Source organism: Carettochelys insculpta, chromosome 8 (genome assembly GCF_033958435.1).
Source record: "Carettochelys insculpta isolate YL-2023 chromosome 8, ASM3395843v1, whole genome shotgun sequence".
NCBI classification, from domain to species: domain Eukaryota; kingdom Metazoa; phylum Chordata; order Testudines; family Carettochelyidae; genus Carettochelys; species Carettochelys insculpta.
This window is the reverse complement of record NC_134144.1, coordinates 32,696,653-32,819,509: the sequence shown is the minus strand read 5'-3', so window position 1 is coordinate 32,819,509 and position 122,857 is coordinate 32,696,653. Positions and strand designations below refer to the sequence as shown.

The 122,857-nt window shown below is 53.5% G+C and overlaps 10 protein-coding genes across 16 annotated transcripts; 9 read left to right on the top strand and 1 right to left on the bottom strand.

Annotated features, from left to right (window-relative positions):
• Positions 1-960: 960 nt before the first annotated feature.
• Positions 961-4,272, bottom strand: EVX2 (even-skipped homeobox 2). Its single transcript, XM_075001903.1, has 3 exons — positions 3,849-4,272; positions 2,637-2,887; positions 961-1,599 (listed from the first exon to the last, which is right to left on the bottom strand). Exons 1-3 carry the CDS (start codon positions 4,270-4,272, stop codon positions 961-963), a joined length of 1,314 nt encoding a protein of 437 aa, XP_074858004.1.
• A 9,380-nt stretch (positions 4,273-13,652) lies between these two features.
• HOXD13 (homeobox D13) lies at positions 13,653-15,551 on the top strand. The gene is made up of 2 exons (XM_075001531.1): positions 13,653-14,295; positions 14,962-15,551. The coding sequence occupies exons 1-2, from the start codon at positions 13,665-13,667 to the stop codon at positions 15,210-15,212; spliced, it is 882 nt and encodes a 293-aa protein (XP_074857632.1). The 5' UTR covers positions 13,653-13,664; the 3' UTR covers positions 15,213-15,551.
• A 5,889-nt stretch (positions 15,552-21,440) lies between these two features.
• On the top strand, positions 21,441-22,459 carry HOXD12 (homeobox D12). Its single transcript, XM_075001802.1, has 2 exons — positions 21,441-21,981; positions 22,221-22,459. Exons 1-2 carry the CDS (start codon positions 21,441-21,443, stop codon positions 22,457-22,459), a joined length of 780 nt encoding a protein of 259 aa, XP_074857903.1.
• A 5,729-nt stretch (positions 22,460-28,188) lies between these two features.
• HOXD11 (homeobox D11) lies at positions 28,189-31,901 on the top strand. Its single transcript, XM_075001116.1, has 2 exons — positions 28,189-29,099; positions 29,675-31,901. Exons 1-2 carry the CDS (start codon positions 28,502-28,504, stop codon positions 29,908-29,910), a joined length of 834 nt encoding a protein of 277 aa, XP_074857217.1. The 5' UTR covers positions 28,189-28,501; the 3' UTR covers positions 29,911-31,901.
• Positions 31,902-34,870: 2,969 nt separating this feature from the next.
• HOXD10 (homeobox D10) lies at positions 34,871-40,372 on the top strand. The gene is made up of 2 exons (XM_075001421.1): positions 34,871-38,097; positions 39,505-40,372. The coding sequence occupies exons 1-2, from the start codon at positions 37,356-37,358 to the stop codon at positions 39,780-39,782; spliced, it is 1,020 nt and encodes a 339-aa protein (XP_074857522.1). The 5' UTR covers positions 34,871-37,355; the 3' UTR covers positions 39,783-40,372.
• Positions 40,373-42,959: 2,587 nt separating this feature from the next.
• Positions 42,960-45,037, top strand: HOXD9 (homeobox D9). The gene is made up of 2 exons (XM_075001422.1): positions 42,960-43,879; positions 44,178-45,037. Exons 1-2 carry the CDS (start codon positions 43,243-43,245, stop codon positions 44,417-44,419), a joined length of 879 nt encoding a protein of 292 aa, XP_074857523.1. The 5' UTR covers positions 42,960-43,242; the 3' UTR covers positions 44,420-45,037.
• Positions 45,038-48,555: 3,518 nt separating this feature from the next.
• Positions 48,556-51,664, top strand: HOXD8 (homeobox D8). 2 transcript variants are annotated; one of them, XM_075001789.1, is made up of 2 exons: positions 48,556-50,329; positions 50,876-51,664. In XM_075001789.1, exons 1-2 carry the CDS (start codon positions 49,849-49,851, stop codon positions 51,166-51,168), a joined length of 774 nt encoding a protein of 257 aa, XP_074857890.1. In that variant the 5' UTR covers positions 48,556-49,848; the 3' UTR covers positions 51,169-51,664. The 2 variants fall into 2 exon arrangements, with proteins under 2 accessions (XP_074857890.1, XP_074857889.1); XM_075001788.1 differs by having other exon boundaries at positions 50,873-51,664.
• A 4,620-nt stretch (positions 51,665-56,284) lies between these two features.
• On the top strand, positions 56,285-90,607 carry HOXD3 (homeobox D3). Of its 6 annotated transcripts, none has more exons than XM_075000646.1 (5): positions 56,313-56,417; positions 66,540-66,566; positions 81,911-81,985; positions 86,327-86,875; positions 87,983-90,567. In XM_075000646.1, the coding sequence occupies exons 4-5, from the start codon at positions 86,386-86,388 to the stop codon at positions 88,729-88,731; spliced, it is 1,239 nt and encodes a 412-aa protein (XP_074856747.1). In that variant the 5' UTR covers positions 56,313-56,417; positions 66,540-66,566; positions 81,911-81,985; positions 86,327-86,385; the 3' UTR covers positions 88,732-90,567. The 6 variants fall into 6 exon arrangements, with proteins under 6 accessions (XP_074856748.1, XP_074856747.1, XP_074856750.1 ...); XM_075000649.1 differs by lacking the exon at positions 56,313-56,417 and adding an exon at positions 65,317-65,419 and having other exon boundaries at positions 87,983-90,607; XM_075000647.1 differs by lacking the exon at positions 66,540-66,566 and having other exon boundaries at positions 56,285-56,417.
• Positions 56,382-72,848, top strand: HOXD4 (homeobox D4). Its single transcript, XM_075000655.1, has 4 exons — positions 56,382-56,417; positions 66,540-66,566; positions 69,847-70,824; positions 71,193-72,848. Exons 3-4 carry the CDS (start codon positions 70,416-70,418, stop codon positions 71,495-71,497), a joined length of 714 nt encoding a protein of 237 aa, XP_074856756.1. The 5' UTR covers positions 56,382-56,417; positions 66,540-66,566; positions 69,847-70,415; the 3' UTR covers positions 71,498-72,848.
• Positions 90,608-102,832: 12,225 nt separating the features above from the next.
• HOXD1 (homeobox D1) lies at positions 102,833-105,231 on the top strand. The gene is made up of 2 exons (XM_075000654.1): positions 102,833-103,355; positions 103,503-105,231. Exons 1-2 carry the CDS (start codon positions 102,908-102,910, stop codon positions 103,943-103,945), a joined length of 891 nt encoding a protein of 296 aa, XP_074856755.1. The 5' UTR covers positions 102,833-102,907; the 3' UTR covers positions 103,946-105,231.
• The last annotated feature ends 17,626 nt before the right edge of the window (positions 105,232-122,857 follow it).

Sequence of the window (122,857 nt, the reverse complement as noted above, 5' to 3'; positions counted from 1 at the left end):
CCCGGGGCGTCCGAGTTACCAAAATGAAAATTGGCAATTGAGATGATAAGAACGTGGCTTTCTTTTGCGAAATCACTTCGGGTAACAGATAGAACATTAAATAACATACATCCTATGCACCAAGAACAATGTTTTATGTACCAAGTCTCTTATCTGTCTCTTCTAATGACTTCCCTTAGCGGGTTGTTAGTACTTGACAGCAGGTCTCTGCGCGGGGAACTTTTTTCCAATTCTACATTCAAAGGAGGTCCATCAGAGAACATGATTGGCAATTTTCGTCATAATCTGCACATTATTAGCATCAGAATTGACATGGCAGGAACGCCGGCGGTTTTTGATGTGCCTTTCTTCAAGTTCAAGGGAGCCCCTCCAGTAGCAGCGGCTCGCTCTGGCAGTTACCCAGGGGTGGCTTTGCAGAGGCAAACGCGTGATAGACATGGATGGGACATAAATCCATGAGCCACTTTACCAAAGGACCCGAGCAGGCAAGCCGGAGAGCAGGCGGGCGACGCGGAGAAGGGGAGCTAAGGTCAATGCTTCGGGACAACCTCCTGCACCCGGAGAGATTCAAGTATTTCCCAGATCGCCTGGATTAGGGTAGTTGGAAAGCGGGAGCGTAGAACCGCGTCTCCGACGCCTGCCGAGCGCCCCGGAGCTCCGCTCCTCCCTGCGCCTCCGCCGCGAGGCGGACTAAAGGGAAATCAGAAGGAAACAGAAATCGCCCCCCCACTCCCCGGCCCCATTGCCAGGCGGACACGTGGCTGCGGGCCTCCCGCGGTCCTTAGGCCGGATCTGCCCCCGACGGGTCAGCTGGGGGGCGCCCGGGGCAGCCTTGCCCTCCCCTCCCCTCCCCCCGCAGACCGGCCGCGGGGCTACGAGTTCCAGTCCCCCACCCCCACCCCCGGCGGACGCTGCCCAACAAGCGGGGTGTTCCAGCGGTGCCCGGCGCTGTACATCGGGCTATCTGGTGAGAGGCGCCTCCTCCCGCTGGTCCGGGGAGGCGCCGGCGGCCTTGCTAAGCACGGCGGCGGAGTAGGGCAGGAAGCCGCTCTCGCCCCGCTGCGCCGCCGCAGTGCAGGGGAACTCGGGGCCCGAGCCCCGCGAGCCCAGCGCCGCGGCCGCCGCCGCCGTCTGGCTGCTGTGGCAGCTGAGGCAGGAGCAGGCGGCCGAGCCGGCCGGGGGCGCCGAGGAGGCCGCGGCCGCCGCGGCCGCCGCCGCCACCGCCGCGCTGCTGTTGAGGCCGGCGGCGGCGGCGGCGGCGGCGGGGGCCTGGTAGAGGCCGGGGTGGCGGAAGCCGCAGAGCAGCTCGGGCCGGGAGTAGGGGTGCGAGAGGGCGCGGAAGGTGTCCAGCGGCCGGATGGAGCCGGCGAAGGGCGAGGCGGCGGCCGCTCCCGAGGCGGCGGCGGCGGCGGCGGCGGCCGTGACGCCCACGTGGGGGTAGTAGTGCAGCGGCACGTGGGAGTGGAAGGGGTAGGGCAGGCTGCCCGTGGCCGCCGCGTGGGTCATCATGTAGGTGTAGAAGCTGGGGTCGGCCGGGTGCGGCCAGGACATGGCCAGGCGCTGCCGCTTGTCCTTCATCCGCCGGTTCTGGAACCACACCTGGGGAGAGAAAGACAGCGGGCTCAGCCCGGCCCCAGCGCCCGCAGCGCAGCTCGCCTGCGCCCGCGGGAAGGGCCGGCTGCCTTTTGTTCCCCCAGCCCGGAGCGGAGCCCGGCCCTGGCCCGCTGCAAGGGGCTGTCTGCATCGGCCCGCCGCCGGCGCGTCCTGCTTTCGCGCCCTCCCTACCGCTCGGGGAAGCAAAAGAACAGCCCCGGAGGACCTCCGCGGGGCGAAAGCGCCCTCGGTTCGCCCTCTGCCGCGGAGCAGCTTGTTTGCGCGGCCCCGGCTTCTTAGCTCCCCGCTGCCTCTTTTTAACAGCCGCTAATTACCCACATCCTTTAAACTAATCCAATCAAAGGAGATTTCACCCGAAGAAATCACTGAAAAGATTCTGCTTGGTGCCAATCAGGCTCGAAATCCTTTTTAAATAATACAACATTTGGCCTTCAAGGGCTTTTGTCCGAAATGGCAGAATCGGTGCGCCAGTGATCCGAATCGGTATGGCAGTGATCACAAGCAGTAATCGGAATCAGTAGGACAATGATCCGAATCGGTATGAAAACAAACAGGATCGGTATTGTAATGACCAGAATCAGTAATTTTAGTGACTTGTCCAATTCCTCCGCTTCGTTTTTAAAGGTGTTTTGTTTCCCTTGGGTGGGTGGGTGCGGGGGGACCCCGCGCAAATGCAATAAAAAAGGGGAAGGGAAATTCAAAGGCAAATAAAGAAACCTTCCACCCAGAGAAAGAAACAACCCCAACGGGAAAGACCAGAGCGGATGTTCTCTAACCAACAGTCAAAGCTCAACAGAGCTAAGAAAGCTTGGGGGACTCAGACAACCCTCTCTCTTTCTACGCCCGATTGTTATGTTATCACTGGGTTTATTCCTTTGCTATAAAGGGGACGAGCCGCTCGCGTTTTTGTGTCGATAAGAATTGGGCTTCATGTCCTATTTTACGTTCCCAGCCGGCACAAAGGCTCCCAAGTCCACCTTAAATGGTCTAGCCCCCCGTTTGTAGCGCTTCAGCGGAGGTACCTTGATGGTGGTCTCCGGCAGGTTCAGCGCGGCGGCCAGTTCGCACCTCCTGGGCCGAGACACATAGTTCTCTCGGTAGAACTCCTTCTCCAGCCGGGCTATCTGCTCCCTGGTAAAGGCGGTGCGGTACCTTCTCACCTGGTCAGCTCCAGAGCCGGAGCCGCCCAGTGTGCTGCTGCTGTGCAGGCTGGTCAGACCCGACCCGGAGGACGAGGTGGTGGTGGTGGGAGCCGAGCTGCTTTCCGAATAGCCTGGCAAAGGAGCGAGCGAGGAGTGAAATCAAGATTTGTTCCTCTGGAAGGGGATGTGTGTATTAAAGAAAAGCGGGAGGTAACGTTACCCGTCTGGCTGGGAACTCTGATAATTAATGCTGGCTGTCAGCGTTACAAATTGCTGCTGTTAATAGAATCAATAAAGTGTTTTTTTAAATCACTTCATAACCAAATTATTCTCAGTAATTTAGGCGTTTTTAGTAATTATAGAACTCCAGCTTCGGCAGTGAGTCAGCCAGGGCCGAGCACGCAGGCAGAGCCAGGTTGAGAACCACTCAGCTCTCGTCCGCGACTCAGTCTAAGAGCGACAGGGATGGGGGGTTATTAATGATTATTATTATTACTTTCGTTCGAGGGGCGCAAAATCAGTGGGGCCACAGCCCGAGCGCCGCCTGCCCCGCTGGGGTCGCTTGCTTTTCTTGCACACAAAAGCAGCGAGTGTTTCCCCCAAGCACCCCGGTGATGGCTCTCTCCTGCCAATCCCCACTGAAAACGACTCCCCGGCTTTCTTTCAAACCCGGCCCGAGGAGGGGATCTGAACAGCGGGTCCCAGCGGGTGTGAGCACACGACGGGCGAGCCTTCGTGTGAGCACACAAGGCCACGTTCGGGCCGCGCAGAGACAAACCCACGGACACATCGACAGAGAGGTTCCACGTCCCGACACACGGGGCCCGGTTTACTCCGGCTGTGTGTGCGTGCGTAGGTGGAGGGCCACAGCCGGAGCTAGGGAAGGAGGGAAACGCTACAAATGCCCCGATGTGTCGCTTGAGCCCGAGGAGAGAAAGCGAGACGTTGCCCTGAATCTCGGCTCCCCCCTTCCCGGCGCCGGTGTCCCGTTTTAGCAGGGGCTGGGCGGTACGGCGCAGGCTGGCTCCGCGGGCTGGCAAGTTCCAGCGGAGCCCCGCCCGGGTTCGACCGAGAGGGTGCAGGAGTATTTACCTTTGCTATTATTTTCCTTCAGCTGGGAGGAACTCAGGCTGGTCGGGGAGCGGAGGGCTGAGCAGCCCACCTCCACATCACTGCTCATCTCTGCCTCCGGAGCCACTTCGGAGTAGTGGCTAATTTTCTTCCTGCTCTCGGGCGGCGGGATTTCCGCGGGGAGGCCGCTTTCGCTGCTGGGATGCTGCAGATTGAATAAAGTGTCTATTTCAAATTTGCCTTTGGCAGGGATGTCCCCCATAGAGCCGTGCAGGGAGGCGGAAGTTAGTCTCGGGCTCAAGCGACCCGGGTGTGGAGAATTTTCCAGGGCCTCCAGCACCGCATTTCCAGCTGCGTCTGACAAATTGGAGAGCCTTTTGCCAGCTGTGGGGCTGTGCAGCCCTCTTTCCATCAGGATCATCTCTTTTCTTATTCTTTCCATCATCTCCGCTTTGGAAAAAATGGCAAAGTTGCCGGGTTGGTCCCGTCCTAGTGATGAGCTGCGGCAGAAGCTAATTCACATTCACCCCGGCGAGCGGCTCTAAATATTATTATCTCTTTTTGAGGGAGGCGTAAAAATTGTGGGATGCCAAAGCGAGGGGATGACTGGTCAAAATGACCCATACATCCTTTCTAGCCCGAAATGTCATTCATCAAAAAGTAGCGCTCGTCATTAAGGTAGGCATGACGCTGCTCGAATGATCATTTATTGTAACAGGTTTATAAGCAAATAAACACAAGCTTCTGTCAGTGGATAATGAAGGCGGCTTCTGAGCAGACAAGTATATCCAGGTAGGAAGAAAGAGAGACCAGAAGTGAGGAGTAAAGCTCTCGTCCTTAGCGCGGTCAGCTCGAGCCTGAATTGCTCTGGGGTTTGGCCTCTGGGGTGAAATTGACAGTCTGATTAATAAAATGAGCTGTGCAACATTTCCCCCTTCATTTAGGTGCATCATTATGCTCTGATTTTTGTTTTGTTGCCTTTTAGGTCCTAATGATGCAGCCTCTCTCTCATTTGTCCTCGAACAGAACTACATGCTAAATAACAGATAACGCCTTTTCTTTCCAAGAGCGGCGTTTCGAGCGCGGCTAGAGACCGCGTGGGCAGAGGACCTGCGTGGAAAGAACCCCCTTTCCTCTCGATTTTATTTACTTTGCCTTTCGGTCAAGCAGGCGCTAGGGCTTTTATTGAAGGGTTTTCCTAGCACCCCCCAACCATCCCCAGACACCCACGCACTCCTCGGACTGACACTTTTAAAAACTCTTGCTGCTGCTCCCTACCAGTTCTAGTGTATCTACAAGAGCAGCGGGCGAGGGGGGGTTATTGTAATCCTGGGGAGGGCGACTCAGGCTCAGGGGACTCCCTTCGTCCTTAAACATGGTGTCTTGTTTTACTGTCTCTCCTCCTGGGCAGTGGCAGAGCTAGTCTGTGCTTTTCCCCCTCTTGGGAAAATAGTCTCGGGCGTGCCATTTGAGGCAAAGATGTCCAAATCACGCTAAGCGCACTCGTGATTTAAAGCCCCGGACCTCAGCGCTGTCATTTCATTCTCCGGCCAGATTTTTTTCGTGCCCTCCCCAGGAAAAGCGCCGTATTTTTCGATCTCTCTCCAGACGAAATGACCCGAGTTTGATGTTTCAGAGACATCACACAGCAGGAAAGACACGCTCCTCCTCCTCAGCCTTCCTCCCAGGTTACCTGTGGATCACTTAGCTGAGCCCTCCGATGTTTTCCGGGTCGGGCTGGGGTAAATGTCTGGCTCTGTAGGGGACACCGGCTACCCAGCTTAGCAGACTAGTCTGTCGGCAGGTCTCTCCTCAGTGATAACTTCGAGAGCAAGCGTGACGCTGGTGGCCACCATTTAAACGAGGATAAATCCTTTGTCATTAACATCTCTGAAGCCCCCAAGCTCGGCTTTCTGAGAGGGGTCCCCCCCCCGCATCCACAGAGCACAGTTTTAGCGCTGTGCGTCTGGGTTTGATGGGGTGGAGATATCCTCCAGCAGCTCCTGGAGGTACCTACACGAGATGCTTTTTGCCAGGGAGAAGTTCTTCCTCCTCATGTCACAGTCCCACGCGTCTGCCACATTCCCACGTTTTTGCCTGACTCTTAGGGCGCGGTGGGGATTTTTGCTCGGGTTTTAAGACGGAGCCCAATTCCCCCTTCCCAGCCCTCCAGATCTCTAGCACCGACCCGAGGCAGCCTTCGCCAAATCCAGCCTCCTCTTGGCGAGAGGTTTGGCGTCAGCTCCTGGAAATGGGAACTGAGCCGCCGTTTGGTGGCCGCTGGTTTACGGCCCCCACCCAGGCAGAGGTCAAGATCTCTTCGCTAACCGCGGGGAGCTCTGAGCGGCGGCCCCTAGGCGCGAAAAACACGTATCGGAATAAAAGAAATGCAAAGGGCCGGCCGGGCCCTGCATCTCCGTAGCACAACCCGCAGGCGCTTCCAGCTCCTCTGCGTGTCCGGGGGTCATCTGAACCCCGCAAGGGGGGGGGCATCTGTGCCTTCCTTACCCCGCGCAAGCGGCGGCAAAGCCCCCGCCGCTCCTCCGGCAGCAGACAGAGTCCAGCCCCCCGCACGGATTTTGACCGAAATCAGACCTAGCCGGCTGACAGCGGCTGCCCAGACAGGCCGCCTCGGAGAGGTGCCGAGGCCAGCGGGGCCCCGGGAACCGAAGAGGGGCTGGGATAAGCCCCGCTCTGTTTGCAAGCGCAGCAAACACTGCGGGATGGGACATGGCAAAACTTCCCCCTTACTGACTTTAGCTGGGTAGCCCGGGCCGCCACCAAACTTTCCACCGCGCCAGGGACGTGCAAACTTGGGTTTTACCCATTGCAACAACCAGCGCACAAAACACCCCTCCTGAAAACAGAGCTGAGACCCCAGCTCGCCCGGCTGGAGCGGCGCCCGGCAGGTTCCAGGAGGGGAAACGGAAGTCTGTGGTAGCTTTATTGCTGTCCTTTGGCGCCCCCGTCTGTTTTCTTAAAGACTTTTACTGGGTCGGTCTCGTTTGCTGAAAACCACAGCGAGACACCACACTCGGCTCTCGGCACTGCAAAGCCGCCAGAGCTTCGTCCTCCAGAAACCTCCCTGCGCCTCTGAAAAGCTAACACCCGCCTTACGGTGCGCCGCAGGTGGAACAGGCTCCAGCGAAGCTCTCAGCGTGAAAGCTAGGTAGAGTGTTGTATGGTGCACCTTTTAAATCACAGTACCCCCATTTAGGCGCAATGTGGTACAAATATAGCTGCATTCTCACGGCAGGCAAATTACCTGCCAAAAAGACGGTAATAGCCCTCTGTTAAAAAAACATTAAATAATAAAAACAATGCGTTCCTCCCAAAATGGCCATCCAATAATCAATTAGTTGTTTGATTAACAAAAGAATTTATTCGGTGAGCTTTCGTGGGACAGACCCACTTTTTCAGACCATAGCCAGACCAGACCGGACTCAATATTTAAGGCACAGAGAACCAAAAATAGTAATCAAGGTTGATTTGTTGTTCGTTGTTTGATCTTTGTATTCTTAGAAAATCAATTTGATATATTTGATCAATGCTGATGGGTTTTTTTATTTTAATAACGAGTTCAACTAAAAACTTTTAGCATATCTTATAAAGAGTTATACAGGCAAATAAATGTAATGAAATTGGCAGAGACAGGTGAAACATGCATGAAAGTTAGCTAGGCTCTGTTTATTCAATTGTTCTCATGAGTTTTAAATAGCTGCCTAGGCCTACAGCCCAACGATTTTATTTTATCTTGAAAGTTGTTACTGATGGCATCAGGTAATATTTTGATCAAGTCTGCTACATCTTAGCTGGAAAGAATCTTAAACAAAAAAAGTCTCAGCCGAAATCAATGAAGTGAAACTCATATTAAATGGACTGTAACAGCAACGAAGGGTCCTGTGGCACCTTATAGACTAACAGAAAAGTTTTGAGCATCTGATGAAGTGAGTCTGTGCTCACGAAAGTTCATGCTCAAAACTTTTCTGTTAGTCTATAAGGTGCCACAGGACCCTTCGTTGCTGTTACAGATTCAAACCAACACGGCTACCCCTCCGATTAAATGGACTGAAATTTTAACCACTTCTTAACTAGTTTGAAGGTACTCTTGGAAACATTGGCTAAATATGTTTCCTTCCGAACTTCGGGTGTTCACAAGTAAATCGTAAAGCATTTTATTTCTGCAGGTAGCAGAGAAATCGTAGCTGCTGTGCTACAGGTGGGAGCCGGTGAAAAAACTTCTGCTTGTGTTTTTCTGTATTGTCCCTCGGCTAACTAAGAGCCCTGTACAGCACCTGATTTCACACAGGTAGCCACAGGAGCACATCGGGTCAAATAGAGAGCGATCCCTGAGCTTTGCCCAATTATTATGAGACGTGATTGGCGGAAAATAAAAGAGAGAATTCTCCGGCGTAGGTGAAATGGTCTGTTGAGATCTAACAACGTCGCCCTGCCCTGAACTTGACTTCCAAAATGAAACTTCAGCCTGTTTGCTCTGTTTGCTCATAGATCTGCAGCGAATTCCAGGAAGGGGGAAAAAAACCCCAGCTGAGATGTATTGCCCTAAGGCAATTAGACCTGAAAGTTTCTGCTAAGACATCAGTTCACTTTCTGTGGGACGGTTCTTCTCTGCTTTGTAGAAAAAGCGATCTTCAGGCTCGGCTATTTCCGTCTTGCAAGACAGAAAGTCCAAGTCCTTGTTCCACAAGGAAACAAGCCCGTTCAAACCGACGCTCATCGGCCTTCTGAGCCTCCACAGAAAAACGCGCAGAGCCACCTAGCGGTGGAGCTGGGATCCCGCAGCGTGTGACAGAAGGGGAAAGGCTCGACCGTGCAACTTGGGAGACCGGCTCTCTGCTTGCCCCGCAAACTCTGCAAAAGTGGGACCCATTGAGTATTGCTGCTGAAGACTCGCTGCTGGATGCGGGCGCGGCTGGGAGCGCGCCTGGAGACAACCGTGCTTCCCACGCCCCTATATCCTCTCCTAGAGAAAGATATCACTGAAACGCACACACCCCTGGGTGCACCTAGCTCTGGACCGAGCACGTATTTAGAATTGTTCCGCTTCCCAGCGGGCAGGGGGGACCGCTAGAATTATCATTTAGCAGGACTGCAACAATCGTGCTGCAATGACCTCTGCTTTGTGAAACAATGTACTCCCCTGCCACGCAAACCTCTCGCTTGAGCGCAACCAAAGGAAGCCTTGAGCCCCCCCAGAGGACAAAGTTCCGGCCCCTGTGTCCTTTTGTGGCCAGTTTTACGCGTGGTGGGACGTTCAGCCCATAGTGTTATGTTATGGAGCAAGTTCTTTCGGCTCAAACCCAGCCCTTTGCCTGAGTTCCCTGCAGGGGCCGGGAGGCGAGCTCACGCCCAGCCACGCTGCGAAACGTGGGCTGGTGCACTGCTACGAGCGATTGTACCGCAGTTTACTGGGGAGTGAGCCTGGTAAACAATCCCTTTGGCTAATAAGTCTGTTTGGATTTTGCAGCCGCCACTGGGGCAGAGTGATGCTCGCCGATGCTCAAGGCTGCCCTGGGTGACCCCTTCGCTCCTACGAGTCTATGGAAACGTATCTTTCAACGGTCAAAGCTAAGGGGCTGTGTAAATTACGTGCTGTGCCTCCGTGAAACGGATTTGGAAAACCTGCTTTTTGCACGTATCCTTACCCGGCAAGTAACCCTTTCCCTGCCTGCGGCTGGCTCCTGCTCTACCGGGACTTTTTTTTTTTTTGAGTGGGAGGAAAAGGTCGGGGGGAGGTAAATATTTTTGCCCACCTGCTCTTTACAAATATATGTCAGCTCCGCTGGAAAGAGGAAATCCGACGCGACTGAGGGCCCGGATTTGTTGAACGCTTCTGGTGCTTTCCTTATTTTGCACATGAGCTGTTGAGGCTGAGCCAGGGAGCGTCTCGTGCCGTCGCAGCAGTCTGGGACTTCAGCGGGGCAACCCAGATAAAGAACAAGGAGTCCTGTGGCACCTTAGAGACTGACAGATATTTTGGAGGAGAAGCTTTCGTGGGCACGTCTGCCCACGAAAGCTTCTCCTCCAAAATATCTGTCAGTCTCTAAGGTGCCACAGGACTTGTCGTTTGTGAAGACACAGACTAACCCGACTCCCTCTCGGATACCTGTCACCAAATAAAGACCGAGGTTCAAGTGTGGCGAAGAAGAGGACAGACCCCAGGGCAGGCTGGCGAAGGGGGAAATGAAAGCGGGGAGAAGGAAGGGCTGCGGCTGCGTTTGCTGGGCAGAGGGGAAAGCGACTAACCCAACAATGACTCAATGCGCACCTTTAATGAGGACCGAGAGCTGGTTGCTCACTCCCGCAGATCCCCCCCTAAACTTTCGCCGCGGTCTGTCGGAGAAAAGCTCCGGAGCTTTCCAGTTTGCGGCTACCTCGCTCGTTTATTAGCCGGATGCCCGGGTTATGCTTCGATGGAAGATTTCAGGCAGATCTGATCTCAACGAGCCCCCCGGGTTACTATACGCCAGGGGGAAGGGGAGTTATTCTGTACCCCGCCTGAGCCCAAAGAAACCCCCCCCCATGAGGCGCTGCTACCAAAAGTTGTCAGTTGCCGCTGCTCCCTGCCACGCTTGCGAGGCAGCTACGGAAGGGGGCTGATTAGTTAATTAGCCTTAATTCGCTTTGTGTCTCCTTCCCCCCCAGGCGTCCCACAAAGTGAAAGCAACAAATCGTCACGCGTGGAAAGGGGGGAGGTGTTTTCAGAGGGTATCAAGAGCCGGCGGCTTATGAGCTCATCATTTTCAGTCCCCTGCGTGACAGCCTGTCGCGCGAGGCGTGAGAGTGAGGCTCGGCTGTGCTTTCCACGCCTCGCACAAGGGCACGACGCGCAGCTTAACTTAGCGCTCCCAAACCAGCGTGCAGAGACCTGGGCTGCCAAGGCGGGGCCTGGAGAAATACCCCGCTGAGGACGAGCAGAAGCTTTTGCGGGCAACGCTCGTGCTCCTAATGCTCCGCTAACCCATCAGGTGCCGCGGGACCTCTTGCGGGTCTTGGAGCTCGCGACCAGCTCGGCTACTCCTCTGCCACCGGGGAGGAGGAACTCGTCTTTGGTGCCTTGCGCTGTAGGACGTTGATTAGGGGTGGATCGGCGGGGGGGCAGCCCGGCTGAGCAGGCGAGAAGCTCTGCGCCTGAAGCTCCTGCTGCTTTAGCCGTCACACGTGCTCTATTTGGTGACAGGAGACACCACGGCCGCGTCCTGCTTGGCCAGACCCGCGGCAGCGCCAGGCAGCCACAGAGCAGCGGGCCTGGCCAGCGCGCGGCGCGTTCTCCCTCCCAAAGCTCTCAGGGTCTCGCGTTCTGCTCCCTGGGAAAGGACCGAGTCTATACCTGTGTCCTTAGGAGCCACTTCCCTGCTCAGGCACCTTCTACATCCCGGAACAAACACTGCGCCGGCTTATAACCGAGCCACATTCGCAGCTCCGGCTGGTTTGTTTATTTGACTTCTTACCTGCTCAGGAAAGATTACTAGCGATTAAGTGGCTGGAGCTAATGAACACGAGCTGGTGTTTGCCAGGCGGTTGTTATTGTGATTATTGGCACCGGTTTGTCATTCCTCACCCCACTTCCAGAAACTGCCGCATTGCCAGACTGCCGCAGCGCCGGAAGACCTGAGATTGCAGCCCTGGAAGTGGCCCGTTTGCTCGGGCAACTCTCTTCAGCGAGGGCTAAATAGAGAGCTCCCGGCGCTTTGTCCGGGGGTGGAGAAAATACCCCCGGGGGTTGCGATCCTTCGCTGTTACCATCCACGCAAATTCACTGGCGAAGCAAAATCACGTCCAATATGAAATCGCTGTGTTTCTTTGAGTCTTTTACTCTGTGTGTGTGGGTATGTGGTGTCGGTGTGCGTGTGTGGGTATGTGGTGTCGGTGTGGGGGGGGGTACGTAGCGTCAGGGTGTGTGTGTGTATGTGCATGTGTGGGTATGTGGTGTTGGGGTGGGTGGGTGGTGTCGGGTGTGTGTGTGTGCGTGCGTGCGTGGGTATGTGGTGTCGGGGTGGGTGTGGTGTTGGGGGGCTAGGGGGTATGTGGTGTCGGTGTGTGTGGGTATGTCGTGTCGGGGTGTGGGGGGCTGGGGGGTATGTGGTGTTGGGTATGTAGTGTCGGTGTGTGTGTGTGGATGGGTGGGTATGCGGTGTCGATGTGTGTGAGTGAGTGGTGTTAGGGTGTGTGTATGTGTGAGGTGTGTGTGTGGGTATGGGGTGTTGTGTGGGTGTGGGTGGGTGGGTATGTGGTGTCGGTGTGGGTGGGTATGGGGTGTTGTGTGGGTGGGTGGGTATGGGGTGTCGGTGTGGGTGGGTAGGCGGGTGGTGCATTAGCCTGCAAAACATTTCTGTTATCATTTAAAGTTCACCAGCTCGCTTCCTTTCCCCTCGGAGAGGCTTCCCGGTGGGAACTGGTTGCATTTCACGTCCAAGCGAGCGTGCTAAGTGTTTTGAACAAGCCCAAGGCAGAGCAGAAGGCTGGGGGAAGCCAGCCCGAGCAAGCCGGGCCGATGTTTCCAGACCGTGCTGCCCTTTGGGCTCTTTGCAGTTCAGAACCGCCACACACTCGTGGCGCTCGGACGACAGAAAGATTTGCCACAGCCCTGGAAAGCTCCTCTCAGCACCAGAATATTGATAAGCAAACGCGGCGTTGTAACTGGTCAGTGTCACCGCCGGATGAACTGACACCCCCAGAAGAAAGCCGCACCTAATCAGTCCCAGGTGTAACATCTTGTGCGGCGCGCAGACCGCGGGGCTCCCCGGCTTATCTTCCGCACTCCGCACACCGCGGGTTTTAGTGGCAATCAGCAACTGACACACGCGTGCGTGGGCTCGCGTGGCTGCGACCTCACACACACACGTGTGTCTATGTCTACGTACTTCACTCTTCCGAAATAAGGGGAACGGCCCTGCGGGTGCACACAGGCCCTCCGCGCCCGCAGGACGCTGCCTTTCCTGCTGCATTTCAGACGACCCGGACATACCCACGCAAAGGTTTTCACTCCGCAAGGAGACGGCAGCAGGAGCCTGCCGCGGAGCGCCCCTTAGCCATTCAAAGCGGGGGCCGGGTCCCGCAGCAACGGAGCGTTTCCTTCCAAAGGGCAGGGCGAGTTCGGGGCGCCCCGGGTGACGCTTCCCACGGAGGAGCAGGGGCAGGAGGACACAATGGCGCTGCCAGTCCGGCGCAACTTTCCGCGGCTGCAGCCGCGATCCCCCTAAGTCTCGGAAAGAGGCAACTCTCCCGCGCGAGCTGGAGTAAACCCCGCGGCGACCCCTTTCCCGCCCCCCCTCCCTTCCTGCCCGGGGGAGCCGCTTCCCCGCCCGGGCCGCAGGGTTAACCCAGCCGGGCCGGCAGCGGCGGGGCTTGTGCGTTTTCTTCCTTCCCTCGCTCCCGGCCTGGGCAGCGCTGGAAGGCGGGCGGAGCTGGGGGAGGGGGGGGAAGCCCCGCTGGGGGGGAAGGGGGAGCCCGCCGGCGCGGCCGCTGTGAGCAAGGAAGGGGCCGCCCAGCTCCCCGTCCCGCGGGCGCGGCGCGGGGCGGAGGACGCGCCCGCGGCCGGGGCCGGCGAACTCTGAGCGAGGGAGGCGAGGGGCCGCGCCTAACCCGGTCCGACTCTCTCCTGCGCCTGGAGGATCACATGCTCCTCGGCAGCCTATGGGGCGCCCCCGGCCTCCGGCAGCCTAATGCGGAGCAGGCCGCCCCCCGCCCTGCCCCCTCCCAACCTGGGCTCCGTTTTTATAAACGTACCACAATGATCTAACCTGTTGGAGGCGACGCCGCCGTGCGCCATGGCCGGCGCGGGGCGCTGAGCCGGGCCGGGCCGCCAGCGGGGCGATGGAAGGACTCAGGGGCGAGGGCGGCGGCGGCGGCGGCGCCTCCGGCCAGTGCCGGAATTTCCTCTCCTCGCCCGTCTTCGGCGCGGCTCACTCCGGCCGCTCGGCCGCCGCCTCCGGCTTCGCCTACGCTGGGGCCCCGGAGCGCCCGGGGGCCGCGGCGCGCTCCGAGCCGCCCGCCAAGGAGTGCCCGGGCTCCGCCGCCCCGCCGGCCACCCCGGCGCTGGGCTACGGCTACCACTTCGGCAATGGATATTACAGCTGCCGGATGTCGCACGGCGTCGGGATCCAGCAGAACGCCCTGAAGTCTTCCCCCCACGCCTCGCTGGGCGCCTTCCCCGTGGAGAAGTACATGGACGTCTCCAGCCTGGCCAGCACCAGCGTGCCCGCCAACGAGGTCTCCTCCCGGGCCAAGGAGGTGTCCTTCTACCAGGGCTACACCAACCCGTACCAGCACGTCCCCGGGTACTTAGACATGGTCTCCACGTTCGGCTCCGGGGAGCCGAGGCACGAGACGTACATCTCCATGGAGGGCTACCAGTCCTGGACTCTGGCTAATGGCTGGAACAGCCAGGTGTACTGTGCCAAAGACCAGGCCCAGAGCTCCCATTTTTGGAAATCCTCCTTTCCAGGTACGAGAGGGAGAGCGATGGGCGGCCTTGACTCCCCGCCCTGGGTTTCCCTAGCCGGCCTGGACCTGCTCACTCTGCGCCCGCGGCCGCCCGGGGTAGGGGGAAGTAGTTTGGGGTCACACTCTGCGTTTCCAGCCGGGGTGGTAGATCCCGCAGCCCAGTCGCCCGCTGGCCGGTTTGCATTTGTTCTAAGGAGCGGACTCTGAGTCCCTTCGGCGTCTGGGGAAGACGTGCACGTTGGTGTCTCCAAGGCTGGTGATTTAGCTGTGTTTCAGGCCAGCCCTGAGGACTCGCTCCAGAGGAGCAGGAAACTGCGTGCCGTGAGCCTGCCCATGCACAAAAACCACATGCAAACAGGCGCAGGGGAACACACAAAGTTCTCTGTGCACTTTACACACGTAACCACACACACACACACACACGCACACACACACTAGAACATCCCTGGCGAAACTCCCTACCACGAAGCTTGGGAAGGATGACAGACCATCAAGAACTTCGTGCTTTAATAGCGTGTAACTAATGTGGATGTGTAAATAATAATAAGCCGTAAACAACCTAGTATTATTTATTTGCCCATGAAAGCCAGTGCCCGGCGAGTATCGGTTAAGATTTAAACGCCTGTAATAAAATTCTAATGTTTTCGCCTAATGTCTTTTGCAACAGGGGACGTTGCACTAAACCAGCCGGATATGTGTGTCTACAGACGCGGAAGAAAGAAGCGGGTGCCGTATACAAAACTGCAGCTCAAAGAACTCGAGAATGAATACGCCATTAACAAGTTCATTAACAAGGACAAGAGGCGAAGGATATCCGCAGCCACCAACCTGTCTGAGAGACAAGTTACCATTTGGTTTCAGAACAGGAGGGTGAAGGATAAGAAAATAGTCTCAAAGCTGAAGGACAATGTATCTTGATCCATTGGTTGTGGACAGTGGTGGAAATCTAAATGCAATTCACCATCAGCGAAAGACTTTTGAAAAGACTTGAAAATATATTTAATATTTCCTACCCCCTTCCTACGGCGGCGAGGTTTTGTGATTCGCTTTCAATTAATGTCAGCGTTTTTCCCCGGTCCGTGGAGAATGCTGCCAAATCTTGACTTTGTAGTTCTGTTTCTTTCTCTCTTTTTCGTTTGTATTTTAATATCTTCTCTTCCTCCCTCTAGGCCAGTATAAACGACTTTAAGTATGCGGAGCAGTTACCATATAATTTTCTTAAATACTTATCTGGTTTTTTTTTTTCTCTCTCTGTAAAAATTGTCTCTGAATAGCCGGGTGCCAAGACTGTCAGCTGTGATTTGGTATCATAAATTTCACAACGATGCAGATTTAAAAATAATAATAATGTGTAATTTGGAATTACAAGAACTCATTACGACTCTGTTCTCGGTCTAAAATAAAGTGAGCCACCAGCAGACAGAGTGAGTGGTTGTTAATGTGAAAATAGCTACTTTTATGCAGCTGGGAGTTTGTTTTTTTATTTTTTTTTTTCATTACAAATGTTTTTTGGAGCCAGACTGGAACTACGAAAACATATTTAACTTCAGCTGTTTCCATGGGTGTATCCCACTTTTTTTTTTTAAGGATTTTGCTTCTCGGTTATTGCAGATGAATGATTTCTTACTCCCTAATTTAAAGACTAACGACGTAGACTATCCAGCTGCATTTATTCCAGTGCGACTCACACAATTACTTCCAACAATACAGTTTCTAAGTTTGTAATTTGCTGTTGGTTAGTACAGCTGTCCGGCACAAGTACCTTTTGTAAGTTTATGCAGAGCCAGTTAGTTTCATGCTAGGAACACGCAGTTGAAAGGAATTCCGATGTTTAATCAAAGAGCATATTGAGGACCTGTGTGTTAAAGTCTGTGTATTTTTATCCCTTGTGTTGGATACCGTATTAGCCTGTTCCTCTGAACACCCGCGGCTCTCCACCTTCTCTCTCCCACGTGCTCTGAAAACTTTTTGTTCCCAAAGTGAAGCTTGCTGCGGCCGTCAAGTAACACAAATGCCCGGCTGTTACCGAAAGGAGCCCTGAACGGTGCCTTTCGAAAGATGCCACAATTGATACAGAGCAGAGAGGGGCTGGCCGTGGTATTTTAGTTCCGGTAGTTCCTGAGTGTGCCTGTTATGTTACCCAAGCGCTGATTTTGATCGTACAAGCCGCTTTACTGCTCGGAGAGAAGGGGACATCTCTGCATCTCTGCGCCGCGTGTAATTATTACAACGTGCTGCTGTCCGAACTATGCTTATTTATGATAGCGGCCGATTGCGTCTAAACACCTTGGTTCTTAAGTTTGCGGGGAGCCCCCCGTTAACCGGATGAGCTTCTTGCTTTCAGGTCTGCGTTTGCTCGGCATCGCGCTGGGCCCGATTTCGAAGCGGTTAAGGAGTTTGCCGGGCTCTCCTTAGGACATCTTTCGTAACCCGGTTTCGTTTCAAGGGGCTAGCAGCGGAAGAGACTCGCCTTTATTTTTGCAGCAGGGCGTCTCGCAGGCTGCATTGTGGGAAGGCTGCTTTTACGGCTTGCGTGTTTATTTTTTGAAAAGCAATTCGGATGCTCAAGGACCGCAGCCCTACCGCCCAGGGACGGGGGCTCTTTGCTCTGCTAGCTCACTGAGTAATGAGTAAAAGCGGTTATCTGGCTCCCGTTTGCTCCCTGGCACATTTATCGTGGGTTCCAGCAACTTCGGCTCCGCCGCGCTGCGCCAAGAAAGGCGGCTTATTTTCAGTCCTGCGCTGTTTCCACGGATCCCCGCGCGATGGCTGCAGCCGGCCTGTTCACGCTCCTGTGCGGCGCGACTCGCGGGGAGGACCGAAAGCGACCCGCTCTTTTAGCAAACTGACCCGTTCAGCCATGCTTTAAGCTTTCACTTACTCCCACCCGCCGCCACCTTCCTGTTAACTTTAAAAAAATCCTTCTCCGCTGAAAGCCAGGTGCCAACTTGGATTCGTTTCCCTGGGAAAATAAGAGACTTTGGGGGAACATAAAATCTCTAACTTGATGTAAATGTCCAAAGAAAAAAAAGCGTTGAATCTTCTCTGTTGATCAACGGGGCTTTTAGACCTTTAAAAACCTCCTTTCTCGCCCTCTCTTAGACCCTCTTCGTCCTGTTTTAGGAAACCCTTTTCAACGGAGAAACAGGCCCTGGCTAGATTATTTCTAACGCGTATTTTCCGTTTTGCCCGGCGCTCTGCGCCACGGGGGTATTTTCTGCTGCACGCTCAGTTGTATCGGGAGAGGGAGGTGCAGCGTCAGCCAGGATTACCACTCTCCTCTGCAGGCCAGGGACCCAGCAGAAGCGCTCCGGAACTTGTTACCAACTCGGCCCCGCGGGAGGAGGTCGATTTTCCTTTGGGTCGCAAATAATCTCAAGCGTGGAAAAAGAAAACTGCAGCGCGCTTCGGGGTTTTTTGGAGCAGGAGCCTGCGCGGGCAAAGACCCGCTGGGGCGGATGCGAGGGTGCATTGCCAGACAGCCAGCAGTCCTGTGCGCGTTGCATCCGACCCAGCGGGTCTTTGCCCAGCAAAGCTCCTGCTGCAAAACCTCTGTCTGTCTGCAAGGTGCCACAGCTTCTCGTTGCTTTTGCGGACGCGGACTAGCGGGGCTCCCCTCTGCTGCTGCATTGGGAAGGGCCTTCCCAGGCACTATTTCAAATGGGTCCCGTGTGCGGTAGGGAGAAACGCTTCTGCAGAAAGGCTGGAGCGCTGCCTCGGGGCTCCGCACGAGGTCCCCAGCGCAGGTGGTTGGAAGAGTAAATGAAGCCTACCGCACCCGCCGCCCTTCCCCGCGCAGCCTGCGTTGCGTCGCGCTGCCAGGGGCCAGCTTGTGCGCGGTGCCTGGTTTCGGGCTAGTGAAAGGCGGCGCGGCCAGCATGACCCCTGCGCCGCTCGGTGGGAGGTGTGTACTTGGTCGCCGAGGGGGACACAGGTGCCGAAAGACGTTGCGTTGTCCCCGCTGGGGAGTGAGCTGCTCACCCGCAGGAGCAGGAGGAGGCGGATGGCCAGAGATTGCTTTAGACGCGGTTTTATCCCACGCCGGTCGGGAGCGCCGAACTCGGCGGCCCTGCGTTTACCGTTGATCTTGACTCCTGCTGCCGGGCAGGGCCGGGCTCGCCGATGAATAGGGTTATCCTGCCATCTGCTGGACGGACTCTGCAATAGGCGGGGGCAGCCCTGCAGTTCCTCCCAGGAGCGGCGTCTCCGCCGCAGGAAGGAGACCGCGCGAGAACATTGACCCGCACGTTGCACGTCCGTGGGAAATCAAAGGCGTCGGCCTTGCAAGCAGGGCTGGGGGCGGCCCTCAGCCCACAGCACCGCGGGCAAAGGGCTCGGCCGGCCCGTTACGCCTCTAGCACAAAGCGGACTCGCCGGACGCGCGTTTAGTAAATCACGCAGCGGAGGGTATCAGACTCTCCAACGAGACTGCGGGTCGCTGCTGCTTTCCTCTCAGCAGGGCCGGGGGCTTCGGCTGAAGGTCACGAGGCACCGCTTTTGGCCAGACGGGCCCAGCACCATGATGTGCTGGCCCAGCAGCCCAGCCGCCATGGAGGCTAACGGCGCGACCGCTGCTTTATTTGATTTTTAAATCGCAGATACACATCTCCTAGAACTGGAAGGGGACCTCGGGAGGTCACCTAGTCCCGTCCCCTGCCCCCTTGGCAGGGCCAAGCACCATCCCAGGCATCTATTGGCCCCTAAATGGCCTCCTCGAGGATTGCGCTCACAACCGTGGATTTAGCAGGCCAATGCTCAAAGCACTGAGCTATTCCTCTACCCATTTGTATTTATTAGAATACAGGCGAACACGGGTTCTTCTCTGTTACGACTCACTATTTTCTGCAGCTGCAAATACCCCTGCTGCGTGCTCTTGCTGCTAAGCTTTCTCTTCCCATATTTCTTATGAATTTACATGTAGAGATGAGCTTCAGGCTCCTTGAAAAGCCCTGGTTGCTCTAACACCGTACAGCTAGTGTGAAGCGTCCCCTCTCTTTGAGGTAACAGAGCTCAGATTTAGTCTTGGGGGGTTTATTTCGTTTTCCACTGCAGGGAAATACAACTGCCCCCTCTTTTCTTCCAAGAGCCTAGAAGCAATTCCAGCTTTCTTTATGAAACTAGCGCAGAGGAGAACTGGACGCTTCCCGGCTATTTCCCAGCATATTGGAAAACGAAAACAAATAAGTATATCAAAGCGACTCAATGGGCAGACGTAAGTCAAACAATAAAAATTAAGGGCAGTGGTCAGCCATGTCCTCCGGCGACGCTTGTGTGGTCGTGTGTGGTCTCGGCCGGTAATCTGGAGAGTAACCGTTTCGAGATTGGCTTCCTGGGCGGTGAAATTACTGTATCAGTTACCCCAACTCCCCATGAAACAGAAAAACAAATTTCATTAGGAAAATGCCAAGCCGGCCTGCCCGTGCCTCGGACCTCCTCCCAGAACTACAGCCGAGGCGGACGCTGTGATTCACGAGACAATAATAGGGGGAACAGCCTTTCGTGATGGGCAGGGTATTTTAATGGAGCCGGGGGAAGGCGAGGGAGTCGCGGCTTGACGTCTGCAATCCGTCTGTGGAAGGGCTGCTCCGGGTGAAGGATTCCGAGCTGGAGGAGCGTCTGCCCCAGGGCTGGACCCCGGAAACCTCGGGCAGAAAGCTGCCGAGCGCCTGCGCTGGAGACCGCAGCCGGCCAAGTGGGAGCTCGGGGAGATCTGAGAGGACCTGAAGCCTTGTCCTGTGACACGCGGCCCACGTTTCACCACTTCCGCCTCCTGCTGCGTGGTGTCCGGCCTCTCGCGCTCCTGGCACCACTTGCGTGGCGTGTTTCCATCGGAGCCAGACGGCCTGGCTGCATTAAGCGATGGCTCCTCCAAAGACCCCCCCACCAAAGCTGCCCGCTCCCCTCGTCGCCCTGGGCCACCGGCGGGCCGCGCGCCGTGTGGACGCTCCCGAAGTTTTAATTCGCTTCGGAAGTGCTGACTGTCCGCAAGCCAACCTCACGCTCGCGGCCCGCACTTGCTCCCGACTATCTCCGCTTCTCATGCATCAGAGGCAGCCTGTTCCCTCCGAGTTTCCCAATTCATTCCTAGCTCCCCCCCCCGCCCCCCGCCCATCGCTGTTAATAACCCCGACTTGCGAAAACGTGGGCAACGAAAGAAACCCTGCGCTGAAAAACGCACTCGCGCCGCATGCAAGCAGAGTGTTTGGGCCGCCTTTGTTTTATTTGATAGCGTCAGAAATAAAGCACCCTGCCTAGGAAACCCGCCCGGGGGAAGAGTGGAACTCGGTTTAGTTTTAAAAACGGGGAAGGGGGGAATGGAAGTTAGGGCTGTATTGTAAAGAGCACAGCGCATCACTGTGCGGTAAGATTCATACAGCTGAAAGGGACAGACAGCTACAGCTCGAGTTAGGGCGGATCACTGCCAGAATCGTACCGCTCAGAGCGGGCCATCCATGGGGATTTTAATTGCAAGCGGGTATCTCACGGTGAATAGTGACACAGAGATAGCCGCGGTAGTCTGTGTTGTATCCAACCAAACCGGCAGGCACGTAGCACTTTACAGACTAGCAGCAGGATTTATTCAGTGGTGAGGGACAGGCCCACCCCTGCAGCCCCCAGCCGCGCCAGAGCAGACGCCACAGAGGTCCCGTGATTGTTAGCCAGGTTGGCAAATCGGAAAAACTGCCCGCAACGGCGGTCGCAGTAACAACGGGGCCACGTGCGTGCGGGTGTCGGGCCAAGGGCCGCGCACCTGTGCCCTGCGTGGGAGCCGGCGGTGAGAAACAAGGCGCAGCGGCGACCAGAAACGCGCCCGTCGGGCGTGGGAGACCTCTCAGCCCCAGCCCCAGGGCTGCACCAGCGGCCGGGTGCGCCTCTCTGCCCTGGGCTCCGGCAGCTTTGCGCTCCGACTCGGGCCGCTTTTATAGGAGCGGGGAGAAGCTTTCCCCTCCCCCTGGCAGGGGGGATTGGCATGTTTCGGGGGTTTCTCGGATGCTGTGCAGAGGGGCTCGGCGCCGGAGGCGGTGCTGCCCTGACCGGCCCGGGAGAACCTGTATGCAAAATTTCCTCCAATCGCTTTGGCCGCGCCGCTTATTCCCGGCGGGAACTAAATACCGCGCTAGGACCCGCCGCAGCCCTTTGTTGGAGATGTGCGAGCGCGGGCCCTGCAGGTCTGGCTACCTCGGGTCGCTGCTGAACCTGCAAGCGCCGGACCCCTTTTACTTCCCTAACCTGCGGCCGAATGGCAGCCAGCTGGCGGCTCTGCCCGCCCTGTCCTACCCCCGCAGCTCGCTGCCCTGGACCTGCGCCGGGTCGCGCTCGCCTCCGGCCCCGAGCCCCGCTTTCGGCAGCTCCGCGCAGGCTCCTTACCTGGCGGGCTCGGGCCTGGCTTCCCCCGGCGGCAAGGAGAGCTCGGAGGAGAGCCCCAAGTCCTACGGGCCCGCCGCGGGCTCCAGGCAGGAGGAGAGGTGCGGGCAGAGGCCCTGCTTCGCCCAGGACCCGAGCCTGGCTCCCCCAGCCCACCTAGCGCCCGGGAAGTACGAGCCCGCCAGCCTGCAGCGGGCTCTGCCCGCCTCCTCGGCGCTCTTTGACGGGAACTCCTCCGCTGCGAGCTTAAGGGAGGACCTCAAGAATCCGGGCACCTTGAACCTGGCAGCGCAGCCCTGCCTGAGCCCTCCCGGGCAGGACGGTAATGCTCCCATCACTCCCTTCCCCAGGGGACCCCCGCGGCTGGCCGCGCGCAGAGGGGTCCCAGGGCCAGGCTCCTCCTTGGGGAGAGGCGGGCTCCGCCGACGGCCTGGCTAGTCCTCTGCGGCCGGCCGAGGTGCGGACCAGCCTAGCCCTGGCGGGCTGCGGGGGCGGGGGGGGGGAGTTGCTTGCGGGCCTGCGGCCCCGCTGCCCGCTAACGTCTGGCCGTGTGTGTTGCAGGTTTGCCCTGGTGTCCCGCCCAGGGGAGAGTCCGGAAGAAACGGAAACCTTACACGAAGCAGCAAATCGCGGAGCTGGAGAAGGAGTTTCTCCTGCGCGAGTTCATTAACCGCCAGCGGAGGAAGGAGCTCTCCGCCCGGCTGCGCCTAAGCGACCAGCAGGTGAAAATCTGGTTTCAGAACCGGCGGATGAAGAAGAAAAGGGTCGTGCTGCGGGAGCAGGCGCTGGCCTTGTACTAGCGACAGGGCGGCCCGGCCGCTCCCGTCCGGAACTGGTCTCTTGCATCGCTGGGGCCGAGAGGCTTCCCGAGGAAACAGCGGTAGGCTCGGGAAAGCGCCTGCCAGCGGCTCTCCGCGCCCCGCCGGGGCCCTGGCGGACTGTCAGGTGCCGGCTGCCGGGCCGAGAGGAGGAAGGGAGCCCGTCAAGAGACCGCGCCGAGCGCCGCCCTGCCCGCTCTGAGCTCTGGTTTCCCTCTCTCGTACCGATCTCCTCCTGCCCCCCGCCCCTTTGCTCGGAGGATGAGCGGCGCTGGGCTGAGGTCAATTTCCCCCACTGTATGTAAGCCTAATTCTGCAGCAAAATAAAGGCCCAGCGCCCGGCCTGGTGCTCAGCACGGAAACCCTGGCTGGTGCCTTCCGCGGGTGACCCGCGCGGCAGTGCGCGCCCGCGGGGCCGGGGGCTGTGCTGGTTGGGAAGGAAGCTGGTTTTTAGGGGGCCCGTTTAGGACACCCGAAGCCGGTGTGAAGCAGCCCCCTGGCGGAGCCCAGCGCCCGCCGGCGCGCAGCTGACCAGGGCACGTGGCCCGCGCGCCGGGGCAGGGCTGGCGGGGCCCGACTGCACGGCCCCGCGGTGCGCCCGGAGCACCTTCTGCCTCTGCCTCCTTCCCCGCGGGCCGGGGCCGGGGCCGGGGCGTTAGCTCCTGCCCCCTGTTTGCAAAGGGGGGCGAACAGGCCTCCCTCCCGCGGTGCTCGGCGGCGGCACGGGGAGGCGAAGCGCCTGGGGTGCCCGGGGCAAACCGGCCGTGCACCTCGGGGGCGCCCCTGGGCTGGAAAATCCCGGCTCAGGCCTTGGCGCCGCTGGCCGCAGGGTCTTGCGGGCATCCCCCGAAGCGCCAGCCCTGGGCGCCGGCTGGCAGCCGGGCAGAAGGCGGATCGTCTTAGTCGCCCGCTCGCTTAAGGGAGCAGGAGGTGCTGCGTGGAGGCAAACGCTGTTTGTCTCTCTGTGTCAGCCAAGTGGCCTGGCGGCTCTGCCCCAAACGCGCTGCGGCGGAGCCGCCCGCAGGAAAACGCCCCTCGCCCAGGCACGTTGGGGATCGGGTGCTGGCTGGGTCCATTGATCAGAAACCAAGTGGGCTGGACTCCCCCCGCCGTCCCCCCTCTCCAGAAAGAAGGAAGGGCAATTGCACTGCTCCGGCCCTTTCAAACTAGGGCACCCCCTGCCCCGGCCACGCCGCCCTCCGCTCTGTTCCCGGCCGCCCGCTCCAGCCTAGGGATTGAAACTCTCCTGCGGGTTTGTTTGCCGCAGATCGTCCATTTGCCGGCCCGTGCGGGGCTCAGCCTAGGCGGCCTCGAGCTGGTCGCTGTGCCTTGGGCCCGGTTCAACGCTACACGGAATGAAACAAACCAGCAAACACCCTGTTGTGGGCGCAAAGCTGCGGTTCCTGCAGGCGAGCGCGGAGTTTTTTCCCACCCCGCGCCTTGGCACCCACTGCCTGGGCCAGAGCAACTGGGAAACCCTGCAAACCCGCCGAATCGAGGCGGGGGTTTCTCCCCAGGACTGGCTTCTCACCCGGCTTGGTCCACTGCCCGTTTTCCAGATCTACGTTTTTCTGGAGACAAAAGCGTCCGCGCGTTTGGCCGGTGCCCGCACCTCCACTTAGAAACACCTTTACCCGCGTGGAGAAGAGCCCGGCACGTTTTCCAACTCGGTTTCAAACGATTCCCACCCGTTTCCCGCGCCCCTTTTTTCGGCCGATGGCTTTCCCGTCCATGGGGCAGGCGCTTCGCAGCGGCTCGCCGAGCTCCGTGCCAAATGCGACCCCAACGAGAACGACATACATTTACTGGGGGTTATCATTTGAAAACTAGCAGGGATCCTGATGAAAATGTCCGCTGCCTGGTTTTTGTTCTGGGTTGTTTTTTTTTTCACAGAAATCGGTTTTAAGGCCGAGGTTTTACCTGCATGCGAAATCTTGAGTCACTTTTCCGTTAAAATAATCATTCAAAATGTCAGAGACCGGGTGCTGACACCCAAGTTTTTCCGATAGACTGAAAGATGCTTCTTCGAGGCGTGTGAATAAGGATCAAAATGAGAGGAAGCCGGACACGGGAACTATCTATTAAAGGGAGACGAGTGATTCTGAAACCAAAAATACACCTTAAAAAGACACCTTTGAACTTTGCTCCCCTGAAATCATCAGCTTTCTGCTGTGTTATGGCAGTTGGAATGAAACAGACCCTGCCGCTCATTTGGGTGTAAATACTAGCCGTTTGGGGCTCCGAGGTTTCTGAAAGCTCTCGGCGGGTGTTAGGGAAGAGGGAAGCGGGAGCGGTCCGGAGAGGTGTCCGAGGATGAGAGTGAGGGTCAGCAGACCGGCGAATGCTGTTTTTCTGTCTTCTCAAAGGTCGTGTTCCCTCTGCACGACGGAGGAAAACTCCGCGCGAGGATTTCGCTCTGTGAACGCGAGGCCATCCGACACAGGCTGAGAAATCCAGCCAGCTCGGGCGTGGAAAGCTTCCCCGGGCGCGTTCCTCGGCTGCCATAAGCAATTATTTTAGGGGGGGAAATAATCCAGAAGAGCCAATACTTCTGGCGCTTCCTTCCACCCCTTCCCCTCGCCAACACTGTCTAGCAAAAAAAAAAAAAATACATGTATATATCCACTTCTTTTAGCGCATTTCCCACCTCCCCTCACTCCACTTACAAACTGCCCAACCGTTTTATTTCTTCATTTTCTAATCTCGAAGCGCGAGGGGAACAGGGGCTGACCGAATGTGGAAAGAACAAGGGGTAATTTATTCAGCTTCATTGCTCTGAACCTGCATTCTTGATTGCCTCGAAAGTCGAAAATAAAGGAAAGGCTCGGAGACGTAGGATCGAAAATATAAATAACCGTAGAATATACACACCAGCTCACGCAGACCGCGCTCAGAGCGGCACATTTTGTATGGAAGCAACAACATCAAACATAAAACGTTTCCCCTCCCTGTGTGGTGCATATGCATACATGCCAATAGACTTATATAGAAGGATACACTGCAGACACACACGCGTTCAGCTGAGTGTCTGTGTCAACAGCATCCCCTTCTATATATGTCTATTGGCATGCATGCAAATCTATAGGCCAGTTCGATGTGTGATGGGGAAGACACGTTTATACATGTTGATGGATCCAAATGCAATTACAGAGCCGTGCATTTATTGAATATAGGCGCATATATTAAATAAACAGGGCAGCATTCTCATCTATTTATAGGCAGCTGTATTTGATGACAAACGCTAGGTTTCTGGACGCGTGTATCTCTATATTCGGGCAAATAAGCAAGCAAACACACATGCATCGCAGCAACGCAGGCATCTATCCATGTATTCAGCTCCACAGAGACGTCTTTTCATTCAGCCCGAAAGCTCAATCTGATAAGCTGGGAGAGGGGTTTCATCTCTGCTGGTTTGCTAAGGAAAGGAAACGCTGGTTGCTTTTGTGTTTCCTAAAAGAGCATAAATAATTAAAGTTTGGCAGGGAGGGAAGAAGCTTTCTTGCAGAACTGTAGCGGCAATAAACGAAATGACTCAGAATCGCTTCTCCAGTCAGTTTTTACGAGAGCTGCCAGACAGTGTCTGTTCACGTTCTCCAGATACTAGGGGCGCCATAACAAAGTTAAGGTCAAGTTAGTGGCTTATCTTGGGTGGCACAAAAATACCGTATCTTCTCCAGCCGGAGCGGGTGTAGTTTTAAATCCGAATGTGAGGCGAGTCGTCTTAATTTTCCCGGAGGTCTTTCGGAAATGTCCCTGGGACAGGAATACTCGCTAATTCCACGCAACGACTGCAGGGGTTCCGAGACGCCTCACGGTAAGGAATTCCAGGGGCTGCACCCTGTGTCTGCATTCGTGTTGCGATGCCTTTTCATCCGCGTGGGGAAGGGGCTGACTCGTGGATGGAGAAGGCTCCATTGCGGGGGAGCGACGCGTTAGCGACCGGGAATCGGCACGTTTGTCTCCCAGAGGCGGCATCTCGGCGGTGTTATTGGGCGACCTGGCAAAAATGATGGGCGCCTTGTTCTCGGGGCGGGGGTGTGTGTGTGTGTTGAGCTGATCAGGGGCTGTTTCCTACGAGAGCTGCTTTCTTAGGACCGGCTCGTCGCCATGTCGTTGAACTTGAATTGCTTGCAACGGGTTGAGTCCCACCCCGCGAGGGAAGGGATTCTAGGGTGTCTGCTGCCAAAGGAAGGGGGGCGAGCAGCTGGCTGTTTCGGGGGCCAAAGGAAAGGGCGTACCCCGAGGTCCCAGCTCCCCGGCACGTTGCTAACTTACTTTGGAGAAATCCTGGCGCACCAGCCCGAGGAAGCCTTGCCAGGTTCCGCTGGGAGCCCGGGGTGGGGAGCGAGGCAGAAGCCATTTTAGCTACGCAGCCATCATTTTCAGGAGCTAGCTCAGTGGTGGCAGCCAAATCTGAAGGGCTTGAAAGACACCCGCATGCGGAGAGACGCCGCGGCTGTGCGTTGTAGCTCGTGGGCCCTTTAGCTGGGCTGCGGGGTGGGATGTCGCATCCCCGGTGGCACCAAGGGGCGAAGAGAACAGGGTTTGGGACCGGGTCCCTTTGGAAGATAGGAGATGAGGCCCTGACTACCCTGACCTGATCCGGACGGGGCTGGAGACTTGTGGGGGGAATGGGAATAAACCGATTCCACCACGCCACCTCCCTCTGGCTTCAGCTGAAAGCTGAGTGCGCCTACGAGGGGCTTGTCACTGCGGATGCCTCTGCCGGCGGCTCTCACACCCACTGCGGATGCTCTACGCCGCAGCCGCTCCGAGGGAGCCCCCTTTGCGGGTTCCGTCGGGGTGCGGGGCTCCTTCTCCCTCCCTCGCTCTCTGTCTTTCCGTTTTGCCGGTTGCCCCGATCCCTGCAGGCCGCTCCCGCACCTGTAGAGGTTTCCAATCGGGGGAGATTTTAAGTCATCCCTGGCCCGGGCGTTCGCCTCCAGGGTCCCAAGCGGCTTGGCCTGGAGGGGTTTCGGGACAGCCAAAGGCAGGCGCGGGGATCAGCCAGAGCCGAGCCGGCCCGAGGCGGAGCTGACCGTTTTGTGCCGCGGAGGGCTGAGCGAGTCCTACGGAGATGGGTGAATAATCGCGGCCCCGGCGCGGGATGAGTCCTGGAGCCTGCTCAGGAATCGGTTCAGGCTGGATTCATGCCGCGGGGCCCACTTTGTGCTCCTGTTGCGGCCAATGACCCTGCAAAACCAGCGGGGCTAACTCAGGCTTAGCGCTGGGCCCTGCGTCCATCACCCCAGGCCCAGGAAAGGGAGGCGGCGGGGTTTCTTCCCCCGCAAAGCCGGCCGCCGCCTCCCCGGCTCCCGCGCCAGGTGCCCCCCAAAGAGACGCCCTTTGCCGCAATGGGCCGGAGCGCGCCTCTCACGCCCTGGGCCCCAGCGCCCGCGGCTTGGCCCTGGCAGGGGAGGAGAAGGTGACGGGGTCTCCCCCGCGTGGGGCCAGCTGGGGTCCCTGCAGCGGGGTGCGCAGCTCTGCGCGGACTATGAGAACGCGGTGGGGGGGGGGTCCCACGGTCGCTGTCCCCCAGGGCAACCGCCACCATCGGGCACAGCGCAGCGCCGAGCGCCGGGGGCCCTTCCCCAGCTGGATGCGCGGCGCGTGTGTGGGCGGGGGGGGGTTGCGCTGCGGCGGAGCCCGGGGCCGCCCTTGGAGCTGGGCGGGGGGGCCCGGGCGGCCTCAGGTGGCTCGCCCCTGTCTCTCGCCGGCGGCCGCGGGGGGCTGGGGCAGAAAGCCGGGCGCAAGCCGGCGCGCCGCGCACCTCCCGGCGCTGGGGTGGGGGGGGTCTTTGGAGAGCGGCCGGGCGCCTTTCCGAGGGGCTCCGGGAGATATAAGGACATTGCTCCTCGCGTCACGTGACTCAATTACCGCCCGAATCAATCAAGATGACTCGCACGTCAGCGCCCGGTGGGGATTTTTGCTCGGTCGCTCCTGGCCAGAGCCTCGCGCGCCGTAGATGGAACTCGCCGCCCGCGCTCCAGCCGCCCGGCCGCCGGCGCTCGCCCGGGGGCAGCCATGACCGAGTTTGAGGACTGCGGCCCCGGCATGTACCTCCCGGGCTGCGCCTATTACGTGGCCCCCTCCGAGTTCCCCGCCAAGGCCTCGTTCCTGCCGCAGTCCTCCTCCTGCCAGGTGACTTTCCCCTATTCCCCCAGCCTGCCCCCCGGCCAGCCCGTGCGGGAGGCGGCCTTCCGGGACTACGGCTTGGAGCGCAGCAAATGGCAGTACCGGGCCGGCTATGCCCCGTATTACTCAGCCGAGGAGGCGATGCACCGCGATCTCCTGCCGCCGGCCAACCGGCGGGCGGAGGTGCTGTTCAAAGCGGACCCCGTCTGCGGCCACCGCGGAGCCCCCGGGGCCGCCTCCAACTTCTACAGCGCCGTGGGCAGGAACGGCGTCCTCCCGCAAGGCTTCGACCAGTTCTACGAGCCGGCCCAGGCAGCCCCGCACCCGCAGCCGGCCGAGAGCGAGGGGGAGGCGGCCAAGGGCGACCTGAAAGCTCCGAATCCCACTTGTAGCAAAGCCCCCGCCGGCCAGAAGAGGAAAGTCCCGGCGGAGCACAGCGCCGGGTCCCCTTCTGGCGAGGCTGTGGCAGAGAAGAGCGACAGCGCAGGTAGGTCTCGGCAGTCAACTGGGGGCAAGAGCACAGGGCCGGCACTTTGTCAAGCCGCATTTTATGTGCGATTTTATAAGCATCCAAAGGATTTTATATATCCTATAAGATTTCCTTTGCCGTTGTAAAGCGCGTTTACGATAGGAAACCAATTGACGCGGGCTTCAGCTATTCTTGCAGGGGGCTGTGGATTGTCAGGACATTGCTGCTTTTTGGGGGGGCAGAGAGATTTCGCAGCTGTTGCTCCGGGCACCCTTCATCGCCGAGCCCGCGTTTGCCTTTGTTTTGAGGGGAGCAGTTGTGGAGGGCTTGGAAGATTTCCAACCAAACTTAAGCATCTCCCAGTTCCGCCGGCCCAGCTCTCTCTCCAGGGGAAGCTGGAGAGGGCCACCCTCGGCGGAGCGACCCAGCTGGGCGCCGAGGTGGGTGGGAGGGTGAAATCTCTCTACATATTTTCTGACCTGGGAGGGTGCTGCTTTCTATTAGAGGAGAGGTCGTGAGAGCATCTTCTCTCCCGTTAGCTGCCCGGGTTTATTGGAACCGCCTCAGTCAGTTTCTTCTGTCTTGACTTGCAGCCGTTCCCCAGCGATCGAGGAAAAAGAGGTGTCCCTACACCAAATACCAAATCAGAGAACTGGAACGGGAGTTTTTCTTCAACGTGTACATAAACAAAGAGAAAAGACTGCAGCTGTCCCGAATGCTAAACCTCACCGACCGGCAAGTCAAAATCTGGTTCCAGAACCGAAGGATGAAAGAAAAGAAACTGAACAGAGATCGGCTCCAATATTTCACTGGAAACCCCTTGTTTTGAAAGTTGGGGGGGACCCCTCTCTCGAAGCTGCCTGTCCGAGCACGCCAGGAGATGGGTTTACAGACCGCATTCACCCAGCGGAACGCAAAGTTCCATTTTCTGCTGCAACTCCGGTGCCTGAACTGGAGAGAGCGGGGCCCTGGCGGAACACGGTTCTCATATGGAGGAACCACGTCCAGGCTCTACTGTTTGTCGTCCAAAGGGTTGTTCCCCTTTTCGTGAGGACACCAAGGGACCAGCGGTGTGTATGGTAGCTTTCGCTTTGTAACACTCGAGTTGTTTCCCCCCTGTTGGCTTTGAGCTAGGCTAACCCTTCCCTCCCTTGCAAGAAGGCAGTTTATTTAAAAGATGGTCAGTCTGCGCTGTGCGCCTGTGGGTTTGGGTGTGTCGTATAACCGCATGGGCCACTGTCTTTTTCATGTGAATAAATGGTTTCCAGGAAAGTTAAGGTCATATCTTCTGCTCACTTCTGGACCTCCAGCCCTGAAGGATCAGAGCGTGGGCCCGGCTAGAGCCCAGTTTAATTCAGGAAGTTGGGGGGAGGAAGAAGTTGCATCGAATTATTTAAAGAAACCCTAGTTTAAATCTCTAGCTGGTTGCAGCTAAACCCTCCCCTGTTATTCCCCGCTGTCTAAGGCAGCCCAAAGATGGCTGTCTGAAGCCCACCATCTCTGCTGGTGTCACGATTGGTTAAAAACTAGGAAAAACGCGTATTACCCGTTCAGACTTTTAGCGTCGGGGAGGAGAATTCAAAGCTCAAACGGCTGCTTGCGAGCCGGGGAAGGGTTGGCGGAGTGGCCCTGACCATTGCCAGCAACAGACAGCAGCTGTAAACAATTGCAACGGTTCAAAACCAGAAAAGGTTGGCGGAAAAATGAGCAGGCGTGCTGGCCACGAGCTTTTTGCAAACCAATTCGTTCTGTTTCCTATATTTGATCCCCAGAAAGTGATCCGTTTCCCCAAGTTAATGTAAAATCGCTGGCCCTCGTCTTTATTTTCAAAGTAAAAGAATCTGGGGAGGGTCCCCTCTTCCCTTCACGCGGTGTGACCTGACTAAGCTGTTTACAAAAACTTGAACTGTCTAGACAACACCATAAAATCGGAGGCTCTAAACAGCTTAATTGGGTAATATTATACACCTTCTGGTGGGGGGAAAAGAGATTTCCGCAAAGTGCAATAAAGGGAAGGAGTGAGAAAAGAATTTGGCTTTTTTGAATAGACCTAAGGGGCTCTCATTCCAGTTGCATCCAGAACGCGCAAAAGTAGGGAAATCAGCCAGGAGCAGGGGGGGAAACACCTACAAAATGATGTGATGAAATCGGGAGGCGGCAGAGCTAAAAAATAAAAATTGAAACTCTTTAGCAAGAAAAACATAAGTGTATGCCTTTGAACTTCCAAAATGTCAAGGTCATCACCTTTAACCCTTCTGAATAATTAGGCGCCTTAAGGTTCCTCTGCTATTTTCAACCACCACCCACTCTCTCTCCCTTTCTATCCCTCCATCTCCTTCCCTCTCACACACTCACCCGCGCACACACTTGCACACTCAGTGCCGCAGAGCTAGCCTTATTAGCCAATGCATCATAAGGCAACAAAGAGCCCTCCCCCACCCCCCAGCGCTGCGGTCTACCAGTTCCCTGATCCAATCCGTTATTTCTAGCTCAATCGCTCTTATTTTTCGTAAGCCTTCTCTCGCGCCCAGGAAACACGGGAACCGCCACGCTTCCCATCACCGCTCCGAGCTACAGGACCGCAGAGCAGCGGAATGTAAAAGAGAATCAGGCATTTTGGAGGAGAACGATATTTCCAGAGAATTCATCTGCAAATACATTTGAACAGGAAACATCCTATCAAAGGGGGAAGCAGGTCGCCAGAGGAAACAATTAAAATAAATCATTTAGCGTTATCACCAAAAAACCTCCCGTCTGTTCCGAGTCTTAATCCCCAGCCAAAGAAGTGATTTGATTTCCAGATCCCTATGGCGTATTTAATAAATTATCGCAGGCTCCGTGGGCTTTCATAGGTTAAGGCGGCCCAGAAAGGCTCCGCAGAATTTAAATACACCGCCAGCCTCCCGGCAGAATTTTGCAGCTCGCTTATATTTGAGTGTCTGTAGCGTGAAAGAAATAAACCCCGGGTTTGAATTCACCTAAATGCACCCAGGTTGAGCGGAGAGCCCAGGAAGGGAGATAAATCCCCCCGGTGCTTTGCCTCTGAATTCCACAGGAGGGCGCGCTCACGTTCTGTAACGCTTCCATTGAGCCCGGCGCTCAAGGCTACTTCCCCCCTAATAGTAATTGTCTTACTAATGAAAGAGCCGGTAGATAAATAAGGGTCTGATTTCAGGGCTTCCCCAATGAGGAAGGTGAGCAGCTCAAGGATTTATGAAGCCAAATAACCCAGAGCCGTGACTTGCTCCAGGAACACGCCACGAGAAAAGAATTTCTGGGGGGCCCGGGGGCTCCGTCATCCTTTCCAACGCGTCCCCGGTTTAGAAGCCCGCAGGGTCAGGAGAGCCGGAAGGATGAGCAAAATTCGTTCGGCAGAACGAAAATCTATTGACTCCGGGTAGCGCGATCTGACCACCCGAGGAGCAAAAGTTACGCTCGAACCCGCCTCCCCCGTTCGGAGCCTCGCGTTCCGAGCCCAGGGCGAGCCGGTTCGGCGAGAAGTGGCGACCCAGCTCTGGCATAGTTTTCTGGGCGTGTGTAACGGAAACCAAAGAGGGGCTTTTGAGTCTGGAGGTGCCTGTTTAGTTCAAATGCCAAAACGGGAGAGGACCTTTAAGTGTCGGAGCAGCACCTTCCCAAGGGATTGCTAAATAAAATCTCTCTCCTTCGAAATACTATGGAGAGCTGTTAAAGGTAACTGAAAGGCTTTGGGTTAAAGATAACAGGATACATTGCTTGGGATTTATTCCCGCCCGGTTACACGTTCCTTTCTATTGCCAATGAGCACGTGTAAACAACACCCCCAAAGATCCGCTCGTTTTTAATCCGCTTGTTTGCAAAATTCTTCTAGCTGATGCGTGAGCGGCTTGTTCAGCTCTCGTGTGCCCTGAGCAAGCCCTGTCCCCGGGAAAGAATTAGCTGACACTTTGTCCGCTAGGTTTTTTAGAAGTTCATTGTTAACAGAAAGCGCTTGGCCGTCTGCAATCCAGTGACATTGTCCCAGCTAAGACCGCTGGAATCTCTGAAGAGAAAGGTAGCGCTGCGCAGGAGAATGCAGACCTCAGAGCAAACCCTCTCCGCCTGAAAAACTTAATGGAGCTGGTCGAGAAGGAATAATTACAGCAAATCTTGCTGTTGCTTGGTCGGCTTTAAAATGAACGGTTTTTTTCTGGGAGGTCGCCTCTTCACTACCCTTCTCGGCTTCTCTATACGCTAGCCCCTCACGTTTATCCGAAGGCCATTCTCAAGGAACGTAAACTTGTGATTGAAGCCCTCTCTGCTGTTAAGGAAATCATTAGACGGAGATTAAAATGCTGCTTTGTTCTTTCCTGACCTATCGTGTCAACACGATGGCTCAGTGGAGGCGTAAGGGAGAGGATGTCGGTTTCCAAACGGGTCAGCCATTTCCCAGTTTATGTTGGTGGGTCCTATCAGAACAACGAATAGGGGACTTCTAGTTAAAGAACAAGCGGGCAGGCGTTTCTGTGGAGATAGCAGTGCGTTTAAAATAAGCGCGGTTAGGGTGCATGCGCTGGCCCGTCTACACGGTGGAAGCTGAGAACTTCCAAACCAGCCGGTGGGTTTGGGGCGATTGTTTACAAAGAAATCTCGGTACGCGATAGAATCAGGCTTAAGCCGCGTGGGAATCTCGTCCTAACAGGCGCTGTACCTCTGTATGATCACGCATCGCGCTATCACCATTGCAGGAAAAGCTAAAAGTGAGATCCCCCCCCGCGCCCCGTTGTATGCGCCACAATCCCGTTGAAAGACATAGAGGCATCGGTGTGTTTTGTAAGGTCCCTGCTCTCCAAGCAAGAAGTTAATTCTTTCTCCGGGAAACGTGACTCAGTAAAAACAGGACAGCCCTACCATTGTAGGCGTTTTAAAAGGTCACCGGACGGTAGACGGTTTTTTTGAGAAATAAAAATATTCTGCCATCGCAAAGCAACAGAACAGCGTGATAGCAAATGGATAGTCCGCAGGTTTCAAGCCCTGCTACCTACCAGGCTCAAATCGAAAGCGATATGACTAAACCCTTCTGGCGGGTTTCACATTCGCCGTGTCTCCCAATATCTTTTGCACGGCTTAGGACGTCTTTCAACAGCCCTCCTTCTTCCTACCGGTTCTCCCATCCCACCTCAATGCTCCGAGACCACCATAGGAAATTGCACCTAAGAACCGTCAGGAAAGTCGGGAAAAATTAAAAAACCTGGAACACCACGAGGGAGGGGGGAGGAAAATTAAACTTCCCAGCCGCGTCTTTTAACCTCGAATTTCTATTCCTAATATTTATTAAGACTGAAAAGCCTAATGTCAACCTATATTTTATTGCACACAGTAATCTAGTATATATGGGCCCTTTTGGGGGGTCTCCCCTTTGGAAAAAAATGGGGCTTTGAAAGCAACCCTTTTATATTCATGTAGATTGTATATCTCGTTTATTGCACACTATTGATTTATTTATTAACGTTAATTACTTTATTCCATCTTAATATGATTAAAAAGAGCAGTGACATTAAATCTCCAGAATGTAAGTAACCATTTCCCTAAAGGCCACTGCGCGTTTTTGCAACTTCTGTGGGAAAGAAACTCCAACTTTTCTACCGTTGTGTTTTCCTTCTCCCGCCCCCTCAGCCCCCCAAATAAAAACCAGGCGGCTCGGTGGAGGATTTTAAAAAGCCGTGATTGATTATGATCCAATTGAGCTATTCGACATTCCTAAACCCCGTATTAAATAATAATAATTTGAACTACATCTTCTGACGTTAAAAATCCTGTTTGCACTTAAATCAAGAGATCGGAATGTACAATTAGGAGCCTCAGAGTCAACCCGCTAAAGGCAAGGGACTCAGGAAGGCTGAGCAAAGATGAGGGCATTGTTTTAACTTTCCTAGGGCGAAAAGCACCGCCAGCCTCTGCAAGGGGGTTTCTCTGGGCCACTCCTTTCTTACCGAGTAAATAAAGATTCCGCAGGACCATTTGATGGGCAGAAAATTCCTGCTTAGGCTTAACAGCCACGTCTCAAACTGCGTCCAGGAGAGAGGATGTTGTGGCTTTACCCTCAGTGTGCTGCCAGGGTTTTTGTTCCCGGAGAGAAGATTGCTAGCCCCGTCTGCAAGCAGCGGGCATCGTGAACTCGACTGCGGCTCGCTCCTCAGCCCAGGCAAATCTTAGCAATGGCTCTGATAATGATCTTAAATACACACGCCACCCTGTTTGCTGGACTTCAAGCGCTGGAGGCAAGCGGGCAGAGGGGGTGCACAGGACGTGGGGCGAGCAGAGAAATCTCAAAAGCAGCTCCCATTGCGGAGGTAATATTTAAACGCTCTGGCGGCGCCGGAGCTTGAGACCGGAGCTGTAAAAGACACTGGCTCTTAACCTGACAATGATGTTGTATTTGAACAGCTGCGATAAGGTTTTAAAGGGTCTGTCTCATTGCCACCGCGAGATTTTAAATAGGGTTATTGTGGCCAACGGTGTAAAGGGCACGGAAAAGCGGAAAACAGTCAAATGCCGGGAACTCGGCAAACGTTTTCATTCATCCCGTTGCTGGAAAATGCTCTTTGAGCCCAGGCTGGGGGGCAAAAGATGCGGTGTAACCGCCCTGTTGTGCGCGGGGAGCCGGACTTTTTAAAAAGAAGCGCTTTGCTCGAGGAAAGGCCCCGAATAAACAGCTAGCGGAGCCTCCAGCCGCATTTGTCAACAAGTTCACCTCGCCTGGGTGAAATTCCCTGACAGCACCGGGCTTAGAGGAGAAACGGTTGGGTTTGCACCGAGGCAAAAAGATACCGGACTGCCAATTTTCAAAGTAACCGCTCTGGGGGTAACTGCAGTTGCGGCGCGAGCCGGGGAAGAACAAAATACACGTACAAACGTGGGAAATAAACGTCCAGTTTGCCCCGGAGGCCGTTCCTGTGGCTTTCTGAGAGGGTATTTTTTAGGATATTCACGAGGCATTTGTCATTCTGGGGGAAGAGAAGCGGCGTGAAGGCTTGTAATAAACCCGAGTTGCTGTATGTTTTTAATGAGCAACGCTGGAGAAGAAGGCGTTATCTTTACGGAGCTTTCAGTGGCTAGGGCAAGGAATTTTTTAATTTGTTTTTTTTATTTTATTTTGCGCACGCAGAGAGAGAGAGAGAGAGAAAGAGAGAGAGAGAGAACACTGGAAACCCATTTCTGGAACAAGGGAAGCGATCCCTCCCACGTCAGGATAAAAGTAGAGCTTTTAATACGGGCCGGTTTGTGTTAAAACAAAATTGACCTTCTTGGTTAGTAGCGAGGGAAAAAAAATCAATAGTATAATTTTCAATAATTCATAACGCGAACGCCATTATGCTAAATCTTAACTATTAATCTTCTCCTTTACAAAGTCTCGATTGATTTGTTAATAAAATATCTTCCCGTGTGTGGCAACAGCGGGTATAACTCTTTAAAAAGCTTCAGAAGCAAGAAAATTACCAAGTAGCCCAAGAATGTAGATGAGAATTTTATTGATCGCCCTGATTCTTCTTAATACGTATTAATAAATTCCGCAACCTTTTGTACCTCGCGCTTGTCAGGACCCAATGCTTTTACAAAATCCATAAAAGGCAAACATATTTTCTTTGCATAATAACCCCCTGACACCTTCGGGTGTAGCACATGGCTCGGCGCATCCGCGTGGGGAGAAGTTTGCGGGGTCTTTTTTGGGTGGGTGTACCGGGGGGGGCGCCACGAAGGGGGAGAAGGAGCCTTTCTCGGGCAGGGAGCGGTGAGGCCGGAGCCCGGCCAGCGCGTCGCTCGTCTTCCGCGGCAACCTGCGCCCGGGCTGGGAGTCAGGCGCGGGCGGGCGGGCAGAGGGCCCCGCGGATGGGGGCACCCCGGGGGTTAGCCCGGCGACGACGGCGGGTCAGCCGGGCCGCGGCGCACGCCGGGCCCCCCTCTCCTCGGCTGTCAGGCGCGGGGCGCAGCCGGATCCGGCCGCCTCGCGCCGAGCCCCCGTCCGAGGCGCCGGAGCCCCGGGCTCTCCGGCGGCGCAGTGCGCCAGGGCGGCTCGGCCGGGCGCTTCCCGCCGCGCGTTCTAGAGGTCGCTGTTGTCCGCCTTTGCGAGGCCGCCCGGCCGGGCCCGCGGAGCACGTGACGCGCGGGGAGGCAGCGGCTCAAGGCCATTTTCAAATCTCATTGGCTCGGCTGTCATGTGGTCCTGCGGAGGCATCCGCGATTACCCGGGGCATGTTTTGCTAGAGATGTCAGCCTCCAAAGGACACAATCTCGCCTCGCCCCATTCGCCCCAAAATGTCCTTCCCCAACAGCTCGCCTGCTGCTAACACCTTCCTAGTCGATTCTCTGATCAGTGCCTGTAGAAGTGACAGTTTCTATTCCAACAGCGCCAGCATGTACATGCCACCTAGCACAGACATTGGGACTTACGGAATGCAAACCTGTGGACTGCTCCCGTCTCTGGCTAAAAGAGAAGTTAATCACCAAAATATGGGTATGAATGTACATCCGTATATACCTCAAGTAGACACTTGGACAGATCCGAATAGGTCTTGCCGAATAGAGCAACCTGTTACACAGCAGGTACCCACTTGTTCCTTCACTGCCAATATTAAGGAAGAAAGCAATTGCTGCATGTATTCCGATAAGAGAACAAAACTCATTTCGTCAGACGTCCCTTCGTACCAGAGGTTGGTCTCTGATTCATGTCCCATTGAAAACCCAGAAGTTCCCGTCCCAGGATATTTTAGACTAAGCCAGACCTACGCCACTGGGAAAACCCAAGAGTACAATAATAGTCCTGAAGCGAGTTCAACTGTAATGTTACAGTTAAACCCTCGCGGCACCTCCAAACCGCAGCTATCTGCTCAACTTCAGCTGGAAAAGAAAATGAACGAAAACCCGAACAACCAAGACAGCTCAGCTAAGGTCGCTCAAGTGGAAAGCCCAGAGCCAAAGTCCACTTTGCAAGACGAAAGGGGCTGCCTGGCTGAGGGGGCTGTGTCCAGCCCAGAAGTCCAGGAGAAGGAAAGCAAAGGTCGGTATGATAAAGTTTAAGCCGTAACGTGGGATAACCTGAACACGCCAGCATCGTAAAACACAGTGTAAAATACTAACAAGCATCACAGCCATAACATTTAACGATAAGGGGGAATCGGGCGGCAGGTGCTGTGTCTCAGAAGCTTTTAGGAGGGGAAAAGGCTGCACAAAAGATTGCAAATTCTTTTTTCCTATTTCCATGGCCTCGGAGGCAGCTAGCCCTCTGTGCATGCGGGCAGCGTCTGTTTTATTCTTTGTAATGCAGTCCAGGTTCAAAAACCAATGGCCCCCCTTCAAATAGCTCTGGAGCCTGTGCGATACCACCGCTTCAATTTTGCTCGTGTAATATTTTGGGCAACTGTTTTCGCTGAGCCGCAGTGTGATTTCATTGCAGGGAAAGTTAATTCCGATCCTCTTAAAATAGAGGAGAAGCGGGGGCTGCAGAACAGGGGGAAGTTTGAAACAAATGTACAGGGGAAACGTTAGCCCGCTGTGTGTTGGGTGAGAAGGGGGTTATTTTGAAGTGATGCTTTTGAAAACCTTGGTTTTGCCTTTTAAAGTACAAGCTGGTTGTGAAATGTGTTTAAAAGACAAAGGAGACTGTTATTATATTTTATCTTCCTTTTAAAAGTGCACAAGAGCCTTAATTTCGAACGGGATAGGGTGGCGTAGCAAAACGGGAGATTTCCTCTGCTAAAAATGTGCCTTGCAACCTCTAGGACGATTTTTACCCCACCGTGTGCAGAAAGGGTCCATCTATAACATTTATATTTAGCCATTCGAATCTAGTTTTGTCTGGGAAAATTCCTTTCAGGTGGAAAAAAAAATCTAAAAGGAAAATGAAAAAAAAAAAAGAAAAGAAAAAAGAAAAAACCAACCCTGGTATAAAGTGTTAATTTTGAAAACATCCTTGTAGCGAAGAGACAAATGGCCCAAATCTGCTTCTTTGTGTAATTCCACGTGTGCTATAAAGGAACGTCATAGCACATGGATTGCACTGATCCTTTTAAATTGAGAGATTTTCTTAATGAACGTCTCATCAGCCTTCTACTCTGGTGCGTAGCCCAGAGCCGTTCAGATGTTGCCATTGTGCTGTGGCAGGTTAAATATCGTGCAAATGTTATGTGCTAGTTTGAAACTTTGGCTAGAATTGTTGAAAGAACCCCAAATTCCACACAGGGAGTCATTGGATCTGACCTATTTACCCGGAGTCTGGCAACAACTGCAAAGCTGTCCCAGCGCCCTCACCTCCTGCTAGCAATGTTTAATGCCCACATTTAACATATCTGCCAGACACTAGAGATGAGGGTTCATGGCCAAGGGTAGGGACACTCTGCCAGCTTGAGGTATGTTTGATTTTCTTCTTGTTCTTCTTCTTCTCGTTCTTCTTCTTTGATTTTGATAGAGGAAATCAAGTCTGATACGCCAACCAGCAATTGGTTAACTGCAAAGAGTGGCAGGAAGAAGAGGTGCCCTTACACTAAACATCAAACACTGGAATTAGAAAAAGAGTTCTTGTTCAATATGTACCTCACTCGAGAGCGCCGCCTAGAGATAAGTAAGAGCGTAAACCTCACTGACAGGCAGGTCAAGATTTGGTTTCAAAACCGCAGAATGAAGCTCAAGAAGATGAGCAGGGAGAACCGAATCCGAGAACTGACCGCTAATCTGACCTTCTCTTAAACCCCTAAACCCGGGGCTCGAAACACAGCACCACCAGTGGCAGGAGAAACTTGGGGGTGGGGGGGGGCTGGGGGAGAACCATCATGTTTCATTTTTTTTTTCTGATAGAATGTGACTTTTCCTCATTCTTGGAGTGCTGCAAGTGACTATGTGTGACTAGGATGAGTATATATATAAAAGCCTAGCACGTGTAATTTATTTTTCCTCATCGTAATGCAGGGTAACTCTGATTGACTATTATCCTTTGGTCTTAACTTATTGGAACTGTCGAGCATCCAAACAATGTGACTTTTTCATGTTTTTTTTTTCCTAACGAAGTGCTATTTATGTGGGGGGCTGTTATACGGGCCATAACACCTGGAACACATCCAATACTTTAAGGGGGAAATAAATTTGGGGCGGGAAAAGCACATTGCTATGTAACTACGCTCTCGAACGCATTTCGAATTTGTCCTTCGTCAAATGGAATGGGGGGGATTCTTCTCCATTGTAGACATTTTCTTGTGGTGCAGATGTGGTATAGTAGTCGGCCAGCCGCAATATATCGTCCTTGTGCATGTTCTGTTCGCATGTATAATGCAATAAAGTCTGTAAACTACTGCGGTGCCTTTGGTTTTCTGAGAACAAAAAAAAAAAAAGGTTTAAAAGTGCAGCTTCAGGTTGATTCCCTGATCCTTTCTGATCTGCAGTTGTTTGGATTGATGTCGCTTCTTGTTTCTCCCCTTGTGTGTGTGTTTTTATCTCGGGAAGGGCCGTGGGGGGTGAGCAATGATATAAACCTAATTCATTTATAATTGTGACTGTAAACAAATGATTAATCGGCGGACTGTTGTGTGATCGGTCGCAGTCTGAGAAGCGAATGCAAAAGGGCTAGTAAAATATTACGGCGTACACTGGACATCCTCACTCACGCAGCTCATAAAGGGTAAGTGATAAAAAATCTCCAGCACAAGCTGTCAGCAATCTGCGTGGCGTTTTATTTGACATAAGTGTGTTGATTTAAAAAATAACAGCGCCGTTTGGTTTCTCGTCCTCTTTTGCTCTTGAAAAATGCAACCCACCAAAGCCGGGGGCCTCTGGACTGGCTGAAGTTTCCGCAGAGCGCAGTGGAAAAGAACCTCCCGTCTCTGCAATAGCTGCCGGGGCCGGGGCTTTTCTGCCGGCAGTGCTGACAAGGGGAAGGCTCGGCACGCCAGCCTGCCCGCATCCGCTGGGGTCGGGCTGCACCATTTTGGTTTGCTCGGGAGCTCGTTTGATGGCAAACAAGTCCGCCTTTAGAGCGCGCACCAAGAGGCTGCAGGCCGGGATTCTTACCGGCCCAGGGCTGGAAAATGTCATCCGCAGCCACTCTGTCTTGCCCGGGGTGGGGCGGGTGGGAGCGAAATGCTGCCGGCAGCTGGAAATGGCTTGCGAATGAACGTGACTCTGCACTGAAGTCCAAACGCTCCCACACGCTTTCCCCTTGCAGCGAGCCCGGGGCGATTCCCCGCTCCCGAAGCAGGGCGTTCATTGAAAGCTGCGCCCTTCCTCCCCGCGCGCGGCTCCTCCAGCCAGAGCTAAGGCCCGAGAGATGGACAATATTTTCTTCCTTCATATCACCGTCACAGTTCCCGCTGCAACGGGTGATACCGGCTCGCCCTTATCTCGGAGCTCCTCGGATTGAAACGGCCCCGGCTTCAGTCCGGCTGAAGGCTCAGAAACGCGCAGAAGGACGTGGGTGGTTTAGTTTTCACTATAACTGCTAGCTCGAGGGGAACCGGGCTGGAAGGTTTGGCTCAAGCCAGCGAGTAAACGTGGCGATGCTGAGGACACCGCCGGCCCTCCCGCGGGCTGCTCTGACCCTGGTTTGAAAACAGTCCTCCTAAACCCCAGAATTGCCGCCAGTTGCAGTCAGAAATACAGCGGAACCTCTGTTCGCCTTTCGCCTCACAGTCCTCTCTGTGTCGCCAGAGAAGGGTCGGTGGCGGGTGCGCGGTTGGCTGCCTACCTCCTAGGTTTTCGCGTGGATGGGGGCAAAAATACTCTTTGTCAGACTTCTCAGCTTGCGTCTCCCAACAATTTCGTGCCCCATCTCTGCACGCAACAAGCTGGGTGTATGGAAAATAAAACAAAAGCATGCAAATGGCGCACCAAAGGAGGAAGACAGCCGTAAATCATGAAATAAACAGGAATTGCAGCCCCTTCCTTATATTTGCCAGGGCATAGGTATTGTTTTCCTGCAGGGTGCTCTGCTATCGGCCGACCGAGCACTGTGCTGAGTTATGAACTGTGCGCTTTTCCTCCCAAATCGCCCCGCGTCCCTCTGTCTAAAGGCTCCGAAATGTGCAGCAGAACGTGGGCGATTTAGTCTGAAATACTAACCAACTATTCTTTCAGTTGGCAAAGGGTAAACGGCTCCGAGGGGGGAAAAAATCTAGGGCCGGAGAGCAAATGAAGAGGCTTTATTCCCTTCACACTGTTTGGGGGGCGATAGGAGCAAGCCGTGTGTCGCCTGCGCTCGGGAGGGATGCATGGGAGGCTGCCGTACGTTAAACTCGAAACAAGAAAGCCTTGTCTGGCGAGAGCGCACAGTCTCGCCGGCGCACAGGGAATCCTTTGCAAAGGTGATTGTATTTACATGCGGCAGGCGCGCCGACGGGGCTCCGGCGGAGAACGTTTGCCGACAGAGCCTTCCCCAAGTCGCGAGGAGACCGCGGCTCAGGAGCGCTGTCGGAACAGCGCGGCCCCGAAGTTTCGGAGCTCCAGGAGCGCGTGTTGAGGGACTCGTCAGGTCTCGCTGTCCCGGCGGCTGTTTTATTAGGGACGCGCTCGCCTAGAGTGAAACCCGGCTCGTAAAAGTTTTATGGAAAGGCATAAAACGGGTCCCGAGGGCTTCCGCCTGCCCTAGGCCGGCGCGGCGGGCACCGCGGCCTCTCTGCAAACTTTCTGGCCGGGGGGCCCGGGAGGCGCACACGCCCGCGCTCGGAAACGGGGAAGGCGCCGCGCCGGCTCTGCGGGTCACCCTCCCGAGCTTTCCGAGCCGCCTCTGCTGGCAGCGCCGGGCGGGGGGTTCCCTTTCCAAGCGCCGGGCTCTCCGCTTCCAAGCCCCGCCGCCTCGGAAATGAACGGCCGAGCTCACTCGAAGGAGGGGAAGAAGTAGTCCCCGGCTGCCTGGCTCCGGCTCGGGCCACGCCCGCCGGGAACCCCGCTGGGCAGCGGCGCAGCCCCGGCCCGCGGGCGCCTGCCGGGCCCTACGGTTCCAGCGGGGCTGCTCTGCCTGGTGTGGGTGGGGGGGGGGTCGCCAATCGCAGCGGCCCCCGGGTAGCGGATTGATTTACTCCCGGTATTGGTAAATACGATCACGTGGGCCCCGCGACCAATGGTTGAGGGTTGCAGGCTGCAAAATACTACGATTGTTCTGCGGGAGGGGATCGGCCGCCGCTGAGTGTAACCTGCCCTATGCCTAACGGGGCGCCGCAAAATGTCCTCTAGTGGCACCATAAGTAACTACTACGTGGACTCCCTCCTAGGCCATGAGAGCGACGAGGTGTACGGGACCCGGTTCGGCCAGGCCGGGCCCGCCGCGCCCGCCAGGCCCCCAGGTGTGGCCGAGGGCGCCGATTTTTCTTCCTGTAGCTTTGCCCCCAAATCCACCGTGTTCTCCACCTCCTGGGCCGCGGCGCACCCGCAGCCGCCCGCGGCAATGCCAGGGCTCTACCACCCCTACGCGCCCCAGCCCGCCCTGGGCGCGGGCGAGACGGGCCGCTACGTGCGCTCCTGGATGGAGCCCTTCGCCGGCTTCCCCTCCGGCGGCGGCGGCGGCGGCAGCTCCTCCAGCGGGCGCCACTACGGGATAAAGCCTGAGACGGGAGCCGCGGCCGCCTCGTCTTCCTCCTCCTCCTCCTCCTCTTCCTCCTCCTCCACCTCCAAACGGACTGAGGGCGCCTCGGCCCGGGGGTCTCAGGGGATCCGGGCGCCCGAGTACACGGGCGACCCCTTCCTGCAGGAGCCGCGGGAGAAGCCGGCCCCTTGCAGCGCCAAGGAGCCGCCAGCCTGCAGCCGCCAGCCCAGCCCGAGCAGCGCGCTCAAGGAGGAGAAGCCGCAGCAACTTGACCCAAGTAAGTAAAACCGAAATTGCCCCTTTGATTTACTGCCGAACCCTGTAAGGCTCCAATGTGCAAAACCGATAGTTTTACTAACCTATAAAAACGTCCAGCCGCCTGCCCGCGCGCAGGCAGCATCCATAAAAGCCACCTACCACCAAGCCATGATTCCTACAGTACCGGCAGCGGGGCCGCGCGGCTTTTATGGTCCTGCCGACCGAGTTGGGTCCGGACTCCGGCCTGTGTGGAGTTGCATTTAACGGCCTTTCTCCCCTCCCACCCCGCTCCCGGCCGCGTGCCTCCCTTCTTGCAGATAATCCTGCCGCCAACTGGATCCACGCTCGCTCCACCAGGAAAAAGCGGTGCCCCTACACCAAGTACCAAACTCTGGAACTGGAAAAGGAATTCCTCTTTAACATGTACCTGACCCGCGACCGCCGCTACGAAGTGGCCAGGATTTTAAACCTCACCGAGAGACAGGTCAAAATCTGGTTTCAGAACCGAAGGATGAAAATGAAAAAGATGAACAAGGAGAAAGGAAATAAAGGGGACTAAACTCCCGGGCGCGCCCCGGGCTCTCCCCACCGCCCCCCGGATGCTTCCTTGCAGAACTTTAAATCACTTTTACGCGGCCGTGCAAATAGCTCTCCCTGTCCGGGGAGCCGGGGGCGGGAGGGGGTCGGTCTGTCTTGCTGCAATGTGTTTATCGAAAGTGCTTCATTTCCCTTTCCCGAGCCGGTTTGTGAGTGCACGTTAGCCGTGGGGACGTCGGTGTTAAGTGTGTGACATGTTTCTGCGAAGGTGCGGGAGGGTAGCGGGTCGCTTTGCCGAAGTAGCGGGGAAGGGCAGAATGGTGATTGCAATGATCATGAATATCTCTATTAAAGGACACTTGTTTAAACCCAGAGCAGCGCTGTGTTGTCCGAGAGTTCTTCCAAGTCATCCCCAACCCCTCGGCTCTCTAGACCTGGCTCGCCTCCTTCGCGAGAGATGCCAACGTGAGGCCACCGAAGCGTTTCAGTTCCTTCTTCCCCTTCTGCCTTCAGGAGACCGGGTTGCACTTGAAACACTTTGCAATGGGCCTCCCATTTCCTGGCGCCTGGGAATTCTGCAGGGTTGCAAAGGTTGTATCGGCCACTCACCGAAAGCCCTTGTAACGAGGCTCGGTTGCTCCATAATGAACGGACGCGAGCAAATAAAATCAGTGCAACGATACGCGCAACCTCCGCTTTGCTCTTCTTGGGCGCCGCAGCGTTAGCCCAAATCGTAGGAAAACAATACATGCGCTCTCTTCCCCGCCTGGCGGGGACACCCCGAACAAGCCCTGGTCTGTGTAATTATACTTGCAGGGAGGCTTGCAAAAAGCAGTGCAGACAGTTTGCTCTCGGTTAGGACCTACCGTGAAATTTTGGTGGCCGGTGGGGACCCAAATCAGAGCTACTCCCAGGCAGTTACTAACCCAGTGTTACTTTTGGACGAATGGAGCCCAGCTAAAGGGATTACAGCGTCTGCTGGAAGCTAACCACAGGGGTCTCGGCTTAAGTGATGTATTCTAGATCTGCCTGTTACTTTGCTCGAAACACGTTATAGGCGAATTGTCCTTCAAAAACCAGTGACGTTTCCCCCGTGGTTTCTTGGCCGCCTCGCGGAAATACCTGCCACCCGGCTCTCCCAAGCCAAATATTTTAGACGTTCAAAATTCTCGGGGTCGCCGTTTGACTCCCTGCGCTGGTTAATCTGTCCAGCAATGGGTGCGGAACGGCCTAACGGCCCTGCAGGTTCCCAGCTGCCTTTCCTATTTATGAACACACATGACTTTATCGAGATAATTAAGATGAAGTTCATTGTAAAAGAACCGTGCTTTGTTTAAAGAGCACCCGTTAAAATGAAGGCTCTGTAAATATTTATGAGCAGTTGTTTAAGCTGGAGGAAAGAGGTGCCGGAGACCTGCTACTCAATGTTTTTACCTCTGCAAAAAATAAAAAAACCCAGAAGAGTGGGAAGGGGGGTTAGCGCTCTGAAAAGGTGTTGCATTGCTTCCCCATTCATTGTCAACCCTATACCTATAATCCTTTTAAAGCAGGAAGAACCGAGGTATAATAAAACCATTGAGCTGGCTAGACGTCTGGACCTAATGACTTTACGATATGCTACGGCCCTTCTCTTTGAAACCCTCTGATTTTGATGTTTGCGATCGTTGGAGGAAACCAAAAATGCAGACAACACTCGGCCTTAAAATCGGGACTATAAATCGCAGGATGTCACTGTCGGGCCAAGAACAACCCGGGCGAGAGAAGGGGCTCAGGTGGAAAAGCTAACATGGACCGTGTAGTTTATTCGCGGATTGCGTGGGTAGAAGTGGTCCAGGGCGGTAAACCCGGGGCCGAATACGCGGCTGTTTAGAAAGCAGCCCTTTTCCCTGGCTGCTCCAGACCTAAGAGGTAACCCGTATTACTGCCCGCGGGACACTTAATCAGGCTAGAGAGGGAGACGCTGATTTCACTATTTTTCCAGCCCAAGCGGCGGCTGGGGGCGAAGTTGTCCTTTTCCCCTTGTATATGGGTAATTCCAACCGGTGTGAGGCAAATGGAGGCGCTTGGAGCCTCTCACTAGCCTGCAGCTTCCCTTTAAACAATGTCCTCTCTGTGTCCAGCCACACGGAGTTTTAATTCCCAGTCGCGGGCTGCGCTCAGGACCCAAACAGAAGCGCACAGTTCTGCCCGGCAGGGCGTTCAGCGGGCTGGCGGGAATAAACAATTGGCTGGAGGGTGAAAAGTGTCGTCTGGACTTAAACTTCCCAACGGAATCGGTTGAATCGAAAGGAAGTGCAAGCCAGAAAACAGGGCACCTGGAAACGCCAAACAGCAGCCCGGGTGATATGATGGGTAGAGCTACTGGCCCACACTGGGCGAGCGACCCTTATTTAAGCCTTTCGACTGCTTTGTTTAAAGCCGCTCGGCCTAAGTTAATTACAGCGGGATAAAAACGCAAAGCGCGCACCCAATGTGTCCAAAGACGCGGCCTTAGGAGCCCTGCAGGGAACGCGTTAGGTACCGCTGTCCCTCGGTGCCCAGAGGGCGGTCCTCTGCATTCCTTCAGCCTTGCATTCGTGTCTGGATCACTTTAGACCGCCAAGGTGAAAGAGAAAGCGCCGGTGTCTGTATAGTGCATGAAAGCCGGGGTTAAAAAATAAACTGCTTTTAAAGCAAGGCAGGAAGAACACGCGCACCAGTGGGAGTTAAAGCCATTTGGTGGCGGACCGCGGTTTCAGTTGACCACTAGAGGGCGCTGTTGGTCCATTTTATGATTCTTGGGCTCAGGCGGCTTCTCGCCTGAAAAAATACATATTTATTGAAATACGGACAACTCTACTTTTAATCCTGGATTGTGCATTTGTAACCAAAATTAAACAAGAGGAACTGCTCCCCGCCGTGATCTAAATTGCTAGCTCAGAAACACCTTGCGCAGTCAGCATTTTGGAGATGAAACTTCTTGCAGCCTTAGCCCCCTGTCCATTGTATGAAAGCATAAACCTGGGCAGGTCTGTGTTTCCCAGGAGGCTTAGTTTTAGTGCGTTATATTTAAACGATGAGAGTAAATACAGTGATCAAATCCGTTACTGATGGGCCGTGCCCTGAAGAAAAGCTACAAGTAATGCTGGATTATTGGGGCCTATTGTTGAAAAATGCTCCTGGTATTTTCCAGGAATTGTTACCGAACCTATAAAGTACTTGAACCTGTTTATGAATATTGAGCAAATGTCTTGCTCATTCTTCCCGCTAATTTACAGGCTTCTGGAGTAGGAGCAACAACTTTATAACACCCAGGGCAAAAAGAGGTAAGAAGATACGTTTGGAAGGTACCCCCCCCCCCCAATGGGGCCCTTGTCCTTGTGCTTTGCAAACAAAGAGGTTTATTAGGTCAGAACCGGTATGTGTTTCACCAAGATCTAATTTTCTCCGGGTGATCTCTCGGGCCTAAAAATATTTATGGGGCAAAGGGAAAAAACGACACATTTCACAGTGAATAAAACACGTTTATTTTTAAGAGCAGGGACCGAGGCGAGGGACACATTGTTATGAAATACACTACATGGCGGTATTTCACAGGCAACCTCTAGATACGTTCTTACACCCAGTTAGCACAGCGAGGAAAATAAAGCCTGTGGCCGTGGCCAGGCCTGACAAAAGGACAATATTTTAGGAGCTCCCACTGGCGCCGGTGCAACCCCTAAACATTGTGGCCCCTGAAGAGTTTGGGACCTTCCCTGCACGCCAGGTGCGGGGGGTGCGTTTTCAGGCCAAAGGCGTTGCTCTCTTCGGAGCAAGGAGTGCTGCAGCGAAGCGGGAGGCGCAGGCCTCCATCTGCACCCCGCGCAGGTTTTCGGAAGACACGTGCGCATCTGAGCCCGGTGAGAAGACGCAGTTACAGGTGTGAGGCCGTAACGCTACCGGCCCTTTGCACGCATAGCCTTGGAAACGAGCGCGCTGGAGAACACCTGTCCCGGAACACCATTCCTTGGGAATCTCCTCTGGCTTCCCTTCGGCTGGCCGCTCTCCGGCCGGGGCTGGTGTCCGGCGGGCTGGGCTTTCCAAGGCGCGGGCCTCTGGCTCGGGTTTGTAGCCACGTTCGTTTTGTGGCAGTCACCCCGGGACCTTACAGCAGGAGACACCTGAGCGGGTTGCCTAAATCAACAGAAAAAACACCCCAAAGTTTATTGGCCCCAATAACACCAGAGGGAATGAACGTGGGAGGGAGGCGAAAGGTCCCAGGTCTCTTCCCTGTAAGCCCCGCTCTTCTCTCGAGTGGCACCGGGCGGCCACACCCGGCCCGTGGAACAGCTCCCCTCCATCCTGCAGTCTGCGTAACACGGGACACCCTGAGCGGGCTTGTCCTTAAGGGAAACCCGGGCCCCCACCGGGAGACCGGGGACCCGAGTCCGCTGGGCTGGAAACCGCAGGGCTGCCACTGGCTGCCGCGGGAGCCGGCTCTGCCTCCGGGCTTTGGCTGAAGGCAGGAGCTCTGCGTTGGCGGGGAGGGGCCCGACTGACCCCCGGAGAGCGGGTCTGGGGTAGGAAGCTTGGAGCGAGCCTGGAGCAGCCTCGGCGCTCTCTGAAGGGGGGGAGGGCTTTCTCCCCACGGAGCCCGGCCCTGCTCGCAAGCCGCGGCTCCCCCCTTGGCCCTCGGCTGCAGAGCGCTGGCACGCCCCGGCCTGCCTCCCTTCAGCCCTTCCCTAGCGCCTGGGACCCTTCCTTCCCGGCGTCCCTCCCCGGCCCCGAGCCGGCTAATGCGCCCCCAGCCGCCCCGTGCCCTGCTCGGCCCCTGCCGGGTGAAATGATGGAAAGTGTATTCCGAGGCACGATTCCCATTAGGCAGCAATTAATCCGGGAGCCGGGAGCCGCAGCCAGGCGTGCCCGCGCCAAGGGGAAGTGCGCGTCCCATTCCAGCAGCTCGGCCGGCCTGTTCCTTGCGCCCGGGTGCCGCCGAGCGCCCCGGGGAGTTACCCGGAGCTCCCGCGGCGGGGCTGGGGCCCTCCCCCGCCGCTCCCAGCCCCCCCCCCCGGCCTTCCCCAGCCGCAGCACGGACTGCGGAGAGGCGCCCTGGCCCCGGGCAGCTCCGGCTGCTGCTGGCAGGAGGGCGGAGGTGGCCCTGCGTCTCCGGCCGGCGCCTGGCCCCCAGCGCGCTCAGCCATTGGAGCGATCCGCCCCGCGGTTATCTGGGGCCGATCTCCCGGCCCGCTCGGCGGGGGTTCAGCTGCGCGCTTCCCGAGCAGCCCCCGGGGGTGCAGGTGGCGGGGGCGGGCGGGGGGGGGCGCGGTGCCTCGGGAGCCGGACGTGCCAAGCCTGCCCCGGAGCGCCCCTGCCCAGCAGCGCGCAGAGCGGCCAGGCGGCGCAGCCGGAGCAGCTGCAGCGCGGAGCCGAGCGGGCCGGGGCTCCCTACGGCTGGGTGCGGCTGGGCCGGCCGAGCAGCGCAGCGCAGCGCCCATGAGCTCCTACTTCGCCAGCGCGCTGCCCCCCAAGGCCCGGGCGGCGGGAGAGCCCCTGCGCCCCGCGTACTACGACTGCCCCTTCGCGCCCGAGGGCAGCGGCCGCCACGCCGCCCTGCTGTACCGGAGCGGCGCGGCCACCGCCGGCTTCCAGCCGCCCCCGGGGCCCGCCGGAGGGGGCCCGGGCTTTTACCCGCCGGCCGGGGGGAGCCCCGCGGCTGCCTACCAGCCGCCCGCTCCCCCCGCGCCCGCGCCGCCGCCTGCGGCCCCCTGCGGCGGGATTACCTGTCCCGGGGAGCCCGGGAAATTTTACGGATACGATCATTTACAGAGACAGCCGCTTTTTACGAGCCAGCAAGAGGCCGAGCTGGTCCAATATCCTGCCTGTAAATCGTCCAGGGCTCATACTGGCGAGGACCCAGGCCACTTAAATCAGAGCTCGTCTCCCGCCGCGCTGTTCCCCTGGATGAGACCGCAAGGTTGGGCGCGGGCAAACCCAGCACCTCCCTCCCTCCCCCCGTTTGCTTCCAGCTCACGTCTGCGCTCCCAGCTTCTCCCCCTGCTCTGTCCTCCTCCCGCTCTCCCTCTTCCTGTCTCGGCGGCTCCGGGGGCGCGGGGGCCGCGCTGCAGGAGGGGAATACAGTAACCCGGCGCGGAATAGCTTTACGCCCTGCTCCTCCGCGCAGGGCGTAAACCCACCCGGCCCAGGGGCGCCCCTTGGAGCACCGCGCCGGGCTGCCGTGCGAACGGGGCGGTGGTTCCCCCCGGGTGCAGCTCCTGAACGCGGAGCTGCGAGGCAAAGAGCCAGGCCAGGCCTCGCACAGGGCTCGTTTTTTCTGGACACGCGTGCAAAATCCCCCCGGTTAAACAGCCCGTCTCTGGCGAGCTGCGTTTCTCCCTCTGTGCGCATTTATCTACTCCCCCAGCTGTGCGGGTGCAGCTGGAGGGACAGGCGCGGAGAGAAGCGCCCAAGCCAAGGAGCTCTTGAGGTTGAACGATCCTGTGTGTTTTGTTTTAATCAGCAGCGCCTGGTAGGAGGAGAGGGAGACAAACCTACAGTCGCTTCCAGACGCTAGAGCTGGAAAAGGAGTTTCTGTTTAACCCCTACCTGACCAGGAAGCGAAGGATTGAGGTGTCCCAGGCGCTAGGACTCACCGAGAGGCAGGTAAAGATCTGGTTTCAGAACAGGAGGATGAAATGGAAAAAAGAAAACAACCAGGACAAATTCCCCGCGTCCCGGCAGGAGGGAAAGGAAGGGGAGGCCAAGGAGGAAGCACATGACGTGGAAGGAGACCGAGCTGAGGGGCAGACGGATTAAGTTTGGCCTTGAAACGTTAATCAAAGACTGTCGAAAATAAGGACCCACCTATACCGGCACACGCGGCCCTGTTTCTCTGTTGCGAAGGTCCCTGCCTGTGTTCCAGGCTCTCTTAGGTCCTGGCGCTTGGCGTGTCTCCGCTCTGTGTGTGTATTGCTTTTGGTTTTACTCTGTCGGGCACAATCTCCAGCCCAGTTGCTCTGATTTACACGGAAATTCGACACCCCGTTTGTCGCGACATATTTTAATTGTCCTTTCCCAACCTTTAAAAGATCACTCTCAAAGTCACAACTTCCGAGGGAGCCTTCCCCCCAGGAAGCCAGGCGTATAGACCGCTTTATTAATCAGAACCAGGCGCTTGTACTCTCTTAACCTCTTTCCGCTGTTGTATCGAGTCAGCCATTGCGAAGAAATTAGCACATTAAAAGATGTACCTGCTAGTGTCGATAGGTGATTGAAATAAACAAACCCGTGTTCAAACGGGGACTGTATCCGGTTCCGTGGCTCCCTGTTGCAATCCGTTGGCTCGATTACCTTTAGGAGATCCCTAACTCCCTTACTTTTTGCCTTTGATTGTTTCTCTCGTTCTGGGGGTATTTCCGGGAGAGCTTTAGCCAAAGATCTCGAAAGAACAGGTTCGCCAGAACAAAAAAACTCGCGTTCTTTTAAAACAAAGCCCCGGTGGCCTGAAGTCTGTGGAAGCAACCACAGAGGGCTTTGGGAAAACAGGCCCCGGCTTGCCCAGAGAAGCTTGCCGCTGACTTCCGCCTTAGTCGCCCTTTACTATTTTGCTGGAGTTAAGCCGAGCGGAAGAACTTCGGACCAGTGCACAATGAAAGCGCCCGGCGCGCGGGCAGGCGCAGCTCCCCCGCAGAAGGGGCCTCTCCGCCCGGTGCACGTAGTGGGGGTTGCGGGCGGGGCGTGCGCGAGCAGTACAGGATCGGGGCCCTGCTGGTGACCCCTCCCACAGGGCCGCTAGGAACTAGCTCTCACCAGGCGTTTTCCTCCGATTTCCCTAGACAGCGGCTGCTGCAATGCGAGCGAATCGCCCGGCGTTTGGCCACTCGCCTTTGGCAATGCGCGGGTGAAGGGGCGCCATATTCAATGCGTCTCACCCGCATGGGCCCACCGAGAGCCTTTCGGGCAGCTGCGGAGTGCCAGGGGCGCAGGCCGGCAGCGCGGCTTCATGCGGCGACTCCCGAGGACAGCAGCTGCCGCTGAGCACACACCTCTGACCATTCAACCCAATGCCGATCGCTTGCCCTGGGCGTGCCCCGGCTGCATTGCCGCTACACTGCGCCTTTGCGCCAGCCCAGCACACCAAGCGTCAGCCGGGCAGGAACCTTCACACCCCGCTTCGCATTCGGTGAGCCCGGGCCTGGCCATCGGCATCTGTGTGCCCTGCTCCGGGAGGGGCCGATGGGAAGGGAGAGTGCTCAGGAAACCCGAAATAGACTCCGGCCTGTCTGTCGGTGTTGCTGGAAGCTTAAAAGGTTACAGAACCGAAGTAGAACACAAGGAGGCTCCAAAGTTATGAATGATCTAATATATTATATTATTGTATAATGATAATAATAATAATAATAATAATTGTTGTTGTTGTTGTTGTTATTATTAACAACACCACCACCAATTATATAGTAACAGAGAGGGAGCCGTGCTAGTCTATACACTATCAAAACAAAAAGCAGTCAAGTAGCACTTTAAAGACTAGCAAAATGGTTTATTCGGTGAGCTTTCGTGGGACAGACCCACTTCTTCAGACCATAGCCAGACCAGACCAGACTCAATATTTAAGGCACATTAAATAATTATTATTAATAATTAATAAGTTAAACGATAAATAAGGCACTTAAATATTGAGTCTGGTCTGGCTATGGTCTGAAGAAGTGGGTCTGTCCCACGAAAGCTCACCGAATAAACCATTTTGCTAGTCTTTAAAGTGCTACTTGACTGCTTTGTACTTTAATAATTATATAGGTATTATTATTCAACAAGAACAAGAACAATAATATAGGTATTATTATTATTGTTGTTTTGTTGCCAATAATAATAATAATAACAACAAAACCAACAACATCTCGATTTACTCTCCTCGCTGGGGGGCCCTGGCACATAGCCGCAGGCCGGTACTAGACAAGGATCGTTTTATTTCGTCTTTAAAGGAAAGCGCAGGCAAACATGGGACTTCCATCCTGCTGAGCGTCCCACAGGAGCGAGCCTCTCGCCTCTGCTAGGCTAGGAAGCACGAATAAAAGCTCCCCAGGTAAGGAAATCTCGGCAGGATCCGGCCCGAGGCCAGTACAGCCGGAGAGAAGCAGGAACAAAGGAAGGGGCCTTTGAGTGCTGAAAAGAGCCATATGTCTAGTTCCGCTTTTTGTTCGCCCCCAGTTTGGTGGGGGGCATTTGAAGACGCCCCTGGGGCGTAGGGCTCCTTAGTTCTGAGGCACGTAAGGCTGGGGCGCTGAGAGGAAAGGGGGCAGGTTTCTCCCGGGGGCTCGGAAGAGCTCTCCGCGGCGGCGCGGACCTCGGGACAGCACGGCCGGTGCTTTGGCGTGAGGCGCACTGGGCCCCGGGAGGACGAAGCTGCTTTAGCCTCACGCGCTGGTGACTTTACTTCCGCCAGAGAAATGCCCCTTTTCCTCTGGGGCGTATTGCGCCAGGGCCGCTGCGAGCAGTGCAAATCCTCCTGGGGCGCGCAGGAGTTCCGGCTCCGAGTCGCCTCGGCGAGGGGCCCCGCCCCTCCAGCCCTGCCCCGGCGGTGGAGCGGGTGTCACGCAGAGTCACCGCAGCAGCGCGCTCCGGGCGCCGCAGATGGCCTCCGCCCGCTCTGAACCGCTGCGGCTGATACCCAAGCACGTCCGGGAGGAAGCCTGGCGGGCCCGGCCCTAAAACCGTGTGAACAGCAGTTGCCCGTGCGGGGTCCCGGGGCGGAGGTGGGGTTAAGAAATGGCCCAAACCTGCCCGCAGCGCCGCGCACCAGAGGGGAACTCCGCGGTGCGGGACCAGCTCGGAGCGCCCGCTAAACCCGAGACGTTCCGGCAGCAATTCCGCGGCGTTTGCCCGGCTTGCACGCGGGCCGGGGAGGTGCGGGTCGCGGCCTGGGGCAGGGTATTGCTCAGTTCAGTTGAGCCGGTTGCTTTCACTCAAGCCCAGGGCACGCTCCGCACTTCGTGGCGGGAAGAGCGAGTCACGCAAAGCCCCTGTTGGGAGCCCGCCCGTGTAGAAACCTGACAAGCCCCATCTCCCGCCAGGCCCCGGCTCGGAAGCGTGCGGCAGCTGCAGCAAAGCCATGAAGCAAACATTTTGCTGCAGGAATTTGCATAAATCCAGCAGTTCCCCCGCCCCGGCTCCGCAAAAGCCCTGCGATTGGTTATGCGAATTTAAAGGCGACCTAATATGCGGAGGCCGAGAGCGCTGGTCTATTGCTTGCAATTATATCAGCGGGACAAAGATCCTCCGAGGTACATATCTCGGCTCCGGCCCGACACTGCCTTGTTCAAGTCCTGCGAGAGGGAAGCCGTTTGCAAAGGCCGAGGAGGGCCGAGCCGCTCACAAATGTCTCCAAAGCCGAATCTTGTCCTTACAGCGGCTGTTTCAGTCTCCGATAACTCTCCGTTTCAGAGCAGAGAGACCAAAACCCAGTGCTCGTTGCAGACTTGCCCGTCGGCCCGCGTTTCCCCGCCAGGTGTGCGCACCCGGTGCCCGCAAAGACAGGCAGCCACTCTCGCTCCGCAGAGCTATGTATTCGCCCGCGCAGCGCGGGGTCTTGCTTACAAGGCTTTTCCCGGCGGCGTGGCGACCTTAGCCAGCCCCTTAGTCGCCCGGCCCTGGCCTTTGCGGGTAGGATTCTGCTAACCGCAGCGGTGGCGCAAAACGCCCCAGAGCCCCGTGAGATGCTCGTCGCTGCCCGGGCAGAGGCCGAGTTTGGAGGGGAAAGCGGTTTGGAGGGGCTAGGGGGGGCAGCCCCGGTTCCCCCGCCCTCTGGGACAAGGGCCCCTTTTGGCGTTGCGCAGCTGGGCTTCCTCCTCCCGCAGCCGTGCTGGGGATGAGCGAAACCCGAACGGGAACTGCCCTGCGCGCACGGCCCCCGTGCGAACGAGTCGGTGTCGCGGGGCTGGGCTGTCGCTCACTCCTACCGACGAGCCAAGGACGGGGGCAGCCCTTCAGGAGGCTCGTCCTGCGCGCTGGAGCCTCAGCCATGGTCCGGGCCGCCGAGTGGAGAGGCTGTTTCCCAACGCCACCACTTGCAGGGGGAAGAGCCGGGCCCCGCGGCCGGGGTTTGCCTCCCTCTCCACGGATAGGTCCAGGGGCAGGTTTTAAGAAGTCAGAGGGTTTATCGGAGGGGCGAATGCGGCCCGCTGAGCCGGGCCCTCCTCCCCCCAGCGGGTGCACGAGCCTCCCGCGGAAGGGGGAGCAACCTGTTCGAGCGCAAACCCTCCAGACCGGCTGGCAATCCGCGCGGGTCCAGCCCAGGCGGTGCGCGGCTCTTAGCGGCCCGCAGCGCCGGGCCGAGCGGCTGCTTTCGGGTCGGGAAAAAAGAGGAATTAAAGACGTTCAAACCCCGGCTGCCAATGCACCCCAAGGGCTCCCGGTGCCTGAGGTCCGGGGACGTGGGTCGGGGCCAAGCCAGAGGCCACCCCTGGGCCAGGGCTGGCAGCGGAGCCCCAGGGCGCGGTGGTGGGGGGGGGCAGAGATGTCAGGGCCGGGTTGTGGTTTGGGGGCAATGCAGGCGCTGCAGCCCAGCGAGGACTTCTCTTGCATTTCCTTCCCTAACCTCTCGGCCTGGGCTGCTACCACGCCGGGGCCGGGGCGGGAACATGGCGCTGGGAGCCGAGCGTGCCAAACCCGCACGGAACTGCGGCGCATTCCTTTTTGTGGGGAGAAAATTTACGGCTCGGTAATAGGCCTTTTTATGGCCCGTTTGGGCTCGCCATTGGCTGAGGCTGGTCATGTGCAGCCGTGATGGCTTTCATGGCCTTTTTCCTGATTCCCCTGGCGAATTTCCCCCTGCATTCCGCCTTCCCGGAGCCTCGGCCCCTTTTTCTAACCTCGGTCTGCGCTGCGCCGGGAGCTCCGGGTCCCGAGCCCGGCCGCCTCCGGCTGTTCGGAAACCCCCTCGGCGAGCCCGGGCTCCGGTACCTGTCAGCCCCAGGCGCCTGTGCAGGTCTGCTCGGCGCGGCTCGGATTGCTAATGGATTACACCGACCCTCCCCGGCTCGCCGGCCGGCCGCCAGCGCAGCGAGCGGGTAAGGACCCTCCTTACTGCCGGATTCCGGCGCGCCCCGCCGTGGGGAGTCAGAAAAGCAAGTGTGGGGGCAAAAGCCGCGGCAGGAACCGTGAAAGCAGCGAGTTCCCGGCCGGCTGGCTCAGGAGCGGCCCCTGCCTCCTTTGTCACCTGTGGGCCAGGCGTTTCCTGAGCCGCGGAGCCCCCAGCAAGCTCCGCTTTCCGGGCGCTTTGTGGGGGGCCGCGCCTGGCCCCTCGGAGGGAAGCGGGGGAAAGGTGCGGGAGGCGCGGGACCGAGTGCCGCAGCGGGCGGTGGGCGGGGAGCAGAGCGGAGGCTGCCCGGAGCCAGGGGAGAGGGGCGGCGGAGGGGTGCGGGATGCTTTGCTTCGCTTCGCTTCAAGAAAGGGCTTTTCCGGCGGGTCCAACGGGTTTGCGGTGTGCCCCAGGCTGTGCGAGGCGCTCGCCGCCCTTTACGGGGCAACAGGTGTTTTCCGACGCAGCGCCGGGGGAGTTAATAATTTGCAGCGCAGAACGACCGCCAGGGAAGGTTAGGAGAGCGGAGCCTGGAGGAATAAAATGCTATCGGGTCGCGGCTCCTTTGGGGCCAGGCCAGGGGCAAATCACGAGCCCCGCTCACCCCGAATAAAAGCATTTTCCAGCGGCTCTTCCCGCTATGCTTTCGATTGCAACTCGCCGCAAAGGTTTCCGTGCGAGCCGATTCCGCCCCGCGGCTGAGCTGCTGTCGTCCCCGGGCTGGCTTGTCCGGCCCTGAAAACGAGAGAAGGTCCTGAAGTCAATGAATATTTCACAAGTTAAAGAAGCTTCGCAGTGACCCTCCACCCAGTGTGCTGAATTTTCCAGGGCTGTCTAGGGTGGTTGTTTTTGCTGGCTCTCGCACCCATCGATTTTACTGAGATATTTTATACCACGCATTCTACTGATACCAAAACCAGGCATAAATATACCTAAATACATTCACCGAGACCTACAGTTCTAGCTGTGAACAATATTATACAATACAACAGTTGTAGCAATCTGACTTATACCTGGTAATATTATATAATATTACCTTTTTTAGAAAAGTAGATTAAATATAAAATACGTACATCTCGTACTCTAATAATCTACATTTTCTGTTATGCACGTATGTATGCGCGATCGAATAGAACTTTCATTTTGAAATGGGTATATAATAATTCTCTGCGTTCGACCGGAATGATAGAAATGTTGCATTGAATCTAATGTTTATAACTCTGCAAAAAGGTCGATACATATTATAGCACAGCTCTACCTCTGTCTATGAGTCTCTATACTTATCTATAGCCATATCTATAATTATGTCTAGATGCAATTCCATATTACAATTGCAATTACAATTATAGGTACAGTTACACACACACACGCATCGTTTACAACATGATTATTTGGGTTACAAAGAAACATTCGTGATGTCAAAGCATTGCATTTAATGTTCAAAATTGATTATGAAATTAACAAGGATTCTTCTGGGTCCAGGATATCTATTTTGCAGCCTGCTGTGTGCTTTCCGCTAGCTCTGTTTTCCCATTAGCCTGCTAAAATGAGTAAAATGAAGACTCTCAACTAGACGGTGTTTTATGTATCCTTTCGCAACACGAGAATGACGTCTGTTTTATGTGTTATTTACTCAATTGTGCGTTAGCTAAGGACTTGTTTCTAGGAATGACTCCTGATGTGGCATAGATGTACCATTGGTAATTCTGCAGTTGACTGGTTGCAGATCAATCTACAGTTTTGCGAAGTTTTCTCTCGAATGTTTTCAAATGTGAGCCGCTTCTCGGCGGCTGGGAGGAGTGATCTACAATATTCCACGGGCGAATTTCGCAAAAGCCCTCCTACGTGTGCATTTTACACACAGAGACAATGGGGTTTTGTATGGATATGTACACCCCCATTACTCGGCTTCTTGGGCACTTTGCGGCTTGCTTTTTTTTTTCTGAAAGGGAGGGCATTCCGTTCTCCTTACCCCCTGGATATATTGCTGTTGTTAACACAGCATACACACACTCGTGTTGCTAAGTGTGTGTTTGTATGTGGGCGCGTGTATCCTTCTGAATTCCAAACATTGTCAAGAACGTAGGTGTGCCTTTATCTGAGTTGATTTTGCAAAGCCTAACGTGCCGCAGGTGTGAGAAGTACGGGGTGAATATTGATTTCTCGAATTCATTTAATCTTTGGACGAAACTAGTGGGTTCATCGCACACCCTTTAATGACCTACGCTCTGCAAAGGACGAGCATAAGCAAGGAAACTGCAGCCAGGAGCTAGGGTTACCCGCGGCTCAGCCGCATTCGGTCAGCGTTTAAAAATCAGATTATGCCCCACGCTTGGTTAGTGTAAGAAAACTCCCTTCCTTTTTGTCTCCGATCAAAACACAGCTGAACGAAATGACTACGAGCCCGGTAGATGCCTGATGCGTATTAAAGGGGCGGGTCAATGAGAACATAAAGGACCAAATAGATAGGAATAAATAAATACAAGGGATTTTTTCCCTCCTTAGAATCTCAAGTTTTGTTTATTTTCCAGTCATGTTTGGTCAAGGAAATCTATTTCGCATGGGCTGTTTTATGGGCTCTGGCGGCAGAAGAAATCCGAACAAAGACAGTATTTCACTCCTGGGCTGGCAGGCAGCTGTTAAAGGTATTTACTGCTCTGCTGCAATGCGGCAGTGAATGCTGCTGGCAGCGTTAGAGGAAAAAAACAGGAAGTGAGAGGAAGGGATGGAGGACAGTAAACATCTCAGCTAGTCAGCTTCCACCGAGAGCCACCAACGGAGAGACCCTGCAACAAAACCCCTCTTTAACTGGTGCCCTCTCTCAGTGTGGCTGGTTCAAAAGGGGAGAACTCGCGGCTGTCTAGCTGTAAAAGGGGAAAGAACAGAGCAACCGAAGCGTCCTGGAGTCTCCAAGAAACACGTGAATTAAGAGGGTGGCCTGAGCTCCCGAGCGGAGCTCTGCTGAACACCATTCCCACGCTCGCGCGGCTGGAGGGGAGCAGAGGATCGGTTTATGTCGGCAGGTTTCTACCTGTGCCCCCTTCTTACCCGCCTCTTCCTTCGGAAAGGGACTGTTTGTCTGTCCCTCTCGCACCTACCGGCCCTCGGGCAGTGGGTGTCTATAGGGCAGGCGTGGCCACAGACAGATCGAGCTGATCGAGCTGTCTGGTACATTATTCAACTGAAAAAGCAGCCCAGGCAAGCTGGGGGGCGAAGCCCGATGCGCTTCGGATTCTGCATTTGCTAAGGCTGCTCGGCCTTTCATCTTCGCTGCTCCCGAAACATGCCGGGACAGGGCATCCGCCCTTAAACCTGCACCCCTCTGCGCCTGCCAGGGGGAGTTCGCCGCCGGGGGAGCTGCCGCAGCGCGGCCCAGCGCTGGGCCCTTTGGCAGGAAAGACACGGTCTTATTTTTAGCAGCAGCCGCTTGGCATTTTCAGCCGCAGGCGCGTTTCTTCTGCGGGAGTGTCCTTAGGCCAGAACTCAAGCGAGCCAGGCGAAGAGAGGGGCCGCTCCAAGGGAGCCCGGCGGCGGACTCTGCCCCGCAGTGGGGGACAGAAATTGCTCTTTTTTTTTCCCTTGCGGAAAGCGGAAATCGCCCTGCCGGGAGTCGCTTGTGTTTCAAAGCTCCCCAGGCACGTTCTGCCCTTTGCAGCCGCTTTCCCGGTGCGCGCATTGCAAATAAACCCCGAGTCCGAGGAGCGGGCGGGCAGTGGGAGCCCAGAGGAGAGGGGCAGGTCCCCGGCCCTGCGAGGTGCCCAGCGGGGACAGAGCCTAGAGCCGGCTCAGCGGGCGGGGAGCGGCTGTTCGTAGCCGCCCGCTTGGGCAGCTCAGACTTGCCCCGGGCCCCGTCCGAGAGCCCGGGTGTGCAGCAGCCCTTTCCCGCTCGGCCTTCCCCCGCCCGGGACTGCGCTAAACTCTCTCTCCCTCTCACTGGGGACGTGGCCCCGGAAGCCCAGGCGGCCTCCCCCCGGGCCTGCAGATCCGCCGTTTCCCGGCCGCGCGTCCAGGAGAAGGCGCTGTAGGACAAGCCTGGCAGCGGCCTGTCCTTAAGGCGCTCCCGCAGCTGAGCCGCAGCGGAAAGCCGCGGCCGTCCCGCGGTCCCTCGGGAGAGCGACCGCCTTCTGCGCCCCCCCCGCGCCTACTGCCGCCAGGCCGGTGGCCGGGGCGCTCCTGCCGGCGGCCCCGAGCTGCGGGTCACCCGGGGGCGGCAGGAAGAGCCGCCTGCTGCAAGTCTAGCGGCCGGGGGCCGTCGGGAGCAGCTGCCGGGTAGCCCGCTCCTCCCAGCCGTCGGGAAAGCCCCCAGCCCACCGGCTACCGCCGCTCGGCTGGCACGGGGCGCTGGGCACGGGAGTGCTGCTGCAGGGAGGCGGCCTGGCCCCGTCCAGCCCTCAGCAGGGGCCCGGCCCTGGGACTCAAGGCACGGGGGGGCGTCCCCGCCCACCAGACAGCCGCGTCTGCCTCCCTAGCAGGCGCGGGCCGGGTGGGAGCGGGTGGGGGCCGGGGGCGGGCCGGGCGGGGGCCGGTTGGCGGGTGGGAGCGGGTGGGGACCGGGCGGGGCGTGGGGGCCGGGTGGGAGCGGGTGAGGGCGGGGGGACGGGTGGTGGGTGGGGATGGGGTGGTGGGTGGGGGCCTCCCTTCGCGCTCTGCCCGTTCCCATCCCCCGGGCTTTGGTGCTGTGCGGTCTCCGCTTCCCTTGCGCGCCTTTGATCCCCGCTCCGCGCCCCTCCGGCCGCGCCTTGCGGGAGGAGCCCCGCTCAGGTGTCCCCCGCGCCGCCTGTCCGCCCCCAAGCACCCTGTCTCCCTCTGCGCTCCAGGCTGCGGGGCTCCGCTCCCGCAGTCAGGCCGCCAGCGCTGGCACCAGCCCCGCCTCCATGGCCGCTTGGCTCCTGGCCTGGCCGGCGCCGGGCGAGGCTGCGCCCTGCAGCGGTTCTCGCCCCTGGGGAGCTGCACCGCAGCTTCGCTCCCGGCCCCCGGAGTTTGCGTGGCGGTGGCTGAACGCCCTCCCTCCGCGGTACCCGGCCTAGGGCTGCAGGGATCCCGGAGCGCCGTGGCCCCGCCAGGCCGAGGCGCGCAGCGCGGGCTGAGCTGGTAGCGTAGAGCAGGTGGTACAGGAGGTTGACACCGCAGGGACGACCCTGGGCTGTGTGGCCACGGAGGCCCGCACACCCCTACCGCGCTCGCTATAATCACAGGCGCTTCACTCCTGCGTCCTGGCCATTGCCAGAGAAAACCGGTTGTTGTTGGATTGCTTTGCCCCGCTTTATGGTCAGGCCCCCCAACACGCGCACACACACACACACACACACACACTCCCTTTTCGCCTTAGAACAACACGCTCGGCCTTCCGCCTTCCTGACCCAAGCTTCAAAGACGCGTCGGCATTTCCGATAGAGTTCCACCGGCACAACCGGCCCTGCTTCGAGTCTGCGGCTTGGAGCCGTTGGGCAGCAGGCAAAGTAGCTGCCTGCTCCAGTTAGTCAGATTTATAGCCCTGTTTGCTCTCGGGAGAACTTCGCTGTGTCCCCCAGGGCGCCCCCCTTCCCATTTTCTGGATCTTCTCTGCATCTGTTGGCATAGTTGAACGATTGTTGCGTTCATTTTGATTTCTGAATGGCTAAGTCTAAAAAATGCACGTCTTCCAGACATTGCGCGTGCATTCTCTCTGCCTCGCCTGCTTAAGAGTGGCGCCTTGCTTTGAACTGCACAAATGATTCAACGCTCTAATGTTCACCGAAAACCGTAGGGTTGCGCCATGTTTTCTTCCTCTATGTTCTTTGCCCTGTCTAGGACCACACCCTCCACCTCCCACAGCTCACTGGGTCATTACCCCTCCCTCTAGTGTCACTTTCCACCTTATACAGGTCTCTTATGTTGCCCAGGATTTTGCAAACGGAGATAAAGTGGCTGGGCCTGTGGGTGAAGAAAATGCGCTGTTAATACATGATCTGCGTTGACTCATGACATTCACTTGCCACGTTTTTCAGTTGAATGGTGTTCCCCCTCTGCTCGGTACCCCGGTGATCTCAGTGGCCTGGCCAGCTCCAAACACGTGTGAAGAAAATAAAATAAAATTAAAATAAAATAAAATTCCTCTGCAGTGATGGCTCCCCCCTTAGTCACTTCCTCCGGCCTTGCACTGAAACCATTTGTGAGCAGCTCACTTTCATCTTTCGCCATCACTTAACGATCACCCGTTGGCCTGACCCGTCATGAGCTTTGGATGTTTCCTTCAGCTGGTCAGCTGCTTTGCAGAGGTAGCCCTAAGGCTCATGAAGCTAGCTCAGAATGACCGCCAAGTATGTGCTTACCACACCTGCCCTCAGACATCTCATTTAGGTTGCATGTGACAGTCACTCCCCTCAATTCACTACGGCGCAGAAAGGCCCATAACGCTCCACTGCCCAAACTGCAGAAAGACCAGAACCGGCCTTTGCATAGCTGAAGATTAGGTGGAGAGCTGCGCGCCTTGTGCTCCCTGCACGTAGCTTTTCGGACTCCCCATAGGAGGCTCCACCCATGCACAAAACCCACCTGCGGGCATTGGGCACGTTAAGCGATGCGGGTTCGGGCTTCTCCTCAGCGAAAAGGGCTTCCTGTGAGAGGAGTCTGCCAGTTCCCTCCTGGCCGCCTGCTCCTTCTCAAGGCTTCTGCTCAGCCTGGAGGCTGCTTTCCAGAGGAAGATCTGAAAGCGGGGGGGGGTGTCTGCGCTCCATGGCCAGCGAGGATTTAGCTCTTCCTGCCCTTTGCATGTCACAACGATGTCCAGAGGTCCCATCTCACTCCCTGTCCTGGCTAAATAGCAACAGAGAGGGAGCCGTGCTAGTCTATACACCATCAAAACAACAAGCAGTCACGTGGCACTTTAAAGACTAGCAAAATGGTTTATTAGGTGAGCTTTCGTGGGACAGACCCACTTCTTCAGACCATAGCCAGACCAGACCAGACTCAGTGTTTAAGGCACAGAGAACCAAAAACAGTAAGCAAGGAGGACAAATCAGAACAAGATAATCAAGTTGAGCAAATCAGAGAGTGGAGGGGTAGGGGGGAAGGTCAAGAATTAGATTGACTTTCTGAGTCATTATAGGGGCTCGTCTGCATACTTGGCTCAGTCTAATTCGTGACCTCCCCCCCCACCCCTCCACTCTCTGATTTGCTCACCTTGATTATCTTTCTCTGATTTGTCCTCCTTGCTCACTGTTCTTGGTTCTCTGTGCCTTAAACATTGAGTCTGGTCTGGTCTGGCTGTGGTCTGAAGAAGTGGGTCTGTCCCACGAAAGCTCACCTAATAGACCATTTTGCTAGTCTTTAAAGTGCCACGTGACTGCTTGTGGTCCTGGCTAAGGGTGTGTTCTAACCTGCCGTTGTCCTCCACCGGTCTTGGAGGAGGAGAAGATGGTAGGTCCTGAGGGCGAAGGTAGCAAACCGCCCTGAAGGCTCCCTCGGTCCAAAGATCGGTCCAGTCCAGGAGAATATTTACTCCCGGAATTCGTGCTTCGGTCTCGTGGGTTGAGTGATACGTTTTCTTCTGACGGTCGTTTCTTAGGGGCATCCTTAACCGGCCGAAGGCAGCACCCAACCTGCTGGGTGTCCAGGCCACTCCGCAGCCAGAGGCTCAGCCTCTCAGAGGGTGTCACGGCCTCGGCCTGTTTAGGAATAGGTCTGCCCAGCGACGTGCTCAGGCGGGAAAGGGGAGCCGCCCAAGGGCCAGAGCAGTGACCCAGGAGAGGAACCCGGTAGGGAAGAATCAAGACTCCCCAGAGTCTGCGCCTGGGGCAAGACGGAGGTTCAAGCCCGGCTCTGGCAGCGTGAGGCCCGAGCTGGAAATGTCCTTATGGGTTAGGTGGCGGGGTCTGGCGCCGGCTTTTGCCTGCGTGTTCCCGGGTTCCCCGGCTGGAACAGACACGCTCCCGCGCGCGGGCAGTGCCCGCCCGGCTCCAGGGCTCGGCCATCGGCGAGAGCTGCTGGAGCTGCCGCGCGGAGACCAGAGGCAGAGGCCAGACTGGGGGCCGGAGGGTTCCCCTCTCTCCGCTCCCACGGGGCTACCTCTGTAGCCCGCTTCTGCTCCGGCTTTCCCCAGGAGAAGGGCTACAGGCCCTGCCATGCAGCAGCCAGCCCCGCCTCCTCCCCCCGGGACAGCGGCTTCGGAGAGCGCGCGGGGGGCCCTTCCCTGGTGCCCGCCTGCAGAGGGAGGCGGCTGGTGCCATTTGACGTCCTCCGCTCGGCCTCTTTGGCATCCTCGTTTGCTCCTCGCCCCCCCAGCTCTCTTCACACCCGCGCCGCGTTCCGGCTTGGGATCCCCCCGCCCAGCTCCACCCATCAAAGCTTTCCTCGGCCCCTCCTCACGCCAGCCAGCCCAGCGCCCGGCCGCTTGCGCACGCCCTTCCAGCCTCCCCTAGAGCTCCCCCAGGCGCGGGGAGAAGCCGGGGAGCCGCTGGATTAGCATTTTCCAGGGGCGCCCGACCGAGGGGCGGAGAGGGCCCTGCATGAACCCCGTCCCTTGCCATTTCCTCCCCTGCACCCACGCGCTAGGGCTGAGCTGGTAATGCCGGGGGAACCCCCCACCCCGCCGGCGCCTCCCACGGGAGCGACGCTAAAGCGCTAACTCCCCTTGCCAGGGGCAATCAGCGCGTTCGAGGCCGACCTCGGGACACCTCTGGGCTCTCGGCGTTTGATGGCCCGGTTTCATGGAGCCTTTCCTTAGCGAATAAAAGTTTAAAGCCTCAGGTTATTTATGGCTCCGTGGAGATAGGCCCTGAGTGGCTCCTTGGAAGCACGTGATTCCAATAAACTTTGTTTTATGGCTCGAGAGTTGACAAGCCAAAATATAATTCCCACCGTAAATTAGCTTAAGAGCATCCAAGTGCAGATGGTTCCCTTCAGTCCCTGCAAGCGGTAAACCGGGAAGGGTTAGCGGGGACCAGTCAGGCTCGCATCCGACCATCGAGACCTCGATCTCCCAGGTCCCCCCGGGCACGCGGGAAGCGCACAGTAAGTCCGTTACTACTCTGCCTACAACCAGATAAGAGACCTGCTTCTGCCTTTCTGGCGCTGCAGCCACCAGGCAGAAATATTCTCAGGGCTGGACCAGCCTGAGTGTGACCAGGGCAGTTGCAGGAGCTCGGGCGAGGCAGAGAATGGAATTAGGATGCTTTCCCACGGCGGAGGTTTCTGATAACCCAGTGGCGTCTCATTCTGCCCCTAACCCTGGTCTGTCCCCGGAAGTTGTTTTTTGGTGCTTAACTGCTGAGATGCTCATTCTAGTTGTTATCCTGGAGGAAAACCTAGTAGTGTAATAAACCAAAGATGCTCGGAAAGCTCTATCTGGTGGCCTGTCACTGCCTAGTCAGCTGCTTTGGGTATTTGTTGAACAATTCTCCGGTGCAATGGCTGATGCGGAATAGTTGCTTAAAATAAAATCAAGCGTTGACGTTTTCTCTGTCAGCATTTATGTTTTAAGGAAGATCCGTCTGAATGCAAGTAATTTTTGCTTTAAACTAGTGATTAACTATTTAATTGAAAAGAAAAGTGACGTTAAAATAGAGTAAAATACACCCTCTAATGATTCGGACAAAGGCTCTTGGAAGCCTTGGTAAATGTTTGGGTATTTACTGGCGGACTTAAAGGGAATTAACTCCTGTCCTACTGAGATAGAAAGAGAACGGTAGTCATTTCTAGGCTCAGAAAGGATATGATGTCTTGTGACGTGTTGCTACACGTTACGGATTATGACTTATCAAAAATGGAGCTGAATGCCTGATTTGGATGTCAGGGAATTGCAAAAGAAAGAAAAAAAAAAGGCCTTTGCTATATTTTTCCAGTGGGGAAAATGGAGTTTTTTTCTCCCATCTCCCACTGATCTGAAACAAAAAGTAGACAGTCTAAAGTGAAACCAGCACACCTCAGCCGCTGGAAAAAGCGCTCCTGGAAATCTGCTGGGATTTTATTCTCCGTTCGAAATGCACTTCTTTGCTATTCTCCTAGCCTCACAGTTTGCCTTCACCTTTTCTGCCTCCTTCCATGTACGCGTTCCGTGTTTTTCCATAAGTGTTGTAAAGAAAGACTATGCATTTCTGATATATAACAATAACAAACGTTTCTGTTGCAACAGGTTCGGCACAATGGAAAGACGTCCACAGTAAGTAACTCCTAATTTCTTACAAATTCAGCTCTGCGCGAACACAGATTCTTACGCCTTAGCCGGGCAGGTCAGAGAAGATATTCCAGTTTTAGGTCGCTGCACAGGCTTTTTGTATTTGCACATAAAGGCTCGTGGGACTCACAGTTATTTAAGCCTATTCTCCTGAATGTTTATAATCACAGATCATATTAAACGTTGATGTACAGTTTCCGTAGAGATAAATACAGTGCGGCCCAGGGACTAGGTGTCGTATTAAACCGCTCGTAAGTAATATAAACTAATTAGCAGCGATAGCATTTTAACGTGCCGGAGCGGTACAGCGCCTCCCTGTGCAAATACTGAATTTATCCTACTCCACCGCAGTTGCTTATAAGGTTGACTACTCCTCCTCTTTCCCAGAAAATGCGCTTGCGTTTGTTATGCAATTCGAAATCGTCTGGCATGGCACACTGAATGAGAGAAACAATGGCGTGGGTTGTGTGGTTAGCCTTACCCGTCCGAGTTGTTTGCCTAGCGATGTAATTACATTATTCTGAGCAGTAGCACGGACCCTCTGGTTCAATCAAGTCTTTCTGAGCTGGTGAAAATAGGGCATTTCCTTAAAGGATGTGAGGAAGCGGACTAGACCTGACGTGTGAGGTGCTGGGGGAAGCCTGCCTGAGTCTCCAGCCTCGGATCACTGAAAATGAAATGAAACCTAAGGGAACATGAGGGTGAAAATCTAAGGTGAAGACAATTGCGTATCATTCATTAACATTGTTGCTGACCCGTTGTGACTGCACTGATGGCAAATCTCTTCCTTAAATGCCTTTTAAGTGCATAGCTCTGGAAGAGCGACCTGGATTTCCCCCACCCCCCAATGGAAAAAGAAAGTCTAAGGCTGCTAAGGATTCATTACACTTAATTTTCCTACGCTCTCTGCAAATCAGGAGCGGATTGTGTAACGGGCGGGAGGGGAGCTGTGCGTCTTTATATTTTCCTCCGCTTCCTTTTCCTACACTCTGAGCATCAGTCTCTTTTGCAGCTTAAAGCCAGGCGCAGGGCTCTGGTATTGACGACACAGTCCAATATAATTTCCCTGCCCGAACTTAACGAGTGGCCCGGCTACCAGGTTGTAACCCCTCTTCCGTAGGTAATTTCTCTCCTGATCTAGCTCAGCCCCGAGTTGCATGACTCCCCTTCTTCCCCCATAAGTCGGGGGCCGACCCTAAAACTGTGGATTACGGTCTTTCCCCCAACCCCACACTTAGCATCCTGAATAGGACCCAGCCTACAAACAAGCCTGGGAGATCAAAAGCGTTTGTACGGGCAGTTGAACAGGAGGTGAATATTTAACGCTTTTGTCCATCAATAACTCTTTGGCTTTGACCTGTCTGAGCAAGTCGTGCGGGAAGGTGAAACGCGGGTCACAGCGTCTAACAAATATGAAAATGGGGGGCTGCTTCCCTGCTGCAGCCTCACCCACCCCTTCTGCGCAACTCTGGCCAAAGCCAAGACTCTCTGCTGGGCTGCGGACGAGCTTTGCTAGCGCTGGGCGCATCGCTGGGGGGTTAACCGCTCTTCCTGACCGGAGGCTGCGTTCGCATATTCAGATGCAAACTGGAGCCAGCCAGGACCGTTGCTTTTGCTGGCAGAATCGTTTGGAGTTGCCTTGGCCAGCCCCGCCGGAGTTAGAAAGCGGCCGCTGGGAAAGCCCGTCCCCAGCCCCGTCCAGGGGAGCGCCAGAGCAAAGCGCCCTTCCATGCGCGCAGCGCCCCGGCGCGCCGGGGTGCCCGGAGCTCCCCCGGCGCTGCAGAGTCGAAGGAGAAAAGCCGCGGAGGAGGAGCTGGCGCACACACCACCCGGGCACTTTCGGACTCCTGCCTGCGGCCGTCCACTGAGTAAAACGAGTGAAGCCGTGGGGCTAGGTCTGCGAAGGGGTCCCGATGACCTGTCGCCCTGTCCTTCACCATAAACGCCACGGCGCGGAGAACCTGGAGAGAGGCACTAAACCCAGAGGTTTGGAGATAGGTTCACACTCAGCTAACGGGGTCATAGCTGGAGAGAGCGCAGGGGGCTGGAGATCAGCTGGGAAACTGTCGTAATACAGCCAGAAACTTCAGCGGCTAAAACTTTTCAGACCAATCTCTCTCTCTCTCCCCCGCTCTCGCTCGCTTCCTGTGTTTGATTCCTGTTTCGATTAAAAGAAATCCCTCGGGGGGTGGCGGGGGAAGCGACCCAATTAGCTGAAATCGCTCCAGACCCACAGCGTCACTGTGTAATTCCTCTTTCTTTGCATTCTTCATTTTAAAAAGAGCTTATTTCGGTCAGGAATAGCCATTGGCTTTCGTGGAGGCTTAAAGTAAGGAGCGGATCCTTCTGAGCCTCTGGGATAAAGTTAGTGGAAATTCGTCGCGAAAATTTCTCGTCGAGGTCTAAAGGTCCATTTCATCCATTGTCACACACCTGAATCCTTTTCTGAAATCACACCCTTCATCACAGCCATATTTCAGAGCCTTAGCACAGCAGCATAGTTTGCATTCCTCAGAAGACAGTAAGGAATCAGAAAATTGCAAAGCTCCCGTTATTCTGTAGATGAGAACAGAATGTTATTACGTTGTCTATATATACCCTGTAGAACCGAATTTGTGTGGTATTCACATAGTCACAGATTCGATTCTAGGGGAATATATGGTCGATGCAAAAACTTCACCTTTCTGCAAATGGTTAGCGTTTTAAACCCGGAATGTATCAAAAGACACGTGCATGCTGAAAACTGGGGAATTCTAAAAGTTTTGCTGCCTCTGGTATCCTATTTACTGCGCAGTACAACAATGCTTGCTAGCTGTTTGTGTTGTTCAATCGTTAACTCTCACCAATGGTCTGTTAAGCAAAACATTTCATCCCGCCATCAGACAAATTTTCTGAAAAATACCGATGAACTGATGAGTCCTTTAAAAGGCACTTTAAAAGTTAGTTTAATCCGCCACATGTGGGCAACATTTTCATACCCAGTTTACAGATTTCATCCAAATATTCATGACACTAGCAGGGGCAGGATCCGGCAACACTGAAAGGTATTTACTTCTATCCCAGGAACGCCACTGATGAATGAAGGCTGCGTTTATCTAATTACCTCCGCGAAATCTGTACATAAAGTTAAATGCCATATTGCAGTTCAGTCGGTTGGACTTTAGGGATTAAAAATGAATGTTTCCTGGCTACACGCGTGATTATTTTTATAGCGAGCCTTGCAAAGTGAGCTAGAAGTTACTGATTGCCTAATTTTATTCAACAGAACTAGATTCTGGTAACTTTTGGATGACCTCTGCGAGACAAAGACAGGACAGATCCATTGTACATCATATTACCCTCTTCTTTGATGTCTTTTCTTTCTCTTGGGTCCTTAGCCATTTCCTACCTCTTACTGCTCTTTGGGCTCCTCGGTCTTTATTTCTTTCGAGATTTTGTTCGACAAATGTAACAAAGCACGTCTGAGATTATCGCTGGGGCATTAGACGAAAGGGCATCAGAGGTTAGAAAAGTCAATTCAGCAGAAAAGCTTGCTTTACCTGAGGGTCGCTGGTGCGGCCAGCGCTTGCTGAATATTCTCACCCTATTTGCACCTGCTTTTGAAAATAAACGACGTGGTATTTTGGCCATTTGATTACACGTCTCTTATTTAGTTAAATTGGTGGGAATTATGAGATGCCCACAAATCCGGTGATAAAGACCCTGCCTTCCCATTGGCTGAGCCGGTCACGTGGGTGCCTAACTTTATTCAGTTGACAGCAAGTAGGAGGGCTCTATGGAAGGGGGAAAAAAGACAACACGAGAAAAATTAGTATTTTCCACCTTCCGAAATTAATGGCCATGAGTTCGTATGTGGTGAACTCCAAGTATGTGGATCCCAAATTCCCTCCCTGCGAGGAATATTTGCAGAGTACCTACTTAGCGGAGCAGGGCTCCGACTACTACACCGCAGCGCAGGGCTCTGATTTCCAGCCTCAGGGACTCTACCCACGGCCAAACTACGGCGAGCAGCCCTTTAACTGTAGCAATGCCCAAGACTCCGCAGCGCAGCCGCGGGGTCACGGCCAGAAGCAATCCGGCCCCCAGAGCCACTTCCCCGGCCAGGCAGAGCATTGTCTGCCGCCTCCACTGAGCAGCTCCCGAGCCTGCAGCCAGCAGCAAAACCTCAAGCCACCAAACGGGCCCGCGGTTAAGCAGCCGGCGGTAGTTTATCCCTGGATGAAGAAAGTCCATGTGAACTCGGGTAAGGCTTCTCTTCTTACTTTGCTCTCCCGCTGGACGCGTAGCTCGTGGCCAGAGTCTTTCCAAGGGACGAACCAGGGTTTCCCGCTCCTCGTAAATTTTTCCTGCAGGGGAAACAGGCCGTTGGCCAGGTGGCTCTTGTCCGTGCAGGAGATATCTCCATGTTAGGAGCCGGGCCGAGATTTCCCGAGTCTCTCCCTCTCTGTCCCCCTCTCTCTCTGTAAAGGAGGAGGAAACATGCGGGTCTGTTGTGAGGAAATGTGATCCCCCGCAACAACCACCTGGCAGGCGCCCGGGAGGTTTGGTTTGGGAAGGGTAACTCGCCAGCCAAGCTGAGATTGGTAAAGTTCTCCGTGTTTCCTCCCTCAGTGAACCCCAGCTACACCGGAGGCGAACCTAAGCGCTCCAGAACCGCCTACACGAGGCAGCAAGTCCTAGAACTGGAAAAAGAATTTCATTTTAACAGGTATCTGACTAGGCGGCGCCGGATTGAGATCGCCCACACTCTGTGCCTCTCTGAGCGCCAGATCAAGATCTGGTTTCAGAACAGAAGGATGAAGTGGAAAAAAGATCACAAACTGCCCAACACGAAGGGTAGGGCTTCCTCAGCGGGCTCAGCCCAACCTTTGCAGACTGCTCCCAAGGACCATCAGACGGACTTGACAGCTTTATAGAAGAGGGGAAATTTTCCATTTCATCCCTCGATTCGCGGCAGGACTGTACGTAACTGACTAGCATCCAAGCAGAGCCTGCGTGTAGCAGCTAAGGACTCAAGAGGGTCATCTTCCTTTAAGGTACAAAGGCGACAAAACGACAGTGCTTTGGACTTGATTTGAATTACCGACGGTAGCACCATGTGAAGCCCATGCCAGGGAGTGGGAAGTGAGAAAATATTAAGTGTGATCTTCTGTCCCCTAAAGGAACAAATAACTGGGAACGAACCCCGGCTCGGGTTTAAAGTGGCGATCTGATGCTTTATTCTGTCTACTTTCTTGCCTTGCCCGGCCCCAGACGATTGCGGGATCGGGGACAAATTCAGCACAGATCTCTCTGGCTTAGTCTTTTATTGAAACGAGGGAGCCTAGTATTTGTGAACGCCTCGTGCTGCTTTACATTTCCCGGTGCGGTGAAAACACACGCTCCTTTCCAAACCACCTCGGAGCAAATGCATAGAAATATCGTGAAAACGGGTTGTTTTCTCTGCTGACCTTACCGTAGTTATTTATTGTTAATTAGAGAGAGTAACAAGAAAAAAAAAAGAGAGAGAGAGAAAGAAAAGAAAACAGGCAAACCAAAAATACTGAAGGGGGAGGTGAAATTCACTCTTCCTTCTTATCCTTATGCATAAATATCAGTCAAGCTGAACCTACAGCACTCCTCTGTCTCTTTTTCCGATATCCTTGCGTAAGACGAGAGCGTTCCTAAATCCTCAAAATGTATGATCGAGAAGTTACATTCTTTATCCCGTATTTTAAACGTTTGCTTTCTTCGGCGCCGCCCTTTGAACCAGCGTTTCCTAATTTAAGAAAGAAAAACACACAGAAAACTGTAAAAAACAAAACAAAACAAAATAAAATAAACACCCAGAATGAAAATCAAAGCGATTTGTGGCATCATTTAAGGCATTCTGTCTTCCTAATAGCTGACACGCTCTTTGTTTCATGTTCTATTTTTAGTTAAAGGATGGGATTTAAGAAGGGTGGGAAACACGATTTGGGGAAGGCTCTTCTGTTTTAAGAAGAAAAGTGAATTGTAATTGAACTCTGAGGAATGAAAAAAAGCTAATTTTAGGGGGGAAATGTAACGTTTTGTCACAGCTGGGCCAGTTCGAATGCGCTTTGATTTGTCCGGGGGGTGTCTTTTTCACCAACGAAAAGTTTTTGCGCAATGAGCCTTTCTTATTTCTCCATGAAATGCTAACGAAGGGAGCAAAATCAACTCGCCCTCTTAAAGGACACCTTAATGTAGACGGATTGAAAACAGGCCCTTTTCTCTGGCCCTCTGAAAACAGTCAAGAGGAGGTATCGCTGCATCCGCTATTTTAGCTAGACGTGATTTGTACGTACACTTAAATTCTTACTTCTAGTCAAAGAAATACAAATTAACAATATCTGAGTTATTTGCCAAGCTGCAAAATTGTTGGAGTTGGACTGTTTTGGCAATAAGCCGGTATCTGGCCATCTCACGGGAGGAAACCCGGGTACAAATCATTTCATGTTAGGCTGGAAATAAAAAAAGGAGAACTTCAAAAACCATTTCTTTGGCGACAGGAACTGCGCTCAGGGATTCCTTTTGGCCCTTGCCTCATCCCTAGAATTCAGTGAAGTGGGTCACAAGACTTGGTCTTTTGTATGCGATCCTGGAGACAATTCTTTGTTCTGCCTTAGGGTTAGCCTAGTTCTCAGCCTTGCACATGGCCATACTTGAATCTCCACGTCGTGATATTAAAGATGGATATTCCTGCATTATTCGCCTCATTGTTTCTTATACAAAAAGCGCGGAGTTCATACATAGCGAAGGCGTCTTCTTTTCTGACGCTTTCACGTCGAGAAGCTGAAAAGGTATTTTACTGAAGTTCGGCTAAATTGCAGAAACAGGTTCATCCAGAGGACAACTTTTCTGTTCGATTAGCTGTATTTCAGCCGGGAAGAATGACCTCTAAACCCTTAACCTTTTGGACCTTAACTCCTCTTCCTTTTTTTCTGACACGGAGAGCCGTTAGAGGCAGCCTGTGGAAGCCACTGTCCTCGGGCAAATTTCAAAGTTGTGGGAACGAATTCTTTTTTTCTTTCTTTTTTTTTTGTTTTTAGCATTTTTTAAATCGACGTTCAATCTGCCCGATTGCCACAGCTGGTGTAGTTTTTCTCAAGCTGAATCTGAAACCGAAGCTCTGGTTAATCTGAGCTAAGACAAACCCCGCTATTGTTTACCCGGTGTCTGTGGTGAGCTAACGTGACCCAAGTAAACATGTTCCTTTGGGGGGGGGGGCGGGAATTGACAACTTCGGCTTCTTTTGTGAAATATTCCTGAAAGTAACTTGCTCAGAGAAACACCTCCTTCATTTGTGTGGTTTGGGTTTAACGGATCCCTACGGGAAAAGGCCAAATTCTGATCTCAGAGGACTCCCCCCCTTTTCCTCTCCCCGTCTGAAACCCACTGAAGTAACAGGGTACATCTGAGAATGGAAGTTGGCCCCTTGTCTTGGGAAGTGTTAACATCTTCTGGACCGCTGCTTGGTTCAGACACAGCACTTAAAATCCGATCTGCCGGGCCAGTCTGAGCAGGGCTGGCGGAGTTTAAGTTTACTTGGGCACAAACTCTGACCACCCAGGCCTGTTAGGGACACTGCCAGCGGTCTGAAGGCCCAGGACTGCACCTTGGGTGTAAGGATGAACTCGAGCACTAATTTGCTGTTATTCCCCATCGGAGTCCATAGAAAAGGCAGAGGTGTTTTTAACACTCCGGCGAGGTTACGTTTGATGGCTTAAGCAGCGAAGATGTTTGCTTTTGCTTGTCACCTTATGCAGTCTTTTGTTAGAAGATTGCATTGAGCAACAATAGGATGATATCGACCAGCCTGGGATGCTTTTGAAAAGACTCTCTCCGTGTTTTGCTGCCGCTGATTAAAGTATTACTGACACTAACTGTCTCCTGTAGTTTTGGTGTAAGTCCTCCGTGGTGTATTGAAAGGACAAAAGGCAGAGAAACTCGCTCTGTTTTGTACCTTGGCCAAACTGCCCTTAGCATGTGGGCCCCTATTGTCCAATCAGGCAGGCCCTTTCCTTCATCACATTGTAAAATCCTGCAAGCTTATGCCTGATCCCGAAGTGCATAGCCACCCCACCGCCCTTTGAACAGCTTGTCTAATGCCATGGGCTAGAGTGGTGCGACTGGGGGCCAAATGGGAGCCCGTATTTACGGTCGGGCCGCAGTTAAAATGCTTTGCCTTGAAGAAGCCCCTTCTGAATGACTCCCGGGTGCTTGGAGCTTGGCAAGCGTCCAGGCACCACCCCGGAGGTTGCCTCGAGTCCCACACCGGTGGGGTGTGCTTTAGGGGGGCGCTGGAAGAAACGAGCGCCCCCTGCCCCATCGCAGAGAACCGGGGGCAGGTTTATAAAACGTTTCAGCTGGTCTCAATCAGCCACCAACCAAAGGCCAAGTCAGGAGTTTGAACTTGCCTGGAGACCTGTAGCAGCCGGGACAGGAGCGCCCAACTAACACCCACAGGGACATTGTCTTGCTGCGAGAGATCTCTCGCACTCTTCCAGCGCCCGGGCCTGCCACCTAGGGCAGGTGGTGGGGAGCAGTGGCCAAAACCAGGCCGCCCTTCTTGCAACGCGAAAGCAGCTCAATGCAGCGAATCCGCCTGGGGCCCGGCACGCGGGAGGCTGCAGGGGCGGGGGTTTGAAGTCCCCCGGACATGAAGTTGCAATATTCCGCCACGTTTCATGATGGCACTTTGGCCGCCTCGTGCCTGACGGCTCCTCCCGTTACTCCCAATGCCTCAGTCCCCTTCTGTATGTCCTATCGCCCCTAGTCGTTAAGGGAAGGACGGGGGGGAACGGCAGAGTCAATCGCAAACGCCAGGCGCAGGAAACAGGGACCTCTCGGTGCAGAGACACACCGCTTCCAACGGCCATGTTTGTTATCCCTTTCCCCTGGTTTGTACAACCGCACAGACCGCACCGAGCTGGCCAGGAACAGTCATAACAGGCAGAATTGAAAGTGCAAGGAAGATGATAAGAATAGATTTCTAGAAGTCCTGGCCACGTGATGGGCGAAATAATTAATTCAGCACGTCCCTTAAGAAACACGGAGTCGTCATTAATCTGCCAAGCAAAGGGCTCTATCAGACTTGAGAAGTGAAGAGATCCCAAGAATATACTATACAAAGGGGGTAGGCGCGGTCCCTGCCCACCTAGCGCCCGGGTAGCCGCCGCAAAAGAGAAGCGTGGTAGGTAAACATTTTTCTTTTATTCCTTCATATTTAAAGCCTTTGCGCTTGGCTGTCACGGGAGTGACAAATAGGACCCCGGGCTTCCTGATTTGCAAGCGTGCAATAGGCAGAAGTCGGTCTAGGCTGGTGTGATGACCTGAGATTCAGGGGAAAAGATTTACATGTTATGAAAAATTGTGCTCTTGGGCGAGGGCTCCCTTTGTTTGTGTGTGTGTGTGGGTGTGGGTGTGTGTGTGTGTGTGCGGGGCCAGGGGCTGCCTGGAGGTACCAAGCAGGCAAACGCTAAGGCAGAGGCTTGCTGAGGGCGGCATGTGTGGGGGAAAGAGGGCAGATTTACTGGTTGCTTGTGTCTTACTGGGAACAATACTGGCTGTCAGGGCATCTGCTGCCCATTCTTGAAATGGTGAGAAAAGGCCCCGAACTTCTTTTCAAGCCGGGGTCGTAAATTTTGCCTTGCGTCATAATAGAAAGCTAGAAACCGGAGTGCAAATTTTACCCGACGCAGGTTTTTAAGCGGCAGATAATGAATCCCCGCCCCCCCCCCCCGCTCCGGGTACACAAAGGGAAGGATTTACTCGCATCGGAGCAATGCCCGTGTGTGCCCCGCTCCTCTTCGGGGTTCAGCTGAAATGGGGAGCCGAGCGCTCCTGGGCGGGGGCCCGTGTGAGTGGCCAAGGGGGTGGGAACCAGGGCAAGCGCAGGCAACCCCTGAATCTCGGACTGAGTTTGCGGCAGAGCCTCCCCCCCGACGGGAACTTTGGGGCCCGTAGCCGGAACGCTGGGGATCGCGGTTCCCCCAGCGCGCCCGGCCGGCTCTTCTTTGACCGTGCAGCGCCGAGGCCAGCGGGAAGGACTGGCTGCCCGTAAGATAGTCCTCATTCTCCCTGGCTGAAGCCAGTCCTGAGCCGCCTCCTCGCAGCTTTTCGGGCTCCCCTGTCGGTGGCGGGGCAGAGGCAAAGTTTCCGCCCTTCTGAATTCTACCTCCCAACAATAACCCCTTCATTCTGGTGGGGGCCAAACCCCGGCCAGCTTCCCGAGGGCTCCCCTGCCTCCCCTGGCTGAAGTTGGGGCTCCCCCCCCCCCGCTGCCCGGGGAGAACCCCAACGCCGCCGGACCCGCGGGGGAATACACTGAAACGCTTTCTTCCCGCAGCTAGCCTGGGATATTTGATCAGTTTGACAATTGCCGGAGTTGTTGTTATAAATCATCGTAAGTAATTCCTGAAAGGGTGCGAGGCTGCTGGAGGCGGGCGGAGACTGTAAATCTTTCTGTTTTATTGCTCTATGAACATATGCTCCAACTGAAGAAGTCCTCAGATCCTTTAGTGGAGACAAATTCACTCCAAGCCTGAGTCCTGCTAGGGCTGGCGTTTCACACTTCTTTATTGCTTTTTCGGGCCCCGGGCGAGGGAGGCAATTTTTGCGGCTGCCGTTGGTGTGTTTATGCCGTCTGAGCTAAATGAAGCCCTGGGAGGCGTGTGTCTTTTCCTAAGAGATATTTACAAATTAAGCATAAAAGGGAGATTTTTCCCCCCTCCTCGTTCCCTTCTCTTGATCTTTACTTGAGGAATGGTTACACTTTGCGCTTGCAACTTTGTGTTGCGAGCAACCGCGATTTCCCTCAGTTGGAAATGTGTAAACACGAGTTAGAGTGTGTGTGTCCAATCACACGCACCTCTTTATAAATACAGATAGATCGTTAGATGAATACACGGCTAACGGAAAAGGATCCCAAGAACTCCGAGTAGGACCCAAGTATATCATTTCCGAGAAATACAAGATAATAAATCCGAAGTCGTAACCAATCGTTTACCTTCAACGCGTGCCTCACTAACCGGACCTCAATCTTTTTACAACTTGTTTGCAAAGTCAGGAAAAGCAAAGTAATTTAGATAAATGTTACAAGGCGCTCATGGGCAGTATGGTAAGGCGATACATTACTGTCAGATCTCCATGCTTTGGATGGTAATGAAATCTTAGTAGATCCTAGATTAGGTGCGGTTTATTTATAGCTACAGACGCCCTAGAAAATCAAAGAAAGGGGCTCAAATACGTTTTTGACAGAAGCTGAGCTATCCGAGACCTGTGTGTGTATTTCTATGAAACACAGAGTGTGTTCTACAGATAAACATATAATGGTGCTTTCTCTCCCTCCCTCGTCTCTTCTTTTCTCTCTTCTTCCGTCTTCAGAGCTGGGAAATTCGAGTTTACCTCAATATTCCCCCTGCGGAGAAGGAGAAAACAGTGATTAGCAGCACATCCTGCTAAAACCTAGAACATTTGAGTCAGCTTCACTGCGTGCCTTTGTGTTTCAGAGCCCTTATTAATCCCCCTTTTCGGTTACACCAACTCCCGGTTTCTTTCCGCCTTCTGGAGGCCATTGCTGAGTTCATGATTCATGCGCTCAGCCAGGGCTGGAGAAGCTAGCCTTCGGCTTCACATCCCGCGGGTCTGGCTGAAGCACAAATAAAACAGAGGAGTGCCACGGCGAATATGGAGGGTTCGTGGATTACTGGACCCTTCCTGTGAAGGTTGCCGAGACAGTGCAGTGTATCCAAAAGGAATACTGGAATGCTGGGCTCACCTGGGAAGAGGCGGTCTTCCGAGTGCTTCCCCAGCAAGATCTAGGTGCCCAAAGGGGGGCTGTAGCACGTCGGAAAGGAGTCCCTGCCTGGCGCCTAGAGCAGTAATAGAGCCCGGGCTTTACTGGCCCGGGGAGAGGTTTGGCGTTGGACTGCGCCGTTGCTCGCACCGGAGGCTTAGGGCTGCGTTTGGCTCCCTGTGTAATTCTCCCAGGCACGGGCGCGTGCTGGGGGGTTTGGAGAGGACGGACATCGTGAAGGTTCCAGCCTCAATCAGAACAATCTGCTCTCCGGATCACGTGAACAAATATGCCTGTGTGTTAAGGCAGCGCCTCTATTTCTGATCAGAAAGGGGTTTCTCTTGCTCCTCTCCAAAAAATCAGAAATGGCCGCACGATTTAAACCCGAAGCCGAGCGATCGCCAGCCGACTGCTGCCTGTTCATCCCGAGGGCTGAAGGCCGAGGACTGTTGTTGTGAATTAAAAAGAGCAACAACAACAAATTCCGAATTCCGCTCGCCTTCTTTTATTGGTAGTTGAGCCTGAACCTGTTTTCGTTCTATCGGGAATACTGGTGTATGAAAATGTCTGCAAGCCCGCAGGATCGGCTTAGGACGGTACTGTCGGCAGACAAAGGGGGAAGGCTAGATTCTGACAACTGCAAGGACAGATGCTGAGGCTGTGGAGCCCGGGGTTGGGATAAATTGATACGCAGGTAAGCAATTGCATGGCAAAATGGACCATTTAAGCACGAGTCTGCGTTTGGGGAGTAACTGTAACGTGCTAGTCCTCTGTGGTCTGACTGCAAAATGTCTCTAGATGTATGTTTCCATCTAATTTACAGCAGGATCATCTTCATTCTAGGCGGCTTTTCCTCGGAAAGGAAAACTTTGCAAACGTTCGGGAAAACGTGCCTGTCCCCACCCCGCCTCCGGTGGTTTCCAGTGTGGCGTGGCAATTAAACACATAAAAGAAAGAAGGAAAACTTTGTCGTGTCCCTTTGCTGCCCAGGTGCTATGGGGCATCCTGTTAAATCTCCGCCTCGGACTGCTGGGCAGGGTGCAGCCGGGCTGATCTATACTTTACGATTTGAAATACATTCACCTGGAAGGAAGCCGCCACACATGGTGTCTTGCATGTTCTTAACAAACGCACCCAGTACTCATCTATTTCCATAGCCTTTGATTTATATTGTAACTCGCTCCTGTATTTCCAGCGGAGCTACGGGCGGGCGGGTGCGTGTGTGTGTGTTTATTTCAGTCTCACATGCGGGCTAAGTGTTATTAGCTACTCAGACACCAAGAAAGTTTGCATTAAATCTGTTTCCATTGTCTGATCAACCTTACATGAGCCAACGTGGTCGGGGGGGAATATTTAGTGGCAGCTTGGGGTCTAAACGCAATAAAATCCAAACAACTGTCTTCAGACCTCTTTCGCCTAGTAAAAGTAAATGTATCCCACAGAAACGTGTTTAACTCACTTTTTGCTGCTTAAAACAGCACCGACCACGAAGGGCAACGCTGGCGCTTCTAAATAACTTCCTACTTTTAAAAATGTCTGAGTTCTGTGACAGCTTTTGCCATTATAGGTATTGAAATGAGCACCCTATAACGTCCAGCCTTTGCGTGGATGAGTGCTGGACAAAACCTGACCAGAAGTCTGTATCGATGGTAGGCAAATCTTCCTTCCTTTTCGATGCTCCCCCATATTTATGCAGAACAATGAAAAGAAGGAAGGAAAGTTGTTTTGTCAATTGCGCGTGCCCTGCTCGGGGAGAACTGAAAGGCAGTGAACATTTTTCTTAGCGCTATGCCTCCAAGCTGCTGGCCTGCCAAGTTAGTCAGCTGAATCCAATTACTGCAAACAGCATTTCATTTGGCTCGATGGAAGCACTCACTTATAACTTCACCTAAAATTTCAATAATACCTATATTGGGTCCATGCCTGACTAGTTCTAAAGATTTCCGGGGGTTTGTCCCTGGCAACTTTTTAAAGTTCTATTTCTTTGATGAAGCTTCGGTACCGATGGCGTAAAGCCAACCCGTGTAAGCACCAGATCCTTAGACATACAAACTTCGGTCGCGGCTCGCCTTAGCATCAAAGATCTGTCCTGGCAAGATGGGTTCCTTTGCGACCCATATCTCGAGTAAGGAGGACGTCGCGGCGGTGCCGGGGAAGCGGCTGCAAAAAGGATCAGAAGGCGATAGGGGATTAGCCACAAAATGAGAACTTACCGCGTTGCTCAATTGCGGGTTACAATGACTTGATAGCAATACTATGAGCTCTGCGGGCAGGAGCTAAGGTGGATCGAATTCATGCTTTCTTCTTACCCACTGTAACGTGCTATTTCTAATGAATCCCGTTATAAAAAAAATAATAAAGCGCTTAAAGTTGACGCACGCCCACGTGAATATATTATATAAGACGTTACCGGGACAGGCCTGGGACCAGGAACCTGAGGAAGCACCGTGCGTACTCGTGAATCTCCACTTCCCAAACTCCAGTTTGCCAGCACAACTTGAGGTGAATTGGAGGGGCTCTGGATGGGGCAGTGAAGATTTGGTGGAAGGCTGCTAGCTCTGTGATGTTGTGAGCTATTGGCGGCGCTTCCGTTGGTTGTTCATTAAGGGGTGAGTTATTGCTACACAAGCCAAAGGTCATTTCAAAAGCTTATGGTTGCGAGATATCGTCTTTAGAATGACCTGGACTGCTTTGTGGGGGATTTTCTGGCACGGGCGCTCCCAGGCTACGCCTGGCAGAGGAAATGTACCATGTTCGTTTTGGTCCGCAAAGGCTGGCCGTGTGTCGACAGCCGGCGAAGTTTCTACCGGAGCGCTCCGTGGATCTGGACTGGGGAAGGGGAAGGGGGGCTCCTGCTGAATTTGTGTGCCTCTTGCAGCCCAGAGCCAGGGGTGCACTCGCCCCGTGTCTGGCTTTTTCTCGTGCTCAACTCGAGATAACCCACCGCGATACATAATGTACGAGTCAGTTTCAGTTTCTGGTCAGTTTCAGTTCTTCTGAGCCGGGTGGTTAGTCCGGCGCGCGCTTTGCTTTCCACAGGCCGCTGGCCCTAACGCTGCGCCGCGCTCGGTGCACTTTTGCGGAGGGGTGGGGGGAAGTTAAGCTGCCTAAGAGACACGGGGAAAGTAGCTCCCAGCTCGGGGAGGGGCTGCAAGCATTCGGGAAGCCGTGAGCAGGTGGCACGTTTTTAGTGCCGCCCGAGTCGCAGCTCTTTGGGCCACCACTGCGCGCGAAGGGTTGCAAAGCGTTCGGGCTCTGATCGCCGAGCGCCAGACTGTGCGCGCGGGGTATTGTCTGCAAAAGTCTAACAAGGCCTCTGGAAAGTCCTGCCGATGAATCGTGCAAAATCAAGGGCTTTTCCATGCTTCCTTCGGAAATAAACGGGAAGCGGCCGCGGTGCGTGGAGGAAAAGAGGGGAGCAGAGGGAGAGAGGGTCGGTACAGAGCAGGCGAGAATTTATTACGGAAGTCATCGAGGAGAAAGTACAAAACAAAGCGGCTTCCGCTGATAGGTCTCGCTTTTGTTTCAGGTGCGCCCCAGCGGATTGTCCGAAGGCCTCCGAAGATCCTACAAAAAGAGTTAAAGTCAAAAGTCAAGAAAAAACGTAAGTGGGGTGAGTTTTTCTTTTCGCCCCTATCCATTCGCCGCCTTCCTCGCTACGGACGTAGTGGCTACGGGTAATTCACCCTACGGAAAGAACAAAAATGCGCGCGAGTTTAGCTTCCCCGCGTAGGGCGCCAGAGCTCCCCTGCTCACTGAGAACCGATCTGCAAACCTGTGGCGGTTTAATAACGTGAACTCAACACTCCGGCCGCCAAGTGCGGGGCTAGCGTAAAAGCGATTTCCCCGAAATCACGTTATTTAAAAGGGTCTCGCCCCCTTTCAAGTGGCAATGATTAGAGCTATTGAAACGACGCTGGGAAACAAACTAAGCCCCCCGTAAAACCACCCGGGGACGGATCCTGCTCCCATCGAATGGCAATTCGTCAGCACCTTCAGTGGGAGTTGGATCGGGCCCTTTAAACGCCATTAACCTTTTCGCAGTGCCAGGACGCGCCCACGGCTGGGCAGAAATGTTAATATGGAAGCCCCCAAACAATATTTTGCTTTGCTCGCGTATCGGTCCGAAGGACCAACATTATGCTCCTGATTTCCCAGCGTTCTCAGGCGGCCCCCAGTCTGACAGCAGGGGCAGAGAAACAGCAGATACAGCTTTTCAACCGCGGCCCACCCTAGGACAAGAACGCATCGTCGTATCAGAGGCAGCCAGGGCCAAATCACATCAGTCACTCCTGCGCCACAAAAACTGGGGGCAGGGGGAGTTAATTTCCTGCAAGCCTTCCAGCCGTCCGCTTGGTAACCTCCGTTCCCGCAAATCCAAAGCTCATGAGCAGACAGTGGCTGGGGGTGGGGGACGTAAAATAACAACAGAGAAGCATAGAGGGGGCTCCAGGAGTCCTTGCAAAAGTGATGGCCGAAAGCCTGTGCTCGGAGAGAGAAGCGGCAAAAAAAGAAGCTCTCGGGCGGCTTATATATGTCCCCTTCCGGGCTGCAAATAAGGACAATTTGCGGCGTAGGGAATTCTTTTGCTGGTCTTCCTCCTACGCAGCCTGTTTTTAGCCCGCTCAAAGTGCTAGGTCTGGAGAAGTGTTTTCCTTTTCATTCCTTACTGAAGCGTTTACTGCCATAGCACTAGCGGTCATAAATTTTGTTACAAACCGCAGTGACAGGTGCATTGATATGCACCGTGAGAGCTCCGGCTGCTTAATAACCCCACCACCGGCCGCTGTGACTTGCCTTTTATTTATTCGGTATCATATTAGATATTGATCCTGAGCCGAATTAAGTGGAGTGGAAGTATTAGTGGAGAACTGCTTAATATGAATGCGTTTGGGTTGCGGATCGAACCCGGTTGTGAGACTGGACACTTGTCAAAATCGGACTCTGGTTTATTCGGGGCACACACGTGGCGTGCGGGTCTCTGGTAAGGACGTGGGAGAATCAGGGATTTCGTCTAAGGATCCTGCAACTTTTTTATCGAGTCTGAGTTCCAGCTAGAACTGGGGGACGCTAGCAGCTTCCAAGCCTTTGGAGAGCAGAGACAGGACAAAGACCCCATTACCATACGTGATGTATAACGGTTCAGCTGAGGTTAACCTCTCTGGCTAGCAGGAAGGGAAACTCGACACACAGACACGGCTGTTTTGTGGTTGCCCGGCCCTGGCGCATTTCAGCACCCCACCCCTCGCGAGGGTGGCGAGCCATTTGGGGTTATTTCTGGCCGAATGGCTCTGGCCAAACCAAGAAGTGTTGAGCCTGCGCTTTGGTGTTACACACAAACACATTGCGCGGGAGAGTCAAAACGTGTAAAGATTAAAAAAAAGATCTAAAAGATGAGCCACCAAACAGTCGAGCATTGTCCGCGTGATTTATGGCCCACTGCCTGCTTTTTAGGTTCAAGCAGAGTTCACGAGCGGTTGGTATTTCAGAGAAGAAATAAGGCTTTTAGCAGTTTTCCAGCAATGTTGGTTCTTAAGATTCTCCCGGTTCTTTGGGGAACTACATTTTATTGGGCATAGCAAAGAACCGGCACGAAGCTGTGTTGCCTTAACCAAATGCTCAGGCCAGACTGTACCTGGCAGTGGAAATAATAAAGGTAGAAAAGGATTAATCCAGCGGCTTATTTGCAGAAAGTCAATTAGGAAAGACAGCCAAGCCGCAGATAGCCGAGTCTGTTTCCTTGTATTTCCTCGCACTCACAATAAATCTTTGATTATTGCTTCCTAGGCCTCTGTTTACTGCATTCTTCAGGGTGGGGTGGGAGCGAGGCGTTAGCTTTTCTGCTCCTACCAGCTTCCCAAGGAGAGAGCAACCCATGCTGATGAAAGAAAAGAACTCCTCTGGTGAGGCGGTATTTGAGAGGAGATGGGGGAATAAACAATTGCAAGTGACCTGGGCTTTTCCTGACATCAGTTTTGAATATATATTGCGGTAACTTTCAGAAAGAATGCCGATGCTATTTAGTGATACAAATTGCTACTGGGGCAGCAGCAGAGAAATAAAATCCAGGGTTACATTGCTATAGGCTTGCACAAATATTGACTGAAGAATGACAATTAAAAGAGACTCCTTTAATATTTTAGAGCCACTTTCCTGCGCTATGTTAAAAAGTTTAGACAATAAAGACACCAGAGATATTTTTTTTTCTAATACAGACTGTATTGTCAGTATATCTAGTACGCGGTCAGTTCTTTGTTTTGGTAGGATAAAAGATGCAATTTTAAGAATGCATAGAAGTACTGATGGTATTAGTGGAGACACTATAGGAACCAGACCGTATTATTTACGAAAACTAGATGTTAGCTCCCACCTTGCAAAAGCTAAAATATAAATGTACCTTCAATCAAATGTATACAGCTGTCCTATCCCTACAAATATATTAATGACTAGGGGGAGAAGTTTTCTTTCGGATACATTTGCCAAACCAAGCAGTTTGATAGGATACTGGAATCTGAAATACGTTTTGCACCCTAAGACATAAAAACACAGTTGGTAATGAAAACCCAACGCATATAAAGGGTCTCAGGTTGATTCGATTGACAATAACTACCCAGAAACGTTGGGTGAAAGATTTTGAGCGGGATAAAATTAATCAAAGAGTTAAGATAGAGTAGCTGATCTAAGCGTTTCTCTTTATGGGGCTAACTTAAGTTACTGAATAGCGTTAGTTATACTTTAACTTCTCAGGAATCTTTCAGGGGGGCAAGAGAGAGAATTTACAATAGAGATGGAATTTTCTATTTTTTTCGGGTTCTAATGCTGGTTCCATCCATCATGTCATCTGGGGCGCTTTCACCCTCTTGCGCCTGCGTGGCCAGGAAAAAAGAGGGGAAACGAGGGAAAGTAGGGAGGTGGGTTAATCTTTAGACAGTACCAAATTGGTATAGGAGGGTCACCAATTATACATATTATGGCTAAATAGATCATCAAGATCAAATAGATCATCAAGATCATATGTTATATATTGTATACAATATAAAGAGGGGGGAGGGGCATATGTGGGTTTAAAACACAGCCCGTGAAACACAGGGAAGGAAGAATAAGTAGATACGACGCACAAAAGGAATATGGTAGTTCATTCATTTCAATACATCTGGAATTTTGTAAAAGATCCAAAGATATGCCAAACACAGGCGAAGCGTGTAAGCTCCCAGTGAAAGCCTAACAAATGTATTCTTAATGGCTCAGGCGTTTTGAAGTAAATGTATTAAGTGTCAGTTCAACAAACAAACCAACCTAGAACCGGGGGAAATTAAACAAATCCTGCAATGTGTTCCTACAGCCGGGCGATTATTTGCAATTCGGTGTGTGCTCCAGATTATGGCCGCCTTCAGCAGAGGAGCTGCTCCGATTTTGAAGAGCTGGGGCCCAGAGTTCATTCCTTCACTCGGGCGATTCGATCTCAGCTGGAGAGAAAGAAGGAAATTGCCAGAAGGACTTTGAGGGCTCTGGCTGGCTAGGCAGCTCCGTGCGCAGTCTTTGCAGAGGACTCACCGCCTCTGTCACCAATTGGGGGTTCGGTGGAGCCTCTTTGGCCAAGTGAACCCATTCTCCCTGCTAAGCCTGCAGAAAGGGGGCTGCGCCTTAGCCGGTTTGCAGCCCGAGTGCACGAGGTCGTGCCTGGGAGGCTGCGTGTGAGCAGGGGAGGGTGGGTAGCCTGGGCGCCCCGAAGGGGTGCGGGTGGCTCAGGGAGACAGCCGCGTGCCTGGCACTATGGAGGGTTTCGCAGACGTCCTGTGCAGGCGGGGCAGCGATCACTTGGTAACGAGGGGAAAGGGCTGCCGGTCTGTAAGGTGGGGGAGGCCCTTGGCCTGGTAGCAGGCCAGACAAGATGGCCCTCGGTCTATGAAATCCTTCCTAACGTGTCTCCTGCTTTCCCCCCTAGGCGGCTCCCTGGGCAGCGAGTGGCCCCAGCCGAACACGTGAGCCGCCAGCCCCCAGTCCATGCTAGTGGAGCGGGGTCCCCAGGCCTCGGCGATCCCAGAGAGCAAGATGCAGAAAACCGCCTACTACGACAACCCGGGGCTCTTCGGGGGCTACAGCTACAGCAAAGCCGACGCCTACAGCTACGCGGCGGCCCACCAGCCTTACGCACCGGGCGCCCTGGACACAGACTACCCGAGCTCCGCCTGCTCCATCCAGAGCTCTGCCCCCATCCGCGCCCCGGCCCACAAGGGCAGCGAGCTGAACGGCAGCTGCCTGCGGACCAGCGGCGGCAGCCAGGCGGGCAGTCAGCCCCCGGGGATAGGCGAGCAGCAGCAGCCGCCTGCGCTGCCCCCGCCCTCGCCCCCGAACCCCGCCAATGCGGCCCCCCCGAAAAAAGCCAAAGGCGGCCCCAGTGCAGCCGCCGCCGCCACCATTAGCAAACAGATCTTCCCCTGGATGAAGGAGTCCCGGCAGAACGCCAAACAGAAAAGCGCCTGCGCCGCTTCAGGTACAGCGCGCCCTGCCTGGGCCCAGTTCAGCGCGCTGCAAGCCCCGCCCGGCCCACAGGGGCCGCTGTCTCGCTGGGGGGGTGCTTAGTGCCGAGCCAGGGCTCGGGGCCTGGGCGTGTGAATAGCGGCTCCCCCCGGCCCCCGCCGTTTGGAGGGCGGCCAGGCGGTGCTGTGGGGCCCCCGGCCCTGCCAGCTGCCGTCCGTCTAAGCGCCCCGAGCTGTCGCCTCCCTCGACTCGCCGGCCCCTGGCCCGGAGCCAGGGTTCAGCCCCGGCCTGCTGCGGGGAAGGGCTCGAGGTTTTCTCCAGTCTCGGGAGCCGCCTTCCCTTATGAAAGGCCTAACCCAGGCCCCTTGGCTGCAGCGCGGCTGGTTTAAGATCCCGCCCTTTGGCCTCCGCTCTGGGATAAGGAACGGGGGGACCCCTCCCCAGGCAGTTAACCCACAGATCCCGCCACGCTGATTCACTCGCACCCCTGCGCCCTACCAGCCTAGGGGCTTCGGCACCCAGCTAAAGGATCCGCATGAAGGAGCCCGGCCTGCTCCCACCTGCGGCAGGCTGAGTTCTCGCTTGGTGCAGGGCGGGAGCAGGATCGGGGCGTTAGTCTGGGAGAAAAGCCAGCGGGAGGGACACGCGTGGGCAGAGGGGCTTGGCGCTGACGCCGGTGACGGCTCTTTGAGGGGTATCTCGGGGCCAGCCAGCGTGGTGAGTTCACGGGCTGTGCTGAACCCGTCGCCGGTAATCTCGGACACCCGCTTTCGCTTCCAACGGCCCCTGCCCCTGAAGTCGCACTTGCCGCGCAGCGTGGCGGTCTCCTAAGGGCTGTGTTACCCCACCTCCGCCGGGGCCGCTTACGCGCGGGTGGGGCAGCGGGACGCCGGAGTCGGTCCGGTTCCAGGCAAACCGCTGGCTCCGGTTCGATCGGCCACAGCCTGCGCGGACGTGGGACGCCCAGCGACAGCTGCCGACGATTGGAAGCCCTGGGCCTATGCGGGGCCGGGCCCGCCGCTCGCGTGGGGGCGGGTGGCACGGAACAGGCTGCCGCTCCCTGCCCTGCGGCCGGGTCTGGAAAAGCCTCAACCTGTATTTGTTCCTCTTCCTTCGGCAGGAGACAACTGCGAAGACAAAAGCCCGCCCGGGCCGGCTTCCAAGAGGGTCCGCACCGCCTACACCAGCGCGCAGCTGGTGGAGCTGGAGAAGGAGTTTCATTTCAACCGCTACCTGTGCCGCCCGCGCCGCGTGGAAATGGCCAACCTGCTGAACCTGACGGAGCGCCAGATCAAGATCTGGTTCCAGAACCGGCGGATGAAGTACAAAAAGGACCAGAAAGCCAAAGGGATCATGCACTCCCCCGTAGGACAGTCCCCCGACCGCAGCCCACCCCTCAGCGGCCCCAATCACGTAGGATATTCCAGCCAGCTCCCGACAGTAAACAGCCTGAGCTACGATGCGCCTTCGCCCACCTCCTTCGCCAAGTCCCAGCAGAACATGTATGGCCTGGCCGCCTACACAGCCCCTCTCAGCAGCTGCTTACCCCAGCAGAAGAGATACCCGGGAGCCGAATATGACCATCACACCATGCAAAGCAGCGGCGGCTTTGCCAACCCCAATTTGCAGGGCAGCCCCGTTTACGTGGGAGGCAACTTTGTCGATTCCATGCCAGCTTCTGGCCCAATGTTCAACATCGGCCATCTCTCCCACCCTTCCTCGGCCAGCGTGGACTACAGCTGCGCTGCTCAGATCCCCGGCAACCACCACCATGGACCTTGTGACCCCCATCCCACGTACACAGATCTCACCTCGCATCACACGTCTCAGGGAAGGATTCAAGAAGCGCCCAAGCTAACGCATCTGTAGTGGCCTGGGAGGGCTGCAGAGCGCCATGAACTCACCTTACAATTACCTCACTTCTCTGCCCTTGCCGTGTTACTTTGCGCCGAGGGCCACCAGTTTGAGTGGATTTCTCTCCCCCGACAGCTACGTTCGGTTTCCTTTCCCCCCCACGACTCTCACTAAGTCAGTGAAAAGGAGCCTCTGGTTGCTCGCTGTTTTAAAGCATGACCGTGCAATATGCTGCAAACCAAGGGGCTAATAATGATGTACTTGAAGGTAAGTCTCCTAGCTCAATTAGTATTAGCAGCGCGTCATGCTGAGGCGTTTTAGACCAATTGTGAATGATGGCATCTTGCCTGCCTAGAAACTTGCTTCAGAGAAGTTAATTTATGAATTCTGCAGTACCTTAAGGGTTGCATTGGACTAAAGCAGCTGTATTTATTGTTTTAAGCGAACCATTTTTGTACCCCTGATTATTTATCCTCCTCTTAATGTATTTATGTGCATATGCGTAGAGTTTCTTCGCCATAACTTCGGGAGATTGATTCAGGTCCCTGGTGACTATTGCATTTCACCTATTTAGTCTGTTTGGTCTGAACTAGTTGAGAGAGTAGTTTTGAACAGTTGTAACCGTGGCTGGTGTTTGTAGTTGATGTAAGGATTAATCAAGACTGTAAGTCTTTAATAGAGTAAAACAAACTGTGGCATCACGCAAAGAAGCCCTTACTCGTTTGGGTAAAGTGTATTTCTTTCAAACTGTCGGGTGCCCTCTGAACAGCTATTGCCATTTAAAACGCAAGTGTGTCTGTTTCAGTCAGGCCAGCTGCAAAGCGGGACACTCGGCCATTTTGTGTCGGAGAAACGCGTGCGTACGTCCCAAAGCCTCCGAGAGGTTGGTGTTTATTTATTGATGACTCTTGCACACGGTCAATCGCAGGGCTACTCTGTCGGCATTACACGCTAGCTCGCTGAAACCGGAAACAGCTTAGGAAGGGAGAAATAGAAACCGTCCAATGGTGGTCATGTTGTGAGGGTTTCCCGAGCAAGCCGAGCTCCAGCTGCTCCTCTCCGTTGGTAGTTATCCTGTTGTCTTTCTGCTGACATCCGCGGAAGCCCGAGCTTCATTTCCCATTAAAAAGGAAAGAAAGTTGACAATCGAATCGACGCAAATGAACGGAAGCCGCTAAATGTGTTAACTGCGGCCTAGTGGAGGGAAGCTGTTCCCACGCTAGCTATCCGTTAGGGAAGCGTCTCCCTCCGCGTGATCTTCCGAGCCATTCCTCGGGAAAACGAGCCTTCCTGCCGCTCACAGACAACTTCATAAAGGACACAGCAAAACCAGAACCTGTGTTTAACGCTTGCCGGCTTTACAAGGGGTTGGTTAAGGTAGAACTGGTATTGGCAGTGTCAGTAACCACGCATGTCCTTCCAGGGAGAAGTTATTCGTATATTCCCAGCAAAATCGTCCCGACGCATCACTTTTTAGTTTGACAAATAACTGCCCTCCCTGGTCCATTCCCTGACGACAAGACCTGGGATTCCTAGTAGTTTGAGAAATATTTAACTCCTGCAGTTCTGGTTACCACGGACAATCTTTGTTTCTGATAGTTGTGTTTCGCTGGGCAACCGTGACTCGAAATATTATTTCGTTTTTTCCTCTGTGTTATTTTTTTCAAATGTCACGTTGCGCTGGGGAAAAAAAGACCCACGCGGATTTGAACATACGTGTTGTAGATCTGTGAACAAAACAGAATAAACTACTTTGATGGAAGACGTATTTTAACCACTTCGAGACCTACCATTGTTTTCTATGACGATTTACATAGATGATTTCGTCAGCTAAGCTATTCATATTTTAAAATAAATAATTATCAATAAGATAAATCGTAATAAACTTTATTCGTGGATTACACAAATACACTGCTTGGTTTTACAGTTGGCGGGGGAAAGATCAAAAGCTGAATTGGCGCATGTAAATTATTTTACGTCCTTCTGACTAACCACTATGTCACTTCCTCGGCCTGTACATCACCCATGCATAACCGGTGTATTCCAGTTGGCATTGAGTTCCTCAACATGCGCCTTCTCAGTTTGCAGGTCTCTACAATCCAGATGTTGTCTAGTGTTTGATGGGCTGGACTGCACATAGTGTCTGGGCCGGGTTTTATTATTATTATTATTATTATTATTATTAGTTTCTTTAAAACCCGTGTTACCAGGGAAATGATAAAAATACACTGCCCCTTAAGAGGGGGATTGGAGAAACTGCTGTAGAATAGAACCACAGTGTAATGAGCGCTGGTATACCATCTCTTTCTATGTCCTGGGGGCAACGCTTGCAAATCTGACTGTGGCGTGTGGGAGGTGGCGAGGGAGAGGAGTCATGTGGTAAATAAAGTCCCTTCCTTCTGGCTCATTCTGCTACACGCAAAGCCCGATGGTCCTGCGGCGGAAGGCCCGGGTCACAAGCTAATCATAGGCAGTGATGTAACCTTGTCTGCGTGGCTGGCGTTTGAACAGTGCTTGCCCAAGCAGCGGCGGTCGGAGGGAGACAGGTTGGCATAATCCGGCCTTCCCTTGGCCCACCGTTTAAAACTGCCTGAGTTAGGCAGCCCGCGTTCACACTGCGCACGCCCTGGCGTGGTGGGAACCCAAAGCCCGCGCGCCAGGCTCCGGACGACCCCTGGTTCCCAGCGGCGAACCCCTCCCGCAGCGCCGCCCCAGCCAATAGCCTGAGAGCAGCCCGCGAGGCTGGAGCTGGCGTCTGCCCTCGAGCCGGGGGCGGAGCCAGCCCCGGACGATTCCCAGGGGAAGAGGTGGACAGGGCCAGTCGGAGCCCTTTGAAGCCGATGGAACGGCTGCCTGTGACGTCACGTGGCTGTGGGACGTCCCCCCTACAATAGCCCTACAATAGCTCCGAGCGCCCAGCATGGTGCGCGGAGAGCTGAGAGGGATTCCTCCCAGCAACCGGACGTGACGTACAGCGGGACCTCGGTTTAAGCGTTAGGCCTGCGGCGCCCACTCGTGCTTAGCAATAACCTACACTCAAGGGTGCAGGGCCACATCCTAGTCCACGTGTATAGTCAAGGGCGAAACTCACCGGGATCCACTGGAGCCCATACGTGGTGGTGAGGGGAAGCGCCTTTATTTTCTAAGGTAAGAAGCAGGTAACTGTCTGTCCAGCGGAAGATACTGACTCTTGGCAGTTTTAAAGTGCACCGGCAAAGAGCACCTCGACGCGCCTCCGCGCTGCCCGGTTTTTGCTCTTGTGGGTACACTGTAGTTAGGCGGCCTCAATGGGTGCAGCAACACCGCAGGGACTGGACGGGACGTGCCTGTGTGGACTGGTCTGATGCGCACAGGCCGGGCTGGTGCTTCTCGCGGTTTATTGTGCCTGATGCTCTCTGGGCTGTGCTAACACTTTCTCAGCAGTACGAAGCCTCCTGGGAGGCCCGACCACCCCAATAAAAGAAAGGCGGCGGCTCAGGTTAGGGAGCACAGGTCACTATGTGGTATCGTGCTGATATCGAGCCATCCAGTTAGACCGCAAAGCCTCCGTGGTCACCCACAGAACTGACCCCAAGAAAACCAGAACCTGCCTGGGAAAGTAAAGGGAGGTACCCCCTGTGCGCCCCCTCTGAAGGGACAGACTGGAAAGAGCCACCCCCGCCCCCAGCTGAGACCACTCATACAGCTGGTGCCTGAGGGCCCACAGGCCGGCACCCAGGCACTGTGCACTAAGATGTAACACGCCTCAGGTACTGGGCCCCCTCCCTTCGGCCCGCAGGATGCGGCTCCCCTGGAACAGCGAGGCCCTGGCAGACTTTTCTGCAAGCGCTGGTCGAATGTCCCCGGGGTGCGGGGCGGTTCGGAAAGCTGCCTGAAACGTCTGCAAACGCCCACGTGACCGATGGGCTCTGACACGGCTCGGCGATCCCCCACGTGTACATTAACCGTGAGCTGAGGGCCTCGCCATTGTCTCTGTGCCAGTCGCTCCAGCTCCCGGCCAGGCCCCAGTCCTGGGCGTCGGTGCTGGGGAATGAACGCGGCGGGGGTGCTCCTTATATCCCGGCGGCCTGTTCCTGACATGGTTTTCTTCTCCTGGAAGCCCCTTCTTTCTGCTGTGTCGGGTAGTGTAGCCGAGAAGGGCCCCTCGGCAGACACAATGCAAGCCTACAGCCGCAGCAATCTCCTGTAGGGGAAGCTGGGGAACGTATTCCCCCCTGGAGCATTTTATAACCGGTGCCTGCATCCGTTCTAAGCATCACCAGACTGTCTATAGTTGCGGCGTGCATCCCACCCTGGGTCCCCTGCGGATACATCTATCCCTGGCGCGCTCGGGAGGAGAGAGCCCCAGTCACAGCCTTGCATTGCAACTGGGGGGAGCGTTCCAGATGGGAAAGCTCTGCCTTTGGTCACCTCTCCTCGCCTTGTGCGCACTGCCTGGCCTGCAAACTGCCCTCCCTTCCCAGGGCTGAGGCCCGGTGGAAGGCCGGGCCAGACCTCGCTGTTCTCTGGCAAGGCTGCAGCAGCCTTGGCAGAGACTCCGGCTAAGAGATGGACAGGGCACGCTTTGGCGAAGGGAGTTAAAACCGCAGGAGGGATCAGGGGAAAATCCATGTCAAATCACTTGCACAGCAGCGACGCAGAAAGGAAGCCGGGGGCAGAGAGCACCGCCAAACCCCCCGCCTTGGAGTCCCTCCGCTAAGCGTGTGCCAGTAAGGGCAGAGCTGCAAGGCTGGCCAGGAACTAGCCGCGCACCCTGCGCCAGTTACGGCTGCAGAAGGGAGCGGAGGGAGGCGGCTCGCTTTACGACTCCGGCAGGGGCTTGTTCCTCAGGCCGGTGCCCGCGCCCGAAGCGGACTCCTTCCTTGCACTCGGTCGGCCGGGTGGAGAACCGGGCAGACCGTCCGACACGGAGTGGGAGGGAGAGTCGGGCGCAGAAATTCCTGCAGCGGGAATGGAACCAGCCCACGGGGACCTGGAGGAAGCGGGGGCAGTGCCCGGGCCGGGCTCGCCGATCGCTCCGCGGAAGGCGCTGAGCCCAGCGCGGGGTGGCCCGGCCGGCTCGCAGTCTGCACCGGGCCAGTTGTTGACCGTCGGGCCTATTGCAATTCTGCCTCCTGCTCCGCCGCCGGCCCGCGCTCACCCGGGCTGGCTGCTCGGAGCACAGCTGTCCGGGCAGCCCAATGCGAGCTGGGAGGAGAAGCCCGATCGCGCCCCTCGGCTTCCGCTCCCGTCTCTTTAGCCGGCCAAAGGCGGCCGCTCGGAGGCCAGGAGAGCCCCTGCAGCGCTCCCCGGGGCAGCTGCCGGCAGTAAGGCGCGGGCTAGCCGGAGCCCCGCTGCGGCCCCTTTGGGGCACGGAAAGCGCCTGGCCCGGGCAGGCCGGCCCTGGGGCCGCGTGGTGTGGCGCAGCCTCCGAGCCCGCAGCCCGCTCGCTTCGCCAGGGCTGAGATCGGCGAGCCCGGAGGCCCTTTTCCCCCCGGCATCCCCTAGAGACGAGCGACCAGGTTGAAGAGGGAGCGGGCGCCAGCCCTGCCCTTCCCAGGGAGCAGGGGCAGAGGGGAGGCGGCGGTCCTCGCTGGGGCGGGGGCGGCCGGGGGCCTGGTTCGAGTAGCAGGTCATCAATCACACAACGGGCACTTTGCCCTGGGCACTCCCACTCCCGCCCCCCCTCCAGCCCGGGCCAGCTGGGATCCGACCAGAAACCGCAGCCGGGGAGCCAGCCAGCCAGCCAGCGGAGCTCTGAACCGCAGCCTAACCCTCCCGGGCTCGGCCCGGCCCGGCCCTCAGCTGCCAGCAGGGACGTGCAACCGCTAGTCCCAAACCCGAAGGTGCGCCCGGGGTGGGGAGGGGCTCACAACCTCCCCGGACCTTGCCCCCCCCACTTCCCCGTATCCTGGCCCCTGGAGGCCGTACAGGACAGGGCAGGCTGCCCAGGGTAAGCAAAGTGGCCTTTGTCTGCCGGAGTCCATTCAAAGCCATCAGTGGGTCTGCAGGGGACACGTGGACCTCTGGGGGTACGCAGAGCTCTTGGGGGGCATCGGTTCCTCTACATACTCACACCAGGCACGTGAAAGCACCAGCGAAGTCGGGCCGAACTGAGGTTTCACGGAGCAGGCTGAGGGGGGTTGCCCTGCTCTGTACCCAACACATTGAGATGTGCCTACTGCACTAGTTACGGTGCGGCTGACTGATTTCCGAAGGTGAGCAGCTTGCAGGAGCGCTGGGACTTTTAGGTCTGATGGCAGAGGCCAGGAGCTTTCACAGCAGCTGAAACTGGGAGGTGCCCAAGATAAATCAGACTCCGGAAAAGAGGCCAAGAGTCTGGAAAAACTGAGAGCGGCTGTTCTGAGAGCATCTTCGTTGGCTGGGATTTGCCTGCTCCCCGCCTTCCCCCCATCAAAACAAATCTGGACCTCAGCTGAAAGGATTTAGCAAAAAAAAAATTAACTAAAATAATTCACATTATAACCCCCCCCCCCCGAGTTTAGGGGGATTTAAGGGGCTGGCATGCATGTGCCAAAAGTTAAAACACTTAACTCCTCAATTGATTAATTCTATTTGTGACTGGCAAGCTCCCAGGTGGGGGAAAAGAAGTGTCTGGACTTGAGAATAAACTTAGGCCTTATAGCAACTAAGAGAGTCTCCCTGGGGAGTAACAGATCCTGTGATACTACTTCACTGCCCAGAAGCCCAGGACTCTAAACTGTGGTGTGCCCCATAGGCCTACAGTACTCTGTGCCTTTATTTAAAATAAAATAAAAGAAAGAAAGAAATTTGTCAGTATAGGTACAATCCAACCAATTGAGAGAGAGAGAGAGAGAGAGTGTGTGTGTGTGTTAACAGAGTATTTGTGAAGTGATTTTTGCATTCTTTCCCAGCCATAGACTGGTTGGTGCCTTTAAGAGGAAGTGGAGCCCAGTACGCCATAAAGGGGAAGGGGTGCTGAAAGAAGAGAAGAGGAGGGCAGCAGCAGGAGCCTAGAAAGGAGGTGGCCAGGGTGCAGTAAAGCTGTAGCGCTCTAGGAAGTGTCTTTAGGGCAGTTGTGTGAGTAGAAGGCCAGAGGTGAGCTTGACCCTTTAGGGCCCAAAAAAGACCCACCAAGTAGGCTGGGAGTGGCTTCGGAAGAGCAGGGGAGAAGGTGGGCATAGCTGGAAGGCTTTGATCCCCTCTGGGGAGAGGGGAATAAACCCAAGATTGCTCTGAGACCCCGGGGAGAAAATATGTGGGGCTGGGGGTGATGGGGAAGGAGGATTCCCCTCTGGGAGAATGGGAGGTGCTCCAGGATCCAGCACTGGTGTTAACAGCAAAACAAACAACTGTCGATGGGCTATGTCTACACTAGAGAGTTTTGGAAACAAAACTCATGGCGTGTCTACACGCAAAATGCCTGTTGCCCACAGAAGGTGCTCTTCCTTATGTGGGAGAGGCAGAAGGTTGCTGGCGGACGTGCTGACTTTTGAGGGCATACTGTCAACAAAACGCATCTTGTGTATGGACATTCCACCAGTTCTGTAGACAAAACCAGGGTTTTGTAGGCAAAACTTGTTAGCATAGCCGTTGTGCATGACACAGTATGCCTCTAGCTCCATCAGCAAGGATAGGTCTACAGACGGCTTCTGTCACCAGTGACCTCTGTCAACAGAGAAACCTCAGCAGTACCTCTACTGACAGATCGCATCTACATGTAAAAGCATCTCAAAAGAGCAATCCCATCTGTTGACGCAGAGCAGCATCTCTTGGCTGACTGCCCTGCCCTCTCTTGACAGAACGGCTCACCAGAAGCTCTACAAATAGGGCTGTCTGGGGAATTGGAAGCCCCCTCTGTCGACAGAACTACCTACATGGACACTCTGTCATGAAACACTGTTGACAGAGGTACTATACCTGATCAGGGAGAGGTATAACGCTCTCGGCTGAACAGCTGAGTTTTGTCGACAAACTCTCGACAGAGTGCTTCAACTGTGTAGACGCTCCATGGGCTTTGCTGACAAAGAGCCCAGTTTTGTTGACAGAAGCTGCTTGTGTAGGCCTAGCCTAAGTGTCCCAAATAAACAATTTGTCTGTAAAAATAAAATCAGACTGGAGAATCCAAGTGCCCATCTGGACTGAGGCTTTCACTTCCTAGGTTTCATGGAGACTGCTGTATCCATGCTAGTGTGATATAAAATTTCCTTAGCATTTTTCTAGGTCACATTTCAATCATCACATTGGTGTCAATACAAGCTATGATATTAAAACCAGCAAGGATGACCAGGCAAGGAAAATACTCCTCTTCCAGCTGGTACCAGGAAATGGTAAGATTTCCTCTGGAGAAAAGGATTCAAACAGTCACCTTGGTGAAAAAATAAAGGAGAATGAATAAAAATGACAGGCGGGTCAAATTCTGAAGTTCCCTGGCTCTACTTGGCAAAACAACTTGGCTTTAGTGGAGGCAATGCATCAGTGGGGCCTTCCGCATGAAAGCTTTTAGAGCAAGTGCCTCAACTCCTTTGGCCAGACTTCTTTTGTTTTATGTTAATATTTATGAATCCAGCTGGACTTTGAAGTGAATTCCTCTCTGTGGTGTTTGCGAAGAGGACTGCCCTCCCCACCCCCTGCCTATCGGCCTTTTTGCTAAGGTAAGGTGGTTTAGGCTGGTTCTCTGGCAGGGTGGTGTAACACTGCACCATATGCAGCATTCTGTCTACACTAGACAAATGCCACCTTTCAACCAAAAGGTGTCAGTGGTTTTCTGACTTCACCCTCTTAGCCGCCCTCGCACTCTTCTGACAGCCTTTCCAACTGTCTGTAAGGCTATGTCTACACTAAAGAGCTTTGTTGAAAAAACTTGCAGACTGTCTACACACAAAGACTGCGGTTATGCTACAGAACTCTGTTGACAGAAGTCACTGTCAGAAGAGATTCCCCGACAAAACTGCTGTTGACAGAGTGCAGCCACACACAAAAGCCAATCAGAAGAGTGCTCAGCTCTTGGACTGCCCCCTTGCTCTCTCGACAAAACACTGATCTCTGTCGACAGAGAAACCTCAGCAGTACCTCTACTGACAGATCGCATCTACGTGTAAAAGCGTCTAGAAACAGCAATCCCATCTGTTGACAGAGAGCAGCCAGACTGCCCTGCCCTCTCCTGACAAAAGCATAGCAGACAGGGTTGCCCTTTGTTATGGATGTCTTGTTTGCTGAAAAAGGCCCGCTGGAGCATCCACACAGCTTTTTTGTAGACAGAATCTGTCAACAACAGCATTTTGCCTCAAAGCTTTCAGGCAGAATGCTGCCAGAGAGAGTGCTGTCTTTTGGCAAGATACTGTCCAGAAATCCCATTATTTTTTTTGTGTGTGTGTGTGTGTGTGTGTGTGTGTGTGTGTGTGTGTGTGTGTGTGTGTGTGTGTGTGTGTGTGTGTGTGTGTGTGTGCGCGCGCGCGCGCACTCTCCACGAGTTTTGCTGACAAAACCAGGTTTTTGCCTAAAAACTTAGTAGTGTAACCACAGCCAAAATGCATTTTGTCACGAGTGTGTCGACAAAACTCAGCACTTCTGCCGACAGCATTCTGACTCTCCGCAACGAAGGATAACATCTTCGTCAACAATTTCTGTTGATTAAAAAAAGCCCTGTTAGATGGGGGAGGGAGCCCACTGTTGACAGACAGGGCTTCTGGTTCACTGAGCAGCCCTGTCTGCAGAGCTTCCACTTGGCTGTTCTGTCGAGAGAGCAGTCTGGCTGTGTTTTGTTGACAGAGCAGATTGCTCTTCCTATCGCTTTTGTGTGGACGTAATCTGTTGACAGAAGTTTTGCAGGAAGTTCTCTTCTGACGGTAACTCCTGTCTACAGATCAGTGTCATGTAGACGTAGCCTGAGTCCTTTCTCCATCCCTGAGCTTCCCAGGATTCCCTGCCAGGCAACCCCTACAAGAGAAACCAGTTTGGAGCTGCTGAGCCCTCTGGCTCCAACGAAAATGTCTTCTTTCCTAACACTTTTGATCTCTGCTGGTGCCTGGGAAACTTATAATAGATTGGCCTGTTGACCCTCTGATGACCATCATCTGGATTTAAACTTACACAAAGCCCAAAACTAAATTTCCTGAATACACATCAGCTGGCTGCCTCGGTGAGTTCAATACACCCTTTTCCCCTCGGGGGAGCATAATGATTGAGTTCATAGTTGGATCTGCCACAAACTGAAACAGGAGAGTCCCATGATGACACACCTCTGACAACATTGTAACTGCTGGAAGACCGTCAATGCATATTCAGGGAAAATCTAACCCAGGAATGTGTGTTCATGGTATTAAAATAATAAATTGTCCATCACTAGTTGCGTAGATACTGTTTTTTATTTTCCTAAGTGCAGGAACTCTTGATTTAAATGCAAGTGTCACCAAAACATTGACCCATATAATGCACCAGGGTCCCTGCAATATATGTTCTTCCCCCAGCTGAGCATCAGAAAAGGACAAAATTGACGGCAAATACATTTCAGCCCCAAGAAACTGTAGTTGTGTGAAATGACTGAAAGCACAGGGTTGTGACAGTGCTAAGTGTTCTCCTGTGAGGGCGGCCCACTACTGACCGCCTCCTAACTCTCTGGTGAGTGGACACTGGGCCCTGGGAAATGCTTTGGTTTGCTGTCACAAATCGCCAGTTTTCCCTTGTTATTCAAGAGAAAATAAAAAAGTCCTTAGTTTGAACAGTTGGCTAAGCCTTTCAATGGACAGAAGTAATGGCTAACGTTTCTAGCAAGTCCCAACCTTAAATGCTTGCTTTATTATTACCATTATTTATCAAATAGAAAAGCTTCATTTGTTCTGCCCCACAAATTCACTTCATTTAGCCACAAATAACAAGTCCTGTGGCACCTTATAGACTAACAGATATTTTGGAGCATAAGCTTTCGTGGGCAAAGACCTGCTTCATCAGATGCATGACTCATGCCTAATGCTGCTGCTGTCAACAGATTCTGTTGACAAAACAAGCTGTGTGGATGCTCTGGGGGGTTGGGAGGAGCTTCTCTTCACAGACAGGGCATCCACCACAAATGGGCAGGCCTGTCTGCTGTGTTTCCAGGTGCCCGTTTTGTTGAGAGAGCAGCCAGGCAGTCTGGCCACTGGTCGACAGAGCTGAGCACTCTCCTGATTTGCTTTCGTTTGTGGCCACGCTCAATAGAAGTGTTGTCAGGAAAGCTCTTCTGACAGTGACTGCTGTTGACAGAGCACTGTAGTGTAACTGTAGCCTCAGAAGAAGTAGTAGAACCCATGCATGACTCATATATCTGATGAAGCGGGTCTTTGCCCACGAAAGCTTATACTCCAAAATATCTGTGAGTCTATAAGGTGCCACAGGACTTCTTGTTGTTCTCAAAGCTACAGACTAACACGGCCACCTCTCTGATACTTTGTTTAGCCAGTGTCCCAAGTCCTGCCTTCTTTATGCTGTCTCATCTTTCGACAAGGCCTGGAATCCAGGGTTAGGCCTGGGGTTCTGTCAACAGACGCTCCTCCCAACCCCCCGGCCTCCACACAGCTTTTTTTGTCAACAGAATCTGTTGACAGCAGCAGCATTATGCCCCAAAGCTTTGAGGCAGAACACTGCTGGGGAAAGTGCTGTGTTGTGTTCAGATACTGCCGACACAATGCATTTTGTGTGTGCACGCTCCTGGAGTTTTGTTGACAAAACCAGGGTTTTGCTGGCAAAACTTGCTAGTGTAACTGTACCCGAACAGAGAGCACTAGGATAAAAGCTTGCAGCTTTGCTTGAGGGGAGTGGCATGTGCTCTGGGCAGCAGGCCACCATTTGGATCAGATGGAAGCAATCTGAGGTCTGATCTCCTGACCCTCAGCCCCAGGAAAAATCTCTGGAGTGTGTGTCCGATTCTGCCTCGATTACACAACTTCACTGGCAGCTGCACCCTGTTAACTGACCTGCCGCTGGACCTTGGGTAGATCTGAGTATTGGATGAGGTCATTGGGTGTGGTAGATGTACATAGCCAATGCAGCGTGTGCATTGCACTTGGGGTGAGAGGAGCGTTTTGCATTTCAGTAGGGTTGAACTATGAATATACTTTTAGGGGACTGCCTCTGAACTTTGCAGACGTCTTTTGTAGAGAAGAAACTGTTCCCTTTCTGCTCGTCGGCTACAGGACAGGAGCCACCTTTTCCATCATGGGTGTTTAGTTCCAAGAACTCTTCCAAATATTTAAACCATTTGCCCCTTTAGCCTGTGGTGACTGCACCTTTACTAGACTTGGATTGGAACAGAGTCTAAGGCTATGTCTACACTAGAAGCATCTGTCAACAGAAGTTATGGATTCTTATGTCTCAAATTTTTGAGGGATAATACTGTCACGGCAAATGCAGAGTTCTGCCGAGACCCTGTCGACAGAATGCTTTAAGTGTGTAGCTATCAGAGAGGTAGCTGTGTTACTCTGAAACCACCTCTGCCCCCATACATCTGATGAAGCGGGTCTTTGCCCACAAAAGCTTACGCTCCAAAATATCTGTTAGTCTATAAGGTGCCCCAGGACTGCTTGTTGTTCTTAAGTGTGTGGACACTCCCTGAGTCATGTGGACAGAAGACCCCCTTCTGTCGACAAAACTCTCTAGTGTAGACCTAAGAGTTCAGGAAACACCTTCTCAATTACTTGGAGGTGCGTTCCTCCCCTTTAGGAAAACACGATCACTTGTCTGGTGGAGACCAAAGGAATTTAAGGTTAGAAGCTTTTTGGTAGAGCAGTGAGATTTCCTCCCATCTCTTTCCTGTTCCGTCTGTGTGTGAGCGCTTTGCCAGCCCTAAACACTAAGTAACCACTATTGTTATCACCCTAGGGGAAATGAGAACCCATTAACATTGCCAGCCCGGCGCTTCACTTTCAAGAGATTACAACGCACTTATCTGATGGAGCAGGGCCAGTAATTGCTGCGACGTGCGGGAGCATCGAACCCCTTTTGATCCCATCTCGCTTCCCGACGCATTTTAACCCCGGGTTGCTTACGAACAGGCCTGCAGAAAGGAAGCGCCTCTGGCAAAGGAGTGGCGGGTGCAGCTGAGGACGAGCGATCACAAAGCTGGATCAGGACTTAGTGTCTAAGGTGCCCCCGGACTTCTCGTTGCTTTTGCAAGATACAGACTAACACAGATTTTGGAGCATAAGCTTTCGTGGGCAAAGACCCCCTTGGAAGCCTGGTTTTCCCTGGGTGTCCACCAGACAAGTAATGGTGTTTTCCTAGAGGCCTGGACCCCACCTCCAAGTAACTGAGGAGTTGCCTCCTGAACTCTCAGACGATGGCTACTCGAGTGGTTTGTCGACAGAAGTGGCCTTCTGTCGACACGACCCAGGGAGTGACTACGCACTTAACAACAACAAGAAGTCCTGTGGCTTCGAAGCGGGTCTTTGCCCACCAAAGCGTGTGCTCCAAAATCTCCGTTAGTGTCTCAGGTACCCCAGGACTGCTCAGCTCCTGGACACCAACCTCAAGTCATTCGCTGGCTCACACCCCGCCCCCACGTTCCCTTTGCCCCAGCTGCGCGCTGGGGATGGCGCAAGGAAGGCAGAGCCAGGCCACCAGCGGGACTGTGCCGCCAGGTCTGCCGGGGGGGAAGGCACACAGTCTCCGAGGGGCCGGGAGGGCAAGACCCCCAGGGGGTGAGGAGGATGCGGGGCACTGCGCCCCCAGGATGGGAGTGGCCTGCGGGCGGGGAGGGAGTGCGGCTGCCGGAGCGCTCCTCGGGCACGGGGAAGCCGGCCGGCCTGGCGCAGAGGGAGACGGGCCCCCCCGGCCTCGGGAGCTCCAGCAGCTGCAGCCGGTCCCGGGCCCCTCCGCCCCGCCGGCTCCCGCAACCCGGATCCGGACCGCAGGGGCGGGGAGACTCAGCCCGGGGGCGCCCCGAGCCGCTGGCTGGTGCCCAAAGCGCCCGCGGGCCAGCGCCGGCCTCCCGCGCACCTGCGGCTCCCCGCCCCGCCCCGCTTCTCCCGGGCCACGCTCCAGCCGCAGGCAGCGCCCGGCACCTTGGCGGGGGGCCCTGCCCCGAGCGCTGCGATTGGCCGCCGGGCGGCACGTGCCGGCCCCCGCCGCTATATTAGGCCACGACTCACCTCCGCCGCCGCGATGGCCCAGGGAGGCGGCTGCGGCGGGCGGGGCCGGAGAGCGGCCCGGGCAGCACCCGCGGGCAGCAGCGGGCCCCCGCCCCGCGCCCCGGGCCATGAGCTACCTGGAGTACCTGGCGGGCGGCGAGGCCCTGCCCGCGCCCCCTGGCCTCGGCCTGCCGCCCTCGTGCGCCCTGGGCGCGGGCAGCGCCTACCAGGGCCGGCCGCTGGCGCCGGGCGCTGCGCCCCTCCTGGCCTCTGGCCCCCGCGCTGCTGACTTCACCGGCCGGGCCAGCGCGCAGGGGCCGGAGGCCGGCGGGGGCCACCTGCGCTACGCCACGTCCATCTTCCCCGGCGGCGGCTCGGCGCTCCCGGCCGGGTACAGCGCCCCCGCGCAGCCCTGCCTGCAGGCACTGGCCGGCTTCCCGCCGGGGGGCTTCCAGGGCGGCTCCCCCTGCCCGGGGACCTGCCCCCAGCCCGGCTCCCCAGCCTCGGCGGGGCTCTGCGGGGGCGCGCTCGGCACCTTCGAGTGGATGAAAGTGAAAAGAAACGCGCCCACCAGAAGTAAGTGCGCGGGGAGCCCCCGATCGCTTCCCTCTCCCGCCCCCGGCAGCCGGGAGCGCCCGCCTGGTACCTCCCTCCGCAGCGCCACGCCCGAGCCCGGGTCCCCTGCGCCGTGCCCCGCTCCTGAGCAAACGCTTTGTGTTGCAGGCAAACTCCGCGCCGCGGGGGCGCACGGCCCCGCCAGCCCCGGGCGGACCCACTTCAGCACCAAGCAGCTCACCGAGCTGGAGAAGGAGTTTCACTTCACTAAGTACCTGCCCCGGGCCCGCCGCCTGGAGATCGCGCACGCCCTGCGCCTCAGCGACACGCAGGTGAAGATCTGGTTCCAGAACAGGAGGATGAAGCAGAAGAAACGGGAGAGGGAAGGGCTGCTGGTCCCCTCCCCGGCCGCATCGCCCTGCGCGCACAGCCCCGCCGCGCCCGGCGGCGACTCGGGACGCTCCTCTCCCGCCCAGGACTCTTGCGGAGGCTGCCCTGGGGGCGAGGCAAACCGAGGTCTCCACCCTTCCGCGGGCGCAGCAGGTGTTAATCCTGCCCAGCCCCGGCACAAAGCCCCCATTCCCCGGCGGGGCCCGGCGCCGGTGAGCTAGCCGGGCTGTGCCAGCGCCAGGGCGGGGGTGGGAGGGTTTCGATGCAGGATGTACCAATATGCAATTGCTCCTTCTCGCGATTTGTTTACAGTTGAGTTGTGGGGCTATCAGGGAAAGCTCAGGCCAAACTCTCGGCTTTGCCAAAGCAGCCGGCCCGCGGGCGTGGATCTGTTCAAAAGTCAACCGAGGGCGCGCGGAGTCCTCTCGCTGTAGCCCTGGGTGGGCGAGCGTGAGACGCACTTCGGTGGCAGGAGGCGGGTTAATTAAGAGCCAAAGAAGTTCCGCACTGACAGCGGTTTAGGATTTGCACTCCGGGCTGTTTCCCACGGCCCCCGCGCTCTGCAAGGTGCCTGCAGGAGCGGACCCCGCTCAGCGGCCGGGGCGTGCCAGTACAGCTCGAGCCAGGGCTCCGTTGACCCTGGCAGAGCTCCGCAGGCGCAAGGCTTGCCCCGGCTGTCGGTTGTGTTGCTGGCTGGCCAGCAGGCTTGGCTTGAGTAACCGCGAATGGCGTTCCCGGCTAGCGCATGGCTCTTGGCTTTGCTTACAAATAAAGTACCCAAGGAGTCAGTGACTGCAGCGCTCCGGGCCAGAGGCGGGGGCGGGGGTGCGTGGCACGGGTTTCACTGCTCTGTTGGCCCTTTCCCAGGGGCAGGCTGGGCCTCGGTCCCTTTGCCACCTTCTCAGCTTCGGGGGTGATGTGATTGTCAAAGGAGATGGGCCTATTTTCCCTTTCCAGGGCCCGAGCGCTCCCACCGGTTTGAAACAAGGGCGCAGAGCAGGGCGCATCCCACCTTCTCTCCGAGGGGCAGGAAAACGGCTCGCCGGCGCCGCCTCCTGCAGAAGTTAACAGCTGCCCCTCGCTTTCCACCGGCACCGAGACGGAAACTGCCCCGAAACCCCCCCCCCCCCCCCACGCGTGTTTCCCCGGCAGTGCGTCCCTGCGCCGGGAGCCCGCGGGAGGCGGCTGGAAAGGTGCTAGCTCGGGAAGTCACCAGGCACTTTCCTCTGCAGCGGGCCAGCTGCCTTTCCAGCGCCGCGTGCTAAGGGGCTCTGGGTTCAAACAATGGAGGCGCCCCCCAGAGCTGAGCCGCTGTTGCAAAGGGCCTCCGGGCTGGACGTGTTTCCAATGACCTCCGGGCTCCCCGCCCGTAGGCTTTGATAGGGCAACGCCCCCTGCTTTTTGGAAAGCACCGAGAGCTGCGGGCACAGACGCCCAGCAATGGCACTGAAGCCCTAGCGCTTCCTTTCCCAAAGAAAACTACTTGGCAAGCTGCCCCCACCCCCCACAGAGGTGTCAAAGCACCGGGGCTTCCCATTTCCACCTTGCGGGAGCAGTACAGCTGTGTCACAGGAGAGTCTGGACCAGAGGGGGAGCCGAGTTAGCCTGTGTCGCCCCCCAGACCAACCAGATGTCCTGGGGCACCTTAAAGAGTAACGTCAGAGAGGTAGCCGGGTTAGTCTGTAGGGACCATTTCCACCCTGACTGAATAGACCTTGTCAGCTCTGGCCCTCCCATTTCCACTCTTAAAGTTCTTCTCTGAAACCCCACCCCCCCACATGCATCTGATGAAGCGGGTCTTTGCCCAGGAAAGCCTATGCTCCAAAATATCTGTGAGTCTACAAGGTGTCACAGGACTTCTTTGTTGTTCTTCTAGAAACCAACAGATTTTTTGGAGCGTAAGCTTTGGTGGGCAAAGCCCAGCTTGGTTAGACGCATGGCTCTGCTATCTTGCCTGGCTGCCCAGTTTCAGTCAAAGCCCTTCGCCCCAGTGGAGGAACCCCAGGGTCAAATCCTGCTCGCTGAGATCACACACAGTCATCCCTCACCCAGCTGAGACCTGGCAGCAGTGCAGTAAGTTTTGGTCCCATTTTTAATGGGACTTTTAAAAGGGATGTGGGCAGCGTCTGTCCTCCCCAAAGAGCTCCCAGCAAGGCAGGGGCAGACAGATGTCAGGCAGAGCAGAGCAGGAAATCCTTCATCCCTTGCAAGATTTTTGTTGCCACCACCACCAACGCTGTATTGCTAAAAGCTCCCCCATTTAAAACAAAAATGCTTGTAGCCCCTTTTGCTCTCCCAGGGTCTTTGCCGGGGGGTGGTGGTGGTGGTGTCATAGTCCATGGCTGGAGCATCTACTGGTTCCGTACTTCTGTTTTCCGAAAGAGGGCTGACTGACTCCAGAATCTGGCCAGCAATTCCAATACACGTTTGGAAGGGCACAAAGCAGAGGTGGAAAAAAGTATTGCAAAAGTTACTTGAGTAAAAGCACAGCTGCTTGGGTGAGTACTTGAGTAAAAGCACAGCTGCTTGGGTGGAGACTTAAGTACAAGTTACTGGTGTCCCTCTGGAAAAGTACTGGAGTGAAAATGCACACGTGTCACGTCTAGATTGTACTCAGGTATCCAGAAGTGAAAGCAGCCACACTTTTACTCAAGTAACTTTTTGAGTACGTTTTCCTCTCTTGCACAAAGACACCATTGAAAAGAAGGGTTATCGGCCAAGGCTCAGTAACGCACTGAAGTTAACAAGAGGCCAGGAGTTAACTTTGTCCCAAGGTGGGGTTGCATCCTAGGTCCCCTTCCAGTCCTGCCCTCTCCCAGAGAGTAAATAGGCCTTACACTGCACTTATAACCTGACCCTCTGCCTGCATTACCTCCTTGTTCTCAGGTTCTTGGTTAAAGCAACCCTCCCTATGATGTTAGTACACAATACATCTCGCCAAATCTGAACTGTTCCAGTCCAGAAAGTTGTGGGCTGCTGGCAGACAGCTCTTGGTGGAGAAGGGATGGAGGTGTCTTTGCTGTGCAGTTCCAAGTTCCAAATGAGGACCAGCCCTGGGAGGTTCAGCCTAGTGTGACCAAGCCGGATCTCTCTGAGCTGATTGCTGTAATTCTGCAGGTTGGGAATAGGGAACCAAGTAAAGCAGAGCCAAAGGATATCTCAAAGGGCTGGCTTGAGATTCACTTACCACCTTCTTGGGTTAGCTGAGAAGTCCTAACTGAATAACTAACACCAAGGGACCGGAGAAGAGCATGGGTGACAGGTATCAGAGGGGTAGCCATATGAGTCTGTATCAACAAAAACAATGAGAAGTCCTGTAGCACTTTGGAGACTAACAGATTTATTGGTGCATAAGCTTTCATGGGCAAAGACCTGCTTGGTCAGATGCATGGATGACAAGATTGGTTGTAAAACAAAAAGACAAAACAGATGTTAAAAGTAAAATCCCCATTTAAAGGAGAATGAAGGGCTGGGGATTTGTAACTGTAGGGCGGCTGGGCAGCAGCCAGCCCAGCCCCAGCAGTTACTGACTGTTGTTGTCTGCTGGTTGGCCGATGTGGAAAAAGTGTAGTGGTCTGACTGTGAGTCCTCACAGGCAGTTGTCCACATCACACCCCCACAAGCACAACTGGTGCTACCTTTCACTCTGTTGATTATCTTGACAGGGAGCCGAGGGGCTGAACTTCTCTGCAGATGAGAGCTCAGGCCCATTGGCTAGGCAGCACGGGGAACCTGCCACTTCTCTTCTTCTCTGGAGAGAGCAGTTAAATTTGCTGGTTTGTCATTGGCACTGCGCTCACTTGAGATCTTTTCTTGTAGCTGGCAAAGGGCCATACATATTCCAACTGGGGAGCTGAACATTCCATTTTAATTTTTATCTTCTGGCATTATCTATGGGCTGGTTCACTGGAAGTTCCTAATAGTTCCAGAATAGATTCCCTGGAAGTTCCAGAATAGAGTCCCTGGAAGTTCCTAATGCTTACATTTATGTCATGGATGCCCCAAAGCGAACCTAAATATACCCTGAATCTGCCCCATCCTTGACGAAAAGCAGCTACTGTTGTTTAGGGCCAAGGCGTAGAAATCAAACCAGGACTAGTATCAGAGGGGTAGCCGTGTTAGTCTGGATCTGTAGCAGCAACGAAGGGTCCTGTGGCACCTTATAGTCTATAAAAAACCAGGACTGTGAAGCTCAATTGGTTAGATCAGGCGTGAGTTGCAGGCTATGCAGATTAGTGGTTGTGTCTTCAATCCCAAGGTGCCCTTCACAATAAGGTTGAACCAGAAGCCATCCCATTAGAACTTCCCTTTCTCTGAAGCATTAAGTATAATCATCAGTGACTGTTCTGCTGATTGCTGTTAACACAGATGGAGACATGGGAGATCTCAGGAAACAGCACTTCCCCAAACAGTGTCAAAAAGAGACCTGAACACTCAGGCTGAGCACTGAGGTGAAAGACAGATGGCTTGGCTGGGGGGCGCACAAGGGATTCTTGACAATGAGTATGATGTAAAATAGCTTTAGTACTTGAGGGATGTGACCTCCCAAGACTGAAGTGTTAGATTACACGATGTATTTTACTTGTATTTGCAAAGTAAAATGAAACTGTCAGGCCTGAATTCAACATACTTACAACACATACACAGACACTTCCTCTGTGATTCATAATGTTACCATTTCCCCCAAAAGCTAATGCACTTCTTAGGCTGCCGTTAAAAAGCACAACTGGAGTACCTGCTTCCAAAATCAACCTTTACAGCTTCTTATAAAATCAATAGCACAAAAACAAGTTCATTGCCTGTGCTGATCACTCACTAACACACTAGAAACAGTCACTTGTGGTAGCTCCTTTAAAAATACAACATGTAACTAAAAAGGGAAGATCCCAAATGAAATAAACATTGGAGAACTGAATCCAAATCAAAATGTTTTACTTCAAATATTTCAAACTACTTGATCCATTTATAAATATTTTCTACAGTTTTTAACCACCATTTTCCCACCCAGCCCTACTGCTTCTATTTAACCACAAATCCATGTATACAGGCAATGCCAGTGTCTTATTTTCCTAACAGCATGTGGTTCTCATGCAAACTTTAAAAACATCTGTGTTGCTGCTGCCTCTAAGGTTGTCACAAGAGGGAGAGCTTAGCGGGTTGTCATGGTTTTCAATTTCGTAATGGTTTCCATGTTCGTGCCAGTTACTTTGGTTTTGAGTAAATGGATCAATTTTATATAAAGATCAGGTAAATTCCTCATTTGGGAGGCTATCCTGTTGCCTTGAAATCAAAGGAAAGACTCCCACAAATGTTAGTGGAGCCAGACAAGGCCATGAGGCCACTCCAAACCACTTACAATTAATTTTCTCATGACATATCTTTTGAAGAATAAATAAATACAGAGTTGGATTGTAGCAGTGCATGGCTCTTCAGCTTTCAAAATGACACACTATGAATATGGGGATGTACTTGAAAATTTAGACTCAACCCTACAACTCTTCTACAAGAGTCAAAAACAATTTCTTGGTATAAACCTAACTACAGTCTGAGTTAATATCTAGAGCTTATTCTAAATATATTTTTTCCCTCACATATTACGGGCAACTTAATGACACCTTGGATCCCGTGAACAACTTTAACTGTGCACTTGTTAGCTCCTGATCTTTTGCATTACTCTGTCAGCAAGATACCCAGAGGAATGAGCTAATGCAACTCACGTGCCAATTCCTGAATAATTGAATAAAAATGTCTGTAACATATACATAGACGTACACATGAGACAAATAAATGATAGATAAGGTCTAACATTTATTCATTCAACATTAAGCCCAGCAGTTGGCTGTTGCATATGTTCACTTTGCTGCCTAGCAGTTGGAAACAGGTTGTCAGTTATGCTAACAGGAGTAAAAGCACAGTGCATAATACTCATTGGAATTAGTGCAGTATTCCATCCTAACCTTAGTGAATATTTACCATGATCTGCATTATTAAGAATAACGAATTCTATTTTGCACCTTATTTTCTCCCAGACTTAATTAGAAAAGAAAAGCAGAAAGAGATGACTATATGAATTATAGATTATCTAGTTGCTATTGGCTTAAGACTGCAGTCCACAAAAGGATCTATCTATCTAGCTATCTTCTTTGTCAAAGAAGATGTAAAAAAATCATTGACTTGGAAAGCTGGTGCTGAATTGTCATTTTTATGTAAGAAATAGCATGCAGTTGCTATCCCTGAGTGGGGTAAGTAAGTGTTTGGATTATGTATGTTTTGGACAAATAGATCATCATGGAAAAACTTGTTTCTTGGAAAGCAAATGCAGGTAATAAGAAAACATCACATTTGAAGTGGTTGCACAGCATTTAATTTGCATGGGCCTCTTACAATGCTCTACTACAGATCCTTCCATTTGGGTTATGGCAGACAACTTCAAAATATACTGTTGATTGCCTGTCTACCTTTTTCAGGATAAAGGAGCAAAACAGTAAACTAGAGAACAAAAATACAGGCTATATTACTATTTCTTGTTAAAAAATACGAGCCCGTCTCTATTTTTTTAGTAAAACACGGGACTAATAATTTACACATGAAAGAGTAAAATCAAAAAGTATTAACTGTCCTTTCAAAATGTGGGGTAGACAAAAATACAAATGGAAAGACCTTCTTCTAGGGCAAATATTTTCTCATAAGAATTTACAGACCTTGGGTGATTTAGCAACTTTTTAAACTATAATATTCTCATAATGTGAAAGTTAAATTACAAGTCTGTTTGTTTGCTGTGCTGTGGGAAAGAGATATGGGAAACCAAAAGCTATCCACAAGACTCACAAAGTGTCATCGTGTCACTAGTAGATGCTTTAAGTTTAGTGTAAATTCTTCATTTGCATTTTAAGCTGATTTTTCCTCTGCAAGCACTTATTATTGTGTTTTTTTAACTGGATGTGGCATCCCGTTAAATCAGAGAGAGATTAAATCGACTATCTGTTTTGTACAGCACCTAGCACAGTGGCGTCCTGCACCACGACCAAGGATCTTAGGCACTATGATAATACAAGTAAATTATAATGGTATCGACCACTTTCTGACACACAGCAACAGAGGAGAAACTGTACTGTGTCTGTTTCATTACAACATACAAGCCAGTACAATTCCTATTTCTGGTCATTTACTATTTATTCCATTGACATTGTAGCAGTTCCAATCTGCAGGGTGATTAAGTATGTAATGGGATGTGCATACCAAATATAAAATGTGTTATTTATCTAGTAGACAGTAACACTCTGTGCTAATACAATTAGAATACTTTTGATGAAGATGATTTTTACATCTGTAGGCCATTGTGACCTCCAAGAAAAGATTTATGGCATGTTACATAAATCAATCACTAAGTCTTTATAGCAGGATGGGTTCAAAGGGCAGCCCACAAGGTTCTGTAGTTGACCCATGGCTGCCCTCTTCCTTAACACAGAAAGCTGGCCCACTGAGACTACAGGTCCCAGAATGCTATGTGCTATGATGATGTGAACAGGTGATGTTTACTTATTAAATTGGTTGAGCATGCATCTGGGAGTCAGGAAACTTTGGCCCTATCCTAGGCTCCGACACTGACTTATTTTATAACCCTGAGAATGTCATCTATTTTTTCTGTGTTCTCGTGGCAGCCGTAAGATGGTGATAATACCACTGGGAGCTTGTGGGTGAGAATGCTACACGTGCAAATACTATTATAATTTGTTAATGGCTACCTTATTTTAAGCAAATTAGTTGTTGTGCTTGCACTTTAGGCAACTTGCCCTTCATTGCTCAAAGTTTTGATCATCTTTGAGATATGAATTTTGCCAATCTGTACATTTATAATCTCTGATAATGTGCAGTCTGGGGAGTTTAGTGTGAACATGAGACACAGGATTAGGCTTTGTAGGTCATGTCTGCACTAGCACTTATCTGGGCAAAACTTATATTGCTCAGAGATGAGAGAAAACACCTCTCCTCCTCCCTGTCGAATGACATGAGTTACACCGGGCTAAGGCAGAGTGTATACATCTCTGTGGTGGTGGAATGGCTTCTCCTGTGGACATAGCTACTGCTGAGCATTGAAGTGATTTTAGCATGTCCATGTTAGAGTTCTTTTATGTCAGCACAGAGCAGCTACATGAGCAATTTTACAGACCTGCATCTGTACAGCTGTGCTACCACAAGCTCCTTAGTGTTGCCGTGGCCTCGTATGTTGAACAAAATAGTACGCATCTCCACAAAATAGCTTCATAATGAAATTCACTTGCTTTTTTTGTTTGCTTGTGTTTTTGATTCCTAAAACCCACAAAGGCAACAGCCACTGCAGATTAGCAGATTGCAAAGTAATTAACAAACAACTTAACACAAAAGGCCATTGTGAAGTTGCATCATTTGAGTTACTGCTATCACTTGTCAAAAAGATATATTTGCTATTACATGTCAGCACATAACAAACTATTGTGGCAAGGTATAAAGTCCAGACAAAATAAATAAATATAGGTTTCTCCTGGAAACCACTGATGCAACCTAACTACAGCAGCATAAAGAGCATATTTCTGTTAGCAGAAGAATAATTTTTCTATTACTAGGTATGCCCCTGCAGTAAGACATCATCATCCACACCAAATGCTCTTGACTATAATGAGGCACTTCATAAGCAGTGAGGTTCCACTTTTATGTAGCTCGTTGCAGGAATGTGAGCTATGATTTTAGCAGTTATTGTTTCTGCTAATGGCTCAATGCGGTTGTGTGTGTATAAAGTTACTCATAGGTATAAGTGTTTACTGGATCAGGACTATTGTTTATAGGAGACAATGGTGCATTTTACTTATATGCCTTTTATAAAAACGTCTGCAGCCATGTAATATGACTTTCGTTGTTGCTGAATCAGTGAAGCCTGAGAGTTAAAGGCTTTATATCCATTATTCTTCATATTAACCTCTTTGCTACACTAAATCTACATTTGTAATGTCCTTTTTATGTTCTTTTAACAAGTAAACTAGATTAAACACAATAAAGTTTAGAGTGGTATTTGAAAATAGATGGTACAAAGCCCACTAACAATAAATTTTTTAATGACTACCAAAGATTGGATTTTGCCCAACTACTGTTCACATAATGGATGCAATTTCAGTTTCTGGTAATCTTACGATTAAATCTTGTGGTTAACATGGGTATAGGAATATTATTTTTAAAATCCATGCATTCATATATTCCCTGATTTATAAATAGTGACTGTCTCTTCATCACATGGATGCTTCAAATTAAAAGCTCATTATAAAATTCACAGAATATAAGTTAAAAAGGCTCTCTACAAAAACCGTGTATGTTGCTCATAAAAAAAAGTTTTGAGGTAAAGTGAAAAACTTGACAGAACAAACATCCATTATATTGCACGCTGAAGCTTTCAAACCTGGCCTTGCATGCTAGAGGAAACAAATCCGAAAAGCATGAGCCACCCACTAAGAACTACCCACTGCTGACGTGCATATTGTTCAGCTGCAAAGAGGCACAGCAAGAGTGAACCAAGAGGGTCTTTGCAGGACAGAAGAGATCTCCAATATATATGTGCTGGAACTGGGGTGCCAAGATTGATGCAGCTTCCCCTGGCTTCAAGTGGTTTCCATCACATACAGGGTTTATTCTGGGGTGAGCAACCCTTGGCACAGGTGCCAGGCGTGGCATGTGAGCCAATTTTCACTGGCACACGAGGTGGGAACTCAGCCTCACCCCTCCTGCCCGGTGCAGGCAGGAGCTTACTCGAAGCCATGCTGCCTGCGGATTAACAAAAGACCAGCTAATGCTACCAACCACCATCTGAATGGTAAAGCTCTGCATCTTTATTGATTTCTTAAATGACGGTGTTGTAAGTAGGATTATTAGGCTACCGCTACACTGCAGCCCTATTTCAAAATAAGATATTTTGAAACAGCTATTTCAAAATATTCTGAAATAACTCAACTATACACAAAATGTATTTCAAAATAGCACCTAGCACCACTCTGGAAGGGGCAGAGCTGCAAGTGGAAAGGGCAGGGAGAGGGACAGTTAGCCCTTAGCACTGCCAAGAGTAAGGTACCACCCCCACCTCCAGCTCTTAGAAGCTGTGCGGAACATTGGAGTGACGCTCCTCCGGTGATTCAAAGTCGCTCAGAAATTGCAGTGCTGGCAGCCTGGACCTCTGGGCCCCTTTGAATCAGTGGGCCCCTGTGCATTTGCTCCCACGTCTCCCTCCTGTTGGTGGGCCTGCCCAAGAGGAGAGAAAGGGCTGTGGGCCCACAGGGCCACGCTGTGCTGCTAAAAGGGCTGTGTGCAGGGACAACACCTACCATACAACTTCATGTCAAAGATTATGCTAAGCCAATGAAGTATGGTAAGAAGGTCCCATGCCCACAGTTTCAACACCATTACTCACAGAGGAGATGCAGCCATCAGGCCAGTGATTACAATTCTTCAAGCCTTAGCAACGTGTGGTGGGTTTGGCTGGTTGGTTCTGTTGTTGTTGTGCTTTAAGTATGAGATAACGAACTTGCATTTAGCATCTCACTGTAAAATCTTAACTCAGACAAGGGTCTGTAATTGTACCTTGAAGTAAACTCTATAAGCTCAACAACCAACAGGGAACATAGTCTTGACCTGGCCTAGTATTCACAGTAAAACCTGTTTGTCTCCATTGGAATTTTACAGCAGGAGATTTTATTGTACTGCTTGGTTTTAACAGCAAAACATTATTTTTTCTATGAAAACTAACCCTGGCTGAATGTATCCAACTACCCAACAATGGAGCAGCACTCACAGGGGCATCCTCTTGCATCCACCCAACAAGATGCTCTGACCAACAGTAGAAAACCCCTCTGAGGCACTAGGAAGGCTCCCACCTGGACCCTGAAACAAAGAAAACTGTTGAGCAACATGGTGATGGATTAACTGGCATAACAGGAGCTGAGGAGGGATTTCCTACTTGAGAGAGAAAGGGCTTGGCTCCGTGGGGACATCGACAGGCATAGCTATAGAGGAATAAGTCATTCTACTCTAGGTATGCTGGAATACTTCCCACATGGACACTCTCTTCTGGAACAATAATGACTTTCTTCCAGAACAATCAATCTGCTTTCAAAGAGTCACTTTTATTTTGGAACACAGTGATCAACTGGGGAATAATTTATTCTGCTGTACCAATGCTGGTCCATTTCCCAAGTAAAGAAGCTCAGCCGCCCTCACAGAAGAAAGGAGGAGGGCTGAAAGAACAGCAGGGCATGCTGTCAGTGGTGATCAGGTTAGGTCATCAGAGGAGCTTTGCTTCTTAAAAGAACACATGAGTTGATTTGGTTCTGTTGGTGTAACTGAAGAGGAAAGGCAATGTAGCTTGTAGTTAGTTAACCTTATGGTTCCCCTCAGATGGTTGCTTGTTTTAAAGTGAGTTTATTGCTGACGTTTTGTTCGAAGTTAAAAAGTATATTTTTAAAGAAGGCTGTTGGTCAGTATTACTGACTTCAGGTTCCTGAAGGGAGGACCAGGCAGGCATCCAAACTGAGATGGGGCTGCATGGTAGCAAACGGATGGTTGTGTTCAAGCTGTTTTCAGTAGATGTAACAATCCCCACAGTAGCTGATGTCCATTGTCACAGGAAGATCACCACCCACAGATTATAATACTATCACCAGGCTACACTCACAGCTAAAACTGAGACTCATGAGGTTCAAGGACATATCCGAGGTGAAGATGTGACTGCAGCTGTTCTCAATCATCTTTTTAATGAACATTGGAAAAACAAGCGTCTATATCGATTAAAAAGTTGGATGTGTAACCCACAGATGGGTGTCAATTCTTCATTATGTGGTTTGCTTCTATATTGTAGCCTCGTTCTCCACCCTTTGTTTGCTTATGTAGGGCCCTGATCCAAACAGCTTTTGGAAGCTACCATAATATAAATATTTATTGCAAGTAATAAGAGAATAAGAAGTGTTGATGTAATAAGGCATTAATACCAAGTAATCTCTCCCTCCCACCAGCAAATATGCAATACAAAGTGAATGTCAAAAGGTTCGTTACTTAGAATTTGTGGTAAGAAAAGTTAACTAGAACATAGGGCTGGCTGTTACTGAGACATGAAGCTTTTCACTTCTGGGTCATTGGCTTAAATCCAGTAGCACTGTCAGTCATTAACTGCCATTTTCATGTAATGGACGGTCCTGGACTTATGTGAGAAGCTGTTGCTAGTCTGAGATCCAGTGGATCAGGGTCCACATTTAACAAAAGCTACCACTAGGTACAGATCAGCAGGACTCAAGTCCAGGTCACTAGAGCTGCTCGGCAGCAGGTAGCTCTGTCACTCTTCGCAGTAGCTATAACTCATATATGGATATACACTATGGGAAGTTTCACCTGCAAGACCTCATTAGCAGCCACCTTTACAGACTCTTAATAGGCGCCTGGATCCCATATAACGCGATGGGAAGTAACAGGAAATGTCTAGGCAACAAAGTGGATTCTCAGTGCGTGTGGTTCTGACTGGCCCTGCTCCTGGCATTGACTCTGGCTGTGACCTGGATTATGGAAACCTGACAAGTTCTGACCACGTAACTGACTGTGGCCTGGGAAGCTGACTTTGAGTTGCCTTCACATCTTTCAGGGTGGAACGCGAGAGCTCTACCAGCATCATACGAGATTGCAGGGTAGCAGCCCTCCATGTTTCCAACCATGATGATGCAACAGCAGCTGATTAAAGGGACTCTAAACAATTTCTTTAAAACCAAAGTATTCCAAAGGAACGCAGCAAGCCATGCAAAAGGATTAAACTCACAGTGAGCCTGCATACTTGGGCTTGTCTGCACCTCATCACCTCTCTCAAAGCTTAAGTGAGCCCAGCTGTCTCGGGCACATCCTGCCGAGTCCTTGCCTTAGCCTGACAGCCTTGCTGCTTACTCTGCCTATCTCAATCCGTCTTAAGGAGCTGCTGTCTGCTCTCCTTCCTTTTCCTCTATGTGGAAGTTTTTTACAGCTCAGTGATTGCTGATGACAGACTCTTGCCTTGAAAAGATGGGCAGGTCTGGACTTCCCAAGGGCTAGCTCAGCCATTTGCTCCCTTAATGGCTGTTGGTGTTCTCCATGGAGGTATCGCCTTTTTGTCATTGTTCATTTCCTTCTTGCTCCCCACAACAGGCTCCTTTGATTTTATATTGAGCCATTATAACATCAAGCAGGTAAACGGAAGCACATACAATACTTAAAATAATACCTGCGATAGGCATACAGTCTCTCTGCTGGAGAAGAAAGAGGCAAGGAGCTGCTTTGGGAACGGACAGCCCTGCCCCACTGCACATGCAAAGCCTGCGCATGCGGGAGGGGAAACTTAAAAGGGGAAGCCAAGCTGCAGGTGACGTGGAAGGAAGCTGGCCTGTCCTTTGAACACCTGGGAAGGGCGCCCAAGGAGGGCTTGCAGCCTGAGCTGGCTAACCTGAGCAAGCCTGCAAAGGAGGGGCTGGTTGTTGAAGGTCAGAAACTGTTTTTGTGTTCAGTTATTTTCTACCCACATCCTCGCTGGACCACATGGCAGCACTGGCAGTGAGGGGTCCTCACATATCCTCATTTTCCACAGTCTAAGACAAGATGGTTGCCTGCTTTATGCTTTCCCAGAATCAGCATACATGTAATTGAATGGCATCTTTTTTCCTCTGTTGTAATATCTTTTCATTCTCATCTCTTTTCCAGGTCATTGGCCTAGCTTTCCTAATGAATAAATCTCACCTATGACACATTTTGAAAATGATTTATTTCATAACTTGGTATTTCCTTTGCTTTTTGTCTAACCACAGTAGGACTGTAGGGTGATGAAGTGTCAAGTATAAACCTTTACGGCTATAATGAAGATAAGGCAGAGCTGTTCCTGCTCTTTTCACATTACATTTTGCTATTTCATAGGTCTGTGTCCAAAGGCAAGTTAGTACTCAGCCTTTCAAAATATCTGGAGACTCAACTTTCTCTGGCCAGTTTCTCGAAAAGGCAGTCTTCATTTTATGTTTAAATTTTGGCAACATTGATTATAAGAACTAGATTATTATTGATTATTAAACCTAGAATATGAACTATTACTTTTCATAGAAGACTCACACAGTTTTTTAAAGGAGCATGACAAAATAGAGGGGTGGGGAGGGATTCAGTAAGTCTAGGTGGATTTTGTACAACTTTGTGCTGTGTTTAGCGCTAAAACAGAAAAGTAAGCATTCTTAAAGGAGTAGTCCATTTCTTACAGGCACAAATAAAAGGCTACTCTCAAACTAAACTTGAGGGGTCCATGAAAAAAGGATTACTTGAGTCAAGGGTCAGCATTGACCTTCAGATCAAATCAGCCCACACCCACTTTCTATAGCCACTGGCCTTCACTGTCTATCAGCCTGCAGCTAAGCACAGCACATCTCTTTTAGAGTAATGCAGACAATTAATTCATCACAGCAGGGCCTACAATTCTCTGCACTCAGGGTAGGCACTTGTGAATATTCCAACAGCAAAGAGGAAGAGAGTTGATCCTATAACAGCCCCTTGGAATAGTTTTTAGACCACATCACGAGGCGCATTCATGCACTAATAAATCCTCTTTAACATTAACCAGGCTTGGCCAGCAACCACACATAGTAGTAGCTCCTTAACTCTTTGGGTGGCATCTTTCAGGAGTAAGTTGACTTGCTTTACTCCTTCTAACCGTACAAAGGTGAGCAACTGTCCTATGCCTAAATTGATAGGCTGCTTCCAGCTTTTGCAGCACAGTGAGACATGCAGCATAACTTTTTCTAATGAGGTTCCACTTGTCCTCTGCTGAAATCAATGGGAATGTTTGTGTGATTAGGGGGTTTGGGCCTCAACCCCTGGTTAGGCAAAACTCCCCTTGATTTTGACACTGCTTCTCATTTTAAAATGCCCAAGGTGGTGTTCAGCACAAGTTGACAATTGTGTATTTATTTATATAAACATGTATCCAGCACCTATTTAAATCTGTTAGAACACTGTGTGCCAGGTTCTCCTTAGTGCTCTGTTGCTTTATGTATTCTGCTGGCACAAAGCATTCCTATGTAGCTGGCCAGAAGAGGATTCCCCCACTGCAAGGGAAATTTCTGATGGCAGTGCCTGGCATAGAGGGGATTGCTGGGAAAAAAACAGCAGTGTCAGGATTTACCTGCACCTCAGTGGTTTCTGGCTGCCTCAGTGACCCTGCAGGGTTTTGTCTACACAGCAAAGAAAAGCCTGGGGCTGGATTCTGCCAGCAGACTTTGATTGGGCTGCGGTGCTTGGGCTGCAGGGCTGGTTCAACATCGTGTAGACTTCTGGGCTGGGTCTGAAGCTGAGCTTTTAGGACCCTGCAGGGAGGAAGGGTCCCAGAGCCTGTGCTGCAGCCCAAATCCAGAAGCCTACACAGCAATGAAACGGACGGCACAGGGGAATTCTTTGGGCATTATTTAAGTCCCTTTGTGTTGTTCAAGTGGGTAAGTTCATTCCAGGTCCTGAAGTGACTTTTCATACTATATGCTTAACTCAGGACTATCATCTAAGTTTCATATACGTTATTGTTACCTTAATTCCACTAACGATCACCCCAGGTTACATTCATATGTATTTTGTTAAATGCCACTGTTGGATTAAAGGAAAAAGGGGAACTTGCTTTTTAAGCACACACCCACACACATTCACGCCCTCCTGCACTCATACACTTTCACAGGTGAACTCATGCAGCTGAAGAGTTGCACAGAGACAGTGGAGGAAGCCAAAGCATAGTGGGTCCTGGGTCCAATGGATCTCCCTGCAGTCACGAATCCCGGGTGGCAACTGATCATATGAGCCCCTTGTCAGTGTGCTCTCTTGTCAGTGTAAGACTCCAGAGCAGTCAGGACCAGCCATCCTGGGGAGATGGGGAGACTAACTCCTGCAGAGCAGTGATGGCAAGAAGAACCCCCTATAGCTTTGCACCTATCTTTTTATAGCTGTTAGTCCGATAGATCTTGTCTTGTCCAACTGCCTCATGACACTGTATGACCATGAGTCATCACCACTGGCCCCGGACTCTGACTATGAGTCATCAGCTAACAGCAGCTGGGACTTTGATCTTCTCTTGATGAGGCCTCTGTGTTTCTTTCTTGCATGGATTCTTTTGCAGGGCTCAGCGTCTATTATTCTCTGGCTATCAAGGTGATGCTGGCAGCTGGTCATCCAGAGAGGCTGGTTTCAGGGGCTGATTCCATTGCACACCCATCCACATTCGCACATCTAAGTGAAATTGCAGATACACCTAAGTTTCTAACAGCCAGAATTTCTTATAGACTTATGGTATCTATAATACTTCATATAGACCAAGCAGCAGCTACAAAAAAAAGCTTATGAAACATAATATAACTATATAGAACAAAGCTACATCTATAAAACAAAGCTACTGTTAGTTATACAGACAATATCTGAAAATTACAAACAGGGCCAGTCCTAACTAATTGGCGGCCCTGGGCAAATGAGGGCCACCAGGCAGGTGGGTGCGCCAGGTGTGGTCGGGCGGCAGGTGCACCCTCCCGGCTGCTGTGCCTTCCTGCCAGGTCCTGCTGCAGCCCTGGCTGCCTGCAGCACACCCCAGCCGCCAGGCCAATCAGCTGCGGCGCTGCCCCTCCCCTGTCCCCATGTGGCAAGCGTTCACTGGCTCTGGCTCCGATGGGCTGGTCCATTTCAGCAGCCCCTTGAAACTGGCAGCCCCTTGTGACCACCCGGCTTGCCCACCCCTAGGACAGGCTCTGGTTAGAAATGTATATCCATGTTATATTGGGTTGGGCAGAGGCTTTACATAACGTTTCTCTCTGGAAGAGGGACTTGCACTGCATATCCCAGAGCCCTGGAGCCCTCAGTCTTATTTCATTTTCATACCAGAAGCAGAGCTGAAGCGCCTGCAATCTTTCAGAAGTCAACCATATTTACTCTATTGAAGGATTTTGCATCAATCATGTGTTATGTAGTCAGAGTCATCAGCCCCTGAAGATACACTGTAATTCCACTTACTGGATAGCAATGTGGTTAATATATTCCAACCAACAATCCATCATAATAAACAGAATTATGACAAATATTCTCATCCATGACATGATTAGCCAGTGTTTTTTTTTGATACTACTTGACCGGTTCTAATTTTGCCTTGTCTCTCTTTGTGATCGTATGTCTCCAATGTGAGAGTTATTATGCCGATAATAAGGCGGAGTCCTTTCTCAGGCAGCAACATTTCCATTTAGTGGAAGTCCATGGTCCATCTTCACTCCTTTTGGGTCCCATCCATTGGATCAGAGGAGCATCATGAGGCGGTAAGTGGAGAAGGGAAGAGTTTTTCCTGGGACTCCTTTCCTCTCCTAACCATACTCAAGAATCTGACTGTGCTCTTCAAATTCGGTCCCTGATGAACTTAATGAGGCTCGTCAGATTTTTGATGGCCGTCTCCACTTTCCCCTTCCTGCTACCTGTCCCTCCTTCCCTCCATTTCCTCCTTCTCCTGGAGTTGCCTCTATAGTGTCTATGTTCAGCCTTCTCCCCTCTTCAGCCTCCACTGTCTCCAGACCTCCCCAGTTACAATGGATAGCAACAAACAACTGCGAGCCTGCCATGATCATGAAACTGGCATGTTTAGCTTGCTCCCAGGTGCTCTCTATGGCTGTGCCTTCTAGGCATTAAAAATACCTAAATAATTGTTCTCCAGACAATGCCTCGCTCCCCAGTTTGTGTGTGCCATTTGGAGTGCTGAGAACAAGTGCAGAGCTAGCAAGGATCATGCACTATTCTCAGTGTCATATCTGTAGCCCTCCACTTCCATAGGCAAGCAGACCTGTGCTAGCAAGTCACCCATCCTGCAGTTGAGACAAAGCAGGGCTTCTGCTGCAGTGATTCCTCCCAGCCAGTGGGGACCACTGTGGTGCCAGAATTGAAGGCAGTTGAGTGGGCTTTTAATAACTTCTCTGCCTGCTGTCTGCTCCACGTGTTTGCTTTGGTGGGACCATGGGGGAGCCCACGATGAAACAAAAAGGAATGAAAGAGGGCTGGCTGCCTCAGCACCCTGCTGGCTGGAGAGGTGATGGTCTAATGGAGGGGGAGCAACTAATGGACGGGGCTGATGCAAGGAACAGGAGTTGACTAATAGGAGGGGAGGGGCTACTGGGGGTGTTTTTGATCGGGATGACAGAACGTGATGGTCTGAATGGAAAGGGAGGACGGGGGTTACTAGGGAGGACAGGCATCGTGGAGTAGGCTCCCTTCCCTTCTGGTCTCCTTGGTCATCCTCTCCCCTGAGGGACTCTATTCTTAACTGCAACACAGCAACCAGTTTAGTATCTTTCTAATAACCCCCAATCTCCCTCTCACACAGTAATCTGGCAATGATGCTTTGGTTGCTCCCAGTTTCTCTCAAGCTGCCTGTGGCTCCCCAAAACCACCCTGCACCCCCATTCCACATATGAAGGGAAATCAGGGGTTGTTGTGACAGATAAAAGAAACGTTACACATAGAAATGCACATGGGCCCCAAATGCATGAACTCCTGCCTGGGGTGGAGAGGATGGACTCACGAAACAAACAAATGGTAGAGGGTCAAGATAGCATAAACTATGGCATCCCCAGCAATATTTAGTGATAGCCAAAGTCCCAAATGTCCAAAACCCCACATCAATGGTGATGGCAAAGAGGTGTGATAAAGGCAGAATTTAAAAGCCTATGTGTAAAATGGATTCTAATGTCATTTAACCCCCAGCTGCACTAGAAACATAATTCTGATGTAGTCATAGAAAAGTTTACATTTGCATTGTGGACAACCTCTATGAACTAAAGCATGAGGATTTTTGCTTGGTGTGTTAAGTTTCACTTTCTCTCTCTGTGGGGGTTCTGTGGATTTTACCGTGTGTATTATGTGTACCTCTGGGGAGATTTTGCCATGTGTTATACTTCCTGCCTTTGTAGGGATGTGAAGTATGTGCCTGCCATGTGGATGGATGGTAGGTTGCTGGGTGAGTTACTGTTCCCCCTCTAAAAGTGGATGGGTGAACACACAATGAAGTATCCACCCAAAATAAGGCTGATTAGAAAGTCAAGCTGGGTGAGGTAAGACCTGTTATTTGA

What these genes read in the sequence shown, in the direction of transcription:
- EVX2 (XM_075001903.1), bottom strand. Translation starts at nt 4,272, where the DNA reads ATGATGGAAAGAATAAGAAAAGAGATGATCCTGATGGAAAGAGGGCTG. An exon ending in GAAGGAAAATAATAGCAAAG is followed by an intron (nt 2,888 to 3,848) that starts GTAAATACTCCT and finishes CTCCTTTGCCAG; the next exon opens with GCTATTCGGAAAGCAGCTCG. An exon ending in TGCCGGAGACCACCATCAAG is followed by an intron (nt 1,600 to 2,636) that starts GTACCTCCGCTG and finishes TTCTCTCCCCAG; the next exon opens with GTGTGGTTCCAGAACCGGCG.
- HOXD13 (XM_075001531.1), top strand. Translation starts at nt 13,665, where the DNA reads ATGGAAGGACTCAGGGGCGAGGGCGGCGGCGGCGGCGGCGCCTCCGGC. An exon ending in TTGGAAATCCTCCTTTCCAG is followed by an intron (nt 14,296 to 14,961) that starts GTACGAGAGGGA and finishes CTTTTGCAACAG; the next exon opens with GGGACGTTGCACTAAACCAG.
- HOXD12 (XM_075001802.1), top strand. Translation starts at nt 21,441, where the DNA reads ATGTGCGAGCGCGGGCCCTGCAGGTCTGGCTACCTCGGGTCGCTGCTG. An exon ending in GAGCCCTCCCGGGCAGGACG is followed by an intron (nt 21,982 to 22,220) that starts GTAATGCTCCCA and finishes TGTGTGTTGCAG; the next exon opens with GTTTGCCCTGGTGTCCCGCC.
- HOXD11 (XM_075001116.1), top strand. Translation starts at nt 28,502, where the DNA reads ATGACCGAGTTTGAGGACTGCGGCCCCGGCATGTACCTCCCGGGCTGC. An exon ending in AGAGAAGAGCGACAGCGCAG is followed by an intron (nt 29,100 to 29,674) that starts GTAGGTCTCGGC and finishes CTTGACTTGCAG; the next exon opens with CCGTTCCCCAGCGATCGAGG.
- HOXD10 (XM_075001421.1), top strand. Translation starts at nt 37,356, where the DNA reads ATGTCCTTCCCCAACAGCTCGCCTGCTGCTAACACCTTCCTAGTCGAT. An exon ending in CCAGGAGAAGGAAAGCAAAG is followed by an intron (nt 38,098 to 39,504) that starts GTCGGTATGATA and finishes TGATTTTGATAG; the next exon opens with AGGAAATCAAGTCTGATACG.
- HOXD9 (XM_075001422.1), top strand. Translation starts at nt 43,243, where the DNA reads ATGTCCTCTAGTGGCACCATAAGTAACTACTACGTGGACTCCCTCCTA. An exon ending in GCCGCAGCAACTTGACCCAA is followed by an intron (nt 43,880 to 44,177) that starts GTAAGTAAAACC and finishes CCCTTCTTGCAG; the next exon opens with ATAATCCTGCCGCCAACTGG.
- HOXD8 (XM_075001788.1), top strand. Translation starts at nt 49,849, where the DNA reads ATGAGCTCCTACTTCGCCAGCGCGCTGCCCCCCAAGGCCCGGGCGGCG. An exon ending in CCCCTGGATGAGACCGCAAG is followed by an intron (nt 50,330 to 50,872) that starts GTTGGGCGCGGG and finishes TGTTTTAATCAG; the next exon opens with CAGCGCCTGGTAGGAGGAGA.
- HOXD4 (XM_075000655.1), top strand. Translation starts at nt 70,416, where the DNA reads ATGGCCATGAGTTCGTATGTGGTGAACTCCAAGTATGTGGATCCCAAA. An exon ending in GAAAGTCCATGTGAACTCGG is followed by an intron (nt 70,825 to 71,192) that starts GTAAGGCTTCTC and finishes TTCCTCCCTCAG; the next exon opens with TGAACCCCAGCTACACCGGA.
- HOXD3 (XM_075000649.1), top strand. Translation starts at nt 86,386, where the DNA reads ATGCTAGTGGAGCGGGGTCCCCAGGCCTCGGCGATCCCAGAGAGCAAG. An exon ending in AAGCGCCTGCGCCGCTTCAG is followed by an intron (nt 86,876 to 87,982) that starts GTACAGCGCGCC and finishes TTCCTTCGGCAG; the next exon opens with GAGACAACTGCGAAGACAAA.
- HOXD1 (XM_075000654.1), top strand. Translation starts at nt 102,908, where the DNA reads ATGAGCTACCTGGAGTACCTGGCGGGCGGCGAGGCCCTGCCCGCGCCC. An exon ending in AAGAAACGCGCCCACCAGAA is followed by an intron (nt 103,356 to 103,502) that starts GTAAGTGCGCGG and finishes TTTGTGTTGCAG; the next exon opens with GCAAACTCCGCGCCGCGGGG.